General features: G+C 46.7%; 5 protein-coding genes across 9 annotated transcripts in view; 3 read left to right on the top strand and 2 right to left on the bottom strand.

The window, feature by feature from the left end:
• Positions 1–14,533, bottom strand: part of nkain2 (sodium/potassium transporting ATPase interacting 2) — a gene marked incomplete at both ends in the record, with an annotated part of 77,886 nt that extends 63,353 nt beyond the window's left edge. For both annotated transcript variants that reach the window (XM_084453775.1, XM_084453776.1), the window contains one exon: positions 14,480–14,533. In XM_084453775.1, the coding sequence (XP_084309901.1) occupies positions 14,480–14,533 (54 nt within the window). The remainder of the gene's footprint in view (positions 1–14,479) is intronic.
• A 32,630-nt stretch (positions 14,534–47,163) lies between these two features.
• LOC311321778 (uncharacterized protein) lies at positions 47,164–58,289 on the top strand. Of its 2 annotated transcripts, XM_084453790.1 has the most exons (15): positions 47,164–47,223; positions 47,428–47,458; positions 50,575–50,656; positions 50,853–50,948; positions 51,055–51,246; positions 51,351–51,550; positions 52,609–52,690; positions 52,887–52,997; positions 53,089–53,280; positions 54,602–54,801; positions 55,860–55,941; positions 56,340–56,531; positions 56,636–56,835; positions 57,822–57,915; positions 58,031–58,289. In XM_084453790.1, exons 2-15 carry the CDS (start codon positions 47,447–47,449, stop codon positions 58,117–58,119), a joined length of 1,824 nt encoding a protein of 607 aa, XP_084309916.1. In that variant the 5' UTR covers positions 47,164–47,223; positions 47,428–47,446; the 3' UTR covers positions 58,120–58,289. The 2 variants fall into 2 exon arrangements, with proteins under 2 accessions (XP_084309916.1, XP_084309915.1); XM_084453789.1 differs by having other exon boundaries at positions 47,191–47,458.
• A 1,159-nt stretch (positions 58,290–59,448) lies between these two features.
• Positions 59,449–64,278, top strand: LOC311321636 (uncharacterized protein). The gene is made up of 9 exons (XM_084453638.1): positions 59,449–59,571; positions 60,166–60,250; positions 60,469–60,629; positions 62,394–62,463; positions 62,757–62,897; positions 63,020–63,262; positions 63,396–63,491; positions 63,602–63,787; positions 64,038–64,278. Exons 1-9 carry the CDS (start codon positions 59,560–59,562, stop codon positions 64,241–64,243), a joined length of 1,200 nt encoding a protein of 399 aa, XP_084309764.1. The 5' UTR covers positions 59,449–59,559; the 3' UTR covers positions 64,244–64,278.
• Positions 64,279–64,519: 241 nt separating this feature from the next.
• On the bottom strand, positions 64,520–112,978 carry coq8aa (coenzyme Q8A-a). 3 transcript variants are annotated; one of them, XM_084453729.1, is made up of 15 exons: positions 112,938–112,978; positions 85,107–85,297; positions 84,374–84,817; positions 83,573–83,639; positions 79,027–79,101; positions 75,066–75,194; positions 72,594–72,679; positions 72,105–72,245; positions 70,510–70,591; positions 70,304–70,397; positions 68,925–69,066; positions 68,247–68,354; positions 67,244–67,309; positions 66,996–67,082; positions 64,520–66,421 (listed from the first exon to the last, which is right to left on the bottom strand). In XM_084453729.1, exons 2-15 carry the CDS (start codon positions 85,290–85,292, stop codon positions 66,125–66,127), a joined length of 2,004 nt encoding a protein of 667 aa, XP_084309855.1. In that variant the 5' UTR covers positions 85,293–85,297; positions 112,938–112,978; the 3' UTR covers positions 64,520–66,124. The 3 variants fall into 3 exon arrangements, with proteins under 3 accessions (XP_084309855.1, XP_084309857.1, XP_084309856.1); XM_084453731.1 differs by having other exon boundaries at positions 79,039–79,101; XM_084453730.1 differs by lacking the exon at positions 112,938–112,978 and having other exon boundaries at positions 85,107–85,299.
• Positions 112,979–135,419: 22,441 nt separating this feature from the next.
• itpkb (inositol-trisphosphate 3-kinase B) overlaps positions 135,420–140,000 on the top strand; it is a gene marked incomplete at both ends in the record, with an annotated part of 26,579 nt that continues 21,998 nt past the window's right edge. The window contains 2 exons of the mRNA XM_084453977.1: positions 135,420–136,062; positions 136,330–136,718. Of these exons, the coding sequence (XP_084310103.1) occupies positions 135,420–136,062; positions 136,330–136,718 (1,032 nt within the window). The remainder of the gene's footprint in view (positions 136,063–136,329; positions 136,719–140,000) is intronic.

Raw genomic sequence — 140,000 nt, 5'->3', positions numbered from 1 at the left:
CTCTGTATCCCTCCATCCTCTATCCCTCCATCAGTCTATCTCTCCATCCTATCCACCATCCTCTATTCCTTCATCATCTATCCCTTCATCCCCTATCCCTCCGTCCTATCTCTCCATCCTATCTCTCCATTCTCTATTCCTTCATCATCTATCCCTTCATCCCCTATCCCTCCGTCCTGTCCCTCCATCATCTATCCCTTCACCCTATCCCTCCATCATCTATCCCTCTATCCTATCACTCCAACATCTATCCCTCCATCCTATCCCTCCATCAGTCCATCTCTCCATCCTCGATCCTTAATCTATTCTTGATTTAGTTTTTCTTTCTCTCTTGTTTCTTGGTATACTGATGCTGTAACAGTGAAATTTCCCCCCGTGGGTCAATAAAGTACCAGCCTTAAAAAAGCCTATAAAGTACCTACCTCCCTACCTCCCTGGCTCTCCGCTGCCTCTTCAGCACCAGATATTCTCCCGCCACTTCACCTCCCTCTGCCCCGTATCTCCCCCTCACTGCTCCCCCCGCCCAACCCCCGCCAGTCGGATGGTATCTCATCTCTCCTCCTCTGCTCCCCTCCTCTCTCCCTCTCTCAGAGTCAATCAGCCTCTTGTTAGGCTGACAGGGGCTGTCTGCCCGAGGCGGACGGGGCTCAGCGTACCTGGCCAGCGTCAGGCTTCGACTGCGGCACCCTGGAGGTCTGTGGTGTGTGTGTGTGTGTGTGTGTGTGCATGTGGTCGATAGCGTGTGAAATGTAGGCTATTTGTAAACCGAATGTTACCTTTGAAACAGAACTATTTCGCCGACCACACTAGCGCTGTAAGCTCTGTTTACGTTGTACACACATAGTCCTCAGCGGGGCGGTGGTTCACAGTGGTGGTGAGGTCAGCGAAACAGTTCTGTTTCCAAATGTTACTGTTGTTCCAACATTTGGTTTGCAAACAACCTACATTTCGCAGGACGGCCAAAAACTACACATTTTGGCGTTTAACGTCAACTTCCTTTGTAAAGAAAGACGTCAGACGAAAATGTCGATCTAGCTCAATACTTGAGTGATCAGTGAAACTATGGTCTCTATAGATAGATAGATAGATAGATAGATAGATAGATAGATAGATAGATAGATAGATAGATAGATAGATAGATAGATATGATAGATAGATAGAAGTGAACAAGTGTGATGACACATTGTAGAGTTTAGTTCAGAGGCTCAACTCCAAAATAGCACTTTATCAGAAAACTTCCCCAGAAAAGATCCTGTCCGCCGAAGCCCAATCTATGAATATGGAGACAGCTGTCATGCTCTGGACATACAGATGAGGGGTGAAGGCACTCAGGTCAAAGAGCCGCTGGGGAAGAAGAGGAGATGGTGGCAGGAAACAGACACTTCTACTTTATGTACGACAGAAAGAGAGAGAGAGACAGAGAGAGAGAGGGAGAGACAGAGAGAGAGAGAGAGAGAGAGAGAGAGAGAGGGAGAGACAGAGAGAGAGAGACAGAGAGAGAGAGGGAGAGACAGAGAGAGAGAGAGACAGAGAGAGAGAGGGAGAGACAGAGAGAGAGAGAGGGAGAGACAGAGAGAGAGACAGAGAGAGAGACAGAGAGAGAGAGAGAGGGAGAGACAGAGAGAGAGAGAGAGGGAGAGACAGAGAGAGAGAGAGAGATAGAGAGAGACAGACAGAGAGAGAGAGAGAGAGACAGAGAGAGGGAGAGACAGAGAGAGAGTTCAAAAGAACTGGAAGGGAAAATGACGGCAATTAGGGCAAGACCAGAACACAGGATGATAGAGGCGCAGGGAACAAAGATCAAGGCTCCAAGCTTATTAGTGAGCCGGTAACTGTCTTCAGTTCATTTCAGTGATTTTAATTTGATCTCTGTCAAATAATGGATTCAAGCTGAAATTGACTGTGGTCTGGTCTGTGAACTTCTATCTGACAGATGAGTCACACCATCAGACTAACTTTAGGATTGTAATCTTGGGAGGGCATCGGGTTGGAAAGAGCTCATCAGTGAACACTACTCTGGGGGACAACAAAGTTGTTAGGGGAAGAAGAGCGTCAGTGTATGAGAGAAGACGGAAGGCACACACACTAAAGGGCTCTATTTGAAGGTCAGGACCACACTATTCATTGTTATAAAGCTGTATTGTGTCTACGGTTTTATGAGATATCCACCAAGTATTTACAGTATGTAAATAAACATGCATAAGCCCCTAGATGATTTCCTTACATATTGATATAATGATGTTAGAGAAGAGTGAACATCCATACAGTAATTCATTTCACATGAGGGCTAGTACACATACTGGAACACGATGAACAAAAAAAAAAGGTGTCACTGTAGTTCATTGGACAAACAAAAATAAATGATACATCGGCTCATCATGGGGCCTTGGAGAGTAAAAGTGTTTCTGCCTGACAGCCAGGAGAAAAGCTTCACCAGAGAGAGCTGATGATTCTGCTGTTGGGCAGAAGCCAGGCTCGGTAGCCTGGGTATCTCCAGCCCCTGAATTGCACGTCCGCTTTAATTTTCAGGGTCTGGAAAGTCTCATCCAGAGTGATTTCTCGGTTGCAATTCGAACCAGGCCAATCAGCGTCCTTCGAATGCGATGACAGAATTAAACTGCACAATGTGATTGGTTAGGGGATGGACTAATCCCCAAGGACTCTCGCTTCGGAAAACGCCCATCTCAGAAAACGGCTGCAATGAGAGCCTGTTCAGTCTGAATAATGAAGTGAAACGCAATGGCAATTCAGAGTGTCAGGCTACAGACTGGGAAGAGCACAGCTAGAAATGTAATACTGCAACAGGAAGTGTTTGGGCATGCTTTACTGAGGGTGAGTAAGCATTGAGATACTTTAAAAAATGTACATACTGTATTTTACCAGAATAGTTGCCATTATGACAATACTTTGTTGTCCTTTAATACTGTAACAGTGCAATTTGCCCCCGGGGATCAATAAAGTACCTACTACTACTAACAATGTCATACTAATACCACAAGTCTAACCTTCTAGTCTGTTGTGTTTGTCCATATCCGTAATTTATCAAATCTATTCTCTATGGGAACCATCCACCATGTAGATGAGGCGTCCATACAGATTTCAATGCACATAAATTAGTTTTGAAGTACTGACCCAACCCATGAGATACACTGCCAAAAAACATTTTAACACAACTGGGTATTTTTGGAAAGGTATTGTAATGTTTATGAAATTACCCAGGCTTCACCAACAGGTAGAAATTAAATCCTTCCGTTTTGAACACTTCCACTTTACAAACAGCTTTCATCCATTAACTCCGGGCTGCTCCCTCGTTAGCTAAAACTGGACCCGCCAATCCCACGGTTTCCTATACTAAAACTGGTGGTGCCCCCTAGTGGGAGGAATAAACTAAGAAAGAATAATGTCAGGTGAAATGGGAAATATGACCATGTATAATAATATAAGATAACAGCGCGTACACAACAGCACGTACACAACAGTATGGACTGTAAACATTACAGGTATTTTCTCACCTTGCAAAGTCTAATTGTCTTGCGTTTCAGTGAGTATAGTGGCAACCCTTCTGAAGATGGGAGCTCTTACTGGGGCTGTGGAGCACGGGGAGAGGCACCTGACTGATTAGGAAGCAGGCTGGAGCCAGAGCATCATCATCATCATCATCATCATCAACAGCAGTAGCAGTAGCAGCAGGATAATGATACTTCAACCTCAGGATGTGGCACTGAGACTGATGCATACCTCTGTGGAGACGATGAGATGATCCAGACTATGGTTTGACATCAACAATATGAAATTATATATTAGATATATATGTTATATATTAATATATACTATGTATATATGAAGAAAAATATGAAAAATGAACACATGAAGAATGTTTAATATACAGATTTCAAAGTTGGACTCATCGCTCCATGCTTTATGGTCTTGTGTACTGCAATCTCTTCTGCTTGTTGAAAGGTTTCTTAGCTGCAACACACTCTGTGCCCTAAATATCAAAGACTTCTCTCTAGGCTTCTTTGGTGCCAACTGACAAATAACTAGCCAGAGGCTGAGCAAGCACTTCTGATGAACAGTGACCAGTTCATCAGAGGTGGACAGCTTTTTGGGTCATCCATTGCGTTTTCTGTCTTCAGCTTGCCCAGTTTCTACACATTTCTTCATGAATCATGACAGCTCAACACCACATCTTGAAAGTGTTTGGTGGGCTATTAGTCGCTGACTATAGCCTTGTTGATACAAAACTACGATTTTCAAAGTGTGTTAGCTTAGCCATTTACAAACCTCTCGTCGAGGCACCCCAGTATTTTACCATCCAATACACCAGGGATCTGCAACTTGCAGCACCAGAGCCACATGCCTCTCTTTAGACCCTCTACAGTGGCTCCATGGCTTTGACAATAATAATAAAAATCAATTAAAAAAAAATATATATATATATATATATATATATATATATATATTGTGACGGCCCCGCCTACTCCATTTGCCTGTCTAGGTGTGTCGTGTGTGTGTGTGTTCACTGTCTGTTTAGTGTGTCTGTCCTAGCAGGTTCCTGAGGTGGGCGTGGCCGTCATCAGCAGCTACCCTGGCACACCTGGGCCTGGTGTGTCAGGGCTCTACAAGAAGAGCTGGGAGCTCAGTTGCTGCCCTTCCTCCTCCTGGGGACACTGATTGCTTTGTCTTGCTTTGTAGTTTGAACCTGATTTTGCACTACTCAACACTGCACCCATACACTCTGCACTACTCAACACCGCACCCATACACTCTTCACTACTCAACACTGCACCCATACACTCTTCACTACTCAACACTGCACCCATACACTCTTCACTACTCAACACTGCACCCATACACTCTTCACTACTCAACACTGCACCCATACACTCTTCACTACTCAACACTGCACCCATACACTCTTCACCACTCAACACTGCACCCATACACTCTTCACTCACTCAACACTGCACCCATACACTCTTCACTACTCAACACTGCACCCATACACTCTTCACTACTCAACACTGCACCCATACACTCTTCACTACTCAACACTGCACCCATACACTCTTCACTACTCAACACTGCACCCATACACTCACTCACTCATGCGCTCGCTTACCCCACTGATGACTGATGACCGCACATCCCACGTTTGATTTATGTACTTTATGTATTGTTTGAGTTTAGTTAATTAAATCCTATTAATTTGTTAACCCTTAGTTTGGTGTGCGTCCCCCTCCTTTGTCACTGCCAAGATAAATAGCTTTAAACTTTTATTTTCTCCGATTGCCCCTAGTCTTAGACTTTTGCAGTTTGCACGGTGCATGTCCATTGGCCCACGTCTGAGTCTGGTGGGTGATAGACAGATCGTCCCCATCAGTGCTCTGGTTGCCATGGCAGCAGTCCTGACATGGTGGATGTGGAGGCGCTCTGACCGATGGGAGAGCGCTCTTTCAGCGCTGCCATCATCCCGCCACTCAGGAAAATCTTTATGGGGGCCTGAAAAGCTGATATAACTGCCATTATAAACTGTCTCCCCCCATTTCTATCCATCAACCCAGAGCTATCTGTCTCTCAAGTGAATGTTAAGAGAGCATCTCTCTCTCTCTCTCTCTCTCTCTCTCTCTCTCTCTCTCTCTCTCTCTGTCTCTCTTTCTCTCCTTGTTTGTTTGTGAAGACCAGGGTCACGTTGTTGGGCTGGTCATCCTCTGATCTGATTCTGTGTGTGTGTGTGTGTGTGTGTGTGTGTGTGTGTGTGTGTGTGTGTGTGTGTGTGTGTGTGTGTGATTACAGATGAGGTTCCAGAGAGAGCATAGAGTTGTGTCCAGCTACATGCACCTAGCAGGCTGAAACCCTAGACTGTATGTGGCGCATAGATTAGCTCCAGTGTTAACTAGAAAAACCGCATAGCGGCTAAATGCCTCTGCCCAACAATGCAAGTTGCAGTTAACCTAACTAACCCTGACCCTAACTAACTGCTAACCTAACCTAACCCTAACGCTAATGCTAGCTAGCTAACTCTAACTCTAATGCTAACGCTAGCTAGCTAACGCTAGCATTAGTGTTAAAATGATATGTTAACTAGCTAGCATTAGCTAGCTAGCGTTAGCATTATCGTTAGCATTAGCTAGCTAGCATTAGCGTGATGTTACGGTGACCTTGACCTTTGACATTTGAATACCAAAATCTAATCCAATTAATCTAATTAAGTCAAACTGGACATTTTGGCCAAATATGTACAAATTCTGTCAAGCCGTTCTTGAGATCAGCAGGCCAAAAACACCTTTTGTGAGGTCAGTGACCCTTGACCTTTGACCCCCACAATGTAATCAGTTAATCCTGGAGTCCAACTGGAAATTTTACCCAAATATGAACCAATTCCGTTAAGATTTTCTTGAGATATTGTGTTCATCGCTATCGCCTGGCGGAGGCATAAAAACCATATCAGAGCAGAGAGAAGGCGGGGTCTGCTTACTGCAGGGCTGGAACAGTGATGAGGCAGGGTCTGGTTACAGCAAGCCTGGAGAAGAGGGCAGGTGGGTCAGTCAGGAGGACAGGTAAGTCAGTCAGGAGGACAAGTGGGTAAGTCAGGAGGACAGGTAGGTCAGTCAGGACAGGTAGGTCAGTCAGGAGGACAGGTGGGTCAGTCAGGAGGACAAGTAGGTAAGTCAGGAGGACAGGTAGGTCAGTCAGGAGGATAGGTGGGTCAGTCAGGAGGACAGGTAGGTCAGTCAGGACAGGTGAGTCAGTCAGGAGGACAGGTAGGTCAGTCAGGAGGACAGGTGGGTCAGTCAGGAGGACAGGTAGGTCAGTCAGGACAGGTGGGTCAATCAGGACAGGTGGGTCAGTCAGGAGGACAGGTAGGTCAGTCAGGAGGACAGGTAGGTCAGTCAGGACAGGTGGGTCAATCAGGACAGGTGGGTCAGTCAGGAGGACAGGTAGGTCAGTCAGGACAGGTGGGTCAATCAGGACAGGTAGGTCAGTCAGGAGGACAGGTGGGTCAGTCAGGAGGACAGGTAGGTCAGTCAGGACAGGTAGGTCAGTCAGGAGGACAGGTAAGTCAGTCAGGACAGGTAGGTCAGTCAGGAGGACAGGTAGGTCAGTCAGCTCATATGAAACATGATCTGGCTGGCTGGACATTGAGATAAAAATGTTTTTTTTTAAGATTTAAAAGAACATGCACATTCCACTCTGCCTATTAAGCTGGGAGCTGGATCAAAAAATCTTGTAGATAGAGGGAATAGAGTTCCGCACTGCACACCAGGTATCTCCCGTTAAAAGGACTTTATTAGGTGTGCTAGCTTGCAAAAGCTAACCCCACTTGTGATATTATTTATATTCCTTATATTTTTTCCCTATATTTATATTCCTTCCTTCCTTCCTTCCTTCCTTCCTTCCTTCCTTCCTTCCTTCCTTCCTTCCTTCCTTCCTTACTAACTAACTTCGGTCCTACCTTCCTGATATTCAAATAATATTCAGAATGACAATCTTATTCAGGCTGTAAACTCATATTGATACCTTTTGTACTTTTTTGAGCTATTGAACTTATTAGAACTGTATGAGTCATAGCCACGCCACTATCCACACCACAGACTCCACAACACAGCCCCTGAGTAGGCAAGTCACACAAGGTCTTCACCGTTGGGGGCAGGTGGGTGGCCCAAAGAGGGGTACACTGTCCCCAACCGGCTCTGACTCGAGGGTGTGGAGTCTCGCCCCACGCCACTAACCACGCAACGGACCCCACAACTCAGCCCGTGAGTGGGCTAGACACACGAGGTCTTCACTGTTGGGGACAGGTGGGTGGTCCGGAGAGGTTTACACTGTCCCCAACCAGCTCTGACCTGAGGGACCTGAGTCTTGCCACTACCCACGCAACGGAACCCACGACTCATGTCTCTGAGTGGGCTAGAGACACACGGTCTTCACCAGTGGGGGCAGGTAGGTGGCCCAGAGAGGGGTACACTGTCCCCTACTGACTCTGACCTGAGGGGGCGGAGACTCGCCACTATCCACGCCACGGAACCCACAACTCAACCCCTGATTGGGCTAGAGACACACGGTCTACACCGGTCGGGCCAGGTGGGTGGCCCGGAGAGGAGTACACTTTCCATGACCAGCTCCGACCTGAGGGGGCGGAGTCTCGCCACCATGCCACGAACCCAACAACTCAGCCCCTGAGAGGGCTAGAGACACACGGTCTTCACTGGTGAGGGCAGGTGGGTGGCCCGGAGAGGGGTACACTGTCCCCGACTGGCTCTGACCTGAGGGGGCAGAGTCTCGCCACCACGCCACTGTCCAGCCCACAACTTAGCCCCTGAGTGGGCTAGAGACACGCGATGGGTGTCTTCTCCGATGGGTGCATGGAGATTGCCCGGTCCGTAGTAGTACTAGCAGTAGCTGTTACATACCTAGCCCACCTCACATTTTCTCCAGGATATTTACTTTCTACTTTGCAAGTGACATAGATTTCAAGCACATAGGTTCTTCCACAGACTTCCGAAGTCTTATACAGTATATCTAGTCTTATATATATTCTGAAGGCAAATAAAATCATTTTGACGGGAGCTACCTGGCGTGTGGAACTCTATTCTCTCCATGGACAGAGAGGTGAACCCATCACAGCTACGGAGCCAGAGGGAGAGGTCCTCATGAATACAACTGTAGCTACCATGTAAAGGAGGACCTGCTAAGACTGACTGGAAGACAGACCATTATCAGTAGTGTGTGTGTGTGTGTGTGTGTGTGTGTGTGTGTCTTACAGTACACAAGCTGGGCTGCGACAAGCCGGTTCAGTCCAGTTCTAACGTTACCTACTTTATATGTAGACAAGCACTTCGGTTTACAGAGAGCTATGTTGATTCACTGCAGAGTTCTATTCCTTCTCTTACACAATAACACACACACACACACACACACACACACACACTAACACACACACACACACACTTATGCACAGGTATGAAACCAGGAAGCCAGCTCAGTTTGATTCTCTCACCTCTCCCTAGAGAGAATGCGAATGAGAATGGTCTTGTGTGAGCCGATGTGTGTGTGTGTGTGTGTGTGTATGTGTGTGCGTGTGTGTGTGTTATATTACACAGTTGTACCACAGCTGTCAGAGCGAAGCTCCTCGTCTGTGGTGACACCAGGGACCTGGAGTATCACAGACAGGCTCTGCACTGAAGCATTCTGGGCATTCGCGTTGTCAGACACCAGAGAGGGGACGACCGTGTCCCCGACTCCAACCACGTCTATTTTTAGACGGCGAAGCAGAGACCAGAGCTCTCAGAGGAGGCGGACGACGAGGGGGGAAGAGGAGAAGCGGGCATCGCAACTAGTGCAACAATGAATGATGGGAAAACCTTGTTAGCTAGCAACACAATAACAGCAGAACAGAGCAGAGTAGGAAGAGATGAGTCAAACCATAAATACGTCACACAGGGATATCTTGGGTGCAGGCCTCAATTCATAGACACAACTGGGGGTTATCACACAGCTGCCATTGTTTTCCAAACAGTAACCAAGTGCACTGAGTGCAGCTGCGATTAAAGGTTAACACCCAGACTGTCCTCCCAGCATCACCATCCCCAGTTAGACTGTCCTCCCAGTTAGACTGTCCTCCCAGTACCGCCACCCCCAGTTAGACTGTCCTCCCAGTATCACCACCACCAGTTAGACTGTCCTCCCAGTATCACCACCCCCAGTTAGACTGTCCTCCCAGTACCGCCACCACCAGTTAGACTGTCCTCCCAGTATCACCACCCCCAGGTCGATGTCCTCATAGCCTATTATGTTACTGTATCTAACATAGTGTATAAGTAGAATTATATGTTGCTCTATCTAACAGTGTATCACAGTACCGGTTTATTTATCACTGTGCCCCCCATCCTATTCCCAGTTATCCCTCACACACACACATACACACACACACACACACACACACACACACACACATACACAAACACACGCGTATGTGTCCGCTATCCACTGCTCTCTACCCCTCCATCAAGCAGGCCTTCCATAATTACCCTGCGGAGTCCCAGGGATCATCCCCCAGTGAACCCTCGGCCCAGTCCACTCCTCCCTCTGCCCCCCCCCCCCCCATCTCGCTCCTCTGCTGGCCTCAGGCCTCTCTCATACAAGCTCTGCTGCCTCCCACCCGCATCCATCGTTCCCTGGCTGAAGGAGATTGAGAAAGAAGGAGGGGGGTGGGGGTGGAGTTATGTCAACAACTTTTATATTGGAGCACAAAGACATTACCAAACTCCCATATAGCTGTTTGTCTGGCAAAGCTGGACCATTTCAGTAGTTTGTGGCGCCGCCGGAGGACGCGAGTATCCGATCAGTTAAAATACCTGAGGAGGTAAACAACCGGACCTCGCTGCATACCTGACACTGCACCTGCTGTTGCTAAGATACCCTCTCTGCCCGCCCCCCCATCCCCCGTCCGCCACCATACACACACACACACACACACACACACACCTTGTACAGGCACCCACACATACAGGCACCCACACACACATACAGACATGTAACAGGCGCACATGCACGGGCACACACCCGCACACACACACACACCGGGGCGTTTCAGATTTATAGGTCTTGTTAAGCTCTGACTGATTTATGACATTCGTAGAGCCATTCCGTCTCCCTGACTGTCAGGTGTCACTGGCAGCGGGGGCACGGTGATTCATCTGGCTGCTAGCTAGCTATCCTCACATAGGTCTCTCCCTCCCTAGTCACTCAGCCACTGCAGGCAGCGCTCCCATGACTCTCACCCATCATCAGTCTAGCCGTGGATGCTACTACAGTGGGCCTATTAGCTAGCTAACGTTAGTCTAGCCATGGATGCTACTACAGCGGGCCTATAGCTAGCTAATGTTAGTCTAGCCGTGGATGCTACTACAGCGGGCCTATTAGCTAGCTAACGTTAGTCTAGCCGTGGATGCTACTACAGCGGGCCTATAGCTAGCTAACATTAGTCTAGCCGTGGATGCTACTACAGCGGGCCTATAGCTAGCTAACATTAGTCTAGCCGTGGATGCTACTACAGCCGGCCAAGCTAGCTGACATACTGTATTAGTCCATCTTGCATGTCCTCATACAACAGCTGTTAGCGTCTGGGCACCGTCTTCTGGGAATGGCCTTCAGCACAAGCTGAAATTAGATTCCATGGTTCCTGTGGGCCATTTCAGGAGGATGATGTGTCTGAATATCTATCTGAAGAATGTAAATGCTTTAAACTCCCTTGTCATTTGCTTGGTTTCTTGTTTGTTTCTATTCTTTTGCTGCTGTTGTTGTTGTTGTTGTTGTTGTATTTGTTATCATTTATCTTCATAGTGTTATTTACAGTATTTTATCTATCTTTGCCTATCTTTCTTGTGGGCAACTCATTATTTGTATTCCGCTGGTGTAAAAGAAACAAACCCAATGGACTGTCTAAGAATAAATCAAAAGAAGCTTAGTGCGGTTCAGAGCATTGGGTTGGACTTTGTCAGTTGATTTATAGTGTTTGATTCCTCTGTTGTCTTTGTTTGCCCTATGGGTGTACACCATGTAAGCACAGTTACCACTCACTGGTATATAAAAAGCTGAGCTCAAACTACTTTGAGGCCAATTATCTATATAAAGGACCCAGAACTGCAGCCATCTGGTCTGCAGACGCTGTCCAGTTGACAGTGCGCCCCTCCCTGGTTGATTAATAACCATCTAGGTGGGTCAAACCATTAGACACACCAACAGTGGTGTAGTGATGACTGAAGAAATGGGTGTACTATAACAGCAAATATTCTGAAATTGTTTTTTAAATCAGTGGTGGATAAGAGGTGGACATACAGTACTGTGTGTTTGTTGATGAAGAAGTGAGTACTGTATACTGTGTCTGCTGATAAAGAGGTGGGTTTTCTGTGTGTTCCCGTATACCTTGGACTACACTACAGAAAACGCTGGACTGTCACACTCTGGTCAGTAGATAGCCCAGTGGTCAAAGTGTCTGACCAGTGAAAGATTGCAGGTTCAAGGCCGGGCCAGGCCACATTGCCTTCTGTTGTGCTCTTGAGCAAGGTACTACTTAACCCCAACACTAGCACAAAACATTAGAACATATCACTTTGGGTAAAAGTGTCTGCTATTACTGTCTTGCAGTATTCGCCTACAGTTTGAGGCAAGAGTATGGTGATAAATCAAAGCATTCATGATACTGCCAAGTTATACAAAAATACTAGACAGCTTGTTCTATTGTTCTTGTCAAAGTGTATTTGAATTATGTGTTGTAATTATACAGATGGTGCTTCTCTGTGTAGGCCTATTTCTTACTTGGCTACAGGAACACACATCAAGTGATTTGTTAGACAGTTTATGAGTTGTGAGAGTGGTCACAGAGGCTTGAGTCGGGAGTTTGCGGTATGAAGTACTATTAAAGGCATGGATGATTTAATAAGCCTAATGTGGCACTCCTATTGACTTGACATGCTTTACTGGGAGCCAATTAGAGAACAGACCCAAAAGTCATTCCAAAAATACAGCTGCTTGCCCGGAGCAGAGTTCACAGAGATGTGTCTGTGGCTGAATCTGTGTGATTGTGTCTGTGATTGTGTATCTATGGCCGGATAGTGCTCTGGTTCTGTTTGTCCGTGGCTGAGTGTGTATCTGGCTGGACTGGGTCTTTGGCTGGGACTGACACTGCTGTGTCTGTGGTGTGCTCGTTCTCATGGTGTGTCTGCTGTATGTGGTGTGGTCTGTGTCTATGTCTGTAGATGGGACTATGGTTGAGGCTGTGGTTACGATACGATATTGATCCCCGGGTTTGGAAATTTGGTTGTCACACAGCACAGGCAGGAAAGAGTAAATTAAACATACAGGACATGGCAGAACAAGTGTCTCAATCCTCTTAAAGGATCTGTGCTATAATAAATGGTAGCTTCTGAATCTAAAATAGTAAAATATGCATGGCATGAACATCAGTCAGTATTAAAGGTGCAAGTGCAAGTAGAGGGAGGCAGAGGGGGGGAGGGTTGGTTCTGGGGCTGTGAGACTGGGTCCTTGTCTGTTCCCGTGCTTTTGTGTCTGTGTCCGTCTGCCTCAGTGTCCCTGTCTGCGTCTGTGTGTCTACGAGGGGCCCAGGCCCGGCCCCTCACAGCAAGGGGCCATCTGAGCCGGGCTGGGCTGCTGTCAGGAGAGGGTGATTCATCATGTGACACCAGCTGGCGTGTGCGTGGGGGGGGGGGGGGGGGGGGGGGGTGGCAGTGACAGCGAGTGAGCCAAGGTAGGCCGCCTCGTCACGGCGACACCCCTGTGGGGCGGTCGGGGCGGCCGCTGGCACGGAGAGCGGCACGGTACGTCATCGGAGGCCTCAGAGTTCCCATCAAACGCATGATGACTGACTGACTCAGCGGTGGGTGATGTACATTCCGCCGCGGTGAGCTCGCTGACTGATAGCAGCGATTATGTAAAGACTGAGGCCTGAGCTGACCTACAGCAGGTGTCTGACAGCCGAGACCGGAGCACAATAGGCAGAAGCGAGACAACAAGCTTAATTACTAGGTTACCACCTTGATTTTTACTCATTCTTTGGCCTTTGGAATAGGGTGACTGTTTGTAATCAAATAGGGTGACTGTAATCAAATAGGGTGACTGTTTGTAATCAAATAGGGTGACTGTTTGTAATTGACTGTTTATAATCAAAGCATATTATGCCTATAAAGAATATAGCCTATAGGAAAAAATGTGGCTACAGTAGGCTACCCGTCATCTCCCGTGGCGGTGATGGAGCGGAGTGGGACGGAGAGGCGACAGCATCAGTTCCACTACATTTGACTCGCTGATGAGCACACGGGGCTACCGCGTCTCGTTTCACACAACACCGGGCCGACTCTTTAACAACCCACGACTCGAGGGCATGACGCTACAGCTAATTGCGTCGAGAAACGCAAACACAGCCCACACAGCCGGTACCACGGGCCCGGCTCCCGCCTCCTCCTCCTCCTCCTCCTCCTCCCCGCCCTGGCTGGCACCAGCCCGTGCCACAGCTGGTGAGGAGCCTCTGGCGCGTGCAGAGGGAGGGAAAGAGAGAGAGAGAGAGAGAGAGAGAGAGAGAAAGAGAAAGAGAAAGAGAGAGAGAGAGAGAGAGAGAGAGAGAGAGAGAGAGAGAGAGAGAGAGAGAGAGAGAGAGAGAGAGAGAGAGAGAGAGAGAGAGAGAGAGAGAGAGAGAGAGAACCGGTAGGAGCAGCTGGCCTTGGCGCGCGCCCCTTTGTGTGTAGGCTGGCTCATTCAGAGCGCCCCGTGATGATGTTGTTTCTATGGGAGAGAACCCCCGCTTCTGCTTCATAGATAAACGTTTCCCTCGCACGGGACGGCACTACACTGACCCATTAAATTAGCGCAAAACTCCATCGTCGCTTTATATCCATCGCCGTTGCTATAAAGATGCCCATCCATCATCCAGCATTATAAATCATCAACATAGTAAACTTACCAACTGCATGCCGCATATGAAGGCGAGCGTGCACCGGCCGCTGCAACAACCCATGGTGTCGACTGGTCCACGGGCAGCTGTCCGCTCCACGTGGATCGCTGGAACTCACAACTCCGCGAGTCTCTCCGCCGGTGGCCGGGCAGGGGCGATGGCGGCTCGGACGCTGGACCGGCGACCGCGGCGCGCTTCTCCAGAGAGTCTCGGCTACTTCCAACACAGGCGGGTTACTACTGCCATAGCCACGAGTTTCTCTTCTTATAGTTTCTCTAAATTATAGCCTACGGGATTAGGCTGCAAATAACAACAGTATCCAAGCAAAACATGCAGAAGAGGAAACTGATTGGTTCAACAATTCGTTAATCCTATTTGCTATCTCAACCGATAGAGGGGTAGTCGGGATAGCATGTCCAGCTGTTCAGCATTTAGACAGTCCGTCCGTTCTTAATTGGCAGCATTATCTTGCACATAGGAATGGATCTTTAGAGAATAGCACACGGATCACAATATCAGGCAGGCTCGTTAGGCGACACAGAGCGTATCCCGAACACTTATATCATCGCGGTGCTAGAAGAATATCAGTGTCTCCCTGATGTGGTCCTCGGCGTGAGAAACAATGCGACCGATGTTGTTTACGGAGATAGATGGGACTGCGTTCCTCGCTCCTCCCTCTGCCCGTGGGCTCTGATCCCTCGAAGAAACGGAACTAAACCCCCGTTATTACCCAGTATCCTCTGAGGATAATTATCAAAGACTACCACTGCAGCATCCAAAATATTCACTATGCGCGCCGCATATTTTATCTAGCCTTATTCCATAGCTTCGTCTGAAAAAGAGAGCGGACCGCCGCAGATTGAATTCTCCTAGTTCTTGTCTGAAACTGGTGAGGCTGAACGGGGTATCCTTATAGCTCCGTGCACCCTCCCGTCGCCCCGGTTTCATAACCGTCAATTGTCCACTATTTTTTTTTTAAAGAAGCTATTTAGGCTAACGTTCTTTTAGTTGAATGTTGGTTCAATAGGTTAATGTAGGATGGGCAGCCTGTCAGGGTCGGTGCTGGCCGAGACAGTCAGGTAAAAAAAAAGGGACAAAAGAAAGACGCGGTGCACTTTGCGCTGTCGCCAGCCCCGCCATCTGACGCTCCAGATTGAATGAGCCGCACGCAGCGCTCCTCGCCACGGGGAGGCGACTAGGTTCCTTTCTCACACTGCGCCGGAGAGATGCGATATGTAACGGTGCCCCAAAGCCCTGGCCTCCGCCGTAGGCGATACCAAATTAGCTCTCGGCTCTGTTGGTTGGCACTGGGCGAGACTGACGAGGAGTCGAGGTGATATTTCTCTCACCTGCAGAGGTCAGATGGATGGGTTGTTATGGTGGCCTATGTGTGACACACAGTCGTGACATATGGATCATATTTTAGGTATACTTTGTCTAATTTACCCCCCCCCCCCCTTCCGCCTAATTGCAGGCTTGAGTGATGTATTACTGCAAGGTTATGTCCTGGAATGATGGCGTGTGACATCCATCTTCCTCTGACTGATAGCATATATAACACCACATGGAGGCTGTGTTTGTGTATGTGTGTGTGTGTGTGTGTAGGTGGGTAGGTGTATTTGTGTGTCTGTGTGTGTGTGTGTGTGTGTGTGTGGTTTGGGTAATCACAGCGCCTTCCTGAAATAGCCTCTGACAGTGATACACCAGGAGATAGAGACAGTGAGGAGTGAGAAGGACAGAGAAAGAGAGAGTGATAGAGAGGAATGGAGAGAGAGGGAGAAAGAGAGAGAGAGGGGGGGGGGCAGCATAGAGAGATGGGGATGTGTTTATTACTTATCTGTCTTGGCCAGATGCTGCTGCTGCTGTCTGCTCCAGCCAGCCTCTGCCAGGGCCTGTCACTGATCCCTGCATGTCTGAGGGCAGAGCCACGTCTTCTGCTATCTGTCTGGCGCTCTCTCTCTCTCTGTCTGTCCGCCCGTCCGTCTGTCTATCTGCTGTCTGCATGTCTGTTTCTCTGTCTGTCTGTCTGTCTGTCTGTCTGTCTGTCTGTCTGTCTGTCTGTCTGTCCACCCATCCATCTGCCCGTCTGTCTGTCTGCTTCTCTGACTGCCTGCCTGTCTGTCTGTCTGCATGTGTGTTTGCCTGTTTGTCTCTCTATCTGCCTGCATGTTTGTTTGTCTATCTGCCTGTTTGCCTCTGTGTCTGTCTGTCTGTCTGTCTGTCTGTCTGTCTGTCTGTCAGGTGCTTGTATTAACCAGTCTTTATAGATGGATAAATACATATGTAGAAATATATAAGGTTTGTAGACATTCAGTTTTCTTGAGACAGTGAGCACAGTACCTGTATATTTATAATCTGCTCAAATCTGTATAGTGTGCCAAATACATTTGCATGTTCAAGCATTGTGTGTCATTGTGTGTCATCAGAAAATGTCCTCTTGACATTCTATGTTGTGTTTAACATTATTATGTCTGTGTGTGTACAGTAGGCTATATGTAGCCTAGTGTAACTCTTTTCTTTCTTTTTCTTTCTTTTTTTCTTCTGCCTGCCTGTCTGGTCACATTGACATATTGGACCGATTCAGCCTCAGATCACTGGAAATGGATCTCTGGTTATGTAACCTTTGTATGAATACCTAACAAATCAGTAGTTCTGTATGGACTTAGATCAGAGCCCCAATTTGGGCCTGGCTCCTGTGTATTTTTGAATATCACACCTCTCATGTTGTCCAATCATATTGTGTCCTTACGTCTGTTGTGCGGTACGACCCGGGGGGACCAAAGAAGCGGCACAGAGCGGTTGATCCGTTAGCCCGTGGGTTTGTTTATTTACAGGATGTTGGGAAGGGGATATGCGGGAGAAAGTGTGGTGCGCCGAATGGTCTCGGAGTATGGGATGTGTGAATACCTATGTGTAGTGCGTAGTGAAGACTATGTGTGTGGTCTACCGTGGGTGCGGGGTGATATAGGCGGGCAGGGTGTTGTATGTATGTGCGTGCGCCTGGCTACAGTACAGTCCGAGAGTCCAAAGGGATGTCCAAGGGAGGAGGCGAGCGTGGTACCGGGAGATCCGTCCGAGGGTGTCCAGGGGTTCGGGGGTGGTTCGAGGGGTTCTGTGGGTCCGGGGAGACGGGGAAGGGATCCGCGGGAGGGCGAGAGGAACTGGGGCCGGGGAGACGCGAGGGAGGGTCCGTGGGAATCGTGTACATAAGGCTACGATCTGGCGATGAACTGCCGGTCCCGCTGGTTCTTGTAGCAGCGGAGGCAATCAGCGACAGGTGCGCTGATTGCCTGATGGAGACCGGCTGCGTCGTCGCCTAGCCAACGCTCTCATTGAGCGCGCAGAGGTGGTGGGCTGGTCAGACGGCGTCGGAGAGGCAGACCGTGACGCGCTCCGCGCACGCCCCACAACAGTACCCCCCTCCCGACGCGAGACTCCCGGCGAGCGCCCAAGGGCGTCAGGGTGGGCCCGATAGAAGTCGGCCAACAGGGCAGGGTCAGCCAGATAGGAAGGGGGCACCCAGCTCTGGTCTTCGGGGCCGAAACCCACCCAGTCAACCAAGTACTGGAACCCCCGGCCCCGACGCCGGACGGCGAGCAGCCGCTTGACGGGCCACACCTGGTCGCCGTCCTCGAGGACACGGGGAGGGGGGGGAGCTGAGACAGGGGGCGACAGGGCACTGACAGACACCGGTTTAAGTAGTGACACATGGAACACCGGGTGCACCTTCAGGGATGGAGGGAGGGAGAGACGTACCACGGTGGGGTTGATGACCCGGTCGATGGTATAGGGCCCCACGTAGCGGGGAGCGAGCTTCCGGGAGGGGACCTGGAGAGGGAGATCCCTGGCCAGAAGCCAGACGCGCTGGCCGAGGCGGTACATGAGAGCCGGAACCCGCCGTCGATTGGCGCAACGCCGGGACCGCTCCGTGGCTCTCAGCAGCGCAGCACGGGCGACCCTCCATATGCGCCGACACCGCCGGAGATGGGCCCGAGTGGACGGAACCGCCGCCTCGGACTCCTGCTGGGGGAACATAGGTGGTTGGTAACCCAGGGAACACTCAAAAGGCGACATACCCAGTGCTGAGCTGGTCATGGAGTTGTAGGCGTACTCCACCCAGGCCAGGTACTTGCTCCAGGAGGCGGGGCTGCGGGAGGTGGCACAGCGCAGCATCGCCTCCAGGCTTTGGTTGGTCCGCTCCGCCTGCCCGTTGGTCTGGGGGTGGTACCCGGAGGAGAGGCTAACCGTGGCCCCAATCCCCTTGCAGAAGGCCTGCCACACCCGAGAGGTGAACTGGGGACCACGGTCAGAGACGATGTCCTGGGGTATGCCGTGGAGCCGGACGATGTGGGAGACGAGGAGGTCGGCGGTCTCCGCAGAGGAGGGGAGTTTGGGCAGAGCCACAAAGTGAGCGGTCTTGGAAAACCGGTCAACGATGGTGAGGATCACGGTGTTGCCCTGGGACCTGGGGAAACCTGTAACAAAGTCGAGCCCGATGTGGGACCAAGGCCGACTGGGAACCGGTAGGGGACGTAGGAGGCCCGCCGGAGGTCGATGGGACGCCTTGTTCCGGGCACAGGTGATGCAGGCTGCAACGAACTCCCTGGTGTCAGCCGCTATGGAGGGCCACCAATAGCGCCGCTGGAGGAAGGTCAGCGTGCGGTGGGCGCCGGGGTGGCAGGCAAAACGGCTGGAATGGCCCCACTCGAGGACCCGAGAACGCACCAGGGTCGGGACATAGAGGCGGTTGCGGGGTCCGTTGCCTGGGCCTGGCTGGGCGCGAAGAGCCGCCCTGACCACAGAGTCGATGGCCCAGGTGACGACACCCACCACTCGGGCTGGGGGCAGGATGGGGTCAGGGGTGTCGTGGTCGGCTGCCTCCTCCGCGAACTGCCGGGAGAGGGCGTCCGCCTTGGTGTTTCGGGAGCCTGGGCGGTAGGAGAGGGTAAAATCAAACCGGCTGAAAAATTGGGCCCAGCGCGCCTGCCGGTCGTTTAGCCGCTTGGCGGTCTTGATGTAGGTGAGGTTGCGATGGTCTGTCCACACCAAGAACGGCAGCTCAGCCCCCTCGAGCCAGTGCCGCCACTCAACCAGGGCCTCGTGGACTGCCAGCAGCTCCCTGTTCCCCACGTCGTAGTTGCGTTCTGCGGGGGTGAGACGCCGGGAGAAAAACGCGCAGGGGTGGAGCGGTTTGCCCTCTTCAGACCGCTGGGAGAGGACGGCTCCGACGCCCGTGTCTGACGCGTCCACCTCCACGATGAACGGCCGGGCTGGGTCTGGATGGGCGAGCACCGGAGCCTCCGTGAACAACCCCTTCAGGGTCTCAAACGCAGCGTCCGCCTCCGGGGTCCAGGAAAAAACCCGAAGAGTGGATGTGAGCTCGTGGAGAGGGGCTGCCACCTTACTGAAGCCACGGATGAAACGGCGATAGAACCCTGCAAACCCCAGGAACTGACGCAATTCAGTCCGGTTGGTGGGTTGGGCCCACTCCACCACCGCCTTCACTTTTCGGGGGTCGGTCCGGACGTGCCCCCCCTCCACTATGTTCCCCAGGAACTCCACTGAGGCCGCGTGAAACGTGCATTTCTCCGCTTTAACATACAGGCGGTTCTCCAAGAGCCGCTGGAGGACCAGGCGGACATGCTGCTCGTGCTCCTGCTGGGAACGGGAAAAAATAAGAATGTCGTCCAGGTAAACAACAACAAAAATATTTAACATGTCCCGCAAAACGTCATTTACGAGGGCTTGGAAAACGGCAGGGGCATTTGTGAGCCCGAACGGCATCACCAGATATTCAAAGTGCCCAAGGTGTGTGTTAAACGCCGTCTTCCACTCGTCGCCCTCCCTGACACGGACGAGATGGTAAGCGTTGCGCAGGTCTAATTTTGTGAAAATGACAGAGGTAGTGAGAGGCTCAAACGAGGAACTAAGGAGAGGGAGGGGATATTTGTTTTTGATGGTGATGTCGTTGAGCTGACGGTAATCGATGCAGGGCCTGAGCGAGCCGTCCTTCTTGCCAACAAAAAAAAAACCCGCTGCCACCGGGGATGAAGAGGGACGGATGATACCAGAGGCAAGGGACTCGGATATATACTCCCGCATCGCCTTTTTCTCGGGGAGGGAGAGGTTATACAACCGGCTAGAGGGACGCGGCGCATCCGGGATGAGGTCGACCGCGCAGTCGTAGGGTCTATGGGGAGGTAGAGAGAGAGCGCGTTCCTTGCTGAACACGGGGGCTAGGTCGTGGTAAACAGTAGGAACGCCAGACAGATCCGGAGGTAAGGGGTCAGGCTTGAGCGTCCTAGGGGAGCCAGGGGCAGAACGGAGACAGTTGGCGTGGCATGCGACGCTCCATCCGAGGATCTGCCCTGTGGACCACGAGACGTGGGGATCGTGTCTCTGGAGCCAGGGTCTCCCTAACACGAGCGGGGCCGTGGGCGAACAGATAACAAAAAAACGCATGGTTTCTACATGGTTGCCGGAGATGGAGAAGGAAAGGGACTTAGTGCTGTGTGTGACTTTCCCTAGAGTGTGCCCATCCAGGGCGTAGGCAACCAGAGGGGTTTCCAGGGGAACAAGGGGGATACCAGCCTGCCGGACAAGCGTGCTGTCAATGAAACTGTCGTCTGCCCCAGAGTCCAGAAAAGCGCTAACGGTAAATGACTGGCTGTCCCAGGAGATTGAGGCAGGGAATAACATATTAGGTGAGCTCCAGGAGCTCTTGTTCTGGGGCAGCGTCAGGTGGCTTACTAGTAACCCCTCAGCTAGTAAGCCCTGTCTTTTGGGCGGGTAGGACAGGCACGGATAAAGTGACCGGGCTCCCCACAGTATAAACAAAGCCCTCCGCGCATGCGCTGTTCGCGCACCGCTTCCGAGAGCCGTGACCGGGCTACCTGCATCGGTTCCTCCTCGGACTCGGCTGGACGGAGAGCCGATGCACGCTCGTTGGGTGTCGTGAACCGTGGTTCGGGGTGGAATCGGGGAGCCGGGGGAGAGGATCTAGGGGCCGCTGGAGGAAGACGGTGACAGCGCTCGGCGCGTCTCTCACGGAGACGTTGGTCCATCATGAGAGCCAGGTCCACCAGCTGGTTGTAGGTCTCGGGTCTGTCCCTCATAAGACCGTCCTTGACAGCCTCGCTAAGGCCCCGTCGGTAGGCACTGAGGAGGGCCTTGTCTCCCCACCCACTGTCGGCCGCAAGGATGCGGAATTCGACGGTATACTCCGCGACAGAACGAGAGCCCTGCTGGATTACATGGAGGCGTGTAGCGGCGTCACATCCGTCTACGGGGTGGTCAAACACCAGAGTGAACTCCCTACGGAAAACCGCATAATCTGAGGTGAGTAACCCGTTCTGACCTAGCGCGGCTGTAGCCCATCTAAGGGCCCTACCTGTGAGGAGTGACATGATGTATGCCACCTTAGCCCCGTCAGAGGCGTACCGGCTAGGTTGGTAGCGAAATGCTAATTCGCATTGACTGAGGAACCCACGGCAGAGATCGAAGTCGCCCTCGTAGGGCCTAGGGGTGGCTAGGTTCGGCTCTCTCTCCGGAGCGACGGGCGCAGGAGCCTGGTACGGGGGAGACGCTGCCATGGGTTGAGCGGCGGGGGGCGGAGGTTGGGACTGCGCCCGAGCGGTGCTGTCCAGCTGATCCAGACGAGCCACAATCAGAGCAAAGGCGTCGGTGAGCTGGGTCTCCAGGCTGGCTAGCCGTCCCTCGTGCTGCTGGACAGCCCCAGAGAGAACGGTGAGGACCGAGACGTTGGGTACCGGTGGAGCCGGGGCGTCAGCCGCCCCTGTGCCGCTGGGGTCCGTCATGGCCAGATCGTAATGTTGTGCGGTACGACCCGGGGGGACCAAAGAAGCGGCACAGAGCGGTTGATCCGTTAGCCCGTGGGTTTGTTTATTTACAGGATGTTGGGAAGGGGATATGCGGGAGAAAGTGTGGTGCGCCGAATGGTCTCGGAGTATGGGATGTGTGAATACCTATGTGTAGTGCGTAGTGAAGACTATGTGTGTGGTCTACCGTGGGTGCGGGGTGATATAGGCGGGCAGGGTGTTGTATGTATGTGCGTGCGCCTGGCTACAGTACAGTCCGAGAGTCCAAAGGGATGTCCAAGGGAGGAGGCGAGCGTGGTACCGGGAGATCCGTCCGAGGGTGTCCAGGGGTTCGGGGGTGGTTCGAGGGGTTCTGTGGGTCCGGGGAGACGGGGAAGGGATCCGCGGGAGGGCGAGAGGAACTGGGGCCGGGGAGACGCGAGGGAGGGTCCGTGGGAATCGTGTACATAAGGCTACGATCTGGCGATGAACTGCCGGTCCCGCTGGTTCTTGTAGCAGCGGAGGCAATCAGCGACAGGTGCGCTGATTGCCTGATGGAGACCGGCTGCGTCGTCGCCTAGCCAACGCTCTCATTGAGCGCGCAGAGGTGGTGGGCTGGTCAGACGGCGTAGGAGAGGCAGACCGTGACGCGCTCCGCGCACGCCCCACAACAACGTCACTATCAAATGATATATCAATGTGGGATTGTACTTAAAGTTTTTGCATGATATCGTCTGTGACAAAGTGCTATTGATGCCTTGTCAATAAACTACCAAGTCTCAACTGGCAGTTCTGTTGTCCACCTGTTTCTTCATTATTGGAATACAAAGCTACTACACTGTCTTTCTTTCTTTCTTTCTTTACTATGGATCCCCTTAGCACTTGCATAAGCATGGCTATTCTTCTTGGGGTCCATCACACATACAATACAATCATACACAACAACATACTGTACAAGACACAACAAATAAATAAATAAATACTTCTACCTTACTACATCTTCCTATTTGTCATACACAATTCAATCACAGTTCCTGAAATATTAGAAGATACTGTTTTAACAAAATTTGAATCGATCTTTAGTATTAGCTCGAACAATATGAACTGGCAATGAATTCCGTCTGACAATGGTTCTGTGCATTAGTTTTCTCTATCATACTTATTTTCACTTTGGATAGTATAAACCTTCCTTCTGTAACATATCGTTTTTGATAATCATGTTGAGCAAAATGAGAAAAAACAAGCTTTCACTTCACAAAATATCTTTGGAGACTGTCACCTTTACATTTCTAACTCAATTTAACAAAGCATAAGAGGATATCTGACTAACAACCATCTCAGACCACCATACATGTTTTTTACATTACTCTTTTTTTTATTGATGATTCAGCTGCATATATTGTCGAGTCATACACTCTACCTCTCGACCTCACACACCACTAAGAGAAAGCAGGGGATTGGTCTACTGTAAAATGTGTACTACTGTAATCTTACAAACACAGTTGCTTCCTGTAATGTGATGTGCAGTTAATGTGATGCTTCCATGATTCATTCAACGAATTAGAGGTTTCTTGTCCATGGAACGATGTCCCTGCATGTTTTTAATGGTCCTGTTCTGGGGTGAAGTGCTGTGTGATAGACCTCCTCATTGTAATTCGACGTGGGTAAACTAGGCCAAACCATTTAGGCATCATCTATTAATGAGGCCTGGGTACCCAGAGCTGCAGGACAGAGAGCAATATCGACCCTTAACAAATTTCATGAACCGTCGGCTACTAACAACGCTCCACTAATGCTTCTAATTGGACTTGAAGCAGATACACTCCTGCCCCCTGTCATGGTGTCATGGGATCCAGCCCTGAGCTCTCAGAGATCCCTGACCCACGCTGCTCATTCCAGGATGTTGGATCTGAGAGGATCGTTGCCATGAACACGGCAGCTCCATGGACACAGGCACTAACAGCGCAGCTACTGTACCTGTACATGGACACAGGCACTAACAGGGCAGCTATTGTACCTGTACATGGACACAGGCACTAACAGGGCAGCTACATGGACACATGGACTAACAGGGAAGCTACTCTACAAGAACACAGGTACTAACAGGGTAGTTCCATGGACACAGGCACTAACAGGGCAGCTATTGTACATGGACACAGGCACTAACAGGGCAGCTATTGTACAAGGACACAGGTACTAACAGGGCAGCTATTGTACATGGACACAGGCACTAACAGGGAAGCTACTCTACAAGAACACAGGTACTAACAGGGCAGCTACATGGACACAGGCACTAAAAGAGCAGCTCCATACACACAGTCAGTAACAGTGCAGCTACTGTACATGGCCACAGGCATTAAAAGGGCAATGGATACAGGCACTAACAGAGCAGCAGGTACAGGCACTACCAGGGCAGCTACATCGACACAGTAGGGCAAGTGCTCAGCTGCTGTAATTGTAAGTTGTAAGTAAATGTTAAAGAGCGTTAATTATAACCTTGAGCACAGTGTCAGGCCTATATGCATATGGCTGACTGACCTAGATATAGCCTTGGTGTGTGTGTGTGTGTGTGTGTGTGTGTGTGTGTGTGTGTGTGTGTGTGTGTGTGAGTGCGTGTGTGCGTGCGTGCGTGCGCATGTGTGTGGTTGGCATTTGTCAAGCTGTGGGCTAACTGTGCTTAGCTGTGTGTACTTGTGAGAGTAATGGGTGCAGTGCTGAGGGCTGCTTATGTAAGCTCACATAATGAACCAATTAAATCCAATAACAATGCCTTCGGTGGATCTAGGTCATAATGAATGTTTTAATAAGAAATCACCAGAGACCCATCAGTTGGGCCACCACTCTGCCACCTAGTGGATAATGGGTACTACACCGATTTTTAATTACAGACCAGAGAAACTGTCCTCACCTCCATAGCTAATAATTACAGAGAACAAGGTTGTTCAGAATTGTCATGATATGCATAAGCGTCTTGGTCCAAGTAAACTACACTGTAAACTGTGGTGTTATTGTTTTGAATAGGCTATTAACATTCCATGAAACGGAATAGGTGGTCACAGGTGTCTGTTACAGTATATACAGTAGGTGTTACAGTATGGTGTCACAGGTGTCTGTTATATAGGAGTTATGATGTTGCAGGTGTCTGTTATGTACTGTAGGTGTTACTGTATGATGTCACAGGTGTCTGTTATAGGTGTTATGATGTCACAGGTGTCTGTATTGAGGATGGGCTGCGTGTGATGATGTCCTCTGGTGAGATAATCCTGTCATTCCCATGAAATGGCCCCTACAATCCTGTTATCAGCAATCATGAGCACCCGTGTGCGTGTGTCTGTATAAAGTATGAGCACCCATGTTACACACACACTATGAGCACCCCTGACAGTCTCTCTCTCTCTCACACACACACACACACACACACACACACACACACACACACACACACACACACACACACACACACACACACACACACACACACACACACACACCCCTTGGTGAGAGTGTGCATGACAGCAGGTGCTTTGGAGGAGGGAGCAGGGCTTTTTTGCTCTCCTCAGCCGTAAGCCCTGGATACACAGGCACCCAGCCAATGGCAGCAGCTCGCTGAGTTCGGGCTACAGGCAGGCTGCACCCACATGGCATCAATTCAGTATGGATGCCTTACTCACCATCTCCAGTCCCGAGGAATAGAATAAAAGGACGGCATTGAAAAATGTTACATATTGAACCACTTGATAGGACACATCGGTGAGATGCTGATAAGATTCATGGAAGTACAGACTGTATCCCTTCACACCCTTAGTATTCAAATGTGTGTGTGTATGTGTGTGTGAGTGTGTGTGTGTATGTGTGTGTGTGTGTATTTGTGTGTGTGTGAGCATCAACTCTGTCTGTGTTCAGCTGTGATTGTGAAGATGGAGCTGGATGTCTTTGAGCAGTGTCTTCAGTCCTCCAGGGAACAGCGCGCGCGCGCACACACACACACACACACACACACACACACACACACACACACAGAGGGAAGGAAGGGACGAGGAAATAGAGGCAAGGAGGAGGAGGGATGGAGGTGTGGAGGGAAGTACGGGAGAGGTGGACGGGTTGAAAGAGGAGGAGGAAAGGGATGGTTAGCCCCTGACCCTCAGCACTGGAGACCTGCAAGCTTGCGTGCTGCCGTCTCCCTTGCTTTACTCCCTCTACGCAAGCAACTGTACTTCCAACGACCTGTCTGTGAAGCTCCTGAAATTTGCTGCTATTACATAATGATTTAGCAGACACTTATCCAAAGCGATCTCCAAAGCGCCCGCTGATGGGAGGTCGATCACCTGGCGTCCCCCGGTGCACCCGTAACAATCTGGAGCGCAACGGCCGCAACGCCATGGAGATGATTGTGGACGTCAGAAGGAGCCCCCCTGTCCCCGTCCCCGCCCCCCGTCCTTAACGTCTTAGCAGGTGCCGTCTTTCAAGTTCCCGGGCACTATCATTACATTACAGTCAATTAGCAGAGGCTTTTATCCAAAGCCACTTGCAATGAGCGCATTTAACGTAGGTAGTGTATTACGCCTCGCAGTGATTCACAAATGCATCTCCTTTCTAAACAAGTGACTAAGAGCATAATCTAGCGCTGAAGCCAAAGTGCAAGAATAGCTAAATATATATCCTCAATTCCTCATACCGTATATCATGTCACAGGACCTCAAGTGGAAGGATAACATAGGGCACAACAGGGGATGCACTTAAAAGTTCTGGCAAGTAGTAGGCATAGTACTCTTGAGTACTACAGTACGTTCAATGCACTTATTGTAAGTCGTTTTGGATAAAAGCGTCTGCTAAATGACTAATGTTATGTAATGTTCTTCCTGTGCCAGCAAAATAAATTCAACCAGCAGCACACAATCATTGTCCAGTTTTACACAGCCGTTCTGAGTCTGTCCTTAGGCTACCTCACCCGTTACCGTCTGGTGTGGCGCCTCTAGGGCAAACTGCAGCGCAGCATTAGGTCAGCAGAGTGGAACAGCAGATGCAACCTGCCCACTATCCAGGACCTAGGACTCCAGGATCAGGAAGCGAGCACGAGCAGGAAAGATCAACGGAACTCAGAGGTCTCAGAAATCGAACAAAGGTTTTATCCGAAAAACAAGGCTGCTGAAATCTTCCAACTAAAGGTTTAAGTCACAAACCAACAGAAAAATAATCAGCGGTCCCAGGCTGGCTGGGCGAGTAAGTTGGCAACGGCAGACTGGGCCGCCTCTTCAAAACTGCAAAAACAAGAAAACCGTGTTAGGAAAGGTCTCGAAAACACAGAACAGAAGAGATTAACATCAGGCTTAACAATGAACTGGCGCTGAAGAGAAGAAGCCCAGGATATGTAAAGGACTCCAGCTGCAGATGAGACAAGAGAAAACAGTTGTGCAGAAGCCAGGTGAGTGCTTGATGAAGATGAGTTCTGGTGAGTGTATTCCAGAGCAGGAGATGCGAGGAGGAGGCAGGGCAGAGGTGGAGGCTGTGGCAGCAATGGAGAGCTGGGGCGTGACTATACCAAGGGAAATTCTTTATAAAATTAATTCCTTTTTAATTATTTTTATTTTATTTTATGTAACTACATAATTTAATCCACTTGTTCATTAACAGTTGCCTTACATTTAGTCATGTATTTAAATGTTACGCACTATTTAAATATGTGACCACCACTGGAGGTTTGGTCCTGATGTAGGGCAAGGTCATTTTTCAGTTTTTTACAGATTATGAAAGTGTAAATCGTAAGCTTCTCAAATGATGCGCCATACATTGAAATCTGCAAATATTTGAAGATATACTTCTGTGAATGGTGGTACACCTGAAATCACTAAGTAGAGAAAAGGGGCTTCAAAGATTCAGAGCTGTTCACACTTCTCACAGGACATGGACTTTTGAAAAAATATGACTATTTAGTGATCCTAAAACTGTTGTTATATTGAGTGGGTTCTTCGCAACTTCACTTTTCGTAATATGAAAAAAAGGAAAACAGTTGGGAAAAAAGAAAGTATTTTGCCGTCTAGCACATTTTGAGGACTGCAGACATCAGGACCAAACCTCCAGTGGTGGTCACATATATAAGCGAGGGGAAGAAGGAAGGAAAGGAGAGATACTGTAGAAGGACTGAAAGAGGTGAGGAGGAGGATGGGGAGGAGGGAAGGAATGGGGAGATGAGGAAGAGAGGAGGAGAGAAAACAGCTTCTACACCCTGTCTGTCTGTCTGTCTGTCTGTCTGTCCCTCTCTCTCTCTCTCTCTCTCTCTCTCTCTCTATCTCTCACTCTCTCCATCTCTCTGCTGTTTCCTTTGAAGGGTGGTCCTTGATAGGGGATGAGAGAGAGCAGGCTGTGAACACAATGTCCTCCCAGCAGTACATAGATGGATCATGAAAAAATGGGCCCCTGGGCCTGGGCGTGTAGAGGGGCCCCCCTCCCTACCAACCCCCCCCCCCCCACACACACACACCCCCCCCTACAGCCTCCGCCGCAATAGTGTTGTTCTCAGGTTGTTTTCTTTTAAAAAAAGGAAATGCAAGGAACCTGCTGTAAAGTATCTTACTGCCTCTTTTTCTTTTCAAATATTTCGTTTTGCTGCTCCGCTTAATATGTGACATGCTCCATTTTACATGTACGGTTCTTTGTCAAGATCAAACAGATTGAACTAATGACCTTGTGACATGCACCTGTGTGATCTGTCTCGAGTTCACAAACTTTAATAGTGCCTTCTATAGACTAGTTTTATAGCCTACTCATTTATCTATGGAAAGGTAGCCTACATTCCCACCCATTAGATTAAGGATTAGGATATAGAAAATATGTAGCCCACACAAGCTTCTCTCTTAAAAAAAAAAAAAAGACGTGGGCCCCTATTAACTGTTCAAAATGTTAATGGTTTTTTATGTTTGTGTAAGGAATCTCACCCTAAATTTCTATCGGTGTCCCTGCAACAAGAAATGCAAAGGGCCCCCTGAGGTCTTGGTCCCCTGGGCCTGGGCCCGGTAGGCCCGTTCGGTAATATGTCTTTGCAGCAGTAGCAAAACAGCAAAGCATTACTGTAACTACCACACCCATACAAATTACAGAGTGAGCTCTAGATGAATTTGCACAATTCGGATACAGTTAGGGTTAGACATTCACCTGAAATGGTAGGTGTAAGGTTAGCAGGTTAAGTAGAACAAACACATGTTTTAAAGACACATGTCTCACAACCCCCATCCTACCTGCTAGTGCAGAATTCACTGTTCTGTCAAACTATACAACCCTGAGAAAGGCATACATGTGTCCATAGTAGTTAAATCATACTTATCCATTACACAACTTCCTAGATAAGCAAATGGAGATTGAGCTGACATTGAGACACTGTGTGTTTGTGTGTGTGAATGTGTGTTTTGTCCTAACTTTGCATCTTAGATAGTGTTTGTCAAGATGGTACTTACTGTACAGCTGTCAGTCAAATGGTCTAATAGGCTTGGACTTTCTTCCAAATTAACTCACTTCAGAGTTGGACACAGTTTTCTTTAATGGTGTGGATCAGTTTTTCATTTTATCCCAACTATACGCCCTATGACATTATGTTCAAATGCAGCTGGATTTGAAAGGTAAGTGCTGGTTCTGTCCCAATGCCCATGTTTTGTTGTGTTTTATTCCAGACTACTGTTAGATGGTCTTTCTGTAGATGGTCTCTGTATGTAGATCGTCTCTGTACAGTATGTAGATGGTCTCTGTCAGTAGACAGTCTCTGTCTGTAGATAGTCTGTATGTAGATGGTCTCTTACTGTATGTACAGTACATGTTCTGTCTGTACAGTAGATGGTCTCTGTATGTACAGTAGATGGTCTCTGTCAGATAGTCTCTCTCAGTGTCCAGGAGATGGTGCGTCTCTTTATAGGAAGGATCAGATACAACAGCTGAGTCTAAACATTAGTTTTAGAAGATCTGTCTCATCCCCAAGTCTCTCCAGAAGATTAGGCATGATGGATCATGAAAAGGGCAGCTTAAAGCCATCTGGGCTGACTGACTTGACCTGGCCTGAACCCAAGTTTATTAATGTGGCCTTGCTGGGGTCTTATAGCCTAACATCAGACAGAATTGCCAACTCGTTACACCCCGTTAAGATCAAGAATCAGTCGACTTCGGTGGAGTGGGCGGATTCGAAGGTCTGGACCCATGCTAATGGTCTTACACTCTGCCATAGTGCTACAGTCACTCATTCATCAACATAAGACTGTGGCAGAATACTGTACATGTTTGTACTGCATTGCTTTGCCATTTTAATGGTATGTTGTGCAATGTAGGCATTTCACACTGCACTTAGCTCAGGGCTGAAATTAAGCAATAAACCACGAGAGGCCATGGTTTACAGTGATTTTAGAACAGCTGTTAGCAAGAGTCAGGGGACAACACACACACGCACACGCACACACACACACACACACACACACACACACACACACACACACTCACACACACATACACACATACACACAAAATGTGGTGCTGAAGTGTTTTTCTTCCTCATTGCAGATGGTTTCATCAGTATCCCTATGCCTCTGTCTCTAGCATGGAGGAGGGTGACGAGGATTGTCAGTCAGGTGCGTTCTAGGAGCATGATGAAACATTGTTGACTTTTTCTCTGAATGGTTGCGTCATAATACCTGGAAATATACAGCATTGTCTTTATTAGCCTCCATCACTACCTACTTGAGGAGAGCAGATATACATTATATCAGCCATGTTGCCTGTGTAGGAGAGAGACAGCAAAATGTGGAATGTATGCCTGTTTTGGGGGATAAACCCCCTTCTGAGAGAATGGGGACGCAATGAAATAGATAAGGAATGGTTGGGAGGGACTGGTGATGTCACTTTGGGGTTTTGGTATATCTGTGTGTCTCTGGACCACACCTTGTATTTCTTTGTTTCCAGTTCTCTGGAGGTTAGACATACTTGTATGCTTTTTGATTAAAATTACCTAAATGTACATTGGTCTCTGGAATATTTATTCAAAGATTGACTAGAACCTGTCAACCTAGAACTAGACTCTTGAGGTCAAGAAAATATCTTCACATTTTGTTTGTCAGCCATGTTGTATGTCGCCAGCTATATTGTGTGGCCTGTCAGAATGTGGTGGTGGTGTGTAGGTGTGTGGAGTCAGCCGGGGCAGGAGAGCAAAACATATAAGCACTGTTGGCATCCTCTCTTCTCAACCCCCCTCTCTTGCCCTTTCTATTTCTCCTTCTCATACATACTGCGCTCTCTCTCTCTCTCTCTCTCTCTCTCTCTCTCTCTCTCTCTCTGTGAGTTTGTGAGGAGGGGGAGTCTTGTCCTAAAAAAAAACAGCGTAGCAGAAAGCAGCTGGTAGCTAGCTAGCACTAAGAATAAACCAGGCCAGACCATGCAGGACGGCCGGGGGTAAGGTTACCTTGCAGCTCCAACGTTGCCTGGACTAACTTAGCCGCGCACAAGCCATACAGCACCAGAGCCAGGAAGCCCACTCAGACCGCCTCTGCCCTCAGACAGCACTCTGCCCTGGGAACAACCGACTTAGTTTAGCCTGCCCCCCTCCTGGAGGCTAACGTTACTTCTGTTGAGGAGCGGAAAAACAGAGGCCCTTGTCTTCATAGCTATCTCTGTCAGGTCTGTTCAAGGAGAGCTGAGGAGTCCGTGTGGACAACAGGTGTTATATATTAGGAGCACCGTGTATTGGGGGGTCTGAGCCTGTCTTGACTCTACACGGTCTCCAGAGGCTCTGAATCTATCAGCGGCCTTCTCCTCCTCATCTCACGGTCCATCCGTGTGTCTGGACTAACGCTGGATTAATTAACAAGGCGTGTGGAGGGGCCACAGCACTGTGCATGTTAACGTCCAACACGGCTTTGTTTTGTCTTGACCCTGTGGGATTAGCAACGACAAGTTTCTCGCCGCCATGACAGAGACAGTGGAAGGTACAGTGTCTACAGGAGTCTGATTGTCTGTTGTTGTCATCTTATGAATGTAGATCTATACGTTTTATAAATTGTTAACTAAATGTAGATGTGACATGTCATTTATTAGACCTTTGTATAAGGCTTAGTGTAAGATTTCTATAATTGAGGGCTTTTAAGGATACTACATTTCCTATAATGCTTTGTGTTACATGACTAGTTTGCTGTATGTAATAAATGTAGTTCTGCGTGGTTCAGTTGGTGAAAACACCGCCTAGAGAAAGGACATTGTTAATACTAGTGGTATACAGGTACCATATACAATGCTTGAAATGCTTTTACCTTTACTGGCCTGGGATAAAAGTATGTGGTATTGGCAGATGAGAGAGAGAGAGAGAGAGAGAGAGAGAGAGAGAGAGAGAGAGAGAGAGAGACAGACAGACAAACAGATAAATAGTAGATAGACAGACAGACAGGTAAGGGCAGATGAGTTGTACAGTCTAATAGCACCCAGCAGGAATGACCTCCTGTATCGCTCCTTCAGGCAGGAGTAGTGTAGGTGGTGGGATGCGCTGTCCAAGATTGCCGGCGGTTTTGTGCCAGCATTCTGATATATAGACTGCATCATCATTATTGTGGTTGCTAGGTCTATTGAGTCCATGTTCCTTAATGATACAGTCATCAGTAGCTTTCATTTGTGTTTCATCATCGGTACACGCCAGCTGACAGGATCATGACCTTATCATCAGGCACCACTAGATCAGACTAATGAGGACATCCTCGGTCAGTCAGCCATGCACTAGAAACGGCTAGAGACGATGGCCTTGGGCTAACGCTGACCACACACGTTCTGTGTACGGACCCGACGCACGCAGCTGCAGCGAGGTGTGTTCTAAGAACAGGAACGCAGGACGAGAAATAGGTCCTGTGCTGACTCAAGGTCTAGTGCAAGTCATTGTCTTCCCGATCATATGGCGTCTTATTAAGAATGTTTTGGTAGTATAGGGTTAGGGACAGCACTGATGACTGTTATTAAAGGAGTAGTAAAGGGAAAAATCATGTTTAGCCCTGTTTTAAGGTTACTTATGATCATATACAATGGTTCAGATCAAAAAGTTGACAAAACTAGCACTTTTGAGAAAGTTGATAATTGCTCTACCACTGTTTAGGTCATACAATGGATGTGGGTGGGCACCGTGAAAAATCATTCAAAAACATGTTAAACTCGATTTCAAAGAGAAGAAGCTCACCGAGGGGGTAATCGGTGTCCGTTGGTGTTCTGACATCAAATTCGCCGCAAGGTATGAATCCTGTAGGGTTTTATTGATCATTTTATGAAATCCATTGACTTGTATTGACGCGACCGTTGTAGATGTGTAGATCAATCCGCAGAGGGGATTCAGGAAACGGAACTACTTACGGTAGCTATTGTTATTATTTATGTTTTATTTATGTAATATTTTTAAAAGCCTTTCCAGATGAACTAGAATCTTCCTTTATGGCGAATTATATGTCAGAACGCCAACTAACACCTCGGTGAGTTTCTTGTCTTGGAAATTGAGAGTTTAACATGTTTTTTGAATGATTTTTCACGGTGCCCACCCACATCCATTGTATGACCAAAACGGTGGTATCACTTTCTCAAAAGTGCTAGTTTTGTCAACTTTTTGATCTGAACCATTGTATATGATCATAAGTAACCTTAAAACAGGGCTAAACATGATTTTGACCTTTACTACTCCTTTAACAGGAATGTTTTGGAGATTCATGGTCAGCGGCTCTTCAATAAACCATAGGCTTTGGTTTAACAAGTTCGCACATCGTCTTATGCTGGAGTCCGAGGTTAGAAAATTCCACTCTGGTCACATTGCGTATTGTTGTCACCATTGTTTTCCAGAGGAAGTATATTTGTTTATTTCTGAGAGGAGGTCGGGGCACTTCCTGAGTCAGCGGTCTGAGAGGATCCATAATCCCTGGCAGCCCACAGGGACCGAACCGCTAGACAAGATCTGGACAATCGATGCAGCAGCTTGTAAAATGAACACCTCACATAAAGGTCAAGGTGTGGTTGCCATGGCAACATAGCAGCCTCGTTGTCTGTCCATCTCACTTTAGAACCGATCACCGGTAGCCTGGTCCCGCCGTATTCACAAGGCATCTACAAATACTCATACAGTACTCCTCAATAGTGCAAATCATCATTTATTATTTCCAAAACAATTCGTCTTTATTTTAGATCCATTATTTTCCATAATTTAAGGCGCAATGAGATAACTTTTGTATAGTTCAATAGTTTAATATTCACCTTTACCTGCTATTAGTTTATGAATTGGCCTTAGAAAGACCCCCAAAATCGTTTTCATGACATGAGACTGCATGAGACCCTGTGAATTTATTATTTTAGAATTTCGGTGTTCTGGCTAGTAGGCCTACACTGGCGGAAAATCTTGTGGTGGAAGCAGAAGTGACGCGCTTTGTGTGTCACAATATCAGGAAGACAACAACACTTCGCCTCGCCAATTTATCTCTACATGCACATAAAAGAAAGAAGACCGGTATTTACCTGCATTGAAGCCATCCTTCCAGAAAGTCAATTGAAGTAGCTACAATCTTCCAATCCAGTCTGCTCCACGCACGTTTGTGATCATATTTTTTTCCCATCATTACAGCGAATGAGTGAGGAATTGTGGGAAGTGTGGTTAAACGCTGTGCCGATTTTATCACGACCAGAGCGGCCGCCAAAGTGCCGATACATCTCATGTAGCTTTAATTCAAACAGTGAAACTGTCATGTATTCTAGATCCATTACACAAAGTTAAATATCTCAAGGCTTTTTTGTTTTAATCTTTATGATTGTACAGTAGGCCTATGTTCATATGTTCAGTAGCCTATGTTCATTTATATACTCAATACTTGGTGGGGGCTCCTTTTGCACAAAGTGTGGAGGCAGTCAGCCTTGAAATAGTTCACTGCATGTGTAACTAATCTATAATATGAGAAAGTTTCACTTTTTGAATTAAATTGCATAAAATAATGAACTTACCACAATATTTTAATTTTCTGAGATGCACCTGTAGTATAGGTAGCCTAGCTACTTTTAAGTATGTTGATATGCTCTTGTAACGCGGCGGGACCTAAGGTAAAGTATGCCCACAACGCTAGGGAAGGTACACCCAAAGGCAGGTCACTATAATAAAACACACTTTATTTAGAAAAATACAATAGAAAAATTTACTGATCATAAAAGTCTGTAGAGGATTAAAAGAGTCCTTGTGGAGGGAAACAGTTCGTAAGATCCGCCTGTGAATGAGGGTAGCCTAGGCCTACTCGTGGGTTGGGGCCTGGAGTGCTCCCTAGCTCCCTCTGGTGTAGAAAGGTAGGCAGACAATAGGCACTTAGCTCTGGGGAGGGTGTTCATCCACACCCCCCCAATCTGCCCAAGGCGTGGTATTTAAATATTTCCCCGGTCCTCGTCGTCGTAGTCTCGACCTCTTTCAAGCTTCGCCAACACTCCCGACTCCCCCGCATCTTCCCATTTGTCACCTAAAAAGACAAAGAGGCTGCGTGCAATGCCCCGTGACAATCTAGGCTAAATTGTCCTCAAATGTGAACCCCGGGAGGGAAGAGCAACAAGTACATCTTTTCCACCACAGGTGGAGCTCTAGGTATTCCAGTGGCTGGTGTTCTCTGTGGCTCAGAACTAGGCTGGTGAGATAAGGGGCCCATAGTCTGTGATACATGCATAGTTTATAATGGCTTTCTATGTCACGTGACACTCTTATTCCTAAATGTATAAAAATTAGGACAAAATTTGCATCATTGAGAATTTTACATCCGGTTTGGGCTGATATCCTACTCAGAGGCGTTTCAAAACTGCTGACCCGACTCTCCCTCCATCTCAAGTTAAATCAGAGCACCTGGTCTCGTTGAGACGGGAGCTTCTGTGCTGCTCGGGGGAGTCTGCGCGATAGGCGGCGTCAACCATGACCTGACGTGACCAGACACTCCTCTGTTTGTCTCCAGCCGGGTCCTCCTCCACGGCTACCATGGTGATCAGCAGGAAGGAGGCGGGGTCTAAGCGGACGCTGCTGGACGACCTTGGCCGGACAGCCCGCTCGCCCATGGGCTGGGTGCTGCTGCTGGCTCTGCTGCTCACCTGGTCCTGCGTCGCCATCGTCCTCTTCGACTTGCTGGACTACAAAACACTCGCAGGTAGGGCAGACCCTGTCCCTATTGGACACAGGTAGGTCAGGCTGTCTCTGTTGGACACAGGTAGGTCAGACTGTCTTTAATGGACACAGGTAGGGCAGACCCTCTCCCCATTGGACACAGTTAGGGCAGACTCTGTCCCTATTGGACGCATGTATGGAAGACCCTGTCCCTAGTGGACACAGGTAGGGCAGACTCTGTCCCTATTGGACACATGTATGGAAGACCCTGTCCCTATTGGACACAGGTAGGGCAGACTCTGTTCCAGGTTTGGCAGACCCTGTCCCTATTGGACACGAGCAGGTCACATTGTCTCTATTAGACACAGGTAGGGCAGACTCTGTCCCTGTTGGACACAGGCACGTCAGGCTGTCTCTATTGGACACAGGTAGGGCAGACTCCGTCCCTACTGGACACGAGCAGGTGAGACTCTGTCCCTGATGGACACAGGAAGATCTGTCTTAGCAATGGACACAGGTACAGTAGGCTCTCCTGTTACTGGACACAGTATATCCGTCTGTGATCCTATTGGTCAATGCTGATTTAGGATTCTAGATAAAATAAAATACAGTAATCCCAATGGGGGAAATTTCTACACCAGCCTTTTAGTCTGAGCCTGGTTATGTTAGAGCTAGGGGTCTGTAGATGATATCACCACAGCTGTTGTAGATGTGATAGTGAATTCTGTCAGTTTAATGTTTTTTAAAGGTGCTCTGTTCGATTTACTGCACTTTTTGTTTTAAAAAAAAATCCAATATATGCAATAAATAGGTCCAGGGGAGTCATAACTATCTTTACAGAAAATATAGCCAACGGTGTAGTGCCTGTGGAGCAAATGCAGAATTTCTTTTTATTATGAGCGAAGCCGGCCCGGCGCTGAGCCCCACCCCCTGAACCGCACCATATGGAGTGAAAACGCCCACTTGTTTATATCTGATACGCTGCACCATTGCACCATCTAGTGGCTGAAAAAAATCGAACTGAGCACCTTTAAAGTCACAGTTTTTTGTGTGGTTTACAAGTAAAGTCTGACAATGACAACTGACAGAGTTTGTTCTGACATGAGTTAGTTGAAATTGTCATTGTTTCATTTTGTTTTAGAGGATCGATGATTAAATCTCATACTTTCATGCTGCATTTAATACACATTTAAACTCATCTCATTTAAGTCTCTCAAAATGCATAATACACACATTTTTGAAGCCAATTTCAAAAGTGGACACATCAAATTAACAGACATGTCTTTCTGGGTGAAGACTGTCATAGCTGGGAGCAACGATCCATTCCTCATATACAGATGACCCCCCTCCATATTCTCTCACTAGTTTAGTCTCACATTCACTCTCTCCTCTCTAACCCCCACCCCAATCGTTCTCCCCCTCCCCCCTTCACGTCCATCTCCATGGTGATGCCATCCCATCCAGAATATACATCATACTGTGACGACCCCTGTTTGCCGCCTGGTAAAGACTCCATAGTCCGCCTTCCCTGCTCATCGCCTCGATGCTCCTCATCCATGCCTGTGTTTGCGATGGATCATTAGATCTGTGGTCTGCTGAGCATGCCTGTGTGTGTTTGCTATGGATCTGTGGGCGGTGTGCTAGCTTCTGCCCTTTGAAATCCCAATTACATTTGAGTTGTTAAAAACCCGCCTGCCACAATAAAACCAAGCTGGCGTTCCAAGCATTTGACAGGGTGTTCAGTACTAATTGATCTGCTACTCACCAACTGAGTATTTCCTCCACAAAGAACCCCAATACAAAAAAAAGAAAGAGCAGATCGCTCTCTCAGTCCGCCCCTGACCACGACGGACAAGAGTACTTGGACTTGGTTCCCGGGCGCTGAAGGCTGCCCTCTGTTCCAGACTGCCCTCGGAGGAAGGACGACATGGATGGGAGAAAAGCAAGGGATACATTCAGTGGACACTCCTGCATGCGTGTGTGTGTGTGTGTTTCAGCGTTGCCACACTCTATACTGTGTGTATCACTGTATGACGAATAAATGATCTTTAGGATCCAGTTTAATCTTTAGTCTTAATGTGCAAGGTGACAGGACCCTGTCCTCTCTTACTATCAGACATACTTTAGACCACCATTTCCACTCTGGAATAACACACACTTTAAAAGGCACAAAAAAGGAACCATGCATACTTACAGTAATGAGATGCGATTTTCTCCTCCATGACATTTCAATAAAGGCCAGCGTGTGTAAATTATACATTGAAGCGGCATTCTGCAACAATACATAGATAAGGGATTTGCTCAGAGGAAATAGAACTCCTGATGTGAGCAACAGGAGAGAGTGAGAGAGAGAGAGAGAGAGAGAGAGAGAGGCAGAATGGGAACAGGGAGAGAGAGAGAGAGAGAGAGAGAGAGAGAGGAATAAGTGCTCTGTAAATCCAAGCATCTACCATTAGACCAAGAGGACGTCCTTGTGGTACCAAGGCAGCAGGGGGCAGACAATCTGATCCAGGCAGCGCTACCTCATCACATCGCCCGAAAATCAGCCCCACAAGCGCCTCACTAACCTTCGCCAAAGAGGGTGCGTGAGCGGGAGAATGGATGAGAGGGTGAGTAGAATGGATGAGAGGGTGAGTGGAATGGATGAGGAGGAGAATAGAGTGGTAGAGGAGGAGAATGGGGGACAGGATGGAGGGGGGCATAGGCGAGAGGGGGAGGAGAAGAATGGGGGAGGAGAGAAATGCTTTGAGGGCTATCTCAGATTTACATGGCGTCCGTTGGAGTGCCAGTCAAATAAATGTCACTGAATCCATCAGCATTTCATTAATGTGCAGAGTCTAGGCTGCTTAACCTTCAATTTCAGGAGGCTCTACTGTATTTGCAGCCTCAAGCATATTCATCAAAAGCGGCATGTTGGGAGTCCTGCATCTTTATTGCTCCTGTGTGTGTAGCTTAAAGACTGCTGTGTCAACAAAAGCATGGTCGTGCTTCCTAAATTATATCGTTGTGTTTTTCTGTGCGATGAATGCCACTGTGGTGACCTTGGTTTTTCATGTTATGCTGTGTGATTGTTATCTTCCGACAATAACACAGTCTGTTTTCAGTGTACTGTTGTGCATGTGATGGAGGCTGTTCACTGTCTCTCTACCCCCCTCCCTGTTACCCCTCTACCCTGCCCTTCCCTGTTCTCCCTCTGTGTTTCCCCTCTACCCTGGCCCCTCCCTGTTGACCCACCACCCCTCTACCCTTGCCACTCCCTGTGCTGATGTGCGTCTTGTCCTATCAGGACTGGCCCCGCCTCCTCCTGCTGTCAGGAAGGTCATGAGGGAGGCAGGCAGGTCTAGAGGCAAGACAACTTACTCTACTCTCACTCTAGTCTTATTCTAATCATACTTTACTCTTACTCTGCCCTTACCGACTTAATCTACTCATACTCTACTCATACTCTACTCTTACTCTACTCCTACTCTACTCTACTCCTACTCTACTCTAACTCTACTATAACTCTATTCTTACTCTACTCCTACTCTACTCTAACTCTACTATAACTCTATTCTTACTCTACTCATACTCTACTCATACTCTACTCATACTCTACTCATACTCTACTCTAACTCTACTCCTACTATACTCTAACTCTACTCTCACTGGCTCTCAACTCCCACTTTACTCTTACACTTTAACTCTGCTCCTACTCTTTACTCTACTTCACTGTACTCTCACTCTATTATCACTCTACACTCTAATCTTACTCTACTCTTACTCTATATATTCTATACTAGCTACATGTTTCCAACGCTCAGTGCCCTCATTGCAGACGTGCAGGGTGTTGTTGCTTCTGCACAAGCTGAGCTATGCTATCTATATAAGCTACAGGTATGCTATCTACTGTATGTTAGCTATGCTGTACTGTACACAGGTACTTAAGCAATGCTATCTTTGTTTACTGTATGTGGAGGTATGGCGCTACTCCAGTAGAACCCATTCCCATTTTCAAAAGTCCAATCAGACTCTGGGAGGTCTCTGGGTAGTGGCTGTACAGATTCTGAACGCAGTAGTAGAAGTTAGTGCTTAGTAGAACTGTGCTTGCAGCATGTGTGTCCCTGCTTTATCTCCTGTCCACCTGCCTGGTGTGGCTGTTCCAATGAAGGGCTCTTCAGATGGCTCAGTACTAGTCAACTGTTTCACTCGTTTTTTAGATTAGTGTGTGTCTGAGCTGGGTTGTTTTGAGGGTGAGTGAGTGAGTGAGTGAGTGAGTGAGTGAGTGAGTGAGTGAGTGAGCGAGCGTGTGTGTGTGTGTCTCTGCCTCACACTCCTTTCCTCCCTGTTAGGAGGTCTTCACCAGGTCGTCTCTGACCCGCTGAAGGTCATCAGCCTCGAGGAGCCAGACGAGTCCACTGATTGGCTGAACCTGCTGCTGACATTCGCATCCAGCCTGGTCGCGCCAGGGGATGAGGAAGTAGAAGGTGTGCGTTAGTGTGCGTGTCTGTGTGCGTGTCTGTGTGCGTGTCTGTGTTTGTGTGTGTGTGTGACGATCTATAGACAGAGAGAGCTAAGGAGGTGGTCTATTCTGTATTTCAGTGATCCACACAGAGGAGCTGTGAAGCAGAGGAAGCAGTCTGCCTGTTTGCCTCAGGCCTTCATATCCTGAAGAGAATAAAAATCACCCAATGCCTCTCTCTCTATTCTTCTGTCCTTTCATGGCTCAGGAATCATGACACACTCATGCACACACACACACACACACACACACACACACACACACACACGGACTCACTCTCTCTTACACACACACACACACACACACACACACACACACACACACACACACACACACACACACATTACAGTGCCCCCCAGGTTTACTACCCCACCCTACTAGTGCCCAATGTCCATACAGTAGTTGTTCAACAGACATAACCAAACCTCGTAAACTGCTTTCACGGCCCCAGGGCAGCAGTTGAAACATTATTTGTTGCTTTAATTTATTTGCGGAACCTGTTAACTTCATCCCTCAGGCTCTTCTTTGAGAGGAGCTCCTTTTCTCTGCTGTGATAGAGCGATCACACACACACACACACACAAACACACAGTGGAAAAATAGCACACAAACATACACACAAACATCTTCAAACATCAACAAAGACTCATTGATTTGGTGAGAGCTGAGCCCCAGCGTGTCTCTGTTATGCATGCTGTACCCCCACATTTTAACTCAACAACCAGGCAGGGAGCCTCTACAATCTACTCAGACGACCGCTGACTCAGCAAACCTAACCCCTGGAGAAACTGGAACTTATCTTCAGAGCTCAGCTTAGCTAGGTGAAAATGTTGTATTAACATATTCATGATGCACAAAACCACACCCACTCACACACTCTAGGTTCACTGAGCGTTTTCAGCGGGTGCAGAGGTAGCATCTGTTTTTCCACATTACAATACGACACCGCAGGGATCGCTTAGCTGGAGTGTCACAGTCCCGGTTCTGGCTTCAACTCCTGTGTTCATCGTGTCTGTTCAGCAGGGCTCTAGCATTTAAGGGGTCTAGAGAGGAACGTAGGGGGAGAATATTTCTTGTACTGTATAATGACCAAATCTTGTATTTTATTAAGAAGTAAATATTGAATAAATATTGAAAGTCTTCAAGGCAACAACTAACAACTATGTAAAATACATGAATATATAAATAAAAAGTACAGGTAAGCCTAATAAAAAAAATCAACAGAGTGTAAAAGAGACGAAAACACTAAGGGCATCCAAAAGCAAGATAAGCGAGATATATAAGCTGCCTAAAAGCTGCCTCTCCGAAGTTCTTACAGAAGTCCTGGGCTTTGGTATCCTTCATTCCAGGGGGGTTCCAGGCAAAGAGAAGCCATGTTCTACTGTACCTGCTGTTCCAGATGAAAAACTCATCTACATGGCTGCATGTCACAGGGATGGATGGATGGCTGTAATAAACTGTCAAAAGACATCACCGGTAACCATAGCAATGTTCACTAATGCAGCACAGCGGATGCTATGATCTGCCGAGTGGTGATTGCTCATGTATTTCACAGCGGTGGTGGTGCAATAACTTAATTTATGTTCACAGCAACATGGTATTTAATCATTCTGATGTGTTCTGTAGATTAAAGGTGATTTACTGTCGTGAGACCGGCAGCTATGATATTCTTAATGGCATGAAATATGATATTTATTGATATTTGACATTATTTGTTAAGGGAAGATGGATGCACACCCAAAGGTTAGGGGAGGGCATCCAACCTACAGTGTAAAAAGAGAAGGATGGTGACGCTCCAGTAAGTTCATTTACATTATCAATACCAACATTGTGGTGCTCAGGAAGGTACAGTAGTGATAAGGGTCAGGGTACAAATGATTTGTGCCAAAAGCTCTTGTGAACTTCATGTGGATCATAGCTCGGGAGGTAGGGCGGCTGGCTGGGGATCGCCAAAGTGTCCTTGAGCAAGACGCTGAACACCAAAATCGCTCATGTGCGGCATGGTGACGCAGTACCTAGTACTGTCACCTCACAGCAAGAAGGTCTCTGGTGACGACGGACAGGAGCACTTGTTGGTCCTCGGGCGCAGCCCATGGGGGAGGGGGGTATTGAGATTTGCTTTGAAAGGTGAATGATGTTTTGCACATAGTAAATAGCCCTAAAGGTTTATTTGAAAGACTTTGAAGATGCCTGATATTCCCCTAGAATGAGAGTCAGCCCAAACCCAGCTACACAGTCCTCCTGACCTATTTTATAGCAATGATAAACATTGAGAGAAATCATAGTATTTTGTTGAGGTAATCTGTCATGGTAGCAGTAGCAGGTATTGTATTCAGGGTGAGCATGATGATCAAAGGCCTCTGCCTTCCTCCTGACGTGGTGTTCTCACACTAAGAGGCTTAATGCGTGTTAAGAGGAACTGGGCGGGGTTCTAGAGCCCCTCCAGTCACCGGTCGACTTCAGCGTGGTCACGATCGGATGGAATACACAACAGAGGAGCGTTCTGAAACTGCTGGTTGGCATTCCATTCAACACACCCATGAGATGAATTCACGACGGTGTCCCCAATGTTTGAGACTGCCCATCTCTCTCTCTCTCTCTCTCTCTTCTTCTCCCTCTCTCACACACAGTGTTGACAGTTGATTGTGTGAGCACCTGTTGACCTTCTATTAGAGCCTGGCTTGGTGACTGTAGGAGAATGTACTGTAGGAGTAGCACTGCTGTTCAGATGATACAAAAACAGTTTTCAGTTCTGATTTCAGTCAAAGGCCTGGGGAATGCTTTTCTCATCAGCTTATGAAACTGCAGCTGCAGGCTACCAGAACAAACAGACAACATTTGCATTTTCTGGAATGAAATATTTCAAAAGGTTCATTCTTCATTTTCCTGAGAGCATCAGGAAAACAGATTTTTAATTCTGTAGCTAGCTGCATATCAATGGTTTAAACAAACAGGGCACACTGGGGAGTTACAATATGGCACTAATCACTATTCTCCTTCAAAAACATACAATATTTTTAAACACCAGGGCAACCAGTTATTCATCTGTTTCAGTCGTATCTTTGTAACCACGCTGTTAGATTCAGCTGTGTATGTGTGTGTGTGCATGATCCCTCCCCAGAAGGCTGCAGTTTAATAAAAAGGTGTCACATTAATTCTGACAAATTCAAGCGGTCCAGGTTTCAAATAAAGCTGTCAAATTTGTATCCAGTGACTTGGTGGCGCCGTCTTTTTTAGATTAATTTCATTAATAACCTTTATAGATGCATAGTGGGAGAGCTGCAGGAGCTCTGGTAGAGCAGTGTGTATGTCCTGATAGAGCTCTGGTAGAGCAGTGTGTATGTCCTGATAGAGCTCTGGTAGAGCAGTGTGTATGTCCTGATAGAGCTCTGGTAGAGCAGTGTGTATGTCCTGATAGAGCTCTGGTAAAGCAGTGTGTATGTCCTGATAGAGCTCTGGTAGAGCAGTGTGTATGTCCTGATAGAGCTCTGGTAGAGCAGTGTGTATGTCCTGATAGAGCTCTGGTAGAGCAGTGTGTATGTCCTGATAGAGCTCTGGTAGAGCAGTGTGTATGTCCTGATAGAGCTCTGGTAGAGCAGTGTGTATGTCCTGATAGAGCTCTCTTTGACCTACTCTTCTCTGGCAGGAGACTGCGGTCCATCGGAACCGGTTCATGCACCACAAAAACAGCTTCTTTTCCACAGCCATCAGACTCAAAACAAGAGTCCCCCCGCCCCCTCCCCCCCACACACACACACAGACTCTATACCCCTTGCTCCACTTACACATGACCTCTGATTGTTCTACATATCTCAACAGCGCACACATTGCACACACTGTGTATACATCCCACTGCAATCTGCACACACACTGTAGGCTACAGTACATACACTCACCATACTCCATTCTGTAAATGTTATATAAATTGCCTTTGTGCCCCACCTTTTTAACAGTATATCATATTTTGTATATTGCACTGTATTTTGTATTGCATTTGCAGTGTCACGTCTTTGCACTGTCCTGTCCTGTCCTGCACCCTGTCCTACAGTATGTTGTCTCCAACAATGTATGCCATTACCCTAGACACATTCCTACTATGTGTGTGCCATATACATGGCCAAGGTACTTCTATCTGTAGGAGACCTATAGCGCCCTTTAGTTTTAGAGTGTGTGCTACAGTATGATGGTTATACTGTATACTGATTAATTGAGGAGTCTCTAGCTTAAAAATGGATCAAGTAGTGACAGAAAGTATCTCCCATAGACGACTAATCAATTTACAGGATTGCACACTGTAACAAGTCAAAGTATGAAGGAGAGCGTTTTGAGCATTAATGACACCTTAAAGAATGTGAGAGTATAGTAAACACATTTTCATGAACGTCCATGTGTTTTTGGGCTCCTTGAGCTTCCCTGGCATGGAACGTATAGGCATATGCAGTATGAAAAAGAAAGTACTCTCATTGTAACCCAGGTTTACTTATCATTTAAAGAGGATTAGGTCTATACTGCATCTTAAGTGGCTTTTAATGTTGGAGCTTAGCAAAGAAAAAAACAGGCCAGGTCCAGCCTGGCTTATATGTGCGTTGGCTGGCTTGTTTCTGTGGAGGACTGGTAGGACGGTAATGTCTGATAATTAAAGATGGGTCTTGTCACCTGGACACATCAGTTCCAATGCTTCCAATGCTAATCCAGCACAATGAGAGCGGGATAGCCAGTTAGCTCATGGGCTCACAACAACTAGCAGCAGCTTCCATAACATTAATGGTAGCGGTCAGTGGCTAAAACAGTTACACTGATGATAACATAAAGTCATCCCCACCGGGAACCCCGGTCTCCTGGGTGGGAGTCCAATGCTCTCACCACTACTCTACTTGTGCAGTGGAGATCGGTGGGTGGGTTTTGGTGTCCTTCTTCCAGTCCCCAGTGTGGGTTGGGGTTAGAATATGGATTGGGGTTGGGACAGGATCTGATCTATAAGGCAAGGGGTAAAGGTTGGAGTGAAAGGATGAACATGTGGAGGTTTGGGGTATAGTCCCATAAAGTCAACCCCATGGGGTCTTCAACCCCAGTCTCCAGAGTCCAATGCTCTCACCACTACTCTACTTGTGCAGTGTAGATCGGCGGGTTGATTTTGGTGTCCTTCTTGATTTTGGTGTGCTGGGACTACTACCTCTTGGGGTGCCAACAGAGAAATGCACGCCAACATTGTCCGCAGTAACGGAGGGAGGGAGGGAGGGAGGGAGGGAGGGAGTGATAACCGGACGAACGCTATACTAGGTGCGCTGGCTTACAGCCCCGCACAAAAAAGCATCAATACATTAAGCTCATTTCTCCATCACCACCTAAAGCTGTGCCAGTCAACAGTCAGTCTAATCACCGAAAATAAACCACATGTAGGCGTAGAACGACGTGCATCACATCCCATACAAAAATCAATTACTATAGGATTTGAAGTGTCCTACTATTGTAATGAGGACTGTCTGTCTATAATGCAGTAGCGAATGAATGAGTGAGTGAGTGAGTGAGTGAGTGAGTGAGTGAGTGAGTGAGTGAGTGAGTGAGTGAGTGAATGAATGAATGCTGCAATCCCAGAACCACTGGTTTACAGTAGCCTGCGCACATTAAATAGGCTAGGCTACCCAATGAGAATTATTCACTGCGATGATATTGGCTGAACCCTGGGAACACAGTGCCACCTACTGGCGAGTCTTGTGTTAGGCAGCTAGAGAGTGATGCATGGGGGATAGGGCTGGTTTATTTAACGACCCTCATGCATTCATATCCACGGAGTGAAGTCAGTAGTGATTCAGTGGAGGTGGTAGCCTATACGTTTGGACTAATGGGATGCAGCCCAAGTTATTCCCATGTGTGCGCAGATATGCTTCAACTTCAACTAGGCTACTGTATCATCTCTAACCGCTGAAATCACTCTAAACCATGGTGACTAATAGGCAGGACTTGTAGGCCTACTCGGTTTTTGGTTTTAGCCTTTGTATTGTATTCTTATTGTATTTGTACAGCACTTTGGTCAACGTGAGTTGTTTTTAAATGTGCTTTAGAAATAAATCTGATTGGATTTCGATTTAACTTACGGTAGGTCACTGTAAGAATTCATAGGCCTATTGAATAGCGACATCCTGCGGTTATAGGTCGTATGCCCCAGCTCACTAGGCTACAACGAACAAGTAAGCTTTCGTTTTGTGTCTGCGGTGATAGTGTCGACTGAACAAACCACTGCTGCTTTCACTTTCAGATTGATCAGGTGGTTTCTCGGAACTGGAGAAGACAGCAACACAATTTTATCCTGTAGGATTTTGGCAGCTCCATAACGGTAGGGCATACTGTATCGCGGGTGGAATTTAATGGAAATAATATTTACGGTTTTCGTCCATATAGCCTATCCTTAATAGTTTTGTTGACGAAATTGAAGTGCGTGGAATATGTTATCTACTGTACATGCTATCAGTTCAACTGAAATGATTGAGAGTTCAGAAATGGAACTGGAATGTGAACCTGTTTGTGAGCTTCCCTGCAGCTTCAGTGACAAAACAACTATGGAAACAGAGGTACAGTACCTGCCGTCTATCCAATTCAATTCATTTGCTCAAGTAGGGACAGTGTACATTGATTAACATTTTAAAACAAAAATGTAAATGCACTACAATTGCAGCCAAAAGGCTGATTGGTAGTCCCCCTGCCAGATGGTACAGGCTGTTCCCTAGTGTGAAAGAGTTACAGCTACAGTGCGTTTCAGTGCATTACAATAATAAGTTACGACAGTAGTTGAATACAATAATATACGGGAATAAAAAAAGGAAATAGGCTACAAAAAACATTATATTGCACACAATGTATTGCACAATGTGTTGCACAACAGCGACAAGTAAGTTACAGTCGCATTCTAATTACAAATTTATACATATACACATCGTTTATCACATTCATACATTCATCACATTCACACCTCACACATTAATCACACATACACATCATTCATCATCCAATTACACATTCAAAATACAGTGCAAAATGTCCTACTGTACGTGTGTGCAGGTTTGAGTGGACTTCAGCCATCCCTTCAAGTGGTTTTTAAAAGTGCTGAGTGTTGGGCTTTCCCTAATGTGAGGGTGTTCCAGAGATTACCACCTTTGACAGACAGGACCGTCTGCCCAAAGGTGGTGCGCCTGTGTGGGATGACACAGTCGCCTCTGTCTGTGGCTCTGGTGGTTCTGGATGTGGGGCCACAGTTTTTCTGCAGGCTCTCACTGGGCTACAATGGAAGTCATTGGGGGAGACGGGAAGCACATGGTGTAATCGTTCTAGTCTCAGTATGCTTTCCTGTGAAATGTATCACAATCCGAATATTTTTACTTGTTTGGCATGGTTTAGACATAAGCATTCCCCTGACACTTGTTTTCACTGCTCCCAAGAGGACTACTGTATGTGCAAGTCATGCCAAACACCTAAAACTATTCAGATTGCAATACATTTCACAGGAGAGCCACCCGATACAGTATGAATCAGCCGATTTATTTGAGAAAAATCAACGTAAATCAGCGGATTAGAATCGCACAGGAGGGTGCCTGCTGACCTGCTAGCAGTTTGACATATCTCTAATCATATCGGTGATACAAAATCCATAGAGGCGCGCGGGCAACGAGCATTGAGCAATTACCCCACTCGCCCGCGAGCCTCCAGTCGAACGTGCCTGTTCACTCCTGGGTCCAGTTTCGTAAATCAGCCTGATCCCTGTGTCCTTGTAGCTAGTAGCTAGCTGGTAGCTACTGTAGCTGACCCATGACCCCTGACGTTTGACCCCTGTGTCACGTGGATGGTGCTTGTGTACTAGTTAGCTAGTTCCGCTAGCTATTGCTAGAAGAAACAGGAATGAGTGAACTGACTGACATGATTAAAAGACAATGGGCCTCATTCACCAACGAAGTAAAGAAGTTCTTAAGAAGCATTTCTTCCTAAACTGTACTTACGTCATTTCTAAGAAAATTCTGGCATTCACCAATGGTTTCTCATCTGGGATTTGTTCTCAGCTAAGAACAGAATACACGAACACTGAATAGCAGTCGCAAGTAGGCCATTTGAGTGAAAATGTAGACTATGCAAAATTGGTGATTGGGTCTCAATTATACAGTTGGATGATATATGATTGAAATGCAATTATATTTGCATAATTCCCAAAAACGTGTCCTAATCATAACCATAATTTCCATTGTAAACGAATCACAATTGATGAAATGGTCATGGATTTGTTGGTATTATATGTAGGCCTATACAGCGAAATCTCATGGTGCTTTTGCAGAACGGTCAAAGAATTAAAACAAAACACAACACTCATTAATTTACACCAAAATCACAAATTATTAACACACAATCAAAATATTTTATCGACATCTTCAAGACTGATCAACACGAATAACAAGCAATTTGGAGCAAAATGATTTAAACAATGACATATCAGATATTCTGATAAACACATTTACAATGGAAATTATGGTTATGATTAGGACACGTTATTGGGAATTATGCAAATGTAATTGTATTTCAATGATATATCATCCAACTGTAGAATTAAGATGATCGCAATCACCAATTTTGCATAGTACATTTCTGCACTCAAATGGACTACTTGCGACTGCTATTCTGTGTTCGTATATTCTGTTCTTAGCTGAGAACAAATCCCAGATGAGAAACTATTGGTGAATGCCAGAATTGCCTTAGAAACAGTGCAAGTACAGTTGAAGAAGAAATGCTTCTTAAGAACTTCTTTACTTCGTTGGTGAATGAGGCCCAATGATTGGTCAGAAATGACACAGAATTAGTTTATCAGGGTCAATTATAAGGGTTTCAGTTTTTTCAGCATTCAACTGAATTAAGTTGTCAGTCATCCATTCCTTTATGGCACCCGGGCAGTCATCTAAAATAAACAATAAAGACTCCTCCTAAAAAAAGCACACTACCCCTTTAAACTCAAACCTCAGTAGCCAATAATAGTGTGTGGCGACCATGAAAAGCAGCCGTAAAGATGAGATAAGAGGAACTTTAATAATCCCTGGGGGGGTTGGATGATACAGCAGCGATAAGGTACAGAATATCAGAGAAAAAAATACATCAGAGTAAGGAGCAAGATTACAATATATGTAAAATATAGAATATAAATACATGAACTGCTCTGTTTTCCACCTCAGAGCGATGAACCTTCAGAGACTGATGATGTTCTCCATCTTCCACAACTCGTCATAAAGGGGATGGGAGGGGTTGTCTGGGATGGACCTGTGGACTAACCCTTTAAATAAAAGGGTTTATTAAAACAGTGTATCTAAGATAGACACGACACCAAACGCTCTCGAATACACACACTAGGAAGGGGAATAAGTAGACACTAGAGGGCGGGAGAGAGAACAGGACCGCGCAGACCCTCTTTAACCCCCCCCCCCCCCTTCTGCTGCCAACCAACCAAAACTCTGTCCCGCAGGGTCGCTACGATAGCCCGCCCACCTACACCATCGAATCGCTAGCTTTTCTGTGGCATAACTGGTTAAAACAGTGTGTATGAGAGTAGTCATATGCGTTGGCAGGTGAGGGTGGAAGCAGTACTGTTGAGCGACGCCGTGACACCTACTACAACAACAACACACACTGGACTAATCAACTAATCTGTTGTTTCCAGGGGGATAAACCTGGTGCTTCCATCGCAGGCCACAGTCAGCCCTCCACAGATGCTGAAGACATGACAAAAAACCTGATGAAAGGTGGGGTACCTTGAGATTATTGTGAAAAGCTCACCCATTCTTTCCAGCAGATCGGAGTGGCATTAGAGTCTCCCTGCTGTAGTCTGGGTATCTCTCTCTCTCTTGGAGAGGTGGATAGGGGGCATATACAGGTAGGCGACGTTTGTAATCATTATGACTCATTGGCTAATTGGCAACTTCAATGTGTGCTTTGTAGATGCCATTGAAGACATCCCAAAAGAAGGTGGAAGTGACTCTAAAGAAAATCTGATTCATATGCTTGAGAAGGCGGAGCCCTGGTTTATGGTTCATGGTGGTTCATTTATGGGTACTTCCTTTAGTATAGCTCAATCATGACATTATTGTTTATTTGTCCAGAGCATGTGTGAATCGCTCTAACATGCCTTTGTACTCTGTAGCCCCAAAGACGCTCTTCATTGTGATGGCTGGGGAGACTCTTGGCTCCCAACAGGAGATCGCTCAGCACCTCACTGCAGAAAAAAGCCTGACTGTGGTGAACTCACTTGAGAAGTGTGATGTCATCCTGGCTTTCTGTTCAATCGTCTCTCGTTCTGGGACTGACATCGAAGCGGCACTGAAGAGCATTCCTGGTATGTATTTAGCGAAACCTTTGTACAGTGAAACAATCTTAAGTTATTGTGTGTGTGTGGGTTGACAAATGAAAATAAACCAGATTCGCTCTATCTCCCTTCAGTTGGTAAACCAGTTATCCTGGTGATTCTGCATCACACCTTCAACCCAGACTACGCCGTACCTGACAGCAGCAGACATGTGACCAGACGTGATGTCGTCCTCACAGTGGACTGTCTGTTCCATGACTCCAAAGGGGGACTGCTGAAGTGTCCGCGCAATGACAATGCCATCAAGATGATTTCTACAGTGCTTGATCCTGAGGTCAATCTTTCTTCTGTTTCTCTCATTTTTATTTTGCTCATCACTTGCCAACTACAGGTATTTTGATTTTTTCTGAGTGTGGTTTTCAACTAAAATCAACTTCAATGGCTCTAGGTCTACAGAGCAAATTGTGGCAATGCTAGCCAGCTGACATCTAGCCAGCCCACTCTCACATTGGACTACTTAGCTAGAGAAATGTAGCTAGCTAAATTGCGTGTTAGAGTTAAAGGAGAATGCTCTTTTTCGACAACCTGGACCTTATTTACGGCATATTATAAGACATTTGACTCACCGAGATAACTTTGGTGTAATTCGGAGGCCTGTAGAAGAAATTTAAAATCTAGTGCGAGACAAGTATATCCATGTAATGGCGGCGGACGGGGCACCGAGAATACAGCTTCTAAAAAATTTATTTTCTGCCGCAAAATGGTTGTTCTCATCAATCTATTTTTATGAATCGCTAGTTGTGCTTCCATAGAGCGAGGGCTTGTTGTGGTTTTCACATGCCTCTGTAATATGATCTTTAGAAACGTCTTTAGAAACGAAATACAGCTTCCCCATTTGCTCCAGCACGCATGCGCACAGCTCGCAGACTGGCTATTCTCCGTCTGTAGGCTACACTCGCGGCTCACATTCTCTACGCTACGATCGGCTTCCATCATATTCTAAGTCATCTTCTATATCCTCAAAATCTGATAAATATTCAGCCATATTGCTCACAATATTCCAGGCACCAACAAGCCGATCGTAGCGTAGAGAATGTGAGGGTTTGTAACACTGTTGCAACACCTGCAGAGAGGGTTTTCCTGGTCAGTGATTATTTATGAATATTGTTTTATTTTTTGGCTTTTTCCGTCCCGCAGGGTCGCTACAATAGCCCGCCCAACTATACCATTGAATCGCTAGCTTTTCTGTGGCATAACTGGTTAAAACAGTGTGTATGAGAGTAGTCATATGCGTTGGCAGGTGAGGGTGGAAGCAGTACTGTCGAGCGACGCCGTGACACCTACTACAACAACAACACACACTGGACTAATCAACTAATCTGTTGTTTCCAGGGGGATAAACCTGGTGCTTCCATCGCAGGCCACAGTCAGCCCTCCACAGATGCTGAAGACATGACAAAAAACCTGATGAAAGGTGGGGTACCTTGAGATTATTGTGAAAAGCTCACCCATTCTTTCCAGCAGATCGGAGTGGCATTAGAGTCTCCCTGCTGTAGTCTGGGTATCTCTCTCTCTCTTGGAGAGGTGGATAGGGGGCATATACAGGTAGGCGACGTTTGTAATCATTATGACTCATTGGCTAATTGGCAACTTCAATGTTTGCTTTGTAGATGCCATTGAAGACATCCCAAAAGAAGGTGGAAGTGACTCTAAAGAAAATCTGATTAATATGCTTGAGAAGGCGGAGCCCTGGTTTATGGCCAAAGATGGTTCATTTATGGGTACTTCCTTTAGTATAGCTCAATCATGACATTATTGTTTATTTGTCCAGAGCATGTGTGAATCGCTCTAACATGCCTTTGTACTCTGTAGCCCCAAAGACGCTCTTCATTGTGATGGCTGGGGAGACTCTTGGCTCCCAACAGGAGATCGCTCAGCACCTCACTGCAGAAAAAAGCCTGACTGTGGTGAACTCACTTGAGAAGTGTGATGTCATCCTGGCTTTCTGTTCAATCGTCTCTCGTTCTGGGACTGACATCGAAGCGGCACTGAAGAGCATTCCTGGTATGTATTTAGCGAAACATTTGTACAGTGAAACAATCTTAAAGGGTTTTACATATGCTAATTTAACCTACCTTCTATCTCTACCTTTGGTCCCCGAAAATGTGTTCTATAATGTCCTTTGGTCTGAATAAACATGTATTTATTTATCAGGGCTATTTTAGTACCCCCCCCCCCACCCAGGCTGAATTGACTTGATTCAGAGTATGCTAATTATTTATTTAAATTAGTTCCCGCCAGGTAATTTTACCGCCCACTTTGCTGTTTTGAAAAGATGGCAGCTAATTTGGTTCCTTACGATTTTGACCCGCCTAGCGATCCAGAAAACGACAACCACCAGCCGTTAGGGTTAGGGTTGCCACCAGGTGCATCAATCAAATGCATCGATTCTATTGACAGGTGTCATTACAGCGATGCGTGTGCAATTTCGAAACAGGATGATCACGTTGCACAGAAAAAGGTCTATAGCTTACCAGCAACTTGTTGGCTAATGTACCCAAGCCTTTTTAGTTAAACCAGGAGGCTAAAATAGCAGTCGCATAGTCCTAACGTTATTACCAAAATAGCAAATAGGCGAGCCAACTGTAAACAATCTAAGTGCCTGTTAGAATAATACTAACGTTAGCGCGCCGGCTACAACAGCCACCATCCACACACACAAAGCACAACTCGTGGAGTTTGGTATTTTTGTACTTACAGTTTCAGCGTCTTCACGAACAGTTGGTATAGCATCGTTCCTTAGAAGCAGGAACTTTGCAAGTCCTTGTTCAAACTGGCCGAGATTTATGAACGATTCGCGAGTAAAGTGCGCAGCGCACACTAAGACTGATTTAGGAAGGGTTTCGGGAATATTACAATTATAAATAAAATTCAACCACTTATCTTTTCTTTCATCGTGTGGGAGGGAGTGGAGAGGCTTGTTTGTTAGAGAACATCGCACCGTTTACCAAATTTAATGTCCATCCTCGTAGGAGAGACTGGAGACGCGAGGCTAGGTAAATGATAAGGTGGCCTACGCAACAATCTAAATATGCTAATCAGGGGCGAAGTATGCAAATTCTCAAAAAACGTGAGGTCAGGGCCCCCACTTCCGGAAAATGAAGCAATTGATAGGAGGGGGGAGGGGGGGAAAGCGCTCACGGGCAATACAGAGAGAGCAGCGAGTGTTAGGAATTGGGACTGGGCATATCAGTAAGACTCTCAAAAACCGAAATGAGGGTGAAAAATACATTTTCGATTGAGTTTAGCATATGTGGAACCCTTTCAGTTATTGTGTGTGGTTTGACAAATGAAAATAAACCAGATTCACTCTATCTCCCTTCAGTTGGTAAACCGGTTATCCTGGTGATTCTGCATCACACCTTCAACCCAGACTACACCGTACCTGACAGCAGAAGACATGTGACCAGACGTGATGTCGTCCTCAAAGTGGACTGTCTGTTCCATGACTCCAAAGGGGGACTGCTGAAGTGTCCGCGCAATGACAATGCCATCAAGATGATTTCTACAGTGCTTGATCCTGAGGTCAATCTTTCTTCTGTTTCTCTCATTTTTATTTTGCTCATCACTTGCCAACTACAGGTATTTTGATTTTTTCTGAGTGTGGTTTTCAACTAAAATCAACTTCAATGGCTCTAGATCTACAGAGCAAGTTTTGGCAATGCTAGCCAGCTGACATCTAGCCAGCCCACTCTCACATTGGACTACTTAGCTAGAGACATGTAGCTAGCTAAATTGCGAGTTAGATTTAAAGGAGAATGCTCTTTTTCGACAACCTGGACCTTATTTACGGCATATTATAAGACGTTTGACTCACCGAGATAACTTTGGTGTAATTCGGAGGCCTGTAGAAGAAATTTAAAATCTAGCGCGAGCCAAGTATATCCATGTAATGGCGGCGGACGGGGCACCGAGAATACAGCTTCTAAAAAATTTATTTTCTGCCGCAAAATGGTTGTTCTCATCAATCTATTTTTATGAATCGCTAGTTGTGCTTCCATAGAGCGAGGGCTTGTTGTGGTTTTCACATGCCTCTGTAATATGATCTTTAGAAACGTCTTTAGAAACGAAATACAGCTTCCCCATTTGCTCCAGCACGCATGCGCACAGCTCGCAGACTGGCTATTCTCCGTCTGTAGGCTACACTCGCGGCTCACATTCTCTACGCTACGATCGGCTTCCATCATATTCTAAGTCATCTTCTATATCCTCAAAATCTGATAAATATTCAGCCATATTGCTCACAATATTCCAGGCACCAACAAGCCGATCGTAGCGTAGAGAATGTGAGGGTTTGTAACACTGTTGCAACACCTGCAGAGAGGGTTTTCCTGGTCAGTGATTATGTATGAATATTGTTTTATATTTTGGCTTTTTCCGTCCCGCAGGGTCGCTACAATAGCCCGCCCAACTACACCATCGAATCGCTAGCTTTTCTGTGGCATAACTGGTTAAAACAGTGTGTATGAGAGTAGTCCTATGCGTTGGCAGGTGAGGGTGGAAGCAGTACTGTCGAGCGACGCCGTGACACCTACTACAACAACAACACACACTGGACTAATCAACTAATCTGTTGTTTCCAGGGGGATAAACCTGGTGCTTCCATCGCAGGCCACAGTCAGCCCTCCACAGATGCTGAAGAAATGACAAAACACCTGATGAAAGGTGGGGTACCTTGAGATTATTGTGAAAAGCTCACCCATTCTTTCCAGCAGATCGGAGTGGCATTAGAGTCTCCCTGCTGTAGTCTGGGTATCTCTCTCTCTCTTGGAGAGGTGGATAGGGGGCATATACAGTTAGGCGGCGTTTGTAATCATTATGACTCATTGGCTAATTGGCAACTTCAATGTGTGCTTTGTTGATGCCATTGAAGACATCCCAAAAGAAGGTGGAAGTGACTCTAAAGAAAATCAGATTCATAAGCTTGAGAAGGCGGAGCCCTGGTTTATGGTTTATGGTGGTTCATTTATGGGTACTTCCTTTAGTATAGCTCAATCATGACATTATTGTTTATTTGTCCAGAGCATGTGTGAATCGCTCTAACATGCCTTTGTACTCTGTAGCCCCAAAGACGCTCTTCATTGTGATGGCTGGGGAGACTCTTGGCTCCCACCAGGAGATCGCTTGGCACCTCACTGCAGAAAAAAGCCTGACTGTGGTGAACTCACTTGAGAAGTGTGATGTCATCCTGGCTTTCTGTCCAATCGTCTCTCGTTCTGGGACTGACATCGAAGAGGCACAGAAGAGCATTCCTGGTATGTATTTAGCGAAACCTTTGTACAGTGAAACAATCTTAAGTTATTGTGTGTGTGTGGGTTGACAAATGAAAATAAACCAGATTCGCTCTATCTCCCTTCAGTTGGTAAACCAGTTATCCTGGTGATTCTGCATCACACCTTCAACCCAGACTACACCGTACCTGACATCAGCAGACATGTGACCAGACGTGATGTCGTCCTCACAGTGGACTGTCTGTTCCATGACTCCAAAGGGGGACTGCTGAAGTGTCCACGCAATGACAATGCCATCAAGATGATTTCTACAGTGCTTGATCCTAAGGTCAATCGTTCTTATGTTTCTCTCATTGTTATTTTGCTCATCACTTGCCAACTACTAAAATCAACTTCAATGGCTCTACAGAGCAAGTTGTGGCAATGCTAGCCAGCTGACATCTAGCCAGCCCACTCTCACATTGGACTACTTAGCTAGAGAAATGTAGCTAGCTAAATTGCGAGTTAGAGTTAAAGGAGAATGCTCTTTTTCAACAACCTGTACCTTATTTACAGCATATTATAAGACATTTGACTCACCGAGATAACTTTGGTGTAATTCAGAGGCCTGTCGAAGAAATTTAAGATCCAGCGCGAGCCAAGTATGTAGGCTTCACTTGCGGCTCACATTCTCTACGCTACGATCGGCTTCCATCATATTCTAAGTCATCTTCTATATCCTCAAAATCTGATAAATATTCAGCCATATTGCACACAATATTCCAGGCACCAACAAGTCGATCGTAGCGTAGAGAATGTGAGCCGCGATTGTAGCCTACAGACGGAGAATAGCCAGTCTGCACGCTGTGCGCATGCGTGCTGGAGCAAGTGGGGAAGCTGTATTACGTTTCTAGATACGTTTCTAAAGATCATATTACAGATGCATGTGAAAACCACAACAAGCCCTCGCTCTATGGAAGCACAACTAGCGATTCAGAAAAATAGATTGATGAAAACAACCGTTTCGCGGCAGAAAATAAATTTTGTAGAAGCTGCATTCTCGGTGCCCTGTCCGCCGCCATTAGCCTACATGGATATACTTGGCTCGCGCTGGATTTTAAATTTCTTCTACAGGCCTCTGAATTACACCAAAGTTATCTCGGTGAAAAAAGGTCCAGGTTGTCGAGAAAGACCATGCTCCTTTAAAGCCTAAGAGCATTTGATGCAAAAAGTCTGAGTAGGGTTTGTAACACTGTTGCAACACCTGCAGAGAGGGTTTTCCTGGTCAGTGATTATTAATGAATATTGTTTTATTTTTTGGCTTTTTCTTTACAGATCAGCAGTCAAGGCAAGCTAGATCAATTAATGTCATGGGCACGTTCAGGTGCGTCGCGGCTGCTGTCAAAAATACCATCCATTTCAAGTGCAGGTAGGTAGCCTACCTTAATTCATCAATATCACCCTGTTCAAATCGTTTGACCATTGTTGCCCATTGACATTTGTGTTTGTCACAATCTGCTGATGCTAAATGTGTGATTCCCCAGAGCCTGTACAGCGGCTGACGGATGGACAGCAAGGTCGGCAAGACGAGGCTTCCGCTGCACACCCCAAGTCCTCAGGACAGGAAGTGTGAGATTGCGGGTCAATGGCCGGATGGTTGAGGCAAAAGTTGTGATAACCGATAAGATACCAAGATGAATCAAAGATCAGGCTACATCATTATTGAACTAACCCATATCACAAATTGGTGTGGCAGTTGGTATGTTATCATGTGTATCAGTTATCTTTAGCTTAGTCATTAAGTGTAGGCAATTGTTTAGTTTATTAGAACAAACTGCTGTGGTCAGGATATGTCTCTATGAAACTGAAGTAGTAGTGTGAATACTTTATAAGCTAGAATTCATAGGTCATCTGGAGCCATAATAAAAAGACAAACTGACGTTGTCTAGTCTTGGTTTGCTCGTCGCCTACAGTGTACGCCCCTAAGGGCTGCCCCAAGGCAATGCCATATGAATATGCCCTACACCAATTATGTAGACTATGATTTTATGACCACAAAACAACTGAAATTGACTAAGCACAATCTGTTCTTCGGATATGTTGATTTAAAAATATATATATATTTGAATGGATTCTTCATAAGAGTGAGTAAAGGCACAATCACAAAATCTACAGATGTTCAACCACTGGTAGGCTATTATTTTGACACCTCCACTCTGATTTTGTTTTCTAATTTCAATGGATCGTATAGTGGATGTGTCAGTGTTGCTCGTCAGTATCTCTTTCAACGCCAGTCCCATGAGAGTTCTTTACGCTAACTACGTTATATAGGCCTATATATAATTACTGCATGCTGCAGATCTCTATTAATGTAATATACGGAGCGCAGCGATTCAACGTAATATTTGAGTCTGGAGAGAGACTAGCCTACTTCCAACCTCACTTGATCACGCTGGGTTCTTTGGCCTCTGACTTAAACTTAGTGAGAAGGTGATATGGTGGACACATCCATGGGCTGCAAAGTTTGACGAGACCGAAAGCCTGGAGTGACATTTTTTAACTTTAGCCTCAAGACCACCCCCCCCCCCCTTCGAGACGGCGCAAAGGACGACTAGGAGGCGAGAGTAGCGTTCGTTCAAGTAATTTCAAAATAAGGGTCCTATGAACATTGAACTGATAGTATTTAGGGTTTGGTCATTTCTTCGCGTGAGAATAGGCTGAAATGCGTGTCTCACTTGGCAGCCCTGTTAATATGAAGCCTCTATAACCGAGTGAGAGTGTCCAATCGAATATGGTCCTCCGCAAACTGCCCCCTCCCTTTAACGTTTCAACGGAAAACGAAACCGAAACATAATTGCCTCATGGCTGAATAACAAAAAATAGCAAAATATCTCAACTCTTGCTTCTTGTTCAACATAAGCGTTGAACGTCTGAACAACTTTTCAGACGATTTTTGCAAAAGGGATCATTCGCCTGTGTAGTTTGGTTTAATTATTGACAGCAGTCTCGAGTGATCTACACTGTTAGGCTGTAGCCTATAGGCTATATTTTCGCATAGACCTACATCCGGACCATGAACGCTCAGGTAGGCCAACTATGAAATGTCTTCTGTATAGGCTATTTTAGTAAGGAATCGTTTGATCTGAAGTTATTAAATCTGCAGTCGGGAACAACGAAAGATGAAAAATGAACAACGAAAAAATGACTTGAAAATTACCAAGAGTAGGCAACTGGTCAGAATTTGATAAGCAAAACAAATGCGTGTCAAATGACACGAGTTTAGACACAATAACGGAATGCAGTGCAATTAAGGAATTGATTAACTGGATGATTACTGGATTGATGAACAGAACGAATGGTTGAAAATAAATGAATGAATAAATTAGCTGATAAATTGCGTTCAGGCAGGAGACTCTGGGTGGTTCTCTGCCGGGTTTCCCGGAACTCGGTCAGCAGACCCCCGCATGCAGACAGAGGAGCTCCAGAGCAGAGGAGGAGCTGGATAGCAGACAGAGGAGGTGCAGTGCAGAGGAGCTGGGGTGGGAATGGGATGCGCAAGCAGAGGCGCTAGGGCGAAGAGGAAAGGTGCTTATTTATTCTGCTGTGTGTTCATTGACAGGAAGCCAGTGTAGGCACGGGGGTGGTATCAGGTTTGTGTTAATGTCTCTCTCCCTGTTAGTCAAGTAGTGTTGCAGCTGCCTCTGGGCCAAGATTGAGAGAGATAATCCGCAGGATTTCTGAGGAGGCAGCAGCTGCTCTTCAAGGTAAGTTGCCCAGTACGGTCCTAAAGGGAATTAGGTGAATTTGTTATTTGAGTTTAAATTCTTAATTAACTGAAACTGAATGGCCCCCCAGCTTTGGTATATGAGCAGGGTACAGTGCTTGCTGCCGCACCCCCTTCCCTTGCTGAACACATGTGCCTGCCCCCTCTGTTGAACACGTGTGCATCTGGGTTGTCAGTGTGCTGTTATCTGTGCATTAGAGGCAGGGATCACAGAGGATGCAGACATCCGGCTGTTGACCCGAGAGGATCTGAGCGAACTCCTTCCAGGCATCAAGAACTTCAAAGAGAGGAACAGAATCGGTGAACTGATCACCAACTCCAGACACGGTGGCACACAGGCCAGGGACCTCCTCCCAAAGGTCAGTTCAAGTGATTACAACCACCATACCTTTTCGGTGGCGTAGCTGACTGAAAAGGGCACCGTCACGCTAGTTTCAGTTGATATTATTTGGATTAAATGCTTAAATTCTGTGTGGGCCTTTTTAAAGTCACCGTCAATGTAGCTGTTTCCCTACACGGAAGACGGAATCGCGGAAATTGCAGTAAAACCTAAAAGGGCAAACGTGTCCAGTGATGTCATTTCATAAACACCACTTAAAATCACAGAAAAACTTCAAAGGGCAATGAAATCAAAATCAGAATCAGGTTTATTAAGCCAGGTACTGTAGCTTTTCACTCATAGGCCTAGAAATTTGACAGGTGGTCATGTGTTGGCAAGTCAGAGGACCCAAGATTCAGCCCAGTGTGGGGTAAGTGGAGGTCGAAGCAATACTGACGAGCGACGCAGTGACAGCTGACACCTACAGTATGACCAACAATGATGCCGGTAACGCATTACTTAGTAAAGCGTTACTCAGTAATGCGTTACTCTAAACTGACTACTTTTTTCAGTAAGAAGTAATCTAACACATTAATATTTCCAAACCAGTAATCATATTAAAGTTACTTATCCCCAAGTGACTGTGCATTACTGCGTTACTACCTCCTATAACGTAGAATGCTGTATTTTTTTTTATCATTATTTTTTAACATTTTCAATAGTAAAGTAGAAAGTTTTCTTTTGTGCTTTTTTCTGTCTTGGAGAGTGACATCACAAGTTCAGCACGAGGTTCCAGAAAACACTCACGTGCATCAGCATGCGGTTTCTCAGACAATAGTAAACAACCAGAGAACCGGCAAACATGAAGCGAGGTGAAGGATATGCGTTCAATAGTTGGAAATATAGCCATTATTTTGAGTTCGTCTCAAGTAAGGATGATAAGAACATTAATGTTCGCTGTACACTCTAACTCTGCGCTGGAAAGGAAATACTGTCCAGCTTCAAGAACACTACCTCAAATCGAAAGAAGAATTTGGAAACGCAGCACAGCAATGTCATGCTGATAGAAAAAGTCTTGCCAGGGGCCAAGAGAGCCTCTGCCTCGACTGCAGGAGGTCCCCCGACCAAACAACTAAAGCTGAACTTCGGTGGCGGTGCAAACCAGTAAGTGGGGCAGAATTGAAGAAGTTGGTCGGGCTGTTAAGTGTTACTGACTCAAAAGTAAAGTCTTGTTAAATGTTACTGATACTACACTATGGTGTGACTCTGTTCCATGTTCATGAATAGTGCAATGCAAAAAAAAAAAAGTATGTAATGTATGTCTATGGCATCTGGAAGGCCTGCAGTCATCTTGGAGAGGGTGTCTTTAGCAGCCAGGGTATGCATCAGGATAGTGTGGGTAGTAAAATCCCATAAGGACAGTCATTTGATTTAGTGTTTTTGAAACTTCTATTTGACTATTCTTGTCGTCCTTAGTTGACACAAACTCAAACTATAAAAAGTAACTAATAAAGTAACTAGTAATCTAACTTAGTTACTTTTAAAATCAAGTAATCACTAAAGTAACGCAATTACTTTTTAAAGGAGTAATCAGTAATCAGATTACTCTTTCAAGGTAACTGCGGCAACACTGATGACCACCTTCAAACGGCCAATAGAAAACCACCGTCTAGCATTGGAATCAAGAGATTTAGCGTTTTGGCACCCCCTAACGTCTGAGTAGCACTCCTGCATTCTGTCCTCGGATGACATGGCATGGCAATGACAGTTTGTCCTTTGATCAATTGGTCTTTCTCCATTGCAGGGAAAAGATGTGAACATTGAGACAGTCATTAAGAATCTGGAGGCATTTATTCCAAGTGATGTGTTCAGCGGTGAGTCTGTTTAACATTGAAAAGCTTTTTACACCACTGGGCAATTACCTCAGAAAGTCAGGCACCCCATACAGTAAGGCTACTATACAGCACACTTTGTCCCACTGGTTATGATTGATTGATTGATTGATTGATTACCTGGACATGTGAAGCCAGATGTTGTTTCAAACAGCTTGTGTGATGAGTAGCTCTGTCTGTGACTGAAAAAGCCCATCACCAGGGAATAGATATTTGATCTAGTGGAACATGTTTTAGGCTAGATCCCTAACCTAACCCCCCCCCCCCCCCCCCAGCTGCCCTGAGTCCTGGGGGAGCCCTGAGCGACTACCTGCCCCTGCTCAAAGAGCTGAGACACCAGCTGGTGGGTGTCCAGTTCTTCCTCCAGCAACACATAGACCTGTTGGAGACACACACCTGTGGAGAGACCACCACTGGTGAGAACAGTAGGACCCCTTACCTTAAACAGATGGCACAAAAAACACTTTTTTCATTAGACAAGTGGGGTGGACGAGAGCCTCAGTTTGTCTTGTTGTGTGTGTGTGTGTGTGTGTTCTAGCACCATCTCTTGCTGCTGTAGCTGGACCCTCTGGACCAGGACCAGGTTCTTCTGACCAGCCGTCCTCACCTAGTACTCACCCAGACCCTCCTGATCAAATCAGCACGCTCGCAGAGGCTTCGTTGGGATTCAAGATTAGGTTTCCTTTTTGGAACTCACGAGATGGAGGTGCTGGATCTGAAGGACCGAAGAAGCAATTGAGGAACGAGAAGAACGAGAAGAAAGAGAAGAAAGAAGCATTAGGTAAGACGTCTGAAACGTCTTCGCTATAACTCAGTGAATGGAAAATGAAACAAGACGTATGGAGAGTCATGATGCAGAAATGTAGGTGTCCTTTTGGTATTGCGTGCGTGAAGTTAAGTCTCCCGGTGTGTAGGAGCAGCGTCTCGGCCTTCAGGAGGTGAAGATGACAGGTATGAAGCAGCGAACAAGCGACCGAGCAGCGTGCCTAAGAAGCCGAAACGCCCAGCAGGTGAGACTTGAGGGATGTTTTTGCTACAGCCCTGAATGGTCAGTATGGAATGTTGGGATGCAGGAATGTGGGTGTAACTATTGACGTTGTGTGTGTGTGTCTGTGTGTAGTTAGGGTCCATTTCCTGGTGTGTGGGAAGACCCTGGACCAGCACATCACTCTGATGGGTCAAGTCGCTGAAGCGGGGGTGGAGCTACATCAGACCAGCCAACAGGACTGCCACGTCATCGTCGTCTTCTGTACAATCAGCTCGCGTGTTGGGACGGACGTCGGAGCTGCGAAGTCCAAAACTCCAGGTAAGAACACAAGCTTAGGAAACTTCAGCAAACTATTAGTAAACCTAGAGTACATATTAACATTAGAAAACTATATTGAACCCATTAACATTAAATAACTATATTGAACCTATTCATAAAAAACGAGTTAACATGTCTTGTAGAAGTTACATCTCCCCAAACGTAGGGTGCTGGTAGACTGTAAGTCCTGTTGCTCATTCAGTAAGCCTGACATTGCCCACTGAGCATACCATCTTCTTACTCTTAACAGGTGGCAAAGATGTCATACTGGTCATGATGCATCACACGTTCGACCAGGACTATGTGACCAATCAGAGAGCAGGAGTTGAGTGGCCCGAGGTCAAACAGGAAGTCAACGTTCTCTTCCATGACTCGCAAGGGCTCCTGCGGTGTCAGAGCAACACTAATGCAGTACAGAGGATCTATGACACTCTGCTGAAATACGCACACCAGTAAAGATCATGAAGAGCTCCATGCTGGCAAGCTTAATCACAAACTAGACTGAAATGTCAGCAACAGATCTTGATTCAATTGCTTAAAATTTTGTGTCGAAATGTCTTCTCAGCTTTGGATGAGGTAGGTAGTTACTGTACCTCCTGCATCTCTGCTGACAATCTGTAAAGAGACTTTATATATAAAGTTATAAATAAATATTGAAATGTTGAGTCACATCCTGTTTGTTCTGACTTCACAGAGAAGAGAACAATCACACTCAGAACTGGAAGGTTGGAATCAAATATTTAATGTTTTCATGTTCATCATCACAACGTGGTAAGAATGCCATTGATTAGAAAATTGTAAAACCTTTTTTTTTTCCTTTCAAACTATTGGTATCGATATAAAGAGACATGGCATAATTCATAAACTAACAACCTGCTAGTAACACTACAGGCATGTCATGAGTTCATATTCGCACAAAATAGGTGATTCGGAATCGCCCTCGTTTCGAGATGAGACCACATCCTGAAGTAAAGCCAAGGCCCCGCCCCCAACACCAGTGACAGAACAGTAGTTCAATAGGTTTATAACACAGATTATGATGGTGTTAGAGAGAGGTTTAGTACACAGTATCGTGTTAGATAAACAGATATGAAGCCTGCATCATGAACACGCCCCAGGTGATGAAGGTGAAGATGGTTACTTCACCATGTCAACAGACCTACAGAGGAGAGAACGTTTGGCACAAGAGGGGCCTTGTCCGGGCCCCTGGGGCAAACTTAGATCTAACATGACCGGGTCCAGGACAGGACAGAGATTCCCTCCGAGGAAGAGAGAATGTGTCAGAAGACAGCTGACTATTATCCAGACAAAGTTTCCTCCCAAAAATTTGATGGGGTCTTTGCTGACTGTTGAAGGTCCGCTTTGGATTTGAGAAGGAAGATTCTTCCGGTGGGCATCTCTTCCAACCAATCATGAGTTGGGGGAGGTGGAGCTCTCGCAGACAGCCCACATCCAGTTAGTATTTCTGAAGGGCTGAGGGCCAATATCTACTGGTGGTCCAGGGCGTTAGTGAGGCGGGAGTGATCCCTTCCGCCCTGTCATGGACCATACGTTTCTCCATTAGCTTTTTTTCCCCCCTCGGTCTGCTCCTCAGTAGCTACAGATAATATATTTTCGCTGCTCACCAAAGACGATCGATGAAAGTCTTTTTTCCGAGGTGGCTTGACTTTCCTCCCCCCACTTTTTGTAATAAAAACACTTTTTTTTCCACTTCAACAGTACATATCCACTAGCCTGGCTTCCCCATCCTGATCACTGATCTCACACTAGAGATATCACGTGATCAAAATGGCGGATGTGTGCTGTTATAAGTGCAAGGCGGAAAGCCACCTCCGAGAAACGGCTTTCGTCATTCGAAAAGTCTTCACTTCGGTGAGTGAGTGAAATATATTATCTGTAGATACTGAAGAGCAGACAGAGAAGAGGAACTCTCATGGTGCCTCCTTCCCTCTTCCCTTCACCGAGAAGCCACTGATCCGAGCCGACTGACAGTCCCATGGTCGGCGCCTGTATACGGCCATCTGATATATTAACTGGTCAGCCATGGTGTATTAATACACTCCAAAGAAGCACGTGCACACACACACACAAACAAATAAAACCGATTCAGGATGACGAAGAGGGGGGAGGAGGAAGAGGGAGAGAGAAAAGTGTTGTGGCGTCCATATACATTCATATCACAGCAGAGCTTGATTGGCTAGGCTGGTGTAACCCATCCCTCTCCCCACGGGTTCCAAACACGCACCCTCTGGCCCCCTCTGAGGCCCGGCCCGGGCAGCCCTGTGATTGGCTGGGGGGCAGTGTCCGTCAATGTGGGCCAGTCATAGGGCCGGCCAGTCATTGGCTGGGCTGGGGTTTGGCGCGGCCCCTCCAGTAGTTGTCGTAGGCCTTCTGGAAGATGGCTTTGCAGCTCAGCTGCACGTGGAGGCGGGAGCAGATGAGGAAGGAGCCGCCCATCTTGCGGTGCAGCGAGTAGGTCTCCTCCGGGGGCGGGGTCAGCCGCTGCTTTAGCATGACGGGGATGAGGTTGTGGATGCGCTCCGTGGTGCTCTGGGAGCCGAAGTCAAAGGGCTCCGTGGAGGCAAAGGCCTCGCCCAGGATCATCACAGCGTCCACGTGAGCATTCTCCATGGCCTGGAGGGTGGGGGGAGAGATGGTAAATGGACTGCATTTATATAGCGCTTTTATCCAAAGCGCTTTACATTGGCCTCTCATTCACCCATTCGCAGATGCATTCACACACCAATGCCGGCAGCTGCCATGTGAGCTCACTGTGAGCAATTTGGGGTTCAGTGTCTTTGACATGTGGACAGGAGGAGCTGGGAATCGAACCACCGACCTTACAGTCAGTGGACGACCCCGAGATGTGAGTGAGGGAGAAGGGAGGAAGAAGGAGAGAGGAAGAAGGAGAGAGAGGAAGAAGGAGAGGAGAGTGGAGAAGGAGGAGTGGGTTAAGACGACGAGGGAGCGTGTTAGGTCCGTGTAGAGAGACGAGAGAGAAGAGAGGGATGAGGAGAGAGGGATGGGAAGATCAAGAGACGGGAATGAGGAGAGAGAGGGATGAGGACGTCGAAAGAGAAGGATGAGAAGATCGAGAGAGGGAGTGAGAGAAAGAGAGATGGGTGATCTAGACAGGGATGATGAGAGAAATTAGGACATTAAGAGAAAGAGAGAGGGGTGAGGAGACAGAGAGAAGAGGGGAACCAACCTTGGACTCGTATCCCGTGAGGAACTTCATATCTATTGACTTCTTGAGAACCCCCTCTCTGTCGCCCTCTGATGCTGACCTGATGACCTGAGCGGACCAGGACAACACAGAAGAGGCGTCAGTTACACACGGCCACACTGTACAACACCAACGCCATGCACCCTCCTGAAACAGACATGTTCTGTAGAGAGGTATGATTTCGATGTACAAGGTTCTCCACTGAACGGTTCTCTGGCGGAACGTCTCACCTCGATGTAGAGGTCTGTGAAGCTCTTGTCAAACCCTCTCGTTGCCCCGAAGTCCAACAGCGCCACCTGGCAGGATTGCAGGCGTGGTTCAGAGACATTCATAAATCGCAACAGAGCAGGGCAAAGCAGACAATGACGGCTCAAAAACACGAAAATGGCATGCGCAGAAAAAACAATTAAAAACATCAGAGGTTTAAATCCGTGCACGCACAGCTGCATGCAATTTCCCCTTCATGAATCACAGTCCACCTGGAAATGTGCGTGGGTGGATTACCCTCATATCGCGCCCTCTATACACCCACAATTGCCTATTAATGGTCAGGGAACCGGCCCACTCATAATTAGTGACTACTTTACGACAGCGACGGTGAGACCCATTGTGAAATAGAAGTCGGTCTCGTAAACCAGAGATCATAGGTTCAGTCCCCATTCGTGCTGATGACAGCATTATATTATGAGACTCGTGCGTCGAAAACGGAATCAGTTTAAACGCAATTTGTCCTACTGTTCACCAGCTCAGTGGCCTTGTGGTTAGTGTCCGCCCTGAGATCGGGAGGGTTGGGGGTTCGATCCCCGGCCAAGTCATACCAAAGACTATAAAAATGGTATCCAATGCCTCCCTGCTCTGGCAGTCAGCTGGAGAAATGCGATTCAGGGTCTGGAGAGGCTCTCGTCATGAGCGAAATCTCCGGTCGGAATTCCAACCGGGCCAATCGGCGTCCTCCTTTCTGAATGCGATTTCAAATGCTGCAACGGGAGCCTGTTCAGACTGAATAATGAAGTGAAATGACATGCAATGCAGCCTGAGCGTCAGGCTACAAAAGTCTACACCAGCCAGCGTACCAGTGAGAAGAGTGCCTATTAGACTAACGAGGTCCGTATCAGTGGTAGAGATGAGGTCATAGCTGGGCGTATTGGAAGGGCTACTGACTATCGTCCGCGTGTTCAGCTGGATCTATTCCTGTACTGTGACGGCGGGTGTCGGCATCCTGGCCAGGCTCACCCGGTGGGTCTGTGGGTCGTAGAAGAAGTTGGACCAGTTGGGGTCGGTCTGCATGAACCGGAACTCAAACAGCTCCCTCAGGCACAGGGTCAGGATGTTCAAGCAGATCTGACGAGGGGACGGAGGGGGAGAGGAGAGAGAGAACAGGGGGAGGATGGGGGGAGAGAGAGAAGAGAGAGAGAGGGAGAGAGAGAACAGGGGGAGGATGGGGGGAGAGAGAGGAGAGAGAGAGAGAGAGAGAGAGAGAGAGAGAGAGAGAACAGGGGGAGGATGGGGGGGAGAGAGAGTGGTCTTGTTCATGCTCTGTAGACAGTGGAGTTGGCAGAACGTGACCCACCTTTTGAACTGTTTTCCTCATGCAGTTCCACAGCTCTAACCAGCAGAGGGCAGTGCTGCACCTTTATTCATCAGGCAGAATTCAGCCCCACATTAAGTGCATGGTTCCTCTCAGTTAAGAGCTCGCTACAGAGGCCCACTTAAAGGGATAGCTCACTTAAACAACAATCAATGAAACCAGCTTAGTGTATTCCATCTGGCTGTTGTGAGTAAGTGTGTGTGTCTAATGTACCTGTGTGTGTGTGTGTGTGTTTAGTGTGTGTGTGTGTAGTGTGCCTGTGTGTGTATGTGTCTGTCTGTGCCTGTGAGCCTACGTGCCTGTGTGTGTGTGTGTGTCCTCACCTCGTCCTTGAGTTCCTGAGGCAGCTCGTCAGCCTGGTCCAGAGGGAAGCCCGGCACCAGCTCTGTAGTGAGAACATGTCGGCTGCTCAGCTCCTCGATCACATCGGGAACGTAGAAGAACGGGTGGTCGTTCAGAAGCTCTCTGGAGAACACACACACACGTACGTACACACACGCGCACACACACACACGCGCACACACACACGCGCGCACACACTCGCGCACACACACGCGCACACACACACACACACACACACACACAGACACAGACAAGCAAAACACTGTTAGGCACAGTCACCGTGATCAACTGCAAGGCGTGACCCGGTACCTGCGGTTTACCGTTTCATACACGGAACGTGAGCCACACATAGAACATACTACAGTATAGAACATAGTACAGTATACAAAACATAAAGAACACGTGTCGAGCACATACTGAATAGAACATGGAGAACAATACAGAACATGTAGAACAGCACGCAGAGGACAGATTGTCCTAGGCCTGGACAAGGGGACGGCTCTCTCTCCTCTCTGCTGTGTTGACGGGCCGTGTGAAGGACGAGGTGTAGGGGGAGAGTACACGTGTGTGTGTGTGTGTGTGTGTGTGTAACGGGAACACACACACACACACACACACACACACACACACACACACACACACAGAGGTGCGCTCTGCACATAAACCTCATCCTTCACACAGCCTGCCAAGTCAACATGTCATCCCAGCACAGAGAAAGGGGGGGGTGAAGATGGAGGAGATGGGAGGAGACAGAGGACTGACCTGGGTGGCATGTGGAAGGTGGAGGAGAGAGGTGGAAGAGGTGAGGAGGAGAGGTGGAGGAGGTGAGGAGGGTGCGATACTTGCTTGTTGTCTGCTTGTATTATTTTCAGCTTGTAAATAGTATATAGATATTAACCTATGACTCCATGACACTGCAGTTTTAGCATGCAACCGGTCTTATACAGTTACAAAGGCTCAGCATACAGTAGATACATTACACTGTACACTGCCCCGTCATATGGAGTCCCGGTAACCTGATCGCTCTAGAAGCCTGGCCAGTTCTGCTGTTATTATTAGATCCTGTGGACACCATTTCCCCACCCACTGCCAGAGCACTGAGCCAGGGAGTTTTAGAGAGTGAGAGAGAGGGAGAGAGTGAGAGAGAGGGAGAGAGGGATTTACCGACTGCTATAATGGAATAGGACACCGTCTCTCTAAGAATAACAGAAGTTACACAGACCGGCTTTGATGTCCTCACTCATACCTGAACAGGCCACACAGCACCATACCTGACCTGACCTGAAGTAGGTAGTATAGTTAGTTAGTACAGGTAGTGTAGTGTAGTGTACTATAGATGGTTATTATAGTTGTGACTCACTTGAACTTCCTGGCGCACTGAGCCTCTCTGATGTAGTCACACTCCAGAGCCAGCTCTCTGCTCATCACGTCGATAAGGTGCTCCGGGAACAGACCTGTGGTAGGGAAGGGGATGCATATGTGTGTCTTATCGCACTTGTTCAGGGGTAGAAAGAATACTGAACACAAATGTGTGTGTGTGCGTGCGTGCGTGTGTGTTGGGGTCACCTTCTGGCAGGGCGTTGCTCATGCTAAGGACCGTCATCAGGTTGTTGATGTCGCTGTCGATGCTCTGGGCCACTCCAGGGTACTGGTCACACACAGGGACAAACAGAGCCAGCAGACAAGTCACCCACGGAACCAGGAAGACCCAGTCGCGCACAGAACCAGGGTGTCGGGTTACACACGCAGGGACACGCACCTGTCACAACAACACCTACAGCAGCCCAGGCGAGCTACTGCTGGTGGCACCTCTGAATATGGATTCAGGACACCAGCCTAGTGGTGGTGTGTCAGCGCGGCCCTGATCGGCCAGCTGTGACAGCAGAACACAGCCCCGGGTCTGTTACAAAGCCATCTGTCTGACTCCTAAAAACAAAACACTCGGCTGATTGGACTGATTTGATTAGCAGCTTGTTTGAAAGGTCTGGAGTTTTGAGCGGGTTGGCAGGGAGAGCTTCTCTGTCCGACTCACAGCACCACACAGGCGTGGGAGACAGAAGTATAGCCGTGTGCACACTAGAGATGTAACGGTATGAACATTTCATATCATGACTATAGTGACCAAAATCGTCACGGTTATCAGTATTATCGCGGTATTACAAAATGTGCTGAACATTTTCGAAAACTACTAAATACACACACTGAAATTTCATTTCACCAAGTTTTATATTGAAAGCCACACACAAAAAAGCAGCACTATGCACTTTTTGTTTGCATAAACACAAAAATAATGTGTCTTGGAGACTGGTGCTACTTTGGTTGACCTTCGAAAGTATTTACAGTGAGTTTTTCAAAGTGCGTTAATGGTTTTAGTGACAATTTCATTGCGATTAATTGAATTTTATCGAGGTTTATCATTATACCGGTTATCGTTACATCCCTAGTACATGTATAAAAAGTATGAAATCAAAACCCTGCTCACTGTAATGGCCCGGGGCTGTGAGTGATGAGCACGGCCTCGGCCTGCTTCCCTCTGAATCGTTCCAAAGTCTTTAGTCATTCGAAAATAATTTCCGTTTAACGACAAGGCCCGACCGCTCTGCCGCGCCCACCCGCGCCGGGTGGTTCGAGGTCATCGCGGAAAGGTTTAGGGACGCTACGGGCGTTGGACGCCGCCGTCCCATCTGGGGCTGCTGCGCCGGACCCGTCTTTGAGAAGAACAGAAGTTCCTGCTGGGAACAGTTCATCGCAGGACGAGGGCGGTGCTCACGTACGGCCCTCCAGAGAATTCCATTATAAACATGAAGCAGAGCCGTTCATCACCATCACACAAACAAAAACAGAGAGCAGGCCTCCCCCCCAGGACCGCCGCCCACCCCTCGGCCGCTGGAGGGGCGGGGGGGCTAAACTGGTTCATGGGAGTGAAACAAAATTGCTTTGGTGTGGAGCGGAAGAGCACGGGGCTCCTCTGAGACACGCTCACTGGTTCGCGGATGTTCATAGTGCGCACACACACACGCACACGCACATGCACGCACACACGCACACACACACGCACACACGCACACACACACACACACGTACACGTACACGTGCAAATGCTCACAAAGTAACAGCGATACGCACACACATACATGGATACGAAACACACATACACACACCTGGATCTTCATGGCGACCTCGCGTCCGTCCTTCATCTTCGCCAGGTGCACCTGTCCGATGGAGGCGGCGGCGAACGGACGCTCCTCGAACGACTCCAGCTTGTCCCTCCAGTTAGGACCCAGGTCACTGTTCATGGCTTTCTACACGGACAGACGAGAACACACCCACACCCGTGTTACTTCAGAAAGACGAGATGTGATAGAGACATGAGAGAGACAGACAGAGACGTGAGAGACAGAGACGGGAGAGAGAGAGATAGAGAGATGGAAGAGAGAGAGAGAGAGAGAGAGAGAGACGTGGGAGAAACACATAGGAGAAACAGACAGAGAGATGTAAGAAGGAGACAGAGAGAAGTGAGGCATTTGAGAGACATGGGACAAAAAGACAGAGATACTGTATGTGAGAGAGACATGAGACGTGGGAGAGAGATGTTAGAGAAAGATGGGAGAGAGAGAGAGAGAGAGAGAGAGAGAGAGAGAGACGATTACCGTCATCTGTTTGATGGGCATGAAGTCGGCACTCTGGCGCACGCGCTCAAAGATCTTGGCCAGCTGGGGGTTGATGAAGGCATCGTCTGCAGGAGAGAGACCAGGAGGACTGCTATTGGTTGATAAACACAGGAAGTGACACTATTTTGCACGGACACTGTCAGAAAAAAAATAATTGCCCAAGACGATTGTGGTTGGTTTGAAGATAAGAGGGTGCAGCCAGACCCTTCTCCAGCGCTAAAACGAAGCATGGAGAAAGGTCTGGCTATGCGAGACTAGGTCTACTAAGCGTTAAGTAAAAAAATAAATAATCAAATAATACAAAAAAGAACACCTAACTCAGATCTGTCCAACGAGAAACTGCCTCCTCTCTCTCTCTCTCTCTCTCTCTCTCTCACACTCACACACACACTCACACACACTCACACACACTCACACACACACTCACACACACACTCACACACACACGCTCGTCTGTCCCGGGTGGGAAAAAAATTCTAAAGTAAACAATTGTTTTTAAGGAGTTTCATTTACTTTTTTACTTCACAAAAGCACATCCAAATTCATTGTAAAACATGTTTAACCTGTATTTCACCTGCTATAATTTGAGCAAGCGGACTAAATAAAACTAATTAGATAATTTATAAAGCATGTCCTAGTCCTCTGTAGTCTGTCTCCCTCTCTCTCACTCTTCTATTGCCATCTGTGTCTCTCCATCAGTTCCTAGTCTTCTGTTGCTGTCTCTCTCTCTCGCTCTCTTCTATTGCTGTCTGTGTCTCTCCATCAGGTCCTAGTCTTTTGTTGCTGTCTCTTTCACATCCTAATCTTCTGTTGATCTGTTGCTGTCTGTCATGGTCTGGTGTATCGTTCGTTTTTTGGAGGAGGAAGTGGGAGCACATCTAATTTGGCAAACTAAGTAAATGCTCCTCTGTCTTCAGGTTAAGACGAACCTGTGTTCTGAAACTCAGCCAGAGTTTCTCACAGGAGGCCTTCTCTTCCTGCTCTGCCTTTCTCATCATCTCCCTCTCTCTATCCTCCTCCTCTCCCTCCCTCTATCCTCCTCCTCTCCCTCTCTCTATCCTCCCCCTCTCCATCATCCTCCTCTCCCTCCCTCTATCCTCCTCCTCCTCTCCCTCTATCCTCCCCCTCTCCCTCTCTCTGTCCTCCCCCTCTCCCTCTCTCTATCCTCCCCCTCGCCCTCTCTCTATCCTCCCCCTCTCCCCCTCTCTATCCTCCTCTCCCTCTCTCTATCCTCCTCCTCTCCCTCTCTCTATCCTCCTCCTCTCCCTCTCTATCCTCCTCTCCCTCTCTCTATCCTCCTCCTCTCCCCCTCTCTATCCTCCCCTCTCCCTCTCTCTATCCTCCTCGTGTCTAGTTTTGTCAGTGGTTTTATCTTTAATAGAAGGTAGCTTAATCTCTTCTGTCTCTTTGCCAGTACCTTCTGTCTGTTTACATGTGAGTGTGTGCGTGTGTGTGTGTGTGTGTGTGTGTGTGTGTGTGCATGCATGCCCGTGTGTGTGAGAGCATGTGTGTGCTTTGGTGTGTGTGTGTGTGTGTGTGTGTGTGTAACATGTGCATGCGTGCACGTTTCTTCCTAGACCGCACCAGCTGGGCGCAAACGTCTGAAGGTCGCTCCTCTGACAGCGCCCAGAGATCTTATTACCGACCCGTTAGCCACGCCGGGCCCGCCGCCACGACGGCCGTACATATCTGGGGCGTGTCATGCTGTTACAGCGCCGCCGCCTCCTGATGTCTGTCTACGTTCCGCTACCAGCGGTGACGCCAGCGGCAAAACCGCCCGACTCTCGGCCCCTTCGCGCCGCCAGGGCAGGGCGCCAAACTCCGCCGTTGACGCACTTTAGAAATACGGTACTCTAACACGCTGTCCACACACGCCACATTTACCACTCCCCCCCCACCCCGGGAACAGAGAAGCATTCAGAGCGCGGCCTGCTCTTTTTGGCGTGATCTGCGCCTGCGAGGGACTGTTTATCTGTGTGCATGGCATTGTTGCCTTGCTGTATCCATGGTGAGCTGGCAGGGTGGTGGTGGTGGTTGGGGGGGGGGGGGGGGCGGTACGGTTTCAGGATGGAGGAGTAGGTCATGGACACACACACGCACGCACACACACACACACACGCGCAAAGAAGCTTAGCAAAGATCAAGATTAAAGAGGCCAGCACAAAAGAGTTACTGATCAAAAGGGCTGGAGGGTTTGTGGAATGGGGGAGCTGGGGTTAGTCTCTCTCTCCCTCCTTCCACCCCTCCTCCCCACCCTCCCTCTTTCCTACCTCTCCCTCCCTCCCTTCCCCACACACACACACACACACACACACACACACACACACACACACACACACACACACACACACACACACACACACACACACACACACACACACACACACACACACACACACACACACACACACACACACACACACACACACACACACACACACACACACACACCTTGTATGCTGAGCATCTGTCCGAGTTTGAGTGCTGCTCCCCGGACCTTGCAGAGCGTCCTGACGATGCGCTCGGCGTTGGCCTCCGACAGGAAGGGGCTGGTGGAGTCCAACACCGTCTTCTTATCACCTGTGGGGTTAGGGGGACACGGCCGTCTGTTAAGTCACTGGTCTGCTCTACTGGTTATAAGGACAGTCCAGTCCAAAATACCGGTTCAGTCCACTCTTGTGGTCTGAAGTACAAACTTGTGTGAGTGTGTGTGTGTGTGTGTGTCAACTGTAGGACTGCCCCCTGGAAGTCGACGGGTCGAATCATCAGTCGGAGAGCCTCAAGTTGACAGATTCTTTTTTGCTCCACTGTCAAGATGCGCTGGTGGGCTAAGACTACTCACCTGCCTTGTGATTTATATAGGACAGAGCGATCGTTAATTTTATACCTACGCTATCACCGTAGCTATTTGTTGTGCAGTAAAAGGAGACTGATAAAGCGGAGGAAAGAAGGCAGGGAATCCTTCACCCCTCCACCGTGCGCTCAGCCCACTGTACGCCAGCAATCACGTGCATTTCCCAGACGGAATGTCACAACACAAAACTGCTTTCCTAGATCAATCTTCTTGTATTTACTAAGATATCCGCTGGAAAAAAATATTTTGCCTCAGACAGATTGAGCCCTAACGTCCACGAAAATACTTCAGTGACAGCCAAAACATTTCCTTTTTGACTGTTGCCTATTCGCGCTCAAGCTTTCAAATGCGCAGTTGAGGAGACTATCGTCAAATCGCCCAACCCCAATGTAGGCTATGGGAAACTGCATAAAAACATGTGGGCATCTGAAGTAGATGGACAATGTGGGATAAATGATGCATGTTTAGCAAGAAAAACAGGCGTCTTTTATTGTGCTGCCTGCGAGTTTGCCTGCGACAGCTGTCCCGACTCCCATGGTTAGACATATGGGGGGAAAAAAAGAGGAACGCATCGTCGAATCTCTGATTTGAATAGCCGAATCTGATTCGATTCACAAAAGTCAGTCGGGGACAGCCCTAGTGAACTGAAGGCCTCACGCCTTGTCTGGAAACATTAGAGGCCAGGCCAGCTACATCCTGGGTAGCAGAATGTGTCAGAGGGGCAGTCTGCGATATCACCAGGTGGTCAGATACTCTACAGCTTTACAAGCAGAAGGGGATTAACAACACTAATGAGTTATAATGTCCTCACTGCTGGTGACAACACTAATTAACGTACAAGATAATTTAAGATCAGATTATTACAGATACATCACTGGGGCACGGAGGGGTCTGTTAACCTCAGATTAGCACAGATCCGTCACTGGGGCAGGGTGGGGTCTGTTACCCTCCGACTACACTCTGGTTGTGGATATTCCACTCTGGGATTACCCCACCCTGGGGTGTCTAAACTAGGACGACAGGCTGGGGTCACAGCACCGAGGTCACGTGGGGTCACGACACCGAGGTCAGTTTTTAATCAGCTGGGGGTCTGCGGTAGTTTAGCGGTCTAAGCATCGGTTCCCGGTAAATCTGCCCACCGGGGAACGGGGTTCACGCTTTGGTCTCGCCAGAATCCCAATACAGTATGGCTGTGATGTATTGGGCCGCCACTCCCGAGGGTGGTTAGTTTCATTTCAGCGTGAGGATCCGCCGCTCTATAAACGCTCCGTCTGGTGTCAGGGTCACAGGCTTGAGAGAGTCCGGCAGCTGTCTCTCTCTTCAGGGCCGCTGACCGTGGGGTTATGTGACCCTAAACGGCAGCGACAGGGGACAACTGAACAAAAGGTTGGGTGTGTTCGGCTACCAGTTTGGGTGAAAAATGGGATGAAATCAGAAATAAATGTATTTTCAAATGTTTTTTTTTACGTTTTCAGACAGCTGAGAGAGTGTGTGAGCACTGGGTCCAAACTCAGTCAATATGTTTGCGTTTCAAAACCAACTAAATAGAACCGATACTTTGACTGCTTCCAGCAAGCACACACATTTCCTTCAGGAGAGTTACTGTAGTTAATTAGTGATGAAAATCCTCAGAGTTATTTGATCCCTCGATAAATAGAATCCCTTTTTGTCCTCTTCACCAAGGACTCCCCCCTCCCCCTCTCTCCTGGCTTCCACCCACTCTCTTTTCTCTATGAGACAGTGTACCGTAGGTGTTGATGTCCCTGTGAATGCCTGGGGGGATCCCCAGCCCTACTGCTGCTGTAGGACAGATCTGGCGGCCCTTCCTAAGCCCTCGTCTCCCTGGTCCTCCCAGCGTCCACTGAGTCCACTACCCTCCAACCCAACCCTCCGAGTCCACTACCCTCCAACCCAACCCTCCCAGTGCACTACCCTCCAACCCAACCCTCCCAGTGCACTACCCTCCAACCCAACCCTCCCAGTGCACTACCCTCCAACCCTCCCAGTGCACTACCCTCCAACCCAACCCTCCCAGTGCACTACCCTCCAACCCAACCCTCCGAGTCCACTACCCTCCAACCCAACCCTCCCAGTGCACTACCCTCCAACCCTCCGAGTCCACTACCCTCCAACCCAACCCTCCCAGTGCACTACCCTCCAACCCAACCCTCCCAGTGCACTACCCTCCAACCCTCCGAGTCCACTACCCTCCAACCCTCCCAGTGCACTACCCTCCAACCCAACCCTCCCAGTGCACTACCCTCCAACCCAACCCTCCCAGTGCACTACCCTCCAACCCAACCCTCCCAGTGCACTACCCTCCAACCCAACCCTCCCAGTGCACTACCCTCCAACCCAACCCTCCCAGTGCACTACCCTCCAACCCAACCCTCCCAGTGCACTACCCTCCAACCCAACCCTCCCAGTGCACTACCCTCCAACCCAACCCTCCCAGTGCACTACCCTCCAACCCTCCGAGTCCACTACCCTCCAACCCAACCCTGCCAGTGCACTACCCTCCAACCCAACCCTCCCAGTGCACTACCCTCCAACCCAACCCTCCCAGTGCACTACCCTCCAACCCAACCCTCCCAGTGCACTACCCTCCAACCCAACCCTCCCAGTCCACTACCCTCCAACCCAACCCTCCCAATGCACTACCCTCCAACCCAACCCTCCGAGTCCACTACCCTCCAACCCTCCAGCCTCCGTCCTCTACCCCACAGCTAAGCCTCAGATTCAGGCCTCTACCCCACAGCCCAGCCTCTCCAGAAACAGCCCTGGCTCCAGACTGATTTAGCACTGATTTAGCAGCAATGTGAAAAGTCAGACGAGGTAATGGCTGCCATAATTCTCTCTTTAGAGACAGCTGCAGACTGGGAGGATAAAATCTGAATAAACCCTCACCTGTCCTCACTAGATGACTGGACTAAGAGAGCTAAATACAAACATCTACTACGTTTTGCCATATTGCCATAATTATGATGAATAAAATAAAATCAACATTAACAACAAAAGCGACTTCAGATACTAACATGAAAGTGTTTCTTTTTGAGTCAGGATATCATGATAATTATTTAGTAGCATGTTGCCGAATGATGAACGGATTGCAATAAACCACCACACAATGTGCAACTAAGTCCTCAGAAACAACATTGTAGTGCTTGTGGTGAATATTTAAAATATTTTGACTGGTTTTAAGTGGCTCCTGGGGGATATATTTGTTAGTTACTTTCTAGTCCGTCATTGCTCAATAATCTGTCAGTAAATAAGAAAGCTAATGCCAAATTTCAAAAGCTTCAGAGTCAGGGAGGGGTGGGGGTAGGGGGTTGTTGCCTGTCCTGGACACAGCTTGGAGGCCACAGCATGGACGACTCACTGGTGAACTAGCCATACATGGGTATGGAGCTAGCCATGCAGCCCTGTGTTTGTTTATGGGTTCATCAGTATTCTCCTATCACTGGGATATAATTCAATCACATGCACAGCAATACTGAAGGGGTTCAAACATAAACATATGCCAGTTTTTAGTCTGAATAGTTTATGCTGAACAGTTACCGTTTCCCTCACTTGGCCTCATGCTCTTCTTGGCTACCTCTGCCAGCGCTCCGAACCCCAGCCCGACCGCCAGACCTGACAACAACAACAACATCAATCAATCAATCAATCAATCAATCAATCAATCAATCAATCAATCAATCAATCAATCAATCAATCAATCAATCAATCAATCAATCAATCATTGTACAGTATATTACATTTCAGAAATAAATGCAACACAATGTGTTTCACAACAAAATAAAAATTTAATTATATGGCAAAAGGCCATAAAACAAAAAATAAAATATATAAGACAAATAAAATACATAAATAAAACAGTGAGCAAAATACACATCACCATCAACAACAACAACGACACATAAGTAGTTATTATAAGACCATGATACAACACATTAGAGAGAGTCACCTGAGGATCTAAAAGACGGAGCATAAAGACCACATCGGGACCTACCAGCTCTCTCTCCCCGTTCTCTCTCTCCCTCCCTCTGTTCTGCCCTTACGTCTCTCCATGAGACAGCTCAGCCCTCTGGTATAAAGGTGCCTGCACACTGCCCCAACCAACACCAACCAAATGCCAACGTTGGATTGGTGTGCCATGTTTGTTGGTGACTGTTGCCGTTGATTGGATGGATTTTTTGTTGGTGACCCTGCTGAATCCAACATTCGAACATTAACTGCCAACTTCAGAATGTTGGGTGTTGGGAGTTGGTTGGCGTCAGGTGGGAAGGCATGATAACACCTTAATACAGCCGTGTCCAGCTGAAGACCTCCGCCTTCCTCCTGGCAGGAACATGAGGCAACTGGCAGGAACATGAGGCAACAATTTAGCGGGGAGGTAACGATATGAGGAGCATGTATATTCCTCTGCCCAGAATGACAGTCGCAGATCTGGCACATTCTGCAGTAATGCAGCCTTGGGCGTGTCCCAACTGTCATTTTGGAGCACTGGAAGATTCCCTATGGAATAGTGAGGTCACGTTCTAGAACGCTGAGATAGCCCCCCTGAGGAATGCTGGGTACAGATCCCGCGCTACAGGCAGAACGCGACAGGCCGAGGCAATGTCTCTGCTCGCTCTACAGCAGAGTCTTACGTAACACCCCTGTTACGTCAACCACTGCACCGGTCTCTCTCCCCCGCATTTGGGAAAGAGAGAAGTGTGTAGCACCAGCTGAAAGAGGAGAGAGATGGGAGGAAAAGGAAGGAGGAGAATGAGGAGCGAAGGAAGAGAGGGGAGAATAGAGAGGGAAAGAGTGAAGAAAGAGAGAGAGAGAAGAGAGCAGTTATGCGAAAGGGAGAAAGACGCAGCATACAGGAGGAGTAGGAGGAGTAGACTGAGTTTGAATGGCTTGAGTATCAATGTTGGTCCCTTCACAGTAGCCTGAGGTCTACAACGACAATAGCCTCTCTGTGGGTCAGGCCCAGGTAGACACTTAACTACCAGGCTGGCTGGGTTCGTTTCTGCCTCTACAAGCCCGAGCCCCGGCCCCAAACGCTGACCCCACCCTGCCCAGGATGTTATAATACCGTCGGTCATCATGCATAATCATAGTGATCGAAAGGGGCAGAGTTCCAATCAGAAGCCTCCGTGGGTGGATGGGTCTCTATGGCAACACATATGTCAAGTCACTTCCTCCCCGCCCCCCTCACATTCTCTGTCTCACCCTCTCTGTATCTTATTATCTGCGTCTCTCTCTCTCTCACACACACACACACACACACACACACACACACACACACACACACACACACACACACACTTTCTCAGTCACTCACCTCACACCCCCATGTTAGGACACAGCAGAGCAGCAGAGACAACATGCCTTATCGCCGATGAGCTGAGCGATCATCTTACAGAAATAGCCAGCTTCGTTGGGGACAGGCTTGGTTACATCCAGACAACAGAAGGAAGTGGCAGACACATCTGGTCTGACTGCTTCTCTCTCTGCTTGGTAGGACTGTCGACATGGAGGCATTGACTTACAGGGTGTCACATTTCCTGGCACACTACCTCTGCTTCCCCAAGCATCATCAGTAGGTGCCAAAGATCACCGGCGCTGCAATCGGGGGTGTTAACAACTGACCACTTCTTGGAGTGACATCAACATCGTGTCCCCGACCCAAAACAACAACAACGACGATGCGATTACTCGTAACACCGGTAGCATGAACCGCGCTTAACGGAATACCCTACTGGGAATGCTCGCTCAACCTGAGAGCTCAGACCTTCCCCTTTGGGAAAACTGAGATTCTGGGTTGCCAGGGTATGTCCAGGAATAAGCTCACCTTTCCCTGAATCCTAAGAAGCCTGCTCTGACGCCAAGGGAGATGAAGCCATACTGGGGACCACATCAATCAATCCCTGGACATACAAAAGCCACAAAGAACCCACTATCCCCAGGAACCAGGAGGTGGTGTTGTAGGACATCATATCATCCCAACTTGGCAACCCTGAGCTCATGCTGAAGGACACGATGACCTGTCAACACCCCCGCCACCACCCATCTCCCATGATGCACCTGTGCCCTGCCAGAGTGGTGCAGTACCAGGGGGTCAACAGGTGGCTAGGCTAGCACTCTCCCTACCCCCTCTGACTGTGGGCCTGATACAGCCTGGATATGATGACAGCACCCCTCTCCAGGACATGGGGAGAGAGAGAGAGAGAGAGAGAGAGAGAGAAAGAGAGAGAAACCAAGAAAGAGAGGGGGGGGGGAATCCTCCCTAACACAAGCAAGCGCCTTTCTCTCGTATCTCTCTTTCTCCCTCTCCAACTCTCTCCTCTCTTCCTCCCACCCTCCTTGTCTCGCTCCCTGCCTCTCCCTGTCTGTGGGCTAGCCTGGCGGAGACTGACTTGTGAGTCAATCCGTGAGGGGCTAGGTTAGGGGTCAGTCAGAAATCACTTGTGTGACGTCTCACCTTCCCTCTGCTGTCAGCACGGTGTCAACCAACCATCCACACACACACACACACACACACACACACACACACACACACACACACACACGCACACACACACACACACACACACACACGGCTGAGCTCAAAGATCATTCCTTACAGGCAGCCTTAAAAACAACCTGCAGACCCAGCCGTACAGGCAGCCTGCAGACCCAGCCTTACGGGCAGCCTGAGGTCCCAGCTGAGCAGCCTGAAGATCCAACTCCGGTAGAAATCCCCCTGACTGCTGTAAAAGACCCAGTGCAGTTACTAACCCTTACACTTAAATATCCTATTATGGACTACAGGGATAGCTAACACATGAAGGTAACATTTCTCTAACTATATCTACACTACTGATAGTCATGTCTGTCTTATGAAGTACTGTATTTAGCCCATGTTTAGTGCTCTGTAAATGTTCCTAGCCAATAGATTAGATAAACAATTTCCAGGAGCTTGTTCGATCGTCTCATTGAGAGCGGTCAGGGAAGAATTTTTACAGCTCCCCTTATCCGGCCCCTGTGTGATCTGTTTTTTTGCTTCGCTCTGGAAAATGTAGGGTAGGATCTATGTCCATCCCCCCATAGCTCTCTGGAAAGCACATTGTGCAGTCTGTATGAAATGCACTATACAAATAAAGTTTGATTTGATTTGAACCTTACAGGCAGCCTGAAGACCCAGCCTGCAGTCCCAGTTCTACAGGCCGCCTGAAGACCTCGCCTTAAGGGCAGCCTGTAGAAAAGCTGGTTCTATAACTGCCCTTAAACAGCAGGTCCTTTAGATTCACAACTACATCAGCAAAAACCAAAATACGGGCCAAGTCAATATTGACAGTTGGGTCCCAGCAGCGAAGCGGGGTAGAGTCTGTTTGGCGGGGCAGTCTCTGGCCAAGCCTGAGCTGTTACATAACCGCCTGCTCCTCGCATCGTATCTGGATTGTGATGTCTTTAAAACAAAATGTTTCATTCATATCATGTTTCAGCCAGCTCCTAGATATACAGTCCGGTACTCCAGGAGTAGTTTGGTATTCAGCATCATAAGAGCCCTGTTATAAGGTTAATTACAAGCAAGGATATGTGACCTGCTCCACCATAAGGAGCCACATTGACCCAAAAACACATGTTGAGTTATATATACCAATGAAAAGAGGATATTGATAGCTTTCCAACAGTACCAATATTATTTCTCAACTCCAAATATCGAGCAAGTTATGGCCGATTACATATCCAAAGGCAAAAAGTGTGTTTTTGAGAAAAACACATTTAAAGTTTGCTATCAATTTTGCCACATTTATTCAGCATATTCACACCACACACAACTCACGAGAACATACCAAACATGATAACAGTATTAATAATGTTCAGCCATGACTACAACATTTTCCCTCTCATACTCACTCTCTCTCACACAAACCACACACCACACACGTGCAGTACAGTATATAAAATGTATAGCCATGTGCAAATGTATAGTTGTGCATTATAGGTAGAGAGAGATGTAGAGGTGATTGAGGGTCTTCAGGTACCCCGGTAGAGAGAGATGTAGAGGTAGTTGAGGGTCTTCAGGTACCCCGGTAGAGAGAGATGTAGAGGTGGTTGAGGTTCCTACCTCCAAAGTTGGCCAGTCGTCCTAACCTGGTCACAGGCACCTTCCTCTCTCTGGCCCTCTCACTCAACTGCCCCAAGGAGGGAGGGGCGGGGAGGGAGAGAGAGAGAGAGAGAGAGAGAGAGAGAGAGAGGAATGAGAGGGAGAGAGAGAGAGAGAGAGAGAGAGAGAGGGAGAGAATGAGGTAGGGAGGGAGGGAGAAACAGTGAGTCTGTGACTTTGAATGTGCATGTATGTACTGTATGCATGTATGTATGTATGTATGTATGTATGTATGTATGTATGTATGTATGTATGTATGTATGTATGCATGTACTGGTGCATCTCAGAAAATTTGAATATTGTGGAAAGTTCATTATTTTCCATAGTTTAAATCAAAAAGTGAAACTTTCATATATTGTAGATTCATTACACATGTAGTGAAATATTTCAAGGCTGATTGCCTCCATGCCACACTCCACGTTGAAGCAGTAATTTGTGCAAAAGGAGCCCCGACCAAGTATTGAGTGTATAAATGAACATACTGTACAATCATAAAGATTAAAACAAAAAAGGCTTGAAATATTTCACTTTGTGTAATGGATCTAGAATACAGTACATGAAAGTTCCACTGTTTGAATTAAATTATGGAAAAAAAGACATTCACAATATTCACATTTTCTGAGATGCACCTGTATGTATTTAGTTTAGTTTATTTAGTCCTTTTCAGGAAATTCATAACTTGTATGTATGCATGCATGCATGCATGTATGTACAGTATGTATGCACTGTATATGTGTGTGCATGTGTGTACACTCCAGGTACCATTTGTTTGTGCGGCTTGTTCTCCCTCCTCTTGGCCTCCCTGGCCTTCTCTATGTCCTCTGCTGTCAGCCCGCCCACAGAGGTGTGGTCCTGGTGGTAGCACCGGGTCTGCCTATAGAACTGCCTGTTCAAATGGTAGGCCCTGGTCTGCCCAGAGAACTGCCTGTCTGCATGGAAGGAGCGTGTGGGCGGGGTAAACTGCCTGCTGGGGTCCTTGTAGCCCTCGAACAGCGAAGACTTCCCAGAGGTGTGGCCTGCTGCTCCGCCCTGATAGGCTGTGCTGCTGTCCCTACTTCCTGCTTCCTCCGGAAAGCCTGCCCCTTCCTCCCTGAAGCTTCCGTGTTCCGAGCGGTCATCGAAGCTTCCCTCGGTGCTAGTGAAGTCGTAGTGAGAGTCGGACTCTGCCCCAAAGTCCGATGTGTTCTGCGGCTGACCAGAAAGCTCCTGGAGACACAAACAACACGTTTGATTGGGTCAGCAAGAAAGATCAGGAAGTTTAGTTCAAATCATTTCCTACATTAACCAAACTGACCCCCCCAGCCCTGCGGAATGCACCTCTTCTGGATCTTTTCTCCTCTCCCATCTCCTCTCCCATTCTCTCACCTTACCACCAATTTATTCCTATTTATTCTCAATATTCTTAAATTGCCTGTATATTCCTGTAAATTCCAATTAATTCCCGTTAAATGGGAAGTTTGTAAATATTCCTGGAATTGTGCAACCCTCCTCTCACCTGCATCTTCTGCATGGCTGCGGAGAGACCCTGTTCAGTGCTCATCTGGACGCTCTGGGCCGCCGCCTGGAGCCCCTCCCCCCCCGCCACCCCGGCCCTCAGCGTGGCGGCCTGGGTCTCCAACACGGCCTGGCTCAGCTTGGCCAGCCCCCGCGCCAGCAACACCATGTCTGCTGCTGCCGCCATGACACCTGGACACCGAGAGAATAAACAGAGCAGAGATTAGCCAATGGGAGAGGAAGAAGGATAGCTACCAGCTATGGCTGGTCAATATATCGATATATATCGATACTGCAATGAGACTAATATATCGTCTTAGATTTTGGATTTCGTAATATGGCACAAGTGTTGTCTTTTCCGGGTTTTAAAGACAGCATTGCAGTAAAGTGATGTAATTTTTTAAATTCTATTGTTAATTTGATTCATTCAAGATCATGTGATCTGTAGCTCAAAAAACAATATTTGCGCTCAAATTAGTGCAAAAGAATTACTGTTTGCGCTCAAGGGCTACTAAAATGTGGTCCTTTTTTCTTCTTCTTCTCATGTCATGAGATCATATAGATATCGTCCGGACAGTGGAAAATATTGTGATACGAATTTTAGCTTATATAGCCCACCCCAACTACCAGCAAGCTGAGAGGTGATTGGTCAGCTGGTTGGCTAGACTGAAGAGAGCCGCACGCACGCACGCATGCACACACGGCTGTTATCAGGCCCCAGGCACTCAGCCAGGTGTACACAGTTATACGCAGTGTTCAAATTGTTAATCTTTTACAGCGGGGATGCAATGTAGCTTTGAATTATATATTTTTTTGCAAGCGCACATTATGCAAACAGCGATTTTCACAAAATGTACACCTCCCAAAGGACACCTTAACCATCCATAACTGTATAATTTCTAATTCTACAATTCAATTTCATCCAGTTTTCTTCTTTCTCTCCCTACTAATTGTCTCAACTGTGTATTAAAGTAATAAGTAAAGACACCTTTAAATTGTATGCAGCGGACTGAATTTATTCTCATAAATTCACAAGTGAATGAGAGTGCAAGCAATTGAGGTCAACAGACTCCACTCTCATGCTGCACCTCACTAACATGGAGAGCTCTAACTGACCACTGCTTAGCCAAAATGAAGCAACTAGAACAAATGGTTAAAGAAAATCTCACAATAAAAGTCCCCTGTTCCTACATAACACTGTTACCATCAAAATGAACTAATATAAACAGGAAATCATCTAAACATTTTCAGTTATTCCTACAGCATCAACTACTGAAAATACTGCTAGTAGACCTATTCCTTATTACTTAAGCCAATAAAATATACAAAATTATATTATTTATATTAATTAAATGATTTCCCTTTTATGAACTTCAATTATGCTATTTAACCAAACAAATAAATATTCTAAATGAAATGCATTCAGGCACCTACAAGCATAGTAGCTAAGATTCTGACTCACTATCTTCACTATCACTAGCTGTTCATACAGTAACAGACTCCAAATTGGCTCATAGTCGTGCTTTTTCTGTTCTTGGCTGGAGATTGCTAGCTAAAACATCCTTTTTCTGAAGCCAATACTTACTACATTGCAAGTGCACAACATGCAGTCAACTCTCTTCGGTTTTCAGTAGAAGCATGATAGAGGCTTTACAGTTTTTCAAAGAAAGACTGAGACCTGCAGCCTTCTCAACAGCATCTCCTACGCTCAACTCCAAGCGGTGGTTCATACTTTCTTACTTACTTAGGCCCGTAACTCCAAGTGGAGCATAGGCCATCGACGACTCTTCTCCATCCAACACGGCTTTGGGCTGTCTTCTCCGCCTCTCCCGAGCTGGTACCATGTCTCTTCAGCTCTGCCTCCAGCTGTTTTTGGGCCTTCCTCTCTTCCGCTTCCCCTGGGGGTTCCAAGTCAGGGCCTGGCATGTGATGGTAGCTGCTGGTTTACGCAAGGTGGGGCCAATCCATCCCCACTTCCGTCTCCAGATCTGGCTCTCTACTGGCTCCTGGCTCTCTCTCTGCCACAGCTCCTTATTGCTGATTTTGTCCAGCCACCTGATTCTGAAGATGCGCCTCAGACAGCTGTTAATGAATTGTCATTCTCCACATCTCTGAATCATAGAGAAGGACGCTTTTAATGTTGGAGTTGAAGATGCGCACCTTCGTTGATGTAGCCATTTCCCTTGAGGCCCAGATGTTCTTCAGGATAATGAAGGCTGCTCTAGCATTGCCTACCCTGGCAATGCCATTGCTGTCTGTGCCACCCTGCTTATCGATAATGCTGCCAAGGTAGGTGAAGGAGTCGACTTCTTTGATGGGTCCGTCATCTATGGTGGTTCATACAGTGCCAGATAATGCCGGGAAACTAGTTGATCACTCAACTAGTTGGTCACTTGAAACTTGGTTGCCACACATGACTTTCTTCCAAGCATGACTGAGGCCCCATCACATGCAAAACAAACAAGTTGCTCCTTTAATGTCTTCTTCATGGTGAGATAGGTTATTCCGCAATTGTCTGTGAATTTGCTCTGCAGTGGTGGCAGGTAGCTCTACAATATCCAATATCACTGTTGCCTACACATGCTTTGACATAGATTATTAGTACAGATTTTTTGCTGATGGTAGTTGACTCATCAACCATAATAGAAATATTTGACTTTTCTAGAACACTTGCAATTACTTTCTTCCTCATTTCTGTCGCTATGTATTGGGTAATATTTGCACAATTACACAAGATGTATCTGAATGTAAAGTCCTTCCCATGTCCAACCCATTCAGGACTTGGATTTCCACATCTGTTTCTAGGTCAGTGTATGGCCTTCCAGATTTAGCGATTTTATTATCAGCTCTAAACACCCTGTCTGTCAGTGGTCAGAAACTGATCCCTCATCTCAGCAGTCATCGTTTCCATCGTTTTCTCTTTCGCCTTTTCCTCTGCTTTCTCGGCTGCCTTGTGAGAGTCTGAGGTCCTGTGGCGATGTATTTTCTTGCGGAAAGACTGCTGCTGTGCACTTCTTGTTATCCTTGATGAAACCACTGTTACCTTGATCCACTACTCTGCAAAACATGCTTCTGTTTTCCACCCATTTTAGGTCCAGCAGGATTTACCTTGTTGCAGGTTGAACAACCAAGTGCTTTACCTTTATATACTGTACAAGCCATGGGTATAGCTCCGTCTTCTGCTTTGCTTGCTTTTCTGTACAGCATTCTGGGATATCATCATTTGTTGTTTCTTCCTTATCATTTTCAGAATCAGAACTGCCAGAACGTCCCGTTTCATCATCTCTTTCTGGCCTTGCTGCTGTTGAACTACCTGCTCTCTCTCCTCCTACTAACGGCGTCCCGTTGTGGACGATAGAAAACGTGTTTGGGACGAACACATTTGTTCCCCGGGATGCCTCCGGGACGAAAGGGATTTTGTAAAAAAAAAATTGAGGAGCATATCTTTTGCACACCTGGCGGTCGGTCGAGTATTCTTTTTTTTACATTTATTTTAAATAATCGCTTAACAAATGACAAACTGAAACGAGGGCTGATTACAATGGAGCGCATTCTCACTTGCTACTCAGCACGGACGTTAGGCCTATCACTGGCTGGCTAATGAGCGCGCTCATGCTATGAGTGGATAAGCGCGAGACCTGCAAAACATGAATTATGACGATTCTGAAATGTTGGGATCCGTCTCCTGTATCCCCGTTCCCCCCAGTCACAAACGTCTTGGCAGGCTTGCAATCTCGCAAGTTCAATCTCGCAATGCTGCGCTGGTTAAATAAATCACAGGACGAGTACCAAGAGACTGCATCATCATCTCCTTCACCGAATCTGAGTAACGTTAGGCCTACAAACCCAGACACTGAGGTAAGGACAAGTTTAAATGTATGTATTTTAGTCAGTATTGAAACAGTTAGCTGGGGAGAACACTGTCATCCCCACAGGCACCTGGAGAGAAAGTGAGTGTGAGGAGCACGCAGCCACAACAATACACAAATCAGCTGGAGATGCCATACAAGCAAGAGCTTGCCCAGAAAGAGTAGCACTTGTGTCAGCTTTTGACAGAATGGATGTGGCAGTGAAAGAAAAGTTGGTGAAACTCTTCAACATAGCCTACTTCATTGCCAAAGAGGAGGCCGCTTTCACCATGTTCCCCAAGCTGGTGGCTCTCCATCACACAAACGGCCTGGACCTCGGCACAACATATAGCAATGACCAGACATGCCGCATCTTCATCACAGTCATTGATTCATGCTTCATTGAGCATCTTCAGGAAAAGTTACGGTCAGCCATGTTCATTTCTTTCATGTCTGACTCCTCAGTCGATCGATCAGTGAAGGACCAGGAGCTAATCTACTGCACCTACCTCCAGAATGGCAAACCAGTGAACCAGCTCATCCAGATTGTTGCCCTGGACCATGCCCATAGCCAGGGCATTTTGGAGGCCATTCTGGCTGGACTGTTGAAGGTTGGGGTGGAGGGAGGAGGGGTGGAGAGGAGGACCTGAAGAAACATCTGGTTGGCTTTGGGTGTGATGGCGCTGCCGTATGCTAGGTGTGAACAACGGTGTGACCGCCAGACTCCAGCGATTGTGCCCATCCCTCGTCCCAATCTGGTGTGTGGCTCATCATCTAGAGCTAGCTGCTCTAGACTGTGTCAAACACTTCCTCAGCTGCACGACATCAAGCTAACGCTACGTGCCATCCACAAGCACTACACCTGCTTTGCAAAGGCCTCACGGGAGCTTGAAGAAATCAGCAAGGCGATGGATATCTCCATTGTGAGGCCAGGCAACACCAAAGGTACTCGCTGGCTACCACACATGTCACACGCATTGGCGGCCGTGATGAGAAACTACAAGCCCATCTTGGAACACTTTGAGAACCATGCCAGTGAGCCAAACAAGGAAGCGAGTGCAGCCATGAAGGGGAGGGCAAAACTTGTGCAGAAGTCCCTGAAGCAGTACACTATACTGCTATTCAGCCACCTCATGCTGGATGTCTTGCAAGAACTGAAGCAACTCAGCCTCTTGTTCCAGCAAGAAGGCCTCACGTTGCAGATGGTCTCGGATGGACTGCAGACACAGTGGCTCTTGTGGCCATGCAGGTGAGAAATATTATTTTTAGATTTGGCATTAAATGTCATTTTATTTAATATTGTGACAGCTCAACATTAAAGTTGTATGTTATTTTATTTTTTTTATTTTTGGGGGGTGATTCAAATTACTAAAATGTTCTTTATGTTTTTCTTCTTTTTAAACTGTAGACAAACCCAGGCCCAAGGCTACAGCAGTTCATGGATGAGGTTGGGACCGGAAGTACCTGGCAGGGGATCCAGATTAGCAGGACCGATGCTGATGACGACACCTTCAATACCCTCAAGCTTCGCCTCACCAACAGCTTCAGTGAGTTTGTGTCAGAGCGTTTCAAGAGTCTGGAGACTGGCGTTCTGAAAGCAACCTCCACACTCTTTGACCTGTCAAACTGGCCAGTAGACACCACTGATCTGGCAACATTTGGCACCGCTGAGCTGAATGCCTTCATGGAGCATTTCCCTCCAGTACTTGAGATACATGGAAGAACTTTGAATCCGTGGAGGCAGCTAAGCGAGAGTGGCTTGACCTCAACATTCTCATTGCCCGTCACTACAGGCACCTCAATTCCCAGGTGCTGTAGCAACGGTTGATTCAGGGTGCCATTGGAAGAGACGGCCAGTTCCAGCACATGCAGGTGGTAGCAGAGATCAGCCTCGTCCTCCCCATGAGTTCCTCTTGCTGTGAGCGTGGCTTCTCCAGCATGAAGAGGATCAAGTCTGACTGGAGGTCGGTCCTGTCCAACGAGATGCTCAACTGCCTCCTGCAAATCTCTATTCATGGCCCTCCTGCACAGGACTATGACTCAGTGAAAGCAGTGACCAAATGGTGGAGTAGTGGCTGCAAGGCACGAAGACCTCAGTACAAAGACTGAGACAACCAGTACAGTACAGCTGCCAAACCCCAGCTCTTTCCCCATGTCTATGGGAATACTTTGTTGATATTATAGAGACTTTTTTCTTCTTATAAGAAACAACTGGGACTGATATTGGGTGTTCTATTTCTTTTTTTCTTAATTACATTGTTTACAGTTTACAGAACTTTAAAAAATATTGTTTTAAAACAATGTATGTGAATGGAGCAAAATAATTATATTTCTTCAACATTTTAATGGTGTTTTTAGGATGCCACAAACAACTAACAACTATAGATGATAATAATAAAGTAAAGAAACAACATTTTGATTTGGGGACACTTTACATTCACTTCGGGATGGTTAAAATAGTTTTTCGGGACGGTTCCGGGACGGTGGTGAAAAAAGTTCGTCTCGAGCCCTGCTACAAATGCATTCAAGGGTCTGGCAAGAAATGGAAACAAACTCAAACTTTAATAAATCCAAGTATAGGTCCAGGGCAGGCTTACAGTAGGGATGCATCTTGCAGCTAAAATATAATAAAGTACAAATGTAGGCTATTCAAGATAAAAATGAAAGCAAGGAAAAAAGATTTGCACTTACTGTTAAAATATATTAAAATGTATAGAAACTGGTTTGAATTTGTATGATGAAAATGTTAATTATGGAATAGTCTCGCAGCATTTAGAGACTGACTTGAGAGTCTAGTTATGGAAATGAATAATCACATTTTTAGAAATATTGCATTTTCTTATAGTTAGTAGTACTGAAGTTGACATTGAAGTGACCCTCCTATGAGTTGATGACACCAGCAGTGGCCCCAAGCCAATTAGAGTTTGAGACCCCTGATTTACAGTCTCAGTCAGGTCATAGAAAGCATCATCCTGGAGCCGGTTGCACAGTCGTTATTCAGTGGTGACTAGGCCTAGTCATAGCCTAAGTGTTGACTAACTTGAAATTTTGTCACTACCAAATTTAAATGGGTTGCACCACTCACGACTAGTTCCTAGTAACAACTAAATATTTACACCACCCTGGGAGGTGGTGTAAGTGATGACTAATGCGAGGAAGTAGCTAATACTAGCGTCTTCAACTCTGCTATTAGGACGGAGGCGGGCTGAAGCGTTGTCGCTAAATCTGTCAGGGGAATTTTTTTCTTTTTTTTAGCAGATGTCTTAGTTATATCAACATTAAGCTAACTATTGGCACTGGTGTGCTTATTGGTGTCATATTTATTCAGTTTGAGTAATTTCACAATCAAGCTAGCTAACCACCTTTAGCTCAATTGGCTCACTTACTGGGTAGCGATGAGAGGCGGAGTCCCAGCACAGTTGATAACCCTCCGTTGCGGGTTGGGGGGCCTCTCATAGCTAACCAGTAACTGGTCAGTGGACTGTATCAGGCAGCCTACGTTATGTCTGAATCAAATAATGTTATCAAACAAGCTTGGGAACTAGCTGGCTAGGATAATTTAAGCATAATCCAATAGCTAAATCCCCCAAAATAACCTCTCCACTGCACAAGCTTCTCACCAACCCCAATAATAATAAACACAAGCTACCGAGTGCAACGCTAGACCTGCTAACGGAGATAATGCATTTGGAGGAGAGTGTTGCAGCTTGTGCTAAACGAGGCAAAGGAAGAACATTTTGTGGACTATTATCACAGCCATTCCACAGTTGGGATTATACAGAAAGGTGAGGATCGAGCCTGTTGGATGACCAACTCAAATGCCTGGCTAGCTCAATATTGTTGTAAGTTTAACATGAATTGTATGCGAGCCGGAGCCAGTCACTTTCACTGGATGACTCGAGTTTTCGGCGTATGCAGGCAGAGAATAATAACACATAGGATGACTATTTCATGGAGCAACTCGCGATTACATTCATTGTTTACATTTTGCTTTGCTTGCTCTGATCGGCTATAAAGCTCTTTTCGGCACGTTTTGCGACAATCTCTTTCTAGTAAACAACTTGCGAATTACTACGTTCCCAGCTGGCATTTCAACGTTGATTCACGGGTGATTCAACGTCATGTGACTATGTGAATCAACGTTGGATTAGGTTTTGATTTTGAAAGGTGAGTTAACGTTGATATCGCGACGTTGTTCCAACATCTTACTCTTCAACATGGGTGAATTAAGGTCTTACAATCACTGTTGAATATGTGTTGAATTTGAAAGGTGAATCCACTCTGAAATCCCAACTTTGTTTCAACGGCTTACTTTTCAACATGGGTAAATGAAGGTCTTTGAGTCAACTTTGCATCACTGTTGAAACTGCAACTTTGTTTCAACTTCTAACTTTTCAGTCATGTAGCCACAGAGAACAAAGGCGTGAACTTTATACAATTTTATTTTACATTAGAATCAAGATGCACATGTAGGCCTACAACAGCAGTGAATGGGGTTGCAACACTGACAACTGTGCAAATAGCGACTACATCAATCCAACAATTATGTGAAAAATAAGTGTTTGTGGCACTGGCATGCACACACACAAACACATTTTGTGACACTTCTATACAGCAATGCTACAGAAAAAGGCATTCACAGTCAATCTGATCTGCCGGCTGGTAACAGCTTTTAGCTTTCTAAACATACAACCTCTGCAGCACAATACGACCCAGGATGTAGCCTATGTTAAAATGCGAAAGCAAAACCAACTTAGTTAGCAAGCTAAACAATATAGTAAGCTTACAATCTACAAGTAGTGGCAAAAGTTGGACAACTTGGGAATGACTGGCACATTGCTCAGCTTGTATATAAGTAGATACTAGCTACGTCCAGCTAGTGCGAGACAAACATTACACACGATGCACCGCACCAAAATTTCCAAAGAAACTACGGTGTCCATAATAGGACATCCTCGGATGTCCACGAAAGGAAATTCGAATCTCATTCTTTGTGTAAGTGCAAAATAAGGATTTGTGACCAATAACATTAATTTATTGCAAAGATATATAAAGCAAAACCTTCGCTGGGCCACTTTTTACCCATATTGTGCATTAAAGGGCTATAAGGCAGGTTGAAGACATCATGTTGACGTTGTGTACATCAACGTACAGATCTTTAACAGAATTTCAAAGTTGATTTATAAGTATTTTATCAACCTTTTTCAACCATTGAGCATTCAATATTGTTTCAAGGTTGAAACGACGACTGACATTAATCCAACTATATTTCAAAGTTTAAGGTCGGTCGTGTGCAAGCTGGGTTGTTACTAGTTAAGATATTGCCTAAGTTGGAGTGGTGCAGCCGGAATTAGTAAGCAACTAGTTTGAAACTAGCTAGTAGCCTAGCAACTAAGTTTAGTAAGGGTTTAGTGACTAAATGCTTGAACGTAGTAATGACTTACGCCAAACTGGTGCAACCCAGTCCGGACCTTTTCCAGCAATGTTCCTGCTTTTATTCACCCAGAACTTTGCGGGGAATGCTAGCAGGTCTGTTTCTAGATCAACTTTCCTGGCATTTTCAAACCCTGCTTGCATTCACACATAACCTCGACCTGGTGAATTGACTGAACATTGACAGGTAAGACTACATACACAAGAGGCTAGAGACTGCCAGACATGGGACTGAGGAGTGCCAACACAGATATAGACTGGACCAACACAGGAGTTTGATTAGAGCAACACAGATGTTGACCAACACAGGAGTTAGACTGGACTAACAAAGGAGTAACACAGATATTACTGGACCAGGTGTTAAACTGGACCAGCACAGATATTAGACTGGACTAGGGATGGGCAAACGATCAAAATTTATTTTTTGATAATTGAAAGAATTAACAATCAACTATCGATTAATTTATAGCTTTTTTTTCCATTAAAGGCAGAAATAACAAATAAAGCATGTCCTTGAAAATAGCCTTATTTCTTGTGTTCTGATAACGTTAGCCTACATTAGGCTGTCCACGCATGCTGACGCGATTGCACTCAAAACGGCATTAAAACTAGACACTTCAGTCCAATAACAATCCTCTTAAATAAACAAGACTGAGTAGCGTATTGTTTAACACATTTTACGTTAAATAAATAAATAATGTAGCAAAAATAAGCTACCGTTACTCACCAGAAGTAACGTAAAAAAAAAAAAACGAAATACTCACACATACTGTAGGAGGATGACTGAAAACGTAAACATTAGTGTCCTTAAGAGCTTTAACTTTATCCAGTGAGATCCTAGTAGGCCTACTGGTTCTTGTTCAGAAAGATGAGCATATTAACATGCTCAGGGGTGAGACGCGAACGCAATCTGGTGATAGTCAGGCCAGCCGCAGAAAACACTCGCTTCGGGGACCGAGGTTGCTGGGATGCAGAGGTAGGTTTGCGCTAATTTGGCCAACCTGCACTAAGCCGTGTCGCCTTTTAAATAAAAATGATCCCACGCCAAACTTCGTTTTGCCCGCTTCGTCTTCAACATGGCTAGGCTGTTCTGCTGCTGCTGGACTGGCAAAATATTAATATGCATCAACTATACCGTTACTTCGGGAACCTGTTGCGTCATCGCGTAGCCTACTAATTCAACAAATACATTTCTCACACAGAACGTAGACAAAGTAATTTCCACTGAATTTATTGATTATCGAGCACATTTTTTTGTGATGACCAAAATCCTTATCAATCAATTATTCGATCTTCGATCATTGATGCCCATCCCTAGACTGGACCAACATAAATTTTAGCCTGGACCAACACAGATATTAAACTGGACCAGCACAGATATTAGACTGGACCAACATAAATTTTAGACTGGACCAACACAGATATTAAACTGGACCAGCACAGATATTAGACTGGACCAAATATTAGACTGGACCAACACAGATGTTAAACTGGACCAGCACAGATATTAGACAGTAGCACACCAGCCTGTCTCTACCAGTAACTACAGTGTGGTTCCGTGGGTCAGAATCGGTGGGGAAACCATCCTAACCCTCTCAGGCTCTCAATCATACATAATGGCCAACAGCAGGGTATTAATAGCCCATAATACGCAGCACAGTCATGGTAACCAACCACCAATGGCTTCCAGAATAGAGAGGTCATAATTGTAGATAAGCCTTGGTTGAAGCATATTCCACTCCTACTTGTCAGAGGGCACACTATCAGAGAGAGAGAGAGAGAGAGAGAGAGAGAGAGAGAGAGAGAGAGAGAAAGAGAGAGAAGACAACTTGTGAACGGTAACTCGCATGCATCTCATAACATTTTCACCTACAAAGATTTGTGCCAACATGGATTAAAAGGGTGTAAGAGCAGACCAATCTGCTAGAAGGGCAGGGGTAGACTTTTCAATCTTTATTTAGTGTAGCCGAGCGCTACGCAAGCAGCATTGTTCACATCCTCCGCTGAAGACTTAATGTCTAAATGGAGGTTTGAAAGCTGTACCCCACTAGGCGGCAGTAACAGTAACAACTTAACTTTCTAGTTTGCATTCCTTCTCGCGTTCTCACTCAGGTTTGAAACGTCACATACTTTGTGTACTACAGTACTAGCCTACTTCTTCACCGCTTTTTGCTTCCACCTCGCAGAGCGTCAAACGACCTCACTGCCCCACCGTTCTCCGGTGCTGCATCTTGCGTACGTGCGTCCAGACCAGGCCCTGGGAGTGAGCCATGCACAAATGAGGGCAGGATACGTGCGGCAGTCACCCTGCGTGAGCAAACACGTACTTAGCGTGAAGTATTATTTAAGCCGCTAAAATAACCCTCCATTCAGCAGCTCTCGGCCCCAGACAGGATCTCACGTCTGCATGGAGAATACAACAAAGGAGGAAAGTGGTGATCACACAGGACAGGAGTGGGAGTGTGTGTGTGCAGGGCTGAAAATTAACTTTTTGGCTCACCTGCCAAGGGGACTGGTAGATGAAAAAATCCACCGGCCAAGTATATTTTTTACCGGCCAAAATAATAAATTGCCTTTTTTTGTCACATTATACATCTGTTTCAGTACTTTTCATTCAGATAATAGTATTATGTTGAATACATGCTTAAGGAAGAGGCCAAAGTAAATTTTCAAATAAATTAGTTTAATTCGATGCCTAGAAACATTGCAATTCATAGAAATTCAATTAATCATTTCCATTCACTTCCACGGTGTAGAATTATCCATAACTACCTAACCCTACACAAATATGAGATATAAATGATCCAAGCCTTAACCTCATGGTCTTTATGTGTTTTCAAAATACATATACTGTAACATATTCACAGCCTGTCATCATGTAAAGTTAAACCTGAGCTGGATGCAGGGGCGTAGGTTTGATTTGAGCTTTGATAGGGACACAATGGGTTGTTGTTGTTTCACGTAGTAGTCTGGATTGAATCTGGATGGTGGCCGAATCAGATTAATTTCCGTCGCCACTGATTGGGCAATGTGACAACGAATGACAAGGTTTATCCACAAAACCTACATCTCCTGCCTGCCTCTACAGGTCCTGCCTTTCTGCTGCTTTGACCAAAAACATTCTAATGTCCATTTTTGTCTGAAACACTCTTTTCCGTGTAGCCTACAGCCTATTCTGTGTAGCATATGAAATATGAACATAATTACGCTGGACTACTTGAACTGAATTGCATAAACAAACCAGATGTCTCGTCTCGTTTGTTTAGCCTGCTATGCAATTCAGTGGGCGAGTGAACCTAGCTAGTCATTGCTCAAACCTAGGAGTTTGCAACGGTTATACCAAAACTGATTTATTACTAGCTAAAGACAACTGTTATGACAACATTACAGCACCTTATCTCTGCCTCAGCAAACGTTTACGAGACCTAACGTTATAGCTAATAGGTACAGCTCTGGCTAGCTGCATCACCAGCTAGCACTAACATTACAGTTTACATAGGCATTTAGTAGGACGCAAACTAAACTATTATCATTGATACAACTCTGTACAGAAAAATAATTGTCAGTCAACATATTGTATTCCCTATTGTTCAATAACTTCAATCTTACTTGCTGCCTAATCAAAATTCCCGCTGTTGCCGACAGTCGATGCTCGATGTGCTGTGAGCTGCGCGCTGAGCTCGCGAGGCACTCGCTGGGTCACAGAGGGAGGGAGGGAGGGGGGAAAAGTAGGCTACTGTACGTTGTTGATTGGATAGCTTGCAGCTGTCAACCAGGCCTTAATTCCCAAACGTTTTGCTTTCACAAGTTGTGAATGGTAATTAAAAACTACAGTTTTCACTCTGTATTATTTTTGGTAGGGACAATTCGTGTTTCCGTGGCTTTGGTATGGACATGTCCATAGCGTCCATACCTAAAACTACGCTTATGGCTGGATGACCAGTGAAGTCAATCAAGGAGGAACCAGTACCGTCTTCAGAGTTTATAAGCTACATGACAAGCGATCAAAGACATCCCTTCTGATAAACAGTGGCTTGGTATGCTATGGAAGCCCAGAGACAGGATAGTACACATCTACTGTAGGTGTTGACTGTAGTAGCGTCCTCTGAGATAAATGGGAACGATTTTCTGTGCATGAGTAGCCTCGCGTCACCAGTCTCTCCTAGTCGTGTGACTGAAAACTTTATTTGGTGCAGCGGGGGAGCTATTTAAGTGCAACACACAACAAACAGAACGCCTATGGCATGGATGTGGCGACATCGCACGCATAATTTTTTACATGACTCTATTGGTACAAACATTTACCCGCCAGCGTGGCGGATAGTCTCTGAAATTTAGTCACCAAATGGAAATTTTACCCGCCATTGGTGGGTGTTAATTTTCAGACCTGTGTGTGTGTGTATGTGTGTGTGCACTGTGGAGGGTCCAAAATTATCTTTTTGGCTTACCAGCGAATTTGGCTGGTAAATGGAATTTTTTTATTTTTTTTACCAAATCAAAATCAAATCTAACTTTATTTGTAAAGCACATTTCATACACAGAGGCAACATAGTGCGCTTTACAGAGAGCAAAGGAGGGGATGGACATAGATCCTACCCCTACATTTTCCAGAGGGTTCCAGAGGTTCACTCAGGGGCCGAAAAAAAATAACAATAAAAAACAGGTCCAGGCTGGCTTGTTTCTGTTCAGGACTGGTAGGACGGAAGCTAGTCATGCCACTGAAATAGCTGTGAATTGAAATGACATGAAATAATGTCTGATAAATTAAGATAGGTCTTGTCGCCTGGACACATCAGTTCCAATGCTTCCAATGCTAATCCAGCACAATAAGAGTGGGATAGCCAGTTAGCTCATGAGCTCACAACAACTATCAGCAGCTTCCATAACATTAATGGTAGCAGTCAGTGGCTAAAGCAGTTACACTGATGATTCCTTTAGCTATTTTGCTGCAAATTGGTTAACTTGTGTTTCTGGACAAAGGTAAGGGATAAACCCAGATAACACAAGGCTAGCGGACCTACAGCGGATCCCCGATGGACGAGTTGGCGGACCAACGGCGGAATCCGCTGGCGGGTTACTGGCTATTTGCACATCGAATGGCAAGTGGACCTCTGGCGGATTATTAGCGTCAGGGACAGCGGCCCGCTAGTAATCCGAATTGCTCCACCACCATTCCACCAGTAGTTTATTGTCTATATCCTAGGCCCATTGGCCCTGGGCTTATGGATTTCTATTGCTAAATTAACTTACTCTGTACATTTTTTTGGGTAACCCTTCCTTTCATAGTCCCCCAATTACTAAACATTTACCTGTCAATAACTGACAGCACCACCAGGTAACCACATTTTTACATAACTTCTATAACATCCAGTGACAAACACAAATGCAAAATCACAATGTTCATATTTATTAAAATGCTTTGAATTATATTAATTAGAACTGGATCCACTCAGGAATCTGGGAGTGGGACCGAGAACAGGAGGAGGAGAAAACAAAACAGAGTTGCATGTATAGAAAAACATAACAGTAAGCAAGCAAGTGTAGTATATCAATGGGTAATTGGTCACTTAATTGGTCACCCAATTTATGCAATCAGTTTGATTCAGTTAATTCATCTATAAAACAGACTGTACATTTCCTTAAAAATAATTTAAAAAAAAAAGTTTTGTTCCCATGGGATCTCTCCCGTCTGTCTGAAAAAAGGGGGCAGAGAGGAGAGGAAGAAATGTTGTGGCCTAAGTTAGGAATCAAACAGATTCGTCCTTAATTGGGGTCTTGAACCCTTGATCTCCCACATGGGAGTCGGACGCTTTATCCACTACACTACTGAGGAACTTGGAAGTGTGGGATGTCATAGTGTTATTGTTCCTATGGAATCTCTTCCGTACTTCCAAAAAAGGGGAAAGGAGAGTGAAAGGAGGGAGGGAGAGGGATGGAAAGGCCAAAAGTAAACTTAGAAATAAACCCACGGGCTAGCAGAGTGTGGGTATCGTTTCCCAAAAGCTTCCCCACTGGGGTCTTGAACGCCTGATCTCCCGCATGGGAGTCAGACGCTTTATTCACTACACTATCGAGGAACTTGGAAGTGTGGGATGTCATAGTGTTTGTGTGTGCTGGGACTACTGCCTCTTGTGGTGGCAACATAGAAATGCAGGTCAACAACAGAACGGAGGGAGGGAGTGACAACCCGACAAACGCCATCTATGGAGCGCTGGCTTACAGCCAGGCACAAAGATAGGCTAGCCATTGGCTAGTGAATAGAGTTAATTTTGGACCCTGCTGTGTGTGTATGTGAGCATGTGTGTGTGTGAGGTGAGTGCATGAGAGTCTTGTTAGTATGCATGCGATTCTCCCTGGCTCACTAAGGGCCTCCATGCAGCAGAGCAGCCTGCCAGACACCAGTGAGGAGTACCTGACCGGAGGCAGGCCTGCTAGGCTATTCTCTGGCTGGACTTCCTCATAATGTTATGTAGCCTTATGTGGGCTCTGGATGGCAGCTATAGTAGAGGTGTTAAGAACTAATGTGCTCACCCCTGTTTTCTTTAGTTTAATCCGGTGCTGGGTCACTCCATAGCAAGGAGACTCCAGTCAGTTCAGTACAGTCCAATACGACCCGCACTCTGGATGAGTGTTCATCTCTTTTTATTCAAAACTTCAACATGGTTGCTTAAATGCAGCCAGACATTTCACCTTCTGCCTTCCTCAATGGCTGCATGAGCTAGATTAGAACACCACAACATTATCTCAATGCCATACCAGGTTCAATAAAAGCAGCCTAATGAATAACCTAGGTTATTAAATACAGCCTTTCAACAGTCTGTCCTACTGGGAGTGAGTGTGTGAGTGTGTGAATGTGTGAGTGTGTGTGTGTGTGAGTGAGTGAGTGAGTGAGTGAGTGAGTGAGTGAGTGAGTGTCATTGAGTGAGTGAGTGAGTGAGTGAGTGAGTGAGTGAGTGAGTGAGTGAGTGAGTGAGTGAGTGAGTGAGTGAGTGAGTGAGCGAGTGAGCGAGCGAGTGAGCGAGCGAGTGAGCGAGCGAGCAAGATTTGTGAGCAGTTGTGACAGGAAAAGGACATCCAATGGAACACAGCTGTAAAGACTGTCAATCTGTATCCCTGCACCCCGCACTGATAACTGTACACACACTACACAGTACATACAAACTGAAGTTACCATTTAAATACATTTGAAAATATTACACTTACGTATTCACTCATTCCACATATTTTGTATTTTCATTCATATTTTAACATTTTTGTGACGTTCGCTTTGGCAATATAAACGTATGTTCCCCATGCCAATAAAGCCCTTCGAATTGAATTGAGAGACGGAGATAGACAGAGAGAGGCGTTCGTGCCAGAGTTGGAGACAGCCCAGTGTAGAGGAGCGGGTGGAGGCTCTCCAGTCCTCCAGAGACAGGGTGGGCACAGAACTGTGGTGTGGTTTGGGGTTTGCTCTTTGCGGTAAATTAAACCAACTCTAGAACACTTCGCCTTCGCTTTTCCACCGAGAAACTCCACTAGTGCATACTCTTGTTCTTGTTTAAGTGTTGTGATTAAGTCTATTTCTGCAATAACTGCACTTATAGCTGCGTTTATTCTTCTAATGTTAACGCTACCACTCGTTGCTTCGGGAACCGCCATGTTAGCGAGCGGCAGGGACACGAACCAATCAGGGGCTGCTTTCCACTGTGGGGCGGGACAGCAGTTAAAATGCAGTCCCTGATTGGTATGGTCTGGATTTTGGCATAATCGCTCTGGAGGAGGCAAAGGCCAGACCGTTCTGCGTTAGTGAAACAGAATGTGAGCTCGCGAGAACGGGATGGTTGTATCAGGCTAGGTCTAGGCTAGAACACTGCAGTAAAGTCCTGTATACTTCTGAAAAGATTTTTTTTGTGATATGGAAACTTTGCAAGGTGGAATTGAGATGCAGTGATCCAAGTACAGGTTCAGGGAGCATATGCATGCATATTAACTGTATTTTAACAAGAAAGTGTGTAGGCCATATATATGTTATATGATTGTGATGGAATTTTATGCAAATATCTTATGGTTGATAAAAATGTCAGTTTAAATTGGATTTGTCCGTTTGTCATCCACACTTATTTGTAATCCACACTTCAAAACACTTTGGAAGAACACACTCAAGTGAGTGCACTTATCACACTGAGACAGAGGCATTCCGCTGGTGCCGTGTAGATCAGATCTACATCTACATACTTTGCCCGCGTGGGCAAAGAGCAAGCCCCAACACAGCTCCACCAATAGGATGGGTTGTTGCTCAGGGGGGGAGCCAACTCTATAGGGCCAACATGGAGATGTGAGCGCAGAAACCAGGGGAAGAGTTAAGCAATGCCCGAACTACACTAGGGTTGTCCACAATCACTTCAGCTATGTGGTGATTGTGTGCCAGACAAGGAAATAGTCATGAAATGCTGATAGTTGTTTTTGAAAGGAAACATCATGTAGCTATGCCAGGATGCGTAACTTCACATTGCTCCCAGACCTGACTTTGGGGGCGGGGGGATCCTGTGACCACACCTGAAGACATGCCCCACCACTCCACACCTTTCTCTCACACACGCTACACTGATAACTGCTGTCTGGAAGGCATGTCTACAGCAAACATGTAGCAGTAGGAAATATGTGGTTCATTTCACATTTAAACTGGAAAAAACACAAGTACAAACACGCCAAGCTGAGGATTATGAAATGCATTGTGCAACTTCCCATGCTGATAAAGGGAAGAACATGAGTGAAGGAACTGGTACCATTCTTTTTTTTGTGCGAGGCAAAGCCGTCGCACCAAGAATAGTGAATGTCGGGTTGTCCCTCTGTCCTAGCGTTGTTGACCTGCAGTTCTATGTTACTACCACAAGAGGCAGTGGTCCCAGAACATCAAAACAAAAGTAATGACACCTTTGATTTTCAAGAGCTCTGGTGGCCTAGTGGTTAAGGAGCTCGTCTGCCATGCTGAAAGTGCGAGTTCAAAACCCACAGAACTTGTGGGTTCAAAACTTGTGGTGTGGACAGTTTTTTTTGTCTCTGGATGTCATAGAAGCTATGTAAAAATGCGGTTACCTGGTGGTTCTGTGTCAGTTATTGAATTTATGTGGTAGAGCCACCGCCCATAAATAAACGAGCGTGGGTCATATTTCTTCATAATAGACGCTTTTACAGCCTTCATCAGCAATTCAGAGTGAGCCGTATTTTAGTGCAAAGACTAATATTTTAGATGTCTGGCTGTTGCATCTGTGTACAAATCGGCGCTCTAGTGGCAAACTATTCGTTTCAAGAGGAAACCGGCCCATTCAGAACTGGAGTTGCCTGTGGCTACAAGCCATTAAGCATATGAACTGAACTGAGGACATCATCAGAAACGTTTGCGATGCCCATTTTCATTTATCAGGCAAGTTATTTTGACTACCTGGTTTCACTGGGATGTCTGGTTGAAATGTAGAGTAATATCTGAAGTAAACAGTAACCCATAACCTGGCTGCACACTAAGCTAAAGCTAAGTTCAGGAATTGAAGCCTAATGTTAGCTAGTGCTAGCTAACACACTAGCTAGTGTTAGCTAGCTAACTCAAGGCCCGGGGAGTCGGAGATGGCTAACGGCTAGCAAAACCTAATGAAATGGTGAGTCCTGCTTTGCAGCTTTATGCATTTCAGATTGATCATTTTGGCAGTGTGTGTGAATTTGCTGCTATGTGAGAGTACCCCTACCAGTGGCGATTGCTCCTATAAGCCAGGGTAAGCCTTGCTTACCAATACAAATCCAAGTAAAACTTGAATTTTTGCGCCTTCTTTCAGTGAAAGTGAAAGAAGGCACGAAAATCGACTTTCAGACTGTTTTTGACTTAAATGCATCTTGTATTCTGCCATATCGCTTCATTTTCATCCGTGTTTAGCATTTTGGTAGTGCTCCGTTTCCCCCTACAGTCCTCATGAAAATACAGTCCACGTTACGGTCCGTTTACACCGGTCTTACTAGCTTGTTATTCACTTAACATTGTAGGCCAGGTAAAATTATTCTAGCTTATGGAAGTCAAGACCAAATCAAATAAAGACCAAATCAAGACCTGGAGCAGTGGGCTAATATGCCTAGTAGCCTAAACACTGATTAGTGAAGTAGGGGAGTAGGCTATTGAGTGCTGTGCCCTATGGGGGTGTATTTTATCGTCCTGTCATTCCTCTTCATGGTGCTTGGCCATTGTTGTCATATAATGGCTCTGTAGTTTATTTAGTGTGTCCCTAAAAGATTGGTTGTTTCGGCCTAAATATTGCCCTCTTATTCGCTCGCTCTCAAATTACTGGCCTTTGTTGATGTGTTAAAAAAAAACATCAGTAGCCTAGGCTACTATAGTTTTCCTGTATGTTTTTACATATAAATGCCAATGCTCAGCGCCCTTCTGGTGCTATGAAACCCATCAAGGCATGTTTTGAAAGCACACCCCCCAAAAAATCGTGCGTGCTTCGTTGGTCCTGGCTTACTCGGTTCTAGGACCCACCAGATGCCACTGACCCCTACGTGCGTAGTTTCTCTCCCTATCTGCGTGTGTTTACGGAGTGTGCGGGCGGAGGGGGGGGGGGGGGGGGGAGGGGTTGGGGGGGCATTGGGAGTAATAACAATGTTGGAGAAGACCCTGTACAAGACCCCACGGTACGCTACTGCATTATAGACAGACAGTCCTCATTACAATAGGAGTAGGACACTTCAAATCCTATAGTAATTAATTTTTGTATGGCATGTGATGCACGTCGCTCTACGCCTACATGTGGTTTATTTTCGGTGATTAGACTGACTGTTGACTGGCACAGCTTTAGGTGGTGATGGAGGAATGAGCTTAATGTATTGATGCTTTTTTGTGCATGGCTGTAAGCCAGCGCACTTAGTATAGCGTTCGTCCGGTTATCACTCCCTCCCTCCCTCCGTTACTGCGGACAATGTTGGCCTGCATTTCTCTGTTGGCACCACAAGAGGCAGTAGTCCCAGCACACCAAAATCAAGAAGGACACCAAAATCAATCCGCCGATCTCCACTGCACAAGTAGAGTAGTGGTGAGAGCATTGGACTCCCACCCTGGAGACTGGGGTTGAAAGACCCGGTGGGGATGACTTTATGGGACTATACCCCAAACCTCCACATGTTCATCCTTTCACTCCAACCGTTACCCCTTGCCTTATAGATCAGATCCTGTCCCAACCCACAGGACTGGAAGGAGGACACCAAAACCCACCTGCCGATCTCCACTGCACAAGTAGAGTAGTGGTGAGAGCATTGGAGTCCCACCCAGGAGACCGAGGTTCCCGGTGGGGATGACTATGTTATCATCAGTGTAACTGCTTTAGCCACTGACCGCTACCATTAATGTTATGGAAGCTGCTGCTAGTTGTTGTGAGCCCATGAGCTAACTGGCTATCCCGCTCTCATTGTGCTGGATTAGCATTGGAACTGATGTGTCCAGGTGACAAGACACATCTTTATTTATCAGACATTATTTCATGTAATTTCAATTCACAGCTATTTCAGTGGCATTACTAGCTTCCGTCCTACCAGTCCTGAACAGAAACAAGTCAGCCTCACACGTAAGCCAGGCTGGACCTGGCCTGGTTTTCCTACCTGTGTGTCGCACCCAACAAAAGTCAGCGGCGTGCACGCACGTTTAGGCTACGTGGCTAAACCTCGCCCTTCCTCTACCATAGGCTACTAGGCTACTAGCGGTATTAACACCACAAATATCAATTTGTGCCACAGCTGAACATATACAATGCACCCCCACACCACAGAACTGTGAAGGCAGGTGCTAATGCACACATCCATGAAAGGTCTTAGTGAATTACAGTTTGGTTTAAGCTGATTGTAGGTTAGAATACATTGAATGCTGGCAATTAGAAGGAGTTCAGTCTCATGTCTGTCTCTCTGGGGAAATTCCAGTAAAAAAGTTCATTTTCATGTATGGGAGGTTGTATAGAGAAGAAACATTGAAAAACTCAGACTCATTGTATCACACTCTGTTACAAACGATTGTCCATGCCTTTGTCTCATCATGACTGATTATTGTCATTCTCTTTTTACTTGCCTCAGCAAAGCATCATTGGACCGCCTTCAGCTGGTTCAAAATGCCGCCGTCAGGCTGCTGACCAGGTCCAGTAGAACTTCTCATTACTCTTGTCCTGACCTCCTTGCACTGGCTTCCAGTTAATTTTAGGATCCAGTTCAAGATTCTTGTAATTACGTATAGAGCCCTACATGGTCAGGCAACTGTATATCTGTCTCACCTGCTCCACGCACAGCAGGACACTGGGGTCTGCTGACCAAGCTCTGTTGGTTGTCCCTCATACCAGGCTTAAGACAGAGTGACAGAGCCTTTGAGTCTGTGGCACCTAGATTGTGGAATGCTCTTCCTCAGGACTTGAGAGCTGCAGCCTCTGTGGACATTTTTAAGAGGCAGCTAAAGAAGCTTCTGTTTAGACAGGAATTTGTTGAATCAATTTGATTATGTTTATTTTGTTGATTCTTTATGCATCTTAACCTTTCGCACTTTGTGAGTCCTCTGTGAGAAGTGCTATATATAAATAAAATGTACTTTCTTACTTAGTAAAAATGTACAAAGCATGGCTATTGTACTGTGTTTAGGCTACTTGCCTTTCAAAAAAAGACAGTATAGATTGCAAGTCCTTAAAAATGTAATGGAGTGCATGAAAAAGTTATAGAAAGGAAATTTTATTTAGTAACATACGTACGGTTTAACTGTTCAGGCCAGTAACTTTGAAAAGCCAGTGGCCCAGGTGGTCAGTGTCAAATGTAGGCGACATTAATGTCGAGCCCTGAACAATAAACCAACCTACAGTACAAGTTATTATGGAATGTGCTCTGTTGTGGTCCAGCTGTCTTGTAGCCAAATGTTTAGCCTATTCAAAATAGGGATGTAACGATAACCAGCATAATGATAAACCACATTAAAATCTGTTTAAATTTATCGCAATAAAATTATCACTCCTACTCAAAGTACTGTGCTTTTAAAAGCTCACTATAAATACTGTCCAGCACCAACCAAACTTATCAAAAGTCTCCAACATGCATTATTTTAATGTTTATGCAAATCAAAAGTGCACAGTGCTACTCATTTTATTTGTGGTTTTCAATATAAAACTTGGTGAAATGATTTCGGTGTGGTGTATCAGTAGTTTTTGAACATCTTCAGCACATTTTAACAATACCAAGATAACCGTGATCATTTTGGTTACTAAAATCATGATGTGAAATTTTCATACCATTACACATCTAATTCAAAATAACTATTGCACAATTATCTCATCTGCTACCTAGGACTGGAATGTGATTAGGACTGATTAGTGCTGACAAGTTACTGGACAAGCAATGACACAAACTCCAATGTACCTGTACTGGTTATATATGGCAATTCAACTTTCCATTCATTCTATCACTATGCAGTGTATTTTTTATTTCAAAGCAAATCTATACAAATATTGTATTGCTTTCGTATGAAAAAAAGTTATTTGGGTGCACAAGTAGACTTTTGTGGCACAGTGACAATTTGTGTGCATTCATGTGCTGGTACCACTAGCTGGAAAAAGTTACCAGTGGAAAATGCTAGTCTGGACCCTGCCTCCCAATAATTTGGGATGGTTGTGGTGGGATGATTTTCAAAATGTATGAGATTTTTTTCCCATCAAGTTCTGAAAATGAAATGAAAAAAATCATTATTATAAAGTTAAAACACAAAACGCCAATCAAATTATTAGTAACCTCCAAAAAAAGAGCACAGATGGAAAAATAAACAAATCAATCGCATTAGAAGTGCTATGGAGGAGAGATGGCTCTCCAGCAGCAGAGTCCTTGCCAGACTGTTCAAACTGTGGGAGGACATCTGCATATTCCGGGCAGATACCAGGTCCGGACCGACTCCAACTACTGGGTAGATTTGGCAGGTATGGAAAAACTGAATTCACTGAGCTTGTCTCTCCAAGGCCCTAACACAAGTTGATTGATTCACAAAGAAGCTGGACTGCTGGGCTGTGTGAGTGGAGGGCGGGCAGTGTGGAAATATTTACCGACCTGCATGACTTCATGAACTAGCCTACATGTGCACGGTAAAAGGAGTAACCACAACTCACCTCCGATATTTTCCAAAAGAAACTTGAGAGAAGAACAATTGGGTTAGATGAACTGTTTAGCACCCATACAAACAATGCCCTGAACATCGAAACTGGACGATGCACTGCTGTTCCTTTCAAATGACCGGCCCCTACAGACTACATTTGCGTCAAAAGATGAATTGGCACTCAGTGGCGGGGGAGTATCCAGGACTATCACAGCCTGCAATGGAAATACTACCCATTCCTTTTCGATCCACATACTTATGTGAGATCACATTAAACAAACAGTGATCGCGGTTCATCGAAGTGTAGGATAACCTTTGCCGTGTCCAGCATCAGGCTGAAGACACAGCTGCTGTGTTACAACAAGCAGGCGGAGCCATCACACCAAACGGCCTACTGCCTTCACACTAAAATTAGAAAATTGCTGAAAAATTAACTAAATTTACATTACTTGTAATGTAAATTATCATTATTATTATTATTATGAGCAGAATAGGCCAACTGTGTGTGTGTCTCTGTGTGCATGATGAGGAGGGAGATGGGTGATGATGATGATGGTGATGATGACACAGTGACAGTTGTGGTGTAGCTCTTAAGGTCAGCCAATGGAGACCAGTGTGGTGGAAAAAACAGTTCACAAGAGACAAGTAGCCTAATTCTCAGATGAACAATAGTTTTAATCAACCTCTGCAGAGGGGCGTTTGCATGACAACAAAGTTGTCAGTGAAAAGTAATGATCAGACCGTAAAACTCAGTTTTATACTTAACGTATGACAACCCCTTAATCATCCATTTGTCACTGTAACCATAGTATGTAAATCTCTTCACCGGACAATCTGAAGTGTCAGAGTTAACCCTTAGATCACTCTTCATCCATCACAGGATGATGTGCTCGGCTGCTCACTCAATCGACCTTCAGACCCAAACCTTTTGCTGTTTCCGCTACAGTATGTTTGGTCGTTGTTGTTATCAACCTTTCAACCACCCAGGAGCGCCTTGTCTGCTACAGTACTATTGTGAGTACTAGGCCTGTCACTAAAAAATCAATCTCAGAGCAAGTTAATATTCTACCAAACCAGCTGGACCACTTCCGGTATTATACAACTCTGAGGGAGAGCAGTCATGAACTATGAACCTGATCAATTAATGGATACACTGTAGCTGTTGGCTAATGAATATGTCTCAGTCCGCTCGGCAAAAGTTCAACTCTTCTCAATGTTTTCATCTGGTAAATTGATGTCCATGTGGAATACATGTCTATGTCATGTTGTCCATTAACAAATAGCTTCCATAGGGAATTCCCTGCAATAGTGTGGCCGGGGGCAGGGCCTAGTGGTAAGGGTTAGGGTAGGGTTAACTACTACATAAAGGACCTCCTGTTACTGTGCTACATGGCTTCAGATTTATTCTCTGTATCATAGGTCAAATTGTAGGACTGCACAATATTGGGGAAAAACTGACATTGCAATATTTTGTCATTACAACATTCTGCAATATTGTCTATGTGATATGACAAAATACAGGGATTTTCACCAGATGAATGATAGATGATGAATAATAAAGAATGATTGTGATTGGTGATTCGCTGTGCATGCAGAACGAGTGTCCAATTAGTTATAGCAGACAGAGATTGTAGATTATTCATGGAAAATGAGAATGGTGCGAGTTTTCCTTTTGTATCAAGCAACAAAAATGTTATAGCACAACATGTTTAGAGTGAATTTGGCTAACATTGCACGCAGGGCTCGAAATTAAAGTTTTTCCTCAGTGTCCCACAACCGTCCCGAATTCTACTTTCAACTGTCTCAGACTGACAACCATTGTCCCAAAATGAAGTCTTTTTTCCATTCTACATAGCCAATAGTTCGTTTTTGAGTGAGTGCCCTAAGGCATTGGGGCATCATATTGTCTTTTCAACATAGTGAGGAATGAACTAGAGTGAAGCAAACTAGGTTCATCACCGAGGGATGTGTGGGTGGTATTGCCTAGATGCACAGTTTAAACCATGTCTCCCAAGCTCATCTAACCTTTAACTAAGCTAGTACTACCAAGCTAGCTGGCTGAGAAAACTAGCAATTAATGTAGCATGCAGCATGATCTTGGTTAAAACAACCTGATTTAATTGATAGGTTTGCCTGAATGTCTGCTTATGACAAAACAAAATGTTTATATGTATGTGTTTATGACAAGGTAAATACAGTTGGTATAAATAACCCCAAAATTCCCAGTTTATTCCCGTTAATTCCCATAAATTCCAGTTAATTCCCATGGAAAGTTTCCAACTTTGAATATTCCTGGAATTTTGCAACCCTAATTGTGTATTGTGCCTGGGACAACGGGACCTCGTTAATTTCAAGCGTTGATTGCCCATGCTAAAAAAAAGAAGAAAAATTGCATGTCCTGAGATGTGACTATTGCACGTACGTGCACATCGCGATGACAATGCTGAAACGATATATTGTGCAGCCATAATACATAGGTTATGATCTAGTCTGCAGGCCCAAGAGGGGTACTGTCTAAGCCAAGGCTTCCGATGAAGGTCACTGAGGGTGCACTGAACCAAAGATAAAGTTCCAGGCACTCAAAAATGCCATTATTTCTAAGAAGTATGGCATTTTTAAACAGTTGTGCCACAGTAAAGACTTTTTAAACTTAATCCTTCTTCCGGATATTTTTTGGAATGTCTGGGATGTCTTGCAATCTGTCTGAGAGCACCTGTATTTCTTTGTAAAACTGCACTCACTCAAGCGCCGAGTTGAACTCTGCAACCCTGAGGGTGTTTTGGATACCAATATGAGATGCTGTACCAAGGTTTGGGAAGGTGAACTGTCCAAATGATTCAGTAGAAATGTATGACATGCATATCATGGACGGTTCAGCAACTGTACTACCCCAAACCATCAAGTGTTTTTGACTGAACTCTCCAGTTGTTTAAGCCCAATTTGCAATTCAGATGAGTCCCGGGTCTCACCTCGGCCTGGACCTCACCCCCACCTCACCAACAACTGCACAACACCCTCATGCCATTCTCTCTCTCTCTTAACACCTCTCTCCCACACCCATACCCCCTCTTTCCCTCTCTCTTTTGCCCTTCCAATTCACCAACCTCTCCTGTCCTCCCTCTCTCTCCTTCACCCTCTCTCTCTCCGTTGTTGAGTTAGTCTCTACACCAGACTCCTGTCAAAACAACATGACAGACTTCTCTCATCCAGTCATCAGGTAAAAATGAACCACCAAGCATGTCACTGCCATTCCTATTGGTCACACTCATGAAAGCCACAGCTGGTAATAATAACTAACAGAATATCATCTAGAATAACCTACAGACACACTCTGAACCCGCCTGGCCAGCCACCAACAGTGGAAACAACACATGGGCTAAATTATACAGATGGCTAGTAAACTGCTAGTTCCACCAACTCTCCCAAGATGTCTGATCTGTTGCAATATCTGTGTTAGTCACTCAACACTGCCAGACAGTGCTTAGCTTTGAATGAACCGTTCATGAGGGCCTTGGCCTTTAACGTATGAAGCTGAACAATAGCAGTGCAACTGCAGTATAACGGTCTAGCTACCTATTACGTTATCATTCATGGTGCATAAGGCTGTGTTGCCTATGGCGAATTAGCAGTCCTGTCCACATATACACACACTGATACCTCTGCTGACAAGAACCAGGGCTGTCGGCGTGTGGCGCAGCTGTCGCTGCTGGTAAATGTTGTTTACGGGCCACAAGAATCTTGGTCTAGCCCCCTCTCTCTCCTCCCCTCTCTCCCCCTGCCCTCGGTGACTTTGTCAGCTTTGTCCTTGGCTGCAACAATGTACAGTATGTCAATTGCAGCCTAGCAAGAGAATAAAGCGACCAAATAACCTCCCGTGTTTAGATCGAATAATCTTGGTGTTGAGGAAGAAAGCTTCGATAAGATTGCGTTTAACATTGCAGCGATAAAACACTTTAGTCATTCATTCACTGCTCTAAAGCTGCTGCCCTCAAAGGAAATGACCTCTGAATGTTGACTTCAAGTCCGCTATTTACCAACACTCACAAAGTTTGTTGCATGCATGTGATATGACGACAACGTTATACTTGTTGTCAAACGTCAAGTAGATAAACGGCAACTGTTTATGATTGTCCTGTTAACTCGAGAGACCCAGGAGCAGCCCGCAAGATTATCAGGCATGAAGACAAGAGGTGTGTTTGGTCGTCGATAAACGTACAGTGGCTAATAAGCAAATTAGCAAAGTCACACACTGCATTGAATTAGCTCGCATGCTAACGTTAGAGCCTGCTAGCTAGCAAGCTTTTCGTACACATTTCCGCGCAAGGGCCGTTCACCTTCACGTTCAGATAGCTAACTCAAGAGAGGACGAGACAATACTCAGTATGCATCGTAGCATAGCTAGCTATATCGAAAAGTTTGTATTTACCTCCTGTAGTTGCAAAGAAGTGGATGTCCTTTCAATGCTGTGTCGCTCTCTGCTAGTAGCGAGTCTATTTACCATGAGGTCAACCGTGTTTACCAAACGCAGAGGGGCTGTGCAGTCCGCCCTACCCGCCCTTTAGCACTTCTCATTGGGCCATAGTTTGACAGTGGACGATAGTTTGACAGTGGGCGTAGACAGGTGGCTGTTCGGCCAATTGGATTAATGCACTTTGATACGACAGACTGTGTTGATATAGAGTTTCAGTAGACTCGATTCAACACCTATCAATCGATAAAGAAATTATATATCGATTTGATTGAGGAATCCAGATACAACCACTGACTGTAGGCTAAGGCATAATAGATATGCATGACACGTGAGAAAACACGTGGGCGTTTACTGTAAATATGATCTTCTATCGCCACCTGCTGGTTGCGTTTCAATCCACGCTCCACTTGTCATACCAGTAGTAGTCCGCAGGTGGTGTACGAGACTCAGCTGCAGAAGGTCCACATTTACAGGCGTCTACATAGAACAGAATAAAACACCACAGAATAGAATACAATAGAAAGTTTATTAGCCATGTTGAACAAGTACGTGTACAGGTACATTGGACTTCATGTAATCGCTTACAGTATCTTATCAGCGCTAATCAGTTCCTCATTCCAGTCCTAGGTACTCAGTTCGACATTTAAAGGTTCCCAAACAATTTACTATACTATCCGTCGTCTAGCAGCCTATTAGTATCATCCGTATCTACTTATCCCATCCGATCATGGATGACTATGTCTGTGTCCATGATGGCAGGGAAGGACATGAACACTCAATAGGCCTAATAATAATAATAATAATAATAATAATAATAATAAATAATAGCCTACAATTTTATTTGTATAGCACTTTTCAAAACAGTGTTACAAAGTAGGCTACTTCACAAACAAAATAACAATAATAAAATAAAAACAATTAAAATAACACAAAAACAGAAGCACTAACAACAACACCAACAAAAATACAGCAAAATGGAAGAAAGCAATGTGATTAAAAAATAAAACTACTGACATAAATGTAAAAGTTTTAACATAAAAGTTAGCTTTGAAAAGACACTTAAAAGTAAGTAAGTTAATTTTATTTATATAACACTTCAAACTCACAGAGAGGACTCACAAAGTGCTTCACACAGGTTAAAATGCATACGAAGAATCGACAAAATAAACAGAGGAAACAGGATAACAGTCATAAACACACAGTCAAATTAATGCAACAAATTCCTGTCTAAACTGAAGCGTTTTTATTGCTTCTTAAATATGTCCACAGAGGCTGCAGCTCTCAAGTCCTGAGGAAGAGCATTCCACAATCTAGTTGCCACAGACTCAAAGGCTCTGTCACCTCTGGTCTTAAGCCTGGTGCGAGGGACAACCAACAGAGCTTGGTCCGCAGACCTCAGTGTCCTGCTAGGAGCATGTGTATGGAGCAGCTCAGACAGATATACAGGTGCCTGACCATGTAGGGCTCTATACGTAATTACAAGAACCTTGAAGTGGGTACTAAAATTAACTGAAACCCAGTGCAAGGAGGCCAGGACAAGAGTAATATGAGCAGTTCTACAGGACCTGGTGAACAGCCTGGCGGCAACATTTTGGACCAGCTGAAGGCGGTCCACTGATGCTTTGCTGAGGCAAGTAAAGAGAGAATTACAATAATCCAGCTGTGATGAGACGAAGGCATGGATAATCATTTCTAACTCAGAGTGAGATACAATAGGTCTGAGTTTTGCAATGTACAGGTCAGGGAGTTGATGTGCTTGTCAAGGTGCATAGCCTGATCAAAAATGACACAGAGATTTCTCAGGTTCGAACATAACTATAGATGGAGGAAAGTCAATGCACAGGGAGGCTATGCAGAGAGAAGGCCTGGTTTAGATGTAGTAACACCACTGTTATTCATGATGTCATGTGTGTTTAATTTCCATAGCATAGCCTACCCTGTGGGCTGCCTGCCACGTGCCCAGTGAGGGGTAGACAGATAGGATCAGCATAGTATAGGTCATGGTTGGTCCCAAATGGTTTTACAGCTAAGCTCTCATAAACAGAGGCCTCAGTCTGGTACAGCACTCTCACAGAGCTGTTTTACTTTTTTTCTTTTAAATTTTTGAACTTTACCTTAACAGGGGAGCCAACCACACAGATTTATACAACAAAACACAAACAGATATAAAGCAGATGTCAGCCTGTCTCTGACATGTTCAGTAGAGGTCTATTATGGCAAGTCCCGATGTGCATTTTCTACATCGTGGTAGGCCTCAACCCTCTGCATGGCCATGCAACAACTAGGACTGGTTCTGACACACTAACAGGTGTATCTCTATAGTCATGTTTCTTTTCTTTTTCTTTTTCTTCTTCATGTTTGGCAGGAAGCTGAGTAGTCAGCCATAGGCCTCCGGCTTATATGACGCACCTCTTCCACCACTTATCTGTCTAACCAGACTGGCCTGGAAATGTAACCCCTAACCCATAAATATGACTGGGAAATACAGTAGTTGTGTTTAATGTCAGGTTTTGTTTGTTTCAGAAACCCACATTGATGATGACATAGCTTAGCATGGTCTAAATCTCAAGTGGCGGAAAATTCATTTTCATACCAGTGATTGAGCGGCTAGGCTCATTCAAATGAGCTGCCTAGGAGTTTCCACCTTGGTTTACCTGCCAGCTGGGTGGGTGACCGACTGACAAACCCAAAGACTGGCTTACTGGCTTTTTGATAGAAGCCTTCACATCACAGCAAATAGTTTTACATATTAGTTGAATTCCGAGAAAATGAACTACCCACAAAGTATGCATTAATAATTAATGTTGAAAAGCAGGGATGGTTTCTATCAGGACAATAAGTCTATTAGTAAATAAAGTAGACAACTGCATATAGACACAATAGGCCTAATTACATATTTAGAATTCAATAGGCTTCAGACTTACAGTACATACTACTACTACTATTATAAAAATAGCAACAACAACAACAATAATAATAATAATAATAATAATAGATTTTATTTATAAAGCACTTTTCACTGCGAAACAATCTCAGTGCTGATAGGTACCGTATAGCCCATAAGTTCTCTGAAGAACCTTTTGGGGGTGCAAGAATGTTGCTATTGGGGGCCTTTTTATTTCAAAGTACTTTGACAAGTCCCACTATGTTCTACTTTTGAACGTTTTTTGAATAACATCTATTTCCTGGTGATGCAACAAGCGTACTGATGAATCTCATTGTCTTTTATTATTGTCCTTGATTAGCTCTGCGTTGTTTTTCATTTCAATAAAAGACGGCCCCAATCTCACACAATACCACACAGTCCAGTGTCTCCTTTTCAGGTGTATTCCAAATGAATCTCTCCAACACGGGATTTGAGCCTCAGCAAAAGCGATTTATTACAGAAGGTTTGACATACAAAAGACGATGGCATGCCTAATGTACAGTTGACCTCTCTGTATGCTGTCTGAACCCAAATCAAAGCATCGGTCTCGTTGCAACGTTCTTATGTGGTTTGAGTGTCCCCCCTCCCTCGTCTCTTCTCCGATAAGACTGTCTCTGGTCTCTTCTGTGGCCTTGTTTTGTCCCATTAACCTACGCCGCCTCGGCGCTCAGGCCTTTATCTCTAACCACAACAATGGTGTTTGGCCCAGAGTGTACCAGCCATGGAATGTCGTTATCTCATAAGTCTATGGAAGAGGGACACCGTTGCTTATCGAAAACTCAAGCCGACAGCCATACTCAGAGGTCAATCATCATAATTAGGAAATAGCTAACAGGATCATATTAAAAGGCATTTCTCTGAAAATCAACAATATTCAACAGTACAGTCCTATCTTGAATGATAAACCGTCACATACTATACTACAGCTGTCAAGAGATATGGTCCCCATGCTGAAGGAACTGAGACATAACAACCTTCGGCCTTCAGGCTGTCAGAGAAGTGGAGAGCAATGAATAGAATGGAGTGAATTGAAACTCTCCGGAGTTGCTCACGGTATGAGGCATAAGGCAGGTGTGGCTATACTAGCTAGCCCCCAGCTGAGCGCCTCTGTACTGGAGTTCACCCCAGTGGACGAGAGGGTCACCTCCCTGCGCCTTAGGACTGTGGGGGGGGGGGGGGGGGGGGACTCTGACTGTTGTTTGTGCTTATGCACAGAACAGCAGTTCGAAGTATCAGGCCTTCCTGCAGACCCTAAGTGGAGTCCTATTTGGGGCTCCTGCAGGGGACTCCACTCTCCTATTGGGGGATTTCAATGCACATGTGGGCAATGATGGAGCAACTTGGAGGGGTGTGATTGGAAGGCATGGCCACCATGATCTGAACCTGAGTGGTGTTTTGTTGTTGGACCTCTGTGCTAGTCACGGTTTGTCCATAACAAACACCATGTTCGAACACAAGGATGCCCACAAGTACACCTGGCATCAGAACACCTTAGGCCGAAGGTCGATGATCGATTTTGTTATCGTATCATCTGATCTGAGGCCATGTGTTTTGGACACTCGGGTGAAGAGAGGGGCAGAGCTGTCCACTGATCACCATCTGGTGGTGAGCTGGTTTCGATGGCCGGGGAAGCCTCTGGACAGACCTGGAAAACCCAAGCGTGTAGTGAGGGTGAACTGGGAACGTCTGGAGGAAGAGACTGTCTGGAGAGATTTCAACTGCAGAGTTTCTCAGGTATCCCTGTGGAGGTTGGGGACATCGAACATGAGTGGTCGATGTTCAAAGCCTCCATTGCTGAAGCTGCGGCTGGGAGCTGTGGCCTGAGGGCCATAGGTACCTCAAGGGGCAGTAACCCTCGGACACCGTGGTGGACACCGGTGGTCAGGGAAGCCGTCCGAATGAAGAAGGAGGCCTTCTGGGACATGTTAGCCCGGAAGACCCCAGAAGCAGTTGCAGGGTATTGACAGGCCCAGAGGGCTGCAGCTTTGGCCGTGACCAAGGCAAAGCAGCGGGTGTGAGAGGAGTTCAGAGAAACCATGGAGAAGGACTTCCGGTCGGCACCAAGGTATTTCTGGAAGACCATCCGGCACCTCAGGAAGGGAAAGCGGGGGACCATCGAGGCTGTGTACAGCAAGGATGGGACACTGCTGACCTCAACTGAGTCGGTCGTTGAGCATTGGAAGGAGCACTTTAAGGAACTCCTGAACCCGACTAACCCACCTCTACGATCGAGGCAGAGCCGGAAGATGATGGGGGGTCATCGTCAATTTCCCTGGAGGAGGTCACTGAGGTAGTCAAACAACTCCACAGTGGCAAAGCCCCAGGGACTGATGAGATCCGTCCAGAAATGCTGAAGGCGCTTGGTGTTGAGGGGCTGTCTTGGTTGACACGCCTCTTTAACATTGCGTAGAGGTCCAGGTCAGTGCCAAAGGAGTGGCAGACTGGGGAGGTGGTCCCAATATTCAAAAAAGGGGACCAGAGGGTGTGTGCCAATTACAGCGGCACCACATTACTCAGCCTTCCAGGGAAAGTGTACTCTAAGGTGCTGGAAAGGAGGGTCCAGCTGATAGTCGAAACTCAGATTGAAGAGGAACAATGCGGATTCCGTCCTGGTCGTGGAACCACCAACCAGCTCTTCACTCTCAAAAGGATCTTGGAGGGGGCTTGTGCGTTTGCCCAACCTGTCTACATGTGTTTTGTGGATTTGGTGAAGGCTTACGACCGTGAAGGGTTATGCGGGAGTATGGGGTGAGGGGGTCCCTACTTAGGGCCATCCAATCCCTGTACACCCAGAGCGAGAGCTGTGTCCGTGTCCTCGGCAGTAAGTCATTTTCCTTTCCGGTGGGGGTTGGCCTCAACGGCGCCGGAAGGAATTACATAGTGGGGGATCTGGGGGTCCTCCCCCAGGACTTTTTGACCATCAGACCCCTTGTTTCCTGCATTTTGGTGAGTTTTTATGCGGCAGTTTGCCTAGCTGCGGGAATGTATTTTGAACAGCAGTTGCTGAAAAAAGGCGTCATCTACCCCTTGCCAACTGCACAGCGGTGGAAGCACCATGGATGTAACGTTAGCGGCAGTGAAACAAAAGTGTGTAGTTTAAATGGCAGAGTCAGACTCCGTGCCATGGCACCGGCTATCAGAGTGCAACCACCGTCTTACATGGTGTAGCTAGCCTAGCCTCGGTGTAGAAAACCAAGGAAGTGTTTTACATGCACACATAAATCTGTTCAAGTAACATAGCGCTGTAACTGTAGCTGTATGAGCCCTGATGTGACTCCAGACAGAGGAGGATGCGCTATTGCGCTGTTGCTCCTCCAGATAGCCGGAGCGACAATAAGCGCATCCTCGTCTGGAGTCACATCGGGTTGATCGTGTTTCCGAGCCCGAGGCATCATTTTTCTAGCGCTCGCCAGGAGAAAGGCTACACGGTTCTCATGATCGCAAAAGGTGACACTGACACCAGATCGTTATTGGGCTACCAATACCCGAGTTCACATTCTCGCGCAAAAACATTTACTGTAATATAAATATTTCATTGAAAAGTCCAGGGGCACTTCCCTTATTCCGGCGCCAGTGGTTGGCCTCCGCCAGGGCTGCGCTTTGTCACCAATGCTGTTTGTGATTTTCATGGACAGGATATCGAGACGTAGCCATGGGGAGGTGGATTTGCAGTTCGGTGAGCTGGGGATCGTGTCGCTGCTTTTTGCAGATGATGTGGTCCTGATGGCATCATCGGCCTGCGACCTCCAGCACTCTCTGGATAGGTTCGCAATTGAGTGTGAAGCGGCTGGGATGAGAATCAGCACCTCTAAATCTGAGGCCATGGTTCTCAGCAGGAAAACGGTGGTCTGTCCGCTCCGAGTAGGAAATTAGTCCTTACCCCAAGTGAAGGAGTTCAAGTATCTGGAGGTCTCGAGTGAGGGAACCATGGAGAGGGAGTTTGGCCGGAGAATCGGAGCAGCTGGTGTGGTTCTGCAGTTGCACTACCGCACTGTTGTGACGAAAAGAGAGCTGAGCCAAAAGGCACCTATGGTCATGAAGGATGGGTCATGACCGAAAGAACGAGATCATGGATACTAGCGGGCAAAATGAGTTTTCTCCGGAGGGTGGCTGGGGTCTCCTTGAGAGATCGGGTGAGAAGTTCAGTCATCCGGGAGAGACTCGGAGGAGAGTTGCTGCTCCTTTTCGTCGAAAGGAGCCAGTTGAGGTGGTTTGGGCATCTAGGCGTGTCCAGCTGGGAGGAGGCCGCGAGGCAGACCCAGGACCAGGTGGCGGGACTACATCTCCAAACTGGCATGTGAGCTGCTAGGGAAAGGGATGTCTGGGGCCCACTGCTGGAAGTGCTGCCTCCGCGCCCCAACCCCGGATAAGCGGACGACGATGGATGGATGAAGTGAAATGAAGTAATTTAGTAATGATTCATACTTACTTACTTACTTACTTACAGTAATCCTCTTCATTCCTTGGGGAACATAAAGCTGTGACTATCTGTTTCCATCTGGTCCTGTCCTGTGTAGAATGTTGTGCCTCGCCTCAAGTTAGGTTTGGCATTTTCAGTTCCAAGGTCACAGTTCTTCACCAAGTTGTTTTTGGCTTCCCTTGTTTCCTCTTTCCAGGAGGAGGTAATCTCAGGGCTACTCTGGGGATACAGTCCTGGTCCATTCTGAGGACATGTCCTAGACATTGGAGCTGGCGTTGTTTAATTCCAGCACCACATTGTGACAGTTTGTGTTATTATACAGTTCCTCATTGGAAATCCTTTCCAGCCAGAAGATGCAACATATCCTCTGGAGACATCCACTGTAGAATGCATTGATCCTCTTCATATCACTCTCAAAAACTCGCCAACAGTCTGAGCCATACAGGAGAACTGACTTAAAGCAATACATAGCGTTTTCTCGGGTTTTCTCTGAACTGCACCCCCACAGGCTCTGCGAGTAAGTGCACTGTCGTAACTTATCAAATTGTTTTTTTCTTTTTCTGGCTTCCTCCGTGATGTTTCGCTTCGGTTTTCTCACCTCCGCCATTATATAATTGAAATAAAAAACGCATGATATCCATAGACGCCGGAATAGTTAGCTACTACTGTGTTGTTTAAGCACAACATTGCGTATGCGCACTTCGACTGAATGCTGCGTCCCGGGGGCGCGAGTTTTAAAAGGTAATAAATGTCAATGTATTATCTTTCTGAGTAGACTGTTTGGACGACTCAGCTTACTTTTAGTAAATCGTATTGGAGAATTGGCACCAGACATGTTTGTAAAGGTCCAAATATTGCAATGTATTGCTTTAACATTGCTGTTATATAGTCTGATCATGGTTTTTAGGCTGTACTGCTTTGACTTCCAGATGGTATAAAGGATTGCAAATGCACTGCAAGCTTTCCCAAGCCTTATACTGATGTCTTTACTGCAAGCATTGTCCTTGCTGAGTAGACTTTCCGGAATTTTTTTATTTTTTTATTAAACCTTTATTTTACCAGGGAAGTCCTATTGAGACAGAGATCTCTTTTACAAAGGAACCCTGGCCAAGACAGCCACAAAGGGTTTCAATACAGACAATTTAGTACAAACATATTAAAAGCACATACAAACACAGCAAAGCATTAGCACACACCATCAAAACACCAACAGGGCACATGTACACATCCACAAGACACAATAGCACATAATACGACATAGCATGATCAACAAGCAGCATAAACAAACAATCACACGCCCACATGGAGCAGCACACAACAAGGCATCAAGGAGCACAGACACACTCACAGAAAAAACATAGCAGAATACGTTTCCAACAGAGCACCTAGCCAAGGGAGCAATTGCAGGCTCCACCCAGACCTACCTCCAAATCCTTCATTGCACCTCTAAAGGCCCTAATGGAGATCAATTGAGCAAGCTGCAATTTAGATTGCAGATGGTTCCAGGCTACAGGGACAGAGAACATGAATGTGCGTTTTCCAAGCTCGGTGCGAACCTTAGGGGTGCAGAGCTGAATGGTGTTGTTTGAGCGCAGGGCATATGTACTGATTCATGTGAGTGTGATGTAGTTACAGAGGTAAGGGGGGAGTAACCCAAGGATGGCCTTGTAAATAAAAAAATAAGCCAGATATGTGAAGTCCGCGACATATTCGAGAGAGCTGCCATCCACAGTGATTGATGCATGAAGTGTTGAATTTATTCACATCGCTTGGGTTTTGAAGGTATTAATGTTCAAACCTATCGGTTTGGTAAATCTGTCAGTCCTATCTGTTTTCTCTTGCAGGTGATCATGATTTGTGGAGAAGATGGATAGGTTATCAGCATAGTCAAGATCTTCCAGCAGGGTGAAGAGAGTCCACTGGATGCCTGTAAGTTTTTCTGAGGTAGTTTTTCACATGGACCAGTCGATGGCAATCAGGATGAGAATGGGAGAGATGATACATCCCTGGCGTACATCAGATTCCACAAGGAACCAATCAGTGAGGTTGCCGTTTGTAATCACACTACTCAAATTGATGGTAAAACATCTTTATCAATGCAATGATCTTTTGAGGAACTCCATAGGATTGCACAATCCTTCACAGGGTGTCAAGGTGTACAGTAGGCTATCAAAAGCCTTCTGAAAGTCGATGAAATTGATGTATAATGGGTTGTTCCACTCCAGGCTTTGTTCAATGATGTTCCTTAGTGTGAAGATTTGGTCAGTGCACCTTCTTCCTTTCCTGAAGCCTGCCTGTTCCGGCCTCAGTTTGGTGTCAATCGCTTTGCCAATTCTGCCTAGCAGGATGATGCAGAAGAGCTTGGATGGTATAGATAGCAATGTGATGCCTCGCCAGTTGTTGCAGTTTTGCAGATTGCCTTTCTTTGGAAATTTAGCAATCAGACCTTTGGGCTTATCCACAGGAATGATTTCTGTCCCAGATGTTTCTGAACAGGTCTGTGAGTAACTGGGGTGCTGAGGTCAGCTTTCAGTATCTCTGCATGGATGGAGTCAAAGCCTGCGGCTTTCCTGTCTTTTGTTATTCGGATGCCACTTCTGACTTGTGTTTCAGTTGGAGGGCTGGTGTTGATGTTGAGTAGGCCTATGTTATCTGCAGATGTGGGGTTAGCAGGATGTTCTGGTTCAAGGCAGTTGAGGACTTCACAAAAGTGTTGCACCCACCTGACTGCCTGTTCACTCTCTGTTAACAGGTTGTTAGCATCATTGTCTTTTACAGGAGCACATTGGCTGGTGTTTTTGCCACAGAGCTGTTGGGTGATTTTCTATCATACTCATTTCACCTATTCTTGCTGTCCCTTCTGCTTTGCAGGCTAGCATCTCAACAAAGGCCCCTTTGTCATTCCTTGCACCAGCATCATCCAGCATCTTGGCAAGTTGTTTTATTTGTTCAATTTTCTGCCAAGTGCCAGGTGTCAGACACTCCTTGTTCTTCTTTTCTCTGTAGCCCAGGATCTTAGTAGCTGCGTCAACATAGGTGTTCTTGATGGTTGCCCATTTGGTGTGGATATCGGGGTCCTCGTCAGTTGAGTCAGCCATGGCGCCAAGAGCACCAAAGCAATTTCTCAGCACCAACACAGTCTTTGTTGATGTTCTGACATTTCAGTTTGCCAATTTCGAGTTATCTCTTTCGTTGACCTTGCTGTTTAACTTTGCTGATCTGCGCCACATCACACTGCGCTCAGTGTCACATGTGAGGGATGCATCCTGCTGTACTCTGTTCGGGGGCTGAGCACCCAATACCTCCACCAAATGTGTGGGCAACTAGAGACACTCTTCTGCCTAGATGTTACGTAAGTGATGGTGGTGTATCGACTGGAGAGGTGCCGAACAGCCAGCTTTCATTTGGGAGAGCAGGGAGCTTCTTCCAAACAACAAAGATGACATTTTCAGCTTCAACAGGGATCCTCACTGGTACTATGACAATGGCTGTGTAGCCCCACCATCCTGGCGGCAATGCTACCTGCCGCTCTGGCAGTTCCTGATCATGAAGAGCAGTGAACTATTGAAACCATAATGTTGCCACAGTCCAGAATAAAAAATGAGATTGGGAGCCAAAACACTCATATTTACTAGGATAAGACCTTAAAAATAGGCTCAAATAGGAATGTTATTGTGAGTGGCATGAGGGAAGTTATGTCTGCATCCAGCAAGGTTCGGCCCTGGCTCTCTAGTGGCCGGAGACACTCTGGTGTCATATGTGACCCTTCATGTCCAGGTCCAAAACCAGCTGAGCGTAGAGAGGAGCTTAAAGGGAGAGAGGAGCGGAGGAAGGCTGTCATCAAGAAATCTGTGGGGCCCAAGGAAGAGCCCGCCCAACTAACCCCAAGCCATAAAAGCAAAGATCAATCACAGAGTGGTGCAGTGGATGGAGAAGTGCAGTCAACGTTCTATGGAGTGAGCTGAGCTACCTGGATCTACTCGTGATGGATGTCGAGTTCGATAATGCAATGTTTGGGGACAGTGGAAAACTGGAGACTGTCAAGGGAGATTCTCTTTTCCCCCTGGCTACACCGCCAAAAAAAGAATACGGGAAGACGACAAGGACGATAGAGATGGGTTTTAATTTGTCCAGATACTACACCTCTGGCACTCACTTGGGCTAAATTATTTTGTGTTTAGTGGAATGCATACTGATCTGATATTGTAGCAAAGAGTAATGGGCGGCTGCACTGGGAACTTCATGAAGGGGGTGTCAAGAGATAAGTCCCCATGCCGAAGGAACTGAGACATAACAACCTTTGGCCTTGAGGCTGTGAGAGGCTGAGAGAATTGGAGAGAAATTTTGAGAATGGAGTGAAGTGAAATTGCGTAATTTAATAATGATTCATAATGCTAGTTTATTCGCCCAGTTAATGATGATATCTGAGTTAACAGTATGATTTTCATACTGATTTGTTTGTTTGTCAGCTGATGATATGAGTTGAATGAAACAGTGATTATAGTACTAAGAATCCAGAAATGTTTAGAAGTGAGATCTAGACACAAATCATGATAGAATTTGTATTTTACTACTTTGTAACAACAACAACAACAATAATATAATAATAATAATAATAATAAATACTTCATTTGTAGAGCACCTTTCAGACAAATAAATGTAGCTCAAAGGGCTTTACAACAGAGAATCTACATGCACAGAGTGCTTCACATAAAAGTAGACATACAATAAACAAAATGCCGGAAAATAATATGGAAGATAAAACAATAAAAGATAAGGATAAGAAATCAAGTAAAATACTGCACCGTGTAAAAATGACAATTTAATAAAATATTGTACTGGAGAGATATACTGTACATAAAAAAATTAAGAAGTGCAGTTAAAAGCTAAAGTGAAGAGATACGTTTTTTTGCTTTCTTTTAAAACTATTTAAGGCTGGCTTCCCTGATATCTATGGGTATTGTGTTCCATAGCTTTGGGCCATAATTGACAATGGCTGCACTCCCAATCTTCTTCCAACTGTTGCTGGGAACTTCTAGTAAACCAGCAGTGGATGATCGCAGTGTTCTTGAAGGCACATAGTTGACAAAGGAGTTAGCAATGTAGCTTGGTCCTCGCCCATTAAGGGCTTTATATATAAGGAGGACCCAACTCTAAATGTTACAGGTGTCAGGGGCCGGAACGCGGACCCTGGACCCGTGTAGTGAGACCCCCGGACAGAACAGGCAGACAGAGGGGAGTGGTTGGCACTTGGCCGTTTAATAGTAAATAATAAAATGGGGAGCCATGACCCGATGGCGTCAGGGTGGGCCCGGTAGAACTCCCTAAGGAGGGCAGGGTCCGCCAGGTAGGAGCGTGGGACCCAGCTCCGGTCCTCGGGCCCGTACCCCACCCAGTCCACTAGGTATTGGTACCCCCGGCCCCGACGGCGGACGGCAAGGAGGCGATTGACCTCCCACACCATGTCGCCCCCGTCGAGGGGGCACCTGGGCAGGCGGAGACAGGGCACTGGCGGCTACCGGTTTCAGCAGGGACACGTGGAAGACGGGGTGGACTCTGAGGGATGGAGGGAGGATGAGGCGAACCGCGGCAGGGTTAACGATGCGGTCGATGGTGTAGGGACCAACGTAGCGGGGGGCCAACTTGCGGGACGTGAGGGGGAGAGGGAGATCCCGGGCGAGGAGCCAGACCCTCTGCCCCGGCCGGTAGGTGGGCGCTGGTGACCTCCGTCGGTTGGCGTAGCGCTCTGACCGCTCGGTGGCCCGCATCAGAGCGGCCCGGGCGGTTCTCCAGACGCGGCGGCACCGGCGTAGGTGGGCCCGGTTGGAGGGCACCGAGATCTCTGCCTCCTGACTAGGGAACAGGGGGGGTTGGTAGCCCAGGGACACAAGAAAGGGGGATAGACCGGTAGCCGCGCTCACCATGGAGTTCAGGGAGTATTCCACCCAGGGGAGGTATTTGGCCCAGGAGGCGGGGTTGCTGGTGGTGACGCAACGTAGGACCGCCTCCAGGGCCTGGTTGGCCCGCTCCGCCTGCCCGTTGGACTGGGGGTGGTACCCGGAGGAGAGACTGACCGTGGCCCCAATCCCACGGCAGAAGGATCGCCACACCTGGGAGACGAACTGGGGACCACGGTCAGACACAATGTCCTGGGGGATCCCATGGAGCCGCACTACGTGGAGGACCAATAGCTCCGCAGTCTCAGCCGCCGAGGGGAGTTTGGGCAGCGGCACGAAGTGGACGGCCTTGGAGAACCGGTCGACCACGGTCAGGATGGTGTCATTGCCCTGGGAGTTGGGAAGGCCGGTGACGAAGTCCAGGGCAATGTGAGACCATGGTCGACCGGGGATAGGCAGCGGGTGGAGGAGGCCCGCAGGGGGACGATGGGTGGCCTTGCTTCGTGCGCAGGTCTCACACGCTGCCACAAACTCCCTGACATCCGCCTCCAGGGAGGGCCACCAGAAACGTGGCGCCGGGGTGACAGGCAAACCGGCTGGAGTGCCCCCACTCCAGCACCCGGCTTCGGACCGTGGAGGGAACAAAGAGGCGGTTGCGGGGACCGCCGCCGGGGTCAGGCTGGGTGCGCTGGGCCTGTCTAACCGCCGATTCGACCCCCCAGGTGACAACACCCACCACCCGGGTGGGGGGTAGGATGGTGTCGGGGACCCCCGGCGCGTCAGGGGAGCCCTCGGGGAAGCAACGGGAGAGGGCGTCCGCCTTAACGTTGGCCGAACCCGGGCGGTAGGTGAGGGTGAAGTCGAACCTGTTGAAAAACAAGGCCCAGCGCGCCTGACGGGGACCAAGCCTCTTAGCCGTCCGGATGTAGGTCAGATTCTTGTGATCTGACCACACCACGAACGGCTGCTTGGCCCCCTCCAGCCAGTGCCTCCACTCCTCCAAGGCGGCGTGCACCGCCAGCAGCTCCCTGTTGCCGATGTCATAGTTCCTCCCCGCGGGGGTGAACCGCCGGGAGAAGAAGGCACAGGGGTGTACGCGCTGGTCCTCCGCCGACCGCTGGGAGAGGACGGCCCCAATGCCCCCGTCCGACGCGTCGACCTCCACGAGGAACTGTCGGTCGGGGTCGGGCAGAGAGAGCACCGGAGCCGTCGTGAACCGCTCTTTCAGGGCCGAGAAGGCGGTCTCCGCCTCCGGAGACCAGGAGAAGGGGCGGAGAGTGGAGGTCAGTGCCGTGAGGGGGGCAGCGACCCGGCTGAAGCCTCGGATGAACCGGCGGTAAAAGTTGGCAAAACCGAGAAACCGCCGGAGCTGAGTGCGGTCAGCGGGTCGTGCCCACTCCTCGACCGCACGCACCTTTTTGGGGTCAGCGCGCACCTGCCCCTTCTCCACGATGTGACCCAGGTACTCCACGGAGGCAGCGTGGAACACGCACTTCTCGGCCTTCACGAAGAGCCGGTTCTCCAGCAGCCGTTGCAGGACCAGGCGGACATGCTGGCGGTGCTCCACCTCGGAACGGGAGAACACAAGGATGTCATTAAGATATACCACCACAAAGGTATTGAGCATGTCCCTGAGCACATCATTGACCAGAGCCTGGAAGACGGCCGGGGCGTTGGTGAGGCCAAAGGGCATGACGAGGTACTCGAAATGCCCTAGGTGGGTGTTAAAGGCCGTCTTCCACTCATCCCCTTCCCTAACCCGCACCAGGTGGTAAGCATTCCTAAGGTCGAGCTTGGTGAACACAGTGGCGTGCGAGAGTGGCTCGAATGTGGAGTTAAGTAAGGGGAGTGGATACTTGTTCTTGATGGTGATGTCATTTAGGGCGCCTGCTTGGCGAGCCAAGGTGACATCAATCAGGCTCTCGTCCGCCCCCGAGTCGAGTAACGCACCAACAGAGAGAGAGTCCTTACCCCAAGTGAGTGTAACCGGAAACAGATGACTAGGCTCTTGTGCACCCCGTGGGAGGTTGATAAGGCTCACTAGTACTCCCTTACCTAGTGAGCCTGGTCTTTTGGCCGCGTGGGACATGCTCGGATCTGATGTCCTGGTCTCCCGCAGTAGAGGCACAGGCGGTCCCGCATCCTCTGCTCCCGCTCCTCCTGGGACAGCCGGGACCGGCCCAGCTGCATGGGCTCCTCCTCCTCACGCGAGGTGGAGGAGAAATGGCCTGGGGACGCGGCGAGAGGAAGGGAGGCGGTCTCCCGACGACTGCTGCTGCTGCTACTGGGTGAGCCTCCGGGAGGGGGTCTGGGGGTCCCCCCAGAGCGCTGGGCGCGCTCCACGCGGCGTTCCCGGAGCCGCTCATCCATAAGCAGCGCAAGGGAGACCAGTGCAGCGAAAGAGGTGGGCCGGTCCCGGATGATTCTCTGCGCTACGATCGGATTGTTGCTGACGAATGACGACGACAATATTCTCGGCACCAACAACGATCGTAGCGCAGAGAATGTGAGCCGGAGAATAGCCAGTCTGCGCGCTGGCCTGTGCGCATGCGTGCTGGAGCAAGTGGGGAAAGGCGTGTAAAGATCATATTACAGAGGCTAAAGACCCCGTATTTGAAAACCGAAACAATGCCTCGCGTTGAGGAATCTCAACTGTCGATTCATCCAATCTGATTGATGAAAACAACCGTTTAGCGAAAATAGATTTTGAGAAACTGCATTCTCATTGCCCCGATCACCGTCATTACATGGATATACTGGCTCGCGCTGGATTTTAAATTTCTTCTACAGGCCTCCGAACTACACCAAAGTGATCTCGGTGAGTCAAACTTCTTATAATATGTCGTAAATAAGGTCCAGGTTGTCAAAAACGAGCATTGCCCTTTAAGTCTCTCCGAGTTTTTGGGGGGAAGGCCAGTGAAGAGCGCATTACAGTAATAGAGTCGGCTTGAAATAAAAGCCTTAATCCGTTTTTCTGCATCTGTTTGATTTAATGGCTGTATTTAAGCTGTTTCTCAGATGGAAAAATTAGGTTTTTGCCACCTTGTTAATATGGGACTTGAATCTTAGATCTGAATCTAGGATAACACCAAGATTTGTAATCTCAGGTTTAATCCAGGATGTCAGTTTCCCCAGATTTTTAAAATGCATTTCCCTTTTTGTTTTAGGGCCAATTTCAGTTTTTTCCTCATTTAGCTTTAAGAAGTTATTGCTCGTCCATTTATTTATTGCTAGACGACAGGTAGTAATGGAGTTTATAGTTCATCCATAGATGTACAGTACAGTTGTGTGTCATCCGCATAACTATGGAAACATACATTGTGTTCTCTAATGATATCCCTGAGTGTGAGCTGCAGAATGTATAGTGAGAATAGTAATGGACCAAGGCAGCTCCCTTGTGCAACCCCAAAGCAGGTGTCATATTTCTCAGGCACATGATCTCCGAGCCTGACATAGTCCCTAATTAAAGTAGTGACAAGCCTGAACATGCCAGTTCATAGATCAAGAAAATCCTGAGTCACGACTCAGTCAATGATTGTTTTGAACTATTTTCCTGTACCAGAATGATCTCAGAGATGAAATATGTGTCACGAGGGTTTGGCAAGCATGTGATTGACTGATGGGGGTGATAGAGGGAGGAGTGTTTACTTTGATTCGTTGAATATTTCAACGAATCAAAGTAAACACTCCTCCCTCTATCAGGGAATGCATGATTTGATGGGAGGAGAGAAAGATGAGAGAAACAGTATAAAAGGTAGAGAGCAACAATACACCCGGGAACTATCCCAACTGGAGTTACTTACTGCCTGCAAGTAAGTACATTTTATTTATATAGCACCTTTCACAGATAGGGGTCAACAAAGTGCTTTACAAAACATCAATCAATAAAAACAATTGCAACTAGACTGCACTCAGGTGAGGTGCCAATTTGAACCTTATATGGTCTTTCCATAGCATGGTTATTCAACTTGATTCGATTATTATTATTTTTTCACTGCGCTTTCCACCGCAAAATAGTATTCCCCTAAATGTAGTTGGTCATTTTAGCAACACCCGTGACGTCATATAGAGGGGGTTTCCTGTATTGGGCCTCGCATGCTGGCTAGAGGAGTTCCCTTCCTTGCACTACTCGAGAGCAATTGTGAAAATGAATAAATATCATACATAACTAAAATAAACACAAGAATGCTTTCCTAGATCAATCAACCTTGTATGAACTAATAATATTGGAATAATATGTTGTTTTTTTGCCATTACAGATTGATCCTAAACATCCACTGTTCAATTAAATTCATGCTGTCATCGTCACCGTCTATTCCACTTTACGCAAACACTAGCATTATTAAGCTTGTAAGAACTAAGGTTTGCTGCCGTTGTGTTCGTTTACTTAGTGAAGTCAACTAACTATGGATTGAAGTAAAAGGACATGCTGATGTGCCATTTCAAAACAAAGGACCTCTAAAATGTCATATTAACTATATTTCCTCAATTTTCAGATTAGAATTAAAGGAGGAGACTTTGAGGACATTCTGTTGTGGCATTTCAAAATAAAGGCCTTCTAAAATGTCCTATACGACCAACTATTTTTCTTCAATTTCAGATTAGGATTAAAAGGAGACTCCCCAAAATGCCACACCAATTCCACTTCAGAGTGCTAGCAGACCACCCCAAAGTGTCGCTCAGAAACTTTCAGCACATTCTGATGTGGCATTTCAAAATAAAGGCCCTCTAAAATGTCCTGTACAACCTACTAATTTCCTTAGATTTCAGATTAAGATTAAAAGTAGACCCCCCATAATGCTGCATCAATTCTACTTCAGTGTGCTAGCAGAACACCTCAGGGCGTCACTCAGAGACTTTCAGGACATTCTGATGTGGCATTTCAAAATAAAGGCCTTCTAAAATGTCCTATACGACCAATCAAATATGTGAGGAAATATAGTTAATATGACATTTTAGAGGTCCTTTATTTTGAAATGCCACATCAGTACGTCCTTTCACTTCTTTAATCAAACCATAGTTAGTTGACTCCTCTAAGACAATAATGAATGCGATGGCGGCAAACCTCAGTTCTTCCAAGAAAAAAAACGCTTTACCGTAATAATGTATGCGCAAAGTAGAATAGACGGTGGCCCACATGATTTGCATTTCCGAATTGACAGCTGGCTTGATCACAGTTTTAATACAATCTTGAAAAAAATGTTCTCATGGACAGAAAAACTAGGATGAGGAGTTATATTTTGGATGCAATTGCATGCAATGTAGAGAGGTAGTCACTGCTGCCCTCTAGTGATGGGTCGGAAGTATAAATCCTATAGCCTACTTTCATAACAAAAGAGAAAAACAATTTGTGGATCCGCCCTGTAATTCAGATTTGCTCCCAAATCTAATGAAGTCCAGGGTACCTTGGGCAGAACATATGTACCACGTATGAACGTCACAGGGCTATTTGTTTTCGAGCTATAATGTGAACAAAATGCCCATGCAGCCACCCACAGACATAAACACACACACACACACACACACACACACACACACACACACACACACACACACACACACACTCACTCACATCATTGAACACTGTTTTTTGTTTCTTTGTCCTTCTTTTTTGTTTTGTGCTTTTTACTTGCACCGCCGAATTCTTTAAAGAAACAAAAAACACAGGAGGCTAAAAGAGTCAACAGAGGCCATAGGTGCAATGGAGCGGGGAACAACCAACAGGCCTTGGTCGACGACCTGAGTGATATACTGTGTGTGGAGCAGGTCACAACCCAGAAGGACATTCGGAACCAGAGTCCCCCAGACTAACTGTAGTAACTACCTATTAGTTCATTTATTTATTAATTTTTGCTTTTGATTATTGCCCTGACAATCAATTAGTTGATACAGTAAAGTTTGTATTGAAAGTTTAAGTTCTATCGTCACTTTATTCTTCCCAGAGAGATGGGCTCAGTGCCCTATACACCAAAGAAACATCTCCCAACAGTAAAAGTAGGCTATACTTAATTTATAGCAACCAATCTATCGGGTCACAGGAGAGGTGCAGTCTGGAGCAGAAGCGGGGGGCGCATGGACGTAGGCCTACGTATGTGTATGTGGTTAGCGGCTTGACGAATCTTCTCAATCCTAATAGCCTACTCATTAGAATCCCAGTGAGGGTGAGACCCTGTGGGCTAAAGAATTAGTAGCCTACCCCTTAGAGGAGAGCGGTGCTGGGCCCTTGTACTGTGACTCCAGGAGACAACGTCAATTCAGTTATCAGATTTTGTTTATTTTAAGACGAGGCGTTATCAAATAACCCCTGTAGTTATTCTGTAATGCAGGATGCTGCTCGGCCTGACGTCTTCTCGTTGCGCTTGGTGCGCACAGAGAGAGCCCTTTCTCTCTTTCTCTTTCCTGTGAGGCAATTGAGAGAAAAAAAATCCAGCTTGTTGTGCTGTATTGCGACGAGTAGCTACTGTCTGTACGACGTTCTTCCTGCTTTTTGTAGCTACACTACAAAGCAAACACAGATCGGTTTTACTACGGCGAAGAGAAGTACCGAGGCAGTAGCAGGGTCTCAAGAAGTCCACCAAATAAGCAAAAAGCGAGGATCAACTGTATTTTTTTTTTTAAGCTACTTTTTCAGAACGATTTCTACCAGCTACTTCTTTCTGTTCGATGATAAGTGGATGGTGTGGTCAGTGTAGCCAACAATAGATCTATAGATTTTGGAGACGCGCTTGGATTATCTGGGGTGCAGGCGGAATACTCCAACGGCTTTGAGGGCTGATAGACTTTAGCGAACCTTTTACAGTAGAGTAAACAATATTTGGGACGAGACGGGTCTCGGTATTGCAGTAGTCCAAGGTGAGCCTCTTATTTTCATTAGTTTGCTCTCCAGGTAGAGCTACCTTGTAAACTTTTAAAACAAGTGATGAACTTTCTCATTTAGACAGATTTGCTCCGTAGAGTTTGGTAGGCTATACCATTCTCAAACAGCTCATCTTCTGTATGAGACCCTGTTGGTAAATTGTGTAGTCTTGTTTGTAGACTACTGTAGCCTGTGGCAACGTGGACATTCAGACCGCAGTTTCAGTTAAAGAAGGGTGATTGTAGCCTATCATAACTAAGAAAGACACAGCAGCTATGGGAGAGATGGTACATGATGATGATCATGGTGGTGGTGGTGGTGTTGATGAGATTAAACCTACTAACTAATTGTATCAGGTGTTACACATTCATCAATTTTTAAGATCGTTTTATTCACTCTCTAGGTGTTGATGAGATTAGTCCTACTAGCCTACTGATTATAGGCTATATCAGGTTGGACAAATCAATTTTTAAAATTCAAATTTTTAAAGATCGTTTAATTCACTCTATCATTAGAGTAGTTTAAACATCTGTTAAGTTATCCAGATAGTATTAGTAAATTCGATTATTTAAGACATCAGTTATTGAACGTGTTTCAATATAGCTCTATAACGATGGAATGTGTGGCGTCAGTGCTGCAAGAACCTCAAGTAAACCCACGTGTTTGACACAGGTGGTCAGTTGTAGTTACTAAACAGCATCTGCTTGACTGCCACGTTAAAGGCAAAGCACATCCAAACTAATCTGGTGTTATGTCTGAATCTATGATTCCAGGCCAGCTATCACCCCTCATATCTCTCTTTCACTTCTACTGTACCTTAAGAGCCTTGTGTGTGCGTGCATTCTTGGCATACTTTCATTTTTTGTGAAAAGAAGGATATTCTTTAAATAAAGTGGTCCATAATTCATAGTCTCGCGGCCCACTGTTATGGGGCTTTCCCATTGACTAGCACAGTATACAGTTGGAAAGCATTTGTTTGTATCTTACCCGTGCATTTGTACATGCTATGTGGCCTGGGTTAGGGTTAGGGTTAGATCTACAGTATGATGACTAGGCCTACATTGTATCTGATATGTTCAGGGCTGTTATATCATGACCTTCCCTGCAAAGCCAATGAATGTATAATAATGAATAGCAGAGACATGCGTCATTCCTGACCCCTGACAGGTCTTTCTGCGTCATCGACTGGAGAGGAGATGCCTACTTAGAGTCCAGCAGAATACGGATGAGGTCAAATCAACCAAGTTCGCCTTGGGAAATATTAGATCAGTGTTTGAAGCTCTGATGTTGTGGTTTTCCTGTTGGTAACCCTCCAACAACTTCAGCTCTTCTAACCCTAAAAGGAACAATGCGCTTCTCAATCCCATCCAAAACTAGTCATATCCAGCGTGTAACATGACCTGGTAGACAGGGTAGAGCAGGAGTACGGAGTGATGTTTGACTCTTGACAGGAGATTGTTCTAAATCCCCATTCAATCACTGACGCACTTACACATAAGGTCATGTTGACTCTCTCAGGGGGAAAGGCTTTCACTGCTGAGGATCGGTGTGTTTTCCTTAGAGGGGGATGCGTGTGTTTTGACCACAGTTGATGTGTTTCTGTTTGTCTCCTGCAGCCGATGATGAGCACAGTTCTACTGTGTTTTCGCTAGAGCTCCCTCCCTCTAAGATGGAGGGACACAGATTAGATCAGTCAGGAACTAAGTTTAGTCCTTGGCAGATAACTAAGAGTCCTTTCAATGGAGAATAAAGCATTATGTGTTTGAACAGCCCTAGATAAGACAAATATGACCGGAATGGCGTGAGGAGAGGGAACCCCTGACTGTGAAGGACCCGCGTGTATCTTCCTTAAAACCAAATCTACAGTATGATGACTAGGCCTTTATTTGTATAGCACATTTCATACACAGAGCCAACACAATGCGCTTTACAGAGAGCAAGAACCAGGCAGTCATCCTCTCGGCTCTGGTCAGGAATGTCACCTTGCTCAGAGTTCCTCTGCTCTGTTCGCTTATGGAACCGACCCCCAAGTACTCCATTAGAGACAACCCTTAGGTCTAACACACTGATCACATGTTGGTCTCATTCAAAGAAGGTAGTAGCATCCTAGACGTTGTTAATAAGAGTGTTACAACTGACCCCGTCTCTCCTCCACAGGCTCTTCCTCTGCTGCAGGGATCACTGGAAAAAATCTTGAGCTCTCCCTGTTCTTTCACTATACTGTTATACCACCCCCCCCCCATCTTCCAGGCCCATGGTGGGCTCCTGGTGCCAGAGACCAGACCAGGACTAGGGCCCAGATGGGCCCCCCGTCACAGAGCTCAGCCAGCAGGCTACTATGGCAGCGTATGCCCTCAACACTCTAATCATGATGAACACCAACAACCTGAAGAGTGAGAGCCCCCCTCGGACAGGCCGGCCCGTGCTGCCTGTCCCCGACCGGTCAACCTACTGCCCTCTGCTGGGCGGGGGAGGGGCCAGCAGCCTGAGCCCCGGCTCAATGGGGGGCGACTTTGTGTTCCCCTCCAGCTACTCCGGCCCCTCCAGCCCCCGTGCCCGCTCCCCCTGCCGCGTGCCCGACTCCCTGGGGGTGAACGTGGGCAGCAGGGTGCGCCGCCTCAGCTCCGGGGGCGGGGGCGCCGGGGAGGAGGAGGCCATCGGTGAGGTGCAGGCGCGCCGGTCGGTCCAGCTGCTGCAGATCCACCGGCAGCTGCAGAACGCCGAGGTGACCAAGAAGGTGGGGCTGTTCGAGGCACACATCTCCGGCCTGCGGACCCAGGCGCAGACCACCGAGGTCCAGCGCAGCCCCCGGGCTCCGCGCAGGGCCAGCGCCGCCGCCCTGCTCTTCAGCTCCGCCCCCCAGGCCCCTCAGGCCCCGCCCAGCCCCCAGCCCAGGGATGGCCGCTTCCTGGGGATTCCCAACGGGAGGAGGGAAAGTCTCCCCTCGGTGGGGGGAGGGAAAGGAGGAGAAGAGGAGTGGAGTGGGACTGAGCCAAATAGGGAAGCGGTCGGCGAGAATGGAAACAGAGCTGGAGGAAGTGGGGCTAGAGGGGACGGTTCAGCCGGCAGTGACGGCAGCCGGCCCTCCCAGAGAGCACCGCGGTCAGACAGCCCTCTGGCAGGGGGAGAGCACAGACAGGAGAGGGAGGAGGGAGAAGAGAGAGGGGAGGGCGAGCAGAGAAGAGCAGGAGGGGAGATAGAGGGACACCCCGGGATCCCTCAGTCCCAGACGCGCTTCCCGGGGGCAGCTGGGCCAGCGGAAACCTCCCAGACACCGAGCGACTCCGCGCCGGCCGGCAACGAGGGCGGCCATCTGGCGCCGGGGACTTCGACGCCCAGCCTCTCCACCCCGCCCACCATCCCCGCCGTCATAGTCACGGACCACGGCATGGAGGCCGCGGGAGTGGCCCAGGGCCCGGCGGGCCTCGGGGAGGCCCAGGCCTGCCCCGGCCACAGCCCCGGCCCTAACCCCAGTCCCGGACACAGCCCCCGCTCCGTGCTCAGGAAGCTCTCCTCCTCCTCCACCTCCTCCACGGGCTTCTCCTCCTCCTGGGAGGAGTCAGAGGACGACATCTCCAGCGATCCGGAGAAGAGCGAGGGGCTGTCGCCTGCCCTGCTCAACTCAAAGCAGAGAGCTGTGAGTACACTACTACATTATTACTACACTATTACTACACCATGGTTTCCCAAACTCCATCAATGTGGGCATCAATGTGGCCCTCCCCTCTGAAAACAGTGACACACCCGCGCCCCCCCAACCCCCCAAATTTGTCCATTATGCAGCGTTAGCTAGCCCATAATGTTACACAGCTAAGTTAGCTCGGCGGCACCTGTTGCTAGTTAATGTTATGATGTTTTCGCACAATACATTCATGCCTGCGGGGGGGGGAGGGGCTTTCTCTGCACTATCCACACATTTAGTATACATCTCTCCCATTATTTATTTAGATCTTCTGACCTTTAAAATCATGTTTCATTCATAAAAACCATAGACATTATAAAATATGTTTTTCCTTTTTTTTTTTTAACCATCCCTCCGTGCCTACCCTGAATTTCTATGGGGACCCCCATGGGAGGCCCGCCTCACAGTTTGGGAATGCCTGTACTACACTATTACTAAACTATACTAATACACTATTACTACAATACTACTAAACTATTACTACACTATACTTCTATGCTATTACACTATACTACTACACTATTACTTAACTATACTAATACACTATTACTACACTACTACACTATTAATACACTATACCAAACTACTGCTCTATTTCTACAATTTACTACTATACTACTACACTATCATTACCCTTTACTATACTATATACTATGCTATACTATTACTACACTAGTACTACAACACTATTGCTACTTCACTACTATTACCACACTAGAGTACACTACAGTACACAACACTCTTAAGCCTAATTTATACTGTATAAGGCAAGGTATGGCTCATAGACACACATAACATTTTAGGCCTAAGTTATACTGTGTTGTGTTATGTGTGTATATGGCCTATGAACCATACTGTAGCTTGTCATATACAGTGTAAACTAAGCTTAACAGCACTAGAGTTATTCAGGAGGGGTTCCCCAGTGGAACACAGCTGGACAAAGAGTGGAGCCATGCTTCACTGATGTAGATCAGCCCACTCTTTCCGATGAAGAATGTGAAAAGAGAAGAGAAGAACAAAGAGAGTTTGCTCCATCTTTAGTAGACCTGTGCCTATACAGTACGTGAACATGGATGAAGAACAGGCTTTGGGATTTCTTTTTTTAGCCGTACCTATTCTTAGGACACCTCTGTCTTGGGTTCGCCCCGACAGTCTTGTTTCTGGGGGAGCGTTTCTCTCTGTTAAGACTCTGTCTATCTGTTCCCTGCTTTTTGTCGCTCTCTGCACCTGAGTCAAACCGAATGCTGCTCGATTGGAGTTACGGTTGACATTCTCACTAACAAAGGTGCTTGTGTGTCCCACGGCCAGCCTGACACACTTAGAGACACACACACTTAGACACACACACACACACGGTTAGCTTCACACGCTTAGACACACACACACAGCCAGCTTCACATGCTTAGACACACACATGACCACACATGACCAGCATCACATGCTTAGACACACACACACACACACACAGCCAGCCTCACACGCTTAGACACATACATTATGCATTATACACACACAAAAACGTACACACACACACACACACACGTACACACACACACACACACACACACACACAGACAAACACTTTTACATTCACATACACACACTCTCTCTCTCACACACACACACACACACACACACACACACACACACACACACACACACACACACACACACACACACACACACACACACACACACTCACACCATGGGCCGGTCCCTTGTTCAAAAGAGAGCTGTTAATAATGAGGGGGTTCTGTATACATAAATGGAACAGGATCTCTTTATATATATCGTTAATCATTCAAACGCATGCAGTCCTGGAGAAGTCATTGCCAGGAATGGTTTATGTTGGCCATGGCTAATCTCCGGTCTACAAAACATAAATTGTGATGCTTAGTGATGAGTCTTTCAAAGTGATTTATCTTCATAGTTGTGTGATCTGTTTCCAGAAATAAATCTCTGGCTTCGTTGATACAGTACATTGTGTGTGGTAGTCGTTTGCGTCACTAATAGACCATAGATCTTCTTCTATTATAGCTGTGCTATGAAATGCAGACGGAAGATGTTCTATCTGCAACATAAGATGATGTCTGCGTCACGCTAATGAAATCAAACCTGCAACCCTGGGCTGGGAAGCAGCACGCTCGACTCGGAGATCCATGTAACGGCCGTCCAGACCCAACTAGCAGATCCATGTGATGCTGATCCATTGGGCCATGTGGTCAGGTGAGAGTGGAACCAAGGGTAGGAGATAAGAGAGAGATGGAGAGAGAGAGAGAGGAGTTAGCCCTGGCGGCGAGGGGGGGGGGGGGGGGGGGGGCGTGCGGGAGAGAGAAAAAGAGGGAGGAGTTATCCTTAAAGCAGAAAGAGGGAGAGAGATAAGTAAGGAGATAGACTGGAACTGGGCCGTCTTTGTGAGCCCTGTGAGGTTGTTTACAGGGAAGCTGATTTGTTTAGAGGAGGAATGTGTCGCTCTGTGGTCGGTGACAGGGTGGAGGACAGAGCGCTATGAAAGGACGATAAGAGGGAAACTCCAGGGAATACATCAGATCTGTGTGCATGAGACAGAGATGGTGAAAAAAACAGCCCTACATAGAGCACCTCTTGACCTTTTACTGTAGTTCTGAGCTGGTGTCTTCTGCGGGAGATGAGAGAGAGAGAGAAAGAAAGAAAGAAAGAAAGAAAGAAAGAAAGAAAGAAAGAAAGAAAGAAAGAAAGAAACAGAGACAGATGGGGAGTCTGGTAGGCAGATATGTGAGAAACATGACATCAGCCTGACTAAGCATACAGTATCTGACTCTCAACAGAATATGGTCTGTCATGCTACTTTTAGTTGTATTGAACCGGGTGATATAATAGTCCTGTCATAGATCTGTTGGAGGATATGATTTTTCTGTGGCGCTGCACAATACTTGGTAGACAAATTAGCTTTTTCATACTGAAGTGATCAGGGCTTGCTTTGAAATCAAAGTACATCAACTGTTTTTAAGCAGATTGGTTTTCTATACAGCTTCCCATACATGAATATTCATTATTGATGTAATGGGTGCTTTGAGAGACTTTGAGAGACAAACAGACTGAGATAGAACTCCTTCTTATTGGCAGCACTACAATGTATTCTAGCCTACAGTCAACCAAACCAACAACGGTTCATTCACAAAGGCCTGTCATGGAACGCGCTGGGGTGGTGAAGTGGCGCAGACTATTATTATGTCAGACTACTATTATGTAGCATGC

The sequence above is a fragment of the Borostomias antarcticus genome (genome assembly GCF_949987555.1).
Source record: "Borostomias antarcticus genome assembly, chromosome: 19".
Classification (NCBI taxonomy): domain Eukaryota; kingdom Metazoa; phylum Chordata; class Actinopteri; order Stomiiformes; family Stomiidae; genus Borostomias; species Borostomias antarcticus.
The sequence above is the reverse complement of the archived record's forward strand: the minus strand, read 5'-3'. Positions and strand labels throughout refer to the sequence as shown.

Coding starts and splice junctions, on each gene's coding strand:
- LOC311321778 (XM_084453789.1), top strand. CDS start 47,333: ATGTTATCTACTGTACATGCTATCAGTTCAACTGAAATGATTGAGAGT. Junction 50,657..50,852: donor GACAAAAAACCTGATGAAAG/GTGGGGTACCTT, acceptor TGTGCTTTGTAG/ATGCCATTGAAGACATCCCA. Junction 53,281..54,601: donor GGCACTGAAGAGCATTCCTG/GTATGTATTTAG, acceptor ATCTCCCTTCAG/TTGGTAAACCGGTTATCCTG.
- LOC311321636 (XM_084453638.1), top strand. Junction 62,464..62,756: donor TCCAAGTGATGTGTTCAGCG/GTGAGTCTGTTT, acceptor CCCCCCCCCCAG/CTGCCCTGAGTCCTGGGGGA. Junction 63,788..64,037: donor TGCGAAGTCCAAAACTCCAG/GTAAGAACACAA, acceptor TACTCTTAACAG/GTGGCAAAGATGTCATACTG.
- coq8aa (XM_084453729.1), bottom strand. CDS start 85,292: ATGGCGGCAGCAGCAGACATGGTGTTGCTGGCGCGGGGGCTGGCCAAG. Junction 72,246..72,593: donor TGCCCATCAAACAGATGACG/GTAATCGTCTCT, acceptor CTGTCCGTGTAG/AAAGCCATGAACAGTGACCT. Junction 66,422..66,995: donor TCACGGGATACGAGTCCAAG/GTTGGTTCCCCT, acceptor CCCACCCTCCAG/GCCATGGAGAATGCTCACGT.